The sequence below is a fragment of the Onychostoma macrolepis genome, chromosome 02 (genome assembly GCF_012432095.1).
Source record: "Onychostoma macrolepis isolate SWU-2019 chromosome 02, ASM1243209v1, whole genome shotgun sequence".
Classification (NCBI taxonomy): Eukaryota; Metazoa; Chordata; class Actinopteri; order Cypriniformes; family Cyprinidae; genus Onychostoma; species Onychostoma macrolepis.
Window position 1 is genome coordinate 4,776,912 of NC_081156.1, and position 118,988 is coordinate 4,895,899.

The window sequence follows — 118,988 nt, forward strand, 5'->3', positions numbered from 1 at the left end:
AGGAGACTCCATGCAGAGGACACTGCTGTCAGAGATGGCCATAAAGTGAGTCCCTGATTATTAATGATTCCATCCACATTCGTATTTTTTTAAATGATATTAACAAATAAATATGCTTGAATTTACTGGTCACGAGGAATTTCAGATTCAAAGGATTTTTTAATTAGGATATTATTGGCAGATTGCAATTGGACTGACATGCTAGGATCCTGTAATCAATATATTTGAAATCTGAATCACAATCAGCTTCACCAGTGAAGGATCTCCATGTAATTTTCAAGGGAAGATTTTGTTGCTTTTCTCAGGAACCCGTTGATGATGTGGACTGTTGGGGCGAGTCCATCGAGAAGCTTCTGTCCTGTAAAAGTAAGAAAATTCAGTTCTAAATATTCTCTGATAATACTGGATAGAATATTGTGCACCATCCATCTAAGAACAAATCTTAAATATTGCATCTAACGAATCGGACTAATTAATAATGAAAAAAACATGTTTTTAATTAGCAAAAAAAAAAAAAAAAAAGTATGATATTTTATATATATATTTCCATATATTAATATATATATTTCATAAATATTTATTGATTTGTTAGATATATTTATTTAGAAAAATATTCAATAAAATATATTTATATTACAGTTTGCTTATCATCTATTTATACTTATGAATTTGTTGGGTGTTTGGAGTTAACGCAAATAAATAAAGAGTTACTCTGTCATTTTTAAACACTAGTCAAATTAGTTTGAATAAAGTCAATGGTTCATGTTGAAGTGATGCATCTCCATCTCATTGCTGTATAAATATGTATCAACTGTTGTATGAATCTTATATGAGGTGTAGCTGTTTAAATTATGTTCAAATATTAATTTCCAAATTTCAGTTTCAACATCTAAATTGGAGAAGTAACACTTAACTATTTGTGGTAATTAACTCTCATGATGGTGTCATGCTGCAGCGGGACAGATGGCTTTCCAGGACTTCCTAAAGTCGGAATACAGTGAGGAAAATATTCTGTTCTGGCTGGCATGTGAGGAATACAAAAAGATCACGAGCGCACCAGAGATGATCAGCAGGGCAAACCAAATCTACACTGAGTTTGTGCAAACGGAAGCACCCAGACAGGTGAATGACTGAACTGTGCTGAACTCCTGTAATGTCCTACTGAGGGAATCAATTATTCGGACCTGCTGCTCTAAAGTTCATCAGAGAGTCCTTCATGAGAGTTTCACTTTCATCCTTGGGGGGGTGCAAGCATTCTGCATTTTAAGACAGAAATTGGATATCAAGGCCCATTATAGCCACAACAACAACAAATAAAACTAATTAAATCATGGATTTTTTTTTTTTTTTTTTTTGGTCTATTCATATTTTGAAATAAAAAAGATTTTGCCCCTCTTGACACCCCCAAACAAAATATTTATTTAAAAAACATGTTATATACAAATATTTATTAAAAAAATATTATTTGTTTAAAAATTATTTATTACATTTTATATAAATATAATTTCCATCTATCTATCTGTTTATTTATTTATTTATTTATTTATTTATTTATTTATTTATTTTATTTATTTATTTATTTATTTATTTATTTTATTTATTTATTTATTTATTTATTTATTTATTTATTTATTTATTTATTTATTTATTTATTTATTATTATTATATAAAATTATATATATATATTTGAAAGACAAAAATTTTATAATTTTTGAAAGACAAAAGAAATGTAATAAATTTTAAATGTGTTGCCGTTATTTTCAGGTCAACATCGACTCTGGGACTCGCACAAATATTACAAATAACATCTCGGAGCCAACCCTGAACTCGTTTGATACGGCGCAGAAGATGATCTTCAGTCTAATGGCGAGAGACTGCTATCCCAGGTTCCTGAAGTCTGACATCTACCAGTCCATTCTGCAAAATCATGGAAAGAGATGACTTCATAATGACTAATGATTAATGTACATCAAGTTTAACTATTGCCAGTAAGTTTTTTTTTTTTTTTTAGTTTTGGACTGAAATAGCTCATCATTTTTCATCATTATGTTGGCATATAACGTTTTTTCAAGGAAAAACCTGTTTACAGTGTCACATTAGGATCATCTATTCTGATTTGATATTTCATGCATGCAAATTCATGCATCAAAAAATCATTCCATGTGGGATTAAAAGGATCTGTTATGTGCCTGAACGAATTCAGCAATTTCCTGGTTATCAGCATACTGTTGAGAATTCAAGAATAATACGAAAATGAGAATTTGAATACTGCCTTTTAAACACAACTTGTACAGCCAATTCCACTACAGTTCATTTCTATAATAGTGCAACCTATCGGTCAGACATTTTTTTAGTTCAAGTTACTATAATGATGATGATGTAAAATTTTTTTATTCAAAACATTATTGCTTAGGTTTTCTTATGATTGATGTTATGATCGTCAGGAGGAAATTTGTAAAATGATTTTAAAGGACCATTTAAATATGACCACTTTTATGCAGCAACATCCTGGATTGCTCATATAAAAGATGAAAAATATATATATAATATAAATAAATGAACATAAAACATCAAAAATTGTGTGAGCACTTTATAAAAAGTTAAATATATATATATATATATATATATATATATATATATATATATATATATACAGGTCTTTTTTTTTTCTTCTTCTTTTTTTTTTTTTTTTGCAGTTTGTGGACCATGAGTGAATGGCATATTTAAATTGACACAAATGAAAACAATAGATAGTAAGGAACAGATCAATAGTCTGTATAATGGGTTGTTAAACTAGATATGACAATATATAGCCTATACATTGTTTACACATTTTTGATAATTTCACAGATGTAACTCAGAAAACAGTGTGGACATTTTTGAGGTCCTGTATATCTACTAATTACCTCAAATAAAACTCAGAACCTGGACCAGTCTTCCAGAAGTGTCATATCAACCAGCAAATGTGTAAAGTTCTTTTCTTTTAATGAGTAACATGCATCAGACTCATGTGTCCAGAACAGTTCACATATTCTGTACTCCCTATGTTATACTACATACTGTAGTGCACAAATATAGGCCTATATATATATTAGGGATGCACGATATTATCGGACTAATATCGGAATCGGCCGATAAAGGCTTTAAATTTGGGCCAATGGCAAGACATATCGGCATAATTTTTCATAGCAGGCCGCCCAATATGAAAACATATGTCGATATGTCTTGCCGATAAGAGGAATACATTAACTCGCATGTGCTCAGGGTGTGCTAGTGATTAGGTCACGTCAACAGTGTGGCTCATTCTTGAAGCAAAGTTTTGTCTGAACTGTTTTGGATCGCTGCATTTAAAATGAGAATGCACGTACAGAATGATGCGTTCAGTGTGTGATAGACTAGAGCAGGGATCCTCAAATCTGGCCCACAGGACCAACTTTCCTGCAGAGTTTAGCTCTAACCCTAATCAAGCACACCTATGAGTATGCTAATCAGCGTCTTCAAGATCATTAGAAAATCACAGGTAGGTGAGTTTGATCAGGGATGGAGCTAAACTCTGCAGCAGACTGGCCCTCCAGGGAAAGATCTGAGGAACCCTGGACTAGAGCAGTGGTTCTCAAACCTCTCCATGAAGTACCCCCAGCACTGCACATTTTGTATGTCTCCCTATATCTGACACACCCACCCACTTCAGGTCTTGCCGTCTCCACTAATGAGCTGATGAGTTGAATCAGGTGTGATAGATAGATGAGGGAGACATACAAAATGCGCAGGGCTGAGGATACTTCAGGACAGGTTTGAGAACCACTGGAGTAAAGTAAGCTGTAACAGTGACAGCAGTGGCAGCCTCCCCCGGGTCCTAATGCCCCTTCGGTAAAGAGTTTTAATCTGTAGGGGGCGCTGTTGGCCTAGTTCTAATTAAATTAAAAGTAAAATAGCCTACACAAATAACATTTAGACTGTGTTTCTGATTAAATAAAGCAGTAATTGATGCCATAAAATAATGAGTATGTTTTGATTCAAAGGTCAGAAGCTATAGCTTACATGAAACAAAAATCACAAACATGACACTTGTAAATTAAATAATTTTATATATACTGATTTATTCATTAATGTGTAATATGTTTTATTACAAATCATAAGCTCAAAAGATTTTCAGAATTTTTACAACTCTTTAGACCATCTACAAATGTTAAATCTTAAAACAAAATGTTAGGGTTAATACAGCATCCTTCTGGGGAAAAAATGCAGCGATTGATATATAGTTTGTTTATATTTATTTTCAAAGCTTCAGTGTACTTTCAAAAAACTTAATTATTGTTTATTTAATTCTAACAAATATGTTCTTGTTAAAAATTAACCAAAATTAAATATATGTTGCTTATAATTTCTGCACAGGAGAGACTTGTTGTTGTTTCCAAACAAAAGGAAATATATCGGTATCGGTATCAGCATTGGCCAAAATCAGTTGAAAAATATCGGCATATTGGATATCGGCAAAAATCCGATATCGTGCATCCCGAATATATATATATATATATATAGTGTGTTTGTGTGTTTATGCTACATTGTAGGGACCAAATGTCCCCACAAGGATAGTAAAACCTGAAATTTTTGACATTGTGGGGACCATCCTAGGGTTAGGTTTGGGTTAGGGGATAGAAAATAATGTTTTGTCAGTATAAAAGTAATAGAAGTCTGTGGAAAGTCCCCACAATTCACAGAAACATACGAGTGTGTGTGTGTGTGTGTGTGTGTGTGTGTACCTGTTTTTCTATTCAGGTGGGAACTTAAACCTGAATACACACAGATTCGTTGGGGCTCGTGTCATGGTGGGCAGCTAAATTGAGGTCCCCACGGGTAAACAAGCTAATAAATCACACAGAATGAAATTTATTGAAAATCTAAAAATGCAGAAAGTTTCCTGTAAGGGGTAGGTTTAGGTGTAGTGTTGGTGTAGGGCAATAGAATATATGGTCTGTACAATAGAAAAAGCATTACACCTATGGAGAGTCCCCATAAGAATAGCAAACCAGACATGTGTATGTGTGTGTACCTGTTTTTCTATTCAGGTGGGGACTTAAACCTGAGTACACAGACTCATGGGGACTCGTGTCACGGTGGGGACCTAAATTGAGGTCCCCACGGGTAAACAAGATAATAAATCACACAGAATGAAGTTTTTTGAAAATCTAAAAATGCAGAAAGTTTCCTGTAAGGGGTAGGTTTAGGTGTAGGGCGATAGAATATACGGTCTGTACAATAGAAAAAGCATTACACCTATGGAGAGTCCCCACAAGGATAGCAAACCAGAGGTGTGTGTGTGTGAGACCAGTCATAAAACCAGTCATAAGGGTCAATTTTTAAAAACTGAGATTTATGCATCATCTGAAAGCTGAATAAATAAGCTTTCCATTATGGTTTGTTAGGATAGGAAAATAATTGGCCGAGATACAACTATTTGAAAATCTGGAATCTGAGGGTGCAAAAAAATCTAAATATTGAGAAAATTGCCTTTAAAGTTGTCCAAATGAAGTTCTTAGCAATGCTTATTACTAATCAAAAAATACATTTTGATATATTTACGGTAGGAATTTTTCTAAATAAGTTGTGTTATTAAATCCACAAGGAGGTCTATATTACCAGGAAAAGCTATCCAGGAGTAACTTTGAACACAGCTAAGGTCAATGACTGAGACTGAGGTTAGAGCAGCGATTCTTTTTAGTTTTTTTTGCAAAATGGATAAGTACCTATACTTGATCACTAGGTGGCGAAGGAGCACCACAATGATTCATTCTTTGTAGTGCAGCAACACCAAGCTAAACTGAATCACAAAAGCTCAAGAGTTTTGGATTTGACCCTTTAATTGACCCCACATTGTGTAAAATATCAATCTTTCTTTGTCCTCAGACTTTTTAAATTCTAGCACAATCATTCAAATATTAATGAGGAAAATGGCCTGTTGGAATGTAAGGCCTGCTGTTATTTTTAGCCCCTGCATAATTTTTATTTACCCGTTTACAAAAGACAAGAATACATAAAAGGCACGGAGAGAATTCTAACCCTAACCCTAACTCAAGAACAATACACCGTTATCAAACTTCCCTATTCAGACGCATTTAATGAGAAAACGTGCCTGTTTATGTGTAAATTATATTTTTAAAAAAATTTGCATGGGTTACAATATAGACATTGGCTTGCAAAATATGTGGCTGCTTTTACATCAGTACACCTAGAGACTGCAGAACAGTCGCATATGAAACCAGTAACAACGTCATGTGCTCTTGACCTAAAAAGAGAACACAATACCATCAACGTACCTAAATTAGCTGCTTCAATAGCAACTGAGGTTTGAAGATAAAGAGGTAGCAGAAATATCAAAAACAATACTTGCCTAGCAACGGTATATAGTATATAGTTTAAGTCAGTATTATGATGCTTTAGGTGGCTAATTTTTGGGTTGTTATACAGTCAACTTGCTTTTAAGGTTCAAGTCTGAGGCAACTTAGGGCTTACTCAAGAGAGACAGTTGAGGGTTTGCACATTGCTAAAAGTTGGTTTTGGTTTTTTGCCTTAGTGGTTGGCATCAACAGACAGACATTGCGTCTATGTCTGTCTGTCTGTCTGTCTGTCTGTCTGTGTCTCTCTCTGTGTGTGTGTGTGTGTGTGTGTGTGTGTGTGTGCACGTGCTTGTACCCTCTTGTACACCACATAGACTTCCTTATCTTTTTTTTTTTTTTAGTGTACATTCATACCCAAAGGGGAAACGTTAGAACATGATGTTTCAGTAGACATTATGTCATACATGCTTTTTCCACAAGGGCCACATTTATCAATGTAATATTCATTATAGCATCATCTTACTGGCAGCGTGTTACTGTTAATTTAGATGCTTTTTGTCAATCATAGTTATCCTTTATAATTCACTTTTTTATTTTTATAATTAGCAAATAAACTCATGGGCCACATGAAATCCTCCACAAAACATATTTGAGAACCACTGTCTATCACCAGAGTGATGATGGGAATAACGCTGCCAGAATATAGTGATGTGGAAATAAAACGCAGCTGCAAAATAGCCACATCTGTTGTGCATATAAAGTTTGTAACATGTATTTTTACAAACAAGTGATCATTAAACAGATTATGAATATGAGAGACATGTACGCTAATGCACCGTGCAGCACAATTAGCACTGGATTGCAACTATCACTTTTTAAATTGCCACATTTGTATGACTTTACTGCCGAGGTTGCAGCAAAGAGGTAAACAACCACACTTTTGAGTCTCTCTCATATGTAGCGCTGGTAAATAAGATTCTTTTTTTTTAAATTTTGCTTAAACAGTCCTCCTTCTCTCATATGTACATTTACACTTACATTTAATCATTTAGCAGACGCTTTTATCCAAAGCGACGTACAAATGAGAACAATAGAAGCAGTCAGACCATCGAGAGTGCAGCAGTATACAAGTGCCATGACAAGTCTCAGTTAGTCCAGCACAGTAGACGTAGCAAGTTTTTTTTTTTTTTTTTTTTAATAAATAATAGATAGACATAATAGGTAAGTGTTAGTATTAGTTGGTCAGGTGAAAAAGATGTGTCTTTAGATGATTTTTGAAAATGGCTAAAGACTCAGCTGTTCGAATTGAGATCGGGAGGTCATTCCACCAGATGGGCACAGTCCAGGAAAAGGTCCGTGAGAGAGATTTGGTAGCTCTTTGTGATGGCACCACAAGGCGTCGTTCACTTGCAGAACGCAAGCTTGTGGAGGGTGCATAAGTTTGAACTAGATATATTGGTGCAGCGCTAGTTGTTGTCTTATAGGCAAACATCAGTACTTTTAATTTGATGCGAGCGGCTATTGGTAGCCAGTGCAACCTGATGAAGAGAGGGGTAACGTGAGCTTTCTTCGGTTCATTAAAGACCACTCTGGCTGCTGCATTCTGAATCAGTTGTAGAGGCTTGATAATACTTGCGGGAAGGCCTGCCGAGAGCGCATTACAATAGTCCAGTCTCGAGAGAACAAGAGCTTGGACAAGGAGTTGTGCAGCTTGCTCTGACAGGAAGGGTCTAATCTTCCTAATCATATGTAGGTTTGAAAAGTTTGATTTATTGTAAATCACTTTCTTCTAAACCTCTTTCTCTTTCACATGGCGCCTGTCCTAAATGGTCAGTATTGGGAAGGTTACTTTGTAAATGTAATAGGTTACAGATTACAAATTACCCTATTCAAAATGTGATAAGTAGTGTAACTTGGGGGCAGTCAGGACCTAATGGTTAGAGAGACAGACTCATAACCCCAAAGGTCGCAGGTTCAAGTCTCTGTATCGGGTTTGTTGGTGGGGCGAGTGAATGACTCTCTTCCAACCTCAATACCATGACTGAGGTGAGACCCTTGAGCAAGGCATCGAACCCCCAGCTGGTCCCAGGGTCCTGCAGAAAAAAATGGCTACCCACTGCTTTGTGTGTGTGTGTTAACGGTGTTTGTGTTTGTTCACTACTCACTGCTGTGTGTGTGCACTTGGATGGATTAAATGCAGAGCACAAATTCAGAGTATGGTTACCATACGTATCCACACGTCACATCCTTTCCTTCATTTCCTTAACTTCTTTCATTTCAATTACTTTATTAAAGTAATGTTTTCAACTGTTAATCATTTTCAAGCATGTAAACCAGGCAGCATTAAAGGGGACATCGTTTGCCCATTTTCCACAAGTTGGTATGTTTCTTTAGAGTCTCCGTGAAATGTCTGCAAAATATTTTGGTTAAAATTCCTCAATCGTCGTGTATAACAACACTCTTTAACCTTGTCAAAAACAGCTCTGTTCACAGCGACCCGTTTCGGTGCATGGCTCTATAAATGATAATGAGCTAATCGTCACCCCACCCCTCTCTTTTTCTTTTTTTGTGTATTTGGTGGCGCATTACCATTACATTTACATTACATTTAGTCATTTAGCAGAGGCTTTTATCCAAAGCGACTTACAAATGAGGACATTAGAAACAATCAAAACCAACAAAAAAGTAACAACATGAAAGTACTATGACAAGTCTTGGTTAGCCTAACGCAGTACACATAGAAAGTTTTTTTTTTTTTTTTAATTACCATAAAAAACAAAACTAATCCACTGCATCCTCAGTGGCTCTCATGTCAGGAGAAAATGAAGACTCTTATGTTCACGTTTACGTACAACCACAAAACACCTGCATTGCTTACGAGACATCTCCTTGAGCGCAGAGAAAATGGCAGACAGCGCACAACTGGCTGAGGGCGAGAATATGCCAATACAGGACAGTCCATCAGCGGCCGTGGGCAGGGCCTGAGAAGTATGATTTCATACTGCTCAGAATATCAAAAAGGCTTGATAAGCGAGGCTGTTTAGGTTTTCGAGGGACTAAAACAAAGATTGAATGGATTTTTAGCATTGTAGGGTGGTTGCGTCCACACACTGCAAAGACCATGCAAAAGTGAATTTTGCATCCAATGTCTAATTACTAATTACTGTCAGACTTTCAAAATCAACATCACTTGAATTAAGATTATAATAATTTGATTTTAAAGCACAGCCACCACAAAATCAGACTTTAGCACCTCTTTTCACTTTTGAGCTTGTTGTGATTTTTTTTATTTGATGTTATGCTCTGGGCAACATTTGCTGGGAAATCTTGGGTCCTGGAATTCATGTGGACATTACTTTACATTGACACGTGCCACCTACCTAAGGATTGTTGCAGAGCACGTACACCCCTTCATGGCAATGGTGTTTCCAGATCAGCAGGATAATGCACCCGCCACACTGCAAAAACTTGATCAGGAATGGTTTGAGGAGCATGTCAAGTGTTGAAGGTGTTGCCTAGGCCTCCAAATACCCAGATCTCATTCAAATTGATCATCTGTGGGATGTGCTGGACAAACAAATGCAATCCATGGAGGTCCCACTTTACAACTTTCATGAACTAAAGGATCAGCTGCTAATATCTTGGTGGCAGAAATCAAAGGACCAATACCTAAAAAGGTCACTTTGCTGAAACACTTAATGCTGGCCAGAATAGAAAGATGTCGAAAGACCCTGGACCGACAAATCCCAGATCCGTGGAGGACCCACCTTGCAATTTACAGGACTTAAAGGATCTGTTGCTAATGCCTTGTTGCCAGAAATCACAGGACACATTCAGATGTGGCTGATCGGTATACGGCCTCACACTAGTCTATCGGATTTTCTTTCAATTAGTTATTTTTTTGCTTGTTTTATTGTCTGCCAGGCAAAACCATTAGTCTATTTTTGTGGGTTACGGGCTGAAATTTTGCACTTTTTTTTATTTTGACAAACCTCTAAACACTGAACAATAGTAATAGTGATACCTGCCTTAGTAAACACAAGCACATCAGTATGTAATGTTTTATATATTTTCTCACCGCACGTGTACAGAGAGTGCTGCTTTGCATCAAGTACAGAGAACATTTCCATGCTTACGCCTTAGGCAAGAACATTGTCATCTCCTGTGGTGTTTTTGACTGTCGTGAAACTGTCTGATACCGTGTAATGGACGAATCAATGCAAATCCCAGCTGATACCAGAAATGTGACTCTGTCCACTCATATAGTTTGTTGTAACTGATACAATTACTGAAGTTCTGAGAAGACGCTGGATTTTGTGAGAAATAACAACCAATAAATGATATTGCAGAGGGCAAGGACAAGTCACAGTGGTAACGCTAACCTAAATTCAAGGCAAATGGAGTTGCAGTTGCAGTTTCCTGTCTGACACTTTCATTTTCAGTCATTCTTTTCTCAGCTCTCATTCTTGATTAACTAGTGGTACATGAGAGGAAATGACTGTGCATACATTAGGATGTAAATTGTGAGATGTATGAAAGTTAAAGCATCTGAAAAATTTTCAAAATTTCCCAAACGATGATGCTTGCTTATTATATTATGCATGTAGGTTTACGAGAATACCTTGTGCTGTAATTTTAAAACAACAAAGTGATGAGGACTGACTGTGTGATGTGTAGTTTTGTCTCATGTTAAGGACATCTTGGTGTCCTTAAAATAAAAATCATGTACTGTTATTCAAGATGCATGTCAGTTTCCATGTGCAAGGTCACACCAAATGCTTTGTTCCTTTCCACACTGGAAACATCAGTACCACATATAGCATGCACAAAGGTATGCGTGTGCTGCAAGGTCTTAAACCCACACACTACCGACCTGGTGACTCTTCAGTAGAACACAAACAAAGATTTTTAACTCAAACCGTTGCAGTCTGTCAGTCATATAATGGCAGTCAATGGGCTCCACGGCTTTGAGAGTCAAAAAAACATACACAGACAAAACCAAATTAAACCCTGCGGCTCATGACGATACATTGAGGTCTAAAGACACAAAACAATCGATCTGTGCAAGAAACTGAACAGTATTTATATTGTTTTTTACCTCTGATACACCACAATGTCTAACTGTCCTGAGCGCGTTCACTGCTGCCAGCGTGTGACGCGTCTTCTTCTTCTTCTTGCTTATAGTCTGGATCGCAGACTTATAAGTGCATTACCGCCACTGAAGTGCACAACGCGCTCAGGACAGTTGGACATTGCGGTGTATCAGAGGTAAAAAAACGATATAAATACTGTTCAGTTTCTTGCACAGATTTAAAGGGATTTATCTTAAAGGGATTTATCTATCCCTTTAAGATAAATGTTCCACATGAAATCATAAAGTCAACAAAATATCAAAATTTTGTTTCATAATACATATTTTTGGTCTTGTTGTGTACAATCTATCATTACATGTTTGTCATTTTTAATTTTTAGCGGAATTTACCTAAATCGCACAGGCAGGAAAAAATGATATTAATTAACAGACAAATAGATGTTTGACATTGTAGCTACTGTTCTGCTGGTCAAAAACATTCTCTACATTTTCTTTTTATTAACCTTTGTGTGTCATTTTTGTCTTTTTCATTTTTGTTTTTCTGATCATTTTGGCTGACACTGCACAAAGTTAATGTTGTTTCTAATCATTGACTTATCCAAGACTATAATATTGCCCCAAAAATCTGCTTAGCGTTTAGTTTATGGAGAATAATTAATTAATTAATTTCGCCCCAAAAGTGTGGAATTATTCAACTGTGGAATTTAAAGGGGTTAAAACCTTAAAATTAAAGAATTGCGATCAGGACTGATGTTGGAACAAAATCTATGTCAGTGAAAGCGTGTCCTCTATAAGGGCCTCTGTGTAACTTGACGCACAGGGATTAAATATCCTGACGTACAAGGGTTAAATATCCTGTTTCACTCTGTAATGCATTGTATTATAGAGATAAAAAGTGTATCAGATGCTGTTTCGTGTCAACTTTAAGTAGTGATCTGCTGTAAAATGAAAGCTCTGGTGTCATTTCAGTTCTTTTTCAGACATGACTGCAGCTGCTGGCCTTCCCTGTCACTCAGTGTGAATGAATGTCAACACACTGAAGCATTGATTTCAATAAAGCCTTAATCATCACGCTCTCCACACATCTTAATTCACATCATATTTTTGTATTTTTATACTTGCATAGTTTAAGGATGCAAACATGAGCACAAATGTGATGCAAACACAGTTCTTGCTCCAATAATCTCTATAATCATAGCCTGTTACATGTAAAACATGCAGTGAAGCAAGCAAATATTAACTGCTTGAGAGAGATTTGAATGTGATATACATGAAGAAGCTGCAGTGTGCCTGTTGTTCATGATATACAAACCTCTTGAAGGGACGCAGGGATGCTGAAGCCTATGCACAGCCTGAGTGTATTTTATGACTGTAAATGCATTCTGTTGTCCCTTCAGTTACAATTTGCAATATGTTTTGATATTGTTCCATACCAAAAATAATAACATAAAACGTGGTGCTTACAGCATATATTTAGTATATATTTGAAATATATTTTGCCTATATATACATACAGATTTGTCATAACAAGTTAAGTCTCAGGAAACAAAAAGAGAAGTGATACCGTTGACTTGAATGGGGCTTTCTGTTGTGTTAAAGTGACATGTCTCAGTAGACAATACATTGTTTTCCTCGGCAAAAATCCCTAAGCCCTGGGACCGTTTATTTTACAATTTTACTTGGATTTCTGCAAAATCAGATTTCTTATGAACCACAAGCAAATGTCCCTGCAACTCCAGGGATTAGCTAATTATCTGTTTTTGTTGTTACCTGTGCTAACCATGTCTCTGGCAGTGTTTGTGGGCAGTGGATTCGCTAGGGAGCCCCTCGAAATCACTTTCAGTGGTGGGTGGCCCTCAGTTCCCCTCTCAGTCTCTATACCCTTTTCTGCCTAGCTGCTATGCCCCTGGTTGGGGGGGACGCATTACAAGTAACACAAGTTACGTAATCAGATTACTTTTTCAAGTAACTAGTAAAGTAAAAAATTATTATTTTTTTTTTTTATTTACAAGAAAATATCTGAGCTACTTTTCCAAAGTATAATTCTTTTATACCTTTCATTGACTGACAGCTCTCCTGTGCCCATGTTGAGAGGAATCAGCAGAGGCATTGTGTGCACTGTGTAAACATGATGGATAATGTCGTTCTAGACTAAATGTGAACATGCATTTACTCATTTTACTGGCACAAAAACAGATTCAGTATTCCTCAAAATTAATTAAAATAGTGACATGCAAACTGACACAAACTCGTAACGTTAACACACACAAAAAAAAATACATTAATCCCATTTTATTTATTATTATTAAAGTGTCTTTGCTGCTGACCTTCAATGAACCAATTCAACCATACTAATAAGCTACGTTTTTTTTGTGATTGTTGGCTTTCTTCTCTTTTGTCCTATTCTTCATGCAATCCAGAATGGCAGCACAGCTGAAAGGTTTGTTTGAGCTTTTTGAATTTACATTTCCTTCAGCCTGAAGCTTATTCATTTCACTTTTGGTGTGAAAGGGCTTTTACTTCTGCCATAAATAGAACATTTTTCTATTAAAATTAAACAAACAAGCCCAGGTCAGATGAGAAAGAGTAATAAAAAAGTAACTAACGCAATATTGGTTTCTGATATCAGTAGTGAATAAGTATCTTGAGCTACCTTGAGATAACAAAACAGAGATGGCGAACTGAGATTTTGCCCTGTCTGAAAGCTGCATTTGGAAAAAGCTTCCCTAACTCTTGTATAATGTACTGTATGAATGTAGGGAAGATTTTGGGACAGCAATGGTATCATTCATGCTTGTAACCAAACTTTTTCTTTCTTTATGTGTTTGCAACTCCTTCACTTATCCTCTATCTTAGCATGAGGTTGCTAAATGGTTATTAAAAGTTATTTTGACTGGCTACAGCAACTATTACAAAGACACTATTAACACTTGCAAGGTTTTCTAAAACTATATTGTGGTAAAAAGTGTCTTCTGGTTACTTTCAGATGCCTGTTGAACATTAAATACATTTTTACTTTGTTAAGGATCGAAAATATGATACAAAAAAAATATCTTGGCACTATTTAAATAGTTTTTTCAACATGTTGCCTGCGTGATACAGTTGGCTATTGTAGCCATCAGTTCAGATGGCCAATTTCCTAAAATACACCAAAGTATATTAAAGATGGAAAAAGCAATAACACTTGCAAACAAGACGTGCATATCAAAAAAGCACAGCCATTGTTTGTTGGCTAAACACAAACACAGAGCTTGTATACAAAAGATCTGATGCAAAAGTCAGCATTTGCTTATCTGCCCGTGAACTTTCCAGTCTGATTTGCATCTTTGCATCTACACAGCCGTGCTGTAGCTGCTTTCATAGATAGAAACACTATTGCGCCTGTCTAAGCTAGTTAGCGTCACCCCAAAAACTTCCTCTTTCATTGTGGTTAAGTGATAAGCCTACTACATGCATGACGCCAAGACAAGACGGTATAAAAACAGTTGTGAGAACAAGCCCGCTCTTATTAACTGAAATAACCGAAGCACAACAGCACGCCAACACATATCAGCACCAGAAAAGTTTTTAAGATGCCAACCATATTATCATCTTCAACTGAAATAAAGAACATGAATAAGGAGGATAAACCAGTCAGTCCCAGGTAAGTGTTGTTTATTGTTGCAGTTACTTTTGAAATGTGAGTTAAAAACAGTATGTATATCATGGAACTGGTGCTTTTGTCATACATATTTAACTGAAAAAAATCTCCCTCCTCAGGAGACTAGACAAGTGGCGGTTTCGTTGCCTGTTGACAGACAAGTAAGCTACTTTCATTTTAGTTTTTCTCTTATAATCACTATTGTGTTAGGATTGCATTTGAACATCCACTCATTATGCTTTATTCAAACAGACTGAGCCCTAGTGAGACTCTGCTGTGGTCCCAGTCATTGGAAAACCTTCTTAGATCCAAATGTAAGTGGCATACACATAATTAACTATTGAATCTAATACGCTTGACATTATGCACACATACTTGTATGAATTTTGGATTCATAATACATGTTATCACAGCATTCACGAACACTTCTTTTCCATTGTGGTTTTAATTGATGTTATGTAGGTCAGGGCAAAAACGTACAAACAAAGCTTACACTGTTTACTAGATGGTCAGATAGTTGGATCAAGCAGCTGACCTGAACTAGTGGTATATGTATGCAAAAGAGTAGAGAAAAGCAGCTTCGGTTTTATTAAAGCTGTTTGGACACATAAACCACACATAAGAATGTAAATAATAATGATAATTCAAAAATATACTTTTATTTAGTGTGCAATGAATTGATCAAAAGTGACAGTCAAGATATTTGTTATAACAGATATTGAAATAAATGCTGTTTTTTTTTGTTCATCAAAGAATGCTTTAAAATTAAGTATTTCACAAAACTATCAATCAGCACAACTGTTTTCAACAATGATAATAATAAGAAGAAGCAAATCAGCATATTAGAATGTTTTCTGAAGGATCATGTGACACTGAAGACTGGAGTAATGATGCTGAAAATTCAGCTTTGCATCATAAGAATAAATTATATTTTAAAATATACTCAAATAGAAAACAGTTATTTTAAATTGTAATAATATTTCACAATTATTACTTTTACTGTATTTTTTTATCAAATATATGCAGCCTTTAAAAAAAAAATTTTTTTTTTAATCGATGGACCACAACATTTTTAATGGTCTATTTTAATGGGGGTTTTTTTGTTTGTTTTTTTCTGTCCAGTAGTTGTTGTAAAACCGAAGCTGCTTTTGGCTTTCAGTTTGTTTTTTAGAGATCATGTTTGCATACATACATTTCTTGGTTTGGATTTTTTTTCTTCTGTATATATATATATATATAGTGATAGAGAGCAAAAATATCTCAAAGCTTGGAATAAATCAAGCAAAGATGTTTATTTATTATAAAGATCAAGCACCTTGACACCAAGTGGTTAAAATTCATTTTAAAAATGGTTCTGTTCTGAGAAAAGCACTTTTTTTTTGTAGCTGCCACTTGATATTTTTTATACTCATTTTGTATCCACTGTGATTAAATTCAGTTTTCAGAGTGATTTATGTGTCTAAACACTTACTGAGGCCCAGTGGCTGCTGCATTGATGTAAAATGGATGCATTTACATTGAGCAACAGACTAACCCTGCGGTTTGTTCTTATAGATGGCATGGCAACATTCCACACCTTCCTCAAATCTGAGTTCAGCGATGAGAACATTGAATTTTGGCTGGTATGCGAAGACTTCAAAAAAATCAGGAGTTCCTCCAGACTATCCTCAAGGGCCAAGAAGATATTCGAGCATTACATCAAGGCAGAAGCTCCCAAAGAGGTAAGAACAGTGTGAACTGAAGAAGATCTCCGTGTGGTTTTATTAATCGATAGAGTAATCGATCAACGTCAATATGATTCTCCGTCAATCTCTCCTCAGATAAACATCGACCACGTTACGAGAGAGCTTATCAAGCAGAGCGTCCAAGCTCCTACCAGAGTGTGTTTTGATGAAGCTCAGAGGATTGTCTATGGTCTTATGGAGAGGGATTCTTATCCCAGGTTTCTTCGCTCGGACATGTACAGATCACTTCTGGAATCAGTCTCACAACGGATTAAGGTCTGAGAACATCTTGAATGAGGGACTTTAGGACTCCAAATACATCTGTGGGACTGTTGGAGCAATGGACAAGATGGCCGTGGAGTAATCAGGCTTTGTGGAGATTCAGGCCTGGACTTGGGTTGCACTGGACATTGTGATCCGCAAAAAAGCTTGAATAAGCTATTGTTTATATGTACTGTATTACACTGCTCTATTGTTCTGTGTGGCTGTGAGATATACAAAGACAAATGAGCTTTCTGTACAGCTCACCTGTGATGAACTACAGGAGATCTGAAACATGCTGCAACCACAGGAACACCATATGGACCTTATTTAACTTTATTACTTTGATGAGTGTCAAATCTGGTTAGCATGAAATGCCTTGGGAATAATACTAATGACATTTTCTTTAATATTAACTCATTACGCAATAGGCAAAAACTAATTGTTGGACATGAAATGATCTGTAAACATACAATGTACAGAGCACATGTAAATCCCACCGTTTTTGTGTCCAGTGGGGAACTTATGGGAATAATATGTTATAACATATATAATATGTATAACACACCTAGCCATTTCAATTTTTCTACGATTTCTCAGTTGGATATTATTTCAGGAGGTCAACAAGTAATATAAAAAGTTTGGCTTGTGTTTCCTGGATGCATCAACTCCTGATTTCTGAATGGCAAATTAATGAGATAGACATGTTTTTAAAAAAAACATGTGAGATCCAGATTGTCTGGATGTTCATTTTTAAGAGCCGTTTAATAACTTAATAAACACAACCGTAAACAGAAAGTCATTCGTTGTTGTTGTTTTGTTTGTTTGTTGTTTTTTGTTTTTTTAATTTGGTGAGGCCTAAAAGATTCATTTGAAAGTCAAAACTTAAAGGTATAAATATCTCTCCATCAGATAAAGATAATACTAAACCAAGTGACATTTACTTAAAAGGAAGTTACACTTCTGCAGCAAAACTATTGGTAACACTTTATTTTAAGGTCTCTTAACTAGTTGCTAATCAGCATGCATATTAATAGAATAATAGCCATTTATTAGTAGTAATTAAGCACATATTAAGTTTTAAATGTTAATATGGCCGCACTTTAGTTTGGGGACAAATTTACACAATTAAATATCTATTAACTATGACATTTGCCTCAATAAACTCCTAGTTTGCTGCTTATTAATAGTTAGTAAGGTAGTTTAGTTATACACTCTCAGAAATAAAGGTACAAATTATTTGAACCTAATAGATATAAAACTGTACCTTATGAAAAGGTACTGCCCCAGTGACAGCTTTTGTAGCTTAATTTCTGAGAGTGTGGGGTAGGATTAAGAGATCTAATATATGCTTTTTAAGTACTAATAAACAGTCAATATGCTAGTAATATGTATGATAACTAGTTAATAGTTAGAAAATGGTTCCTAAACTAAAGTGCACCTTTAAAACAACTGATAATCTGTTCACTGAAAAACAAAATAGTTCAAAAGTTCTGATAAATGATGCCATAGCATCATGTGTGTGTGTGTGTGTGTGTGTGTGTGTGTGTGTGTGTCCATATATATATATATATATATATATATATATACTGTATATATATACTGTATATATATACTGTATATGTATGTATGTGTGTATGTATATATGTATGTATATGTGTATATATATACATGTACATATGTATGTATGTGTATATATATATATATATTACTGTGATGATTACAGATGCTCAAATATTTTTTGGGCCACAGCCAGCACATCAGACATTCAATGCAAAATTTTAGGGACTTTTCTTTAAAATGAAAAATATATATATATTTTGCCATATGTAATCTGAAGTGTAATAAACAGATGTAGTTATAAGAAATTTATATTGGACATCCCCTTCAGCATGCTGCTTTCTGTTTCATGACCGAAAGTTTGTGGGGGGAGGGGATGGGGTAACATCACATGATGACGCCTGACTTTCTGTCACCACTTCCCTATTTACACAAATAGTGTGATAGTCACTGTACTCTTTTCAAATATCACAGACAAACAGGAAGTTGACAAATCCACTCAGTACCCCTCAGCTGGAACAAAAAATAATCACATCACACACGTACTGTCTGGTTTATTTTTTCCTATAATGCTCATTTGGAAAAATTTTCATTTCCTCTGTGAGAATATTGCAGGTTTTATGGCTGGTCAGGTGCTCTTTAAAAATTCTGGGTAATTTACTTACCATTGTCTTTTACTGTTTAGCACAATAAGCAGCATATTGTAAATTACTTTATGGTGTGTGATTCTTTAGAAAGGGATGCATAAAATATGTCAATGTCATGTGGTTTGGAAAAAAAAAAACTTTTATTAAATATCACCTTGATAGTGAAAAATCTGATAAAAATATGTAAGGAATCTGTGACAAGAGCATATAAAGACAGCACCATTAGGCAGCATCTATTGACTCATAACTGGTTAACTGTAAGTTACCTTACCATACAGTCATAGCCAAAAATATCGGCACCCTTGGTAAATATGATCAAAAAAGGCCGTGAAAATTAATCTGCATTGTTAATCCTTTTGATCTTTTATTTTAAAAATTCACAAAAATCTAACCTTTCATTGGATAATAAGAATTTAAAATGGGGGGAAATATCATTATGAAATAAATATTTTTCTCTAATATACACTGGCCACAATTAACGGCATCCTTTTATTCAATACTTTTTGAAACCTCCATTTGCCAGTTTAACAGCTCTGGATTTTGTCCTATAATGCCTGATGAGGTTAGAGAACACCTGACAAGAGATCAGAGACCATTCCTTCATCCAGAATCACTCCAGACCCTTTAGATTCACAGCTCCATGTTGGTGCTTCTTCTCTTCAGTTCACCCACTCATTTTCTACAGGGTTCAGGTCAGAGGACTGGAATGGCCAGCAGAAGCTTGGTTTTGTGTTCAGTGACACAGTACTCAGTGACCATTTTTGTGATATTTTTGAGGTTTGTGTTTGGATTATTGTACGGTTGGAAGATCCATTATAAGATTTCTAACAGAGTCAGTCACTTACTGATTTTTTATCTGTTGGTATTTGATAGAATCCATGTGTCTAAAAAAAGATGTCCAGGACCTCCAGCAGAAATATAGGCCCACAACAAAAAATACAGCAGTATATTTCATTGTACACATGGGGTACTTTTTATCCCTGTGTTCAAACCCATCTTGAGTGTTTGCTGCTAAAAAGCTCATTTTTTAGTTTCATCTGACCATAGAAGCCAGTGCCATTTGAAGTTCCAGTCGTGTCTGATAACTGAATATGTTTGTTTTTGGATGAGCGAGGAGAATTTTTCTGGAAACCCTCCCAAACAACATGTGGTGATGTAGGTGCTGTTTGACAATATTTTTTTAAGGTTTTCTGACCCCGAGACTCAACTATTTTCTGCAGTTCTCCAGCTGTGGTCCTTGGAGAGTCTTTAGCCACTCAAACTCTCCTTCTCACCATGCATTAGGATGATATAGACACACGTCCTCTTCCAGGCAGTTTCGTAATATTTTATGTTGATTGGAAATTCTTAATTATTGCCCTGATGGTGGAGATGGGAATTTTCACTGCTCTAGCTCTTTTCTTAAAGCCACTTCACTAATTTGTGAAGCTCCCCAGATAGCAACATAGTTTTGGCCCAGATTCGGCCCACATCTGGCCCGTGTGAAATCCATGCGGGCCAGATGTGGACCGGATCTGGGCCGACACTGCTTGCTGTCTGGGCAGTTATCTTTTGCTGCACATCATAAATATATTCTTTGGTTTTTCTCATTGTGATGGATGATTAAGGGAATTTGGGCTTTGTTTTCCCTCCTATTTATATTTCTGTGAAACAGGAAGCCATGGCTGGATAATTTCATGTTCATAATCACCCTGGAGTGCTCAAAATCGTGAATATGAATGGGAATATACTTCAGATATTTTACTCATAAGAATTTCTAGGGGTGCCAGTAATTGTGTCCAATGTGTATTTGAGAAAAACATTTAACATTAACGTTTAGGGAATGAATACATTATGACACATTTAACTAACAACAATTTATTGATTACTTAATCTATGAATCATATATAATGTCCATTAGTTGCTGACGCAGTAATCATTAATAAATTGTTTAGTTCTTCATGAGTTATACATTAACTCATGATTATCTATGCATTAGTTAAGCATTATTTAATGCATATTTGTGCACCCGTATTGTAAAGTTTTACCGAACATACATTCATAAAGTAAAGATAATTATTAGATTATCAAATAATCACCACCAAACTGCAAAATTAATTGTTTCCAAACAGGTTTCCAAGACACTCCCCCTTCTGCTACTAACAGTTAGCCCGCCCAAGACTCACACCATTGGCTGAGAGAAGCCAATAAGTTTTCTGATTAGTCAGCAATTACTTTCTGCATGTGTATGTGTGTGTGTGTTAAAGGATTAAAGGATTTTTAGGCTGCATTAATTAGGTCATCCGGAACTGGAAAAACTTCCCGTAATGCCCAATGTACTTGTTACATTGTAAGAAGAATGGCATCTACGCTAATATTAGTCTGTTTCTTTCTTATTCCGAGGTCACCGTAGCCACCCGATCCAGTCTGTATCCAGATCAGATGGTCACTGCAGTCACCCGGATCCAGTCCGTATCCAGATCAAATGGTGGATCAGCACCTAGAGATGACCTCTACAGCCCTGAACGTCAGCATAGATCAGGACACCTAGATGAACCCCAGAGACAGATCCCCAGTGAAGACCTTGTCACCTAGACAGCCATCGGAACAAGACCACGGGGACCAGATGACTCCTCTGCACAATCTGACTTTGCTGCAGCATGGAACAAACTGCTGGTTTGTCTGGCCAGAGGAGAACTGGGCCCCCGATTGAGCCTGGTTTCAATGTTTTGGTTCCTTGCCGCTGTCACCTCTGGCTTGCTTAGTTGGGGATACTTAATTTCCAGCGATATTGTCGACTTGATTGCACAGACACTATTTAAACTGAACTGAGCTGGACGATGACTCACTGAACCACTGAATTCAATGATGAACTACATGTATGAATTTGTACAATTGCATAATGGTCCACCCCAGCTTCACATTTGGGTTACAATCCTAATCCACATTTGGGCATATGCAGATTGTATAAAAATTCATATGAATTCACCACCAATTCACCAAAACATAAAATAATTACAAATTGCCATGAGAGCGTGTTGTTAAAAATGCTTATAATAGCCATAAATCTGGCACTACTCCAGGATTCGTAAAGTTACATTTTACTGGTGATGTGCGTGTACTAATGCGTCATCATAATACATGCTCACACTGACACGCTTTGTGTGTTTGAGACGTCAAAGCAGAGGTTAAGTGTTCAAGCGCACACGCAAGCCACATCCTTTCATGATTTCATTCTGTTTGATCTACTGATATCAAAACAGCAAATGGAGGTCGCACGATTTGGAAAGGACAGCACATTTAAACATTTTCGGACCTGACAAAGCACGTAAGCAAAACACTTGTGCACCACAAACACAATCTTTTCAGGCATCTAATACACAGTTGCAAATCTTGGACATAGAGATTCATAACAAGTTTCTGGGAAAACCCAAAAAATCTTGAGAGGAAATCTACACTTATTGATTGGCATCAGTTATAAAAGATAAAGGTTGTAAACTAAAGGATCTTGAGCCTCTTGTTTGTTTTCTTTCAGACTGTTTCAGACATGCCAAGGTGGATCAGTGGGTTCAGTCTCTTGAGAAGCTTTTTTTTTTTTTTTTTTTGCTTAAGTTTTCTTAATGAATCTAAGCATGATAATAACACATGGCTCCTTAAAGAGGCATTCATTAGTGTCTCAATGCTTTTAGACACAACACTGCCATCTACAGAAATAGTTATGAATAAGCATCTATGGATTTTATGTAAACTACTGATGCTAGTGAGTTTTTGAGTTTTTGAGAGCGATATTAATACCCGTGCCTGTCCATCAATAACTCTTTCCACCTTGCTTTTCTTTTGTTGTTTTTTGTTTTTTGGTCTTTGTCTTTGTCAGCCTTTCTCTCTTCTGGCTTCAGACTTTCTCTGCTTCTTTGGCCTTGGTTCTGATTCTCCCATTGACTTTACTGGTAAAGCATGATAAGTCAGTTTCATTATCTAAGTTTCATGCTTTGCATCACTACTAGCACATCTTAGACCTTGACTTTAATGCAGATGAAAACCAGACTTTGAAGAATAAACTTAGTCTTTACAATGGCACACACTGTATATAGGCCTAGATCACAGACTTTTCATCAACTCGCAACTTTCAAAACTGTTTTATAGAATTTTTGGTCTCCTAAAAGTCTTTCTCTCTGTCTGTCTGTCTGTCTGTCTGTCTCTCTCACTTTCTTTATAAAGATAGCCTAAGTTTTTATTCCTGTCAGAAATTAAATATGATGCTACCCTGGTCTATAAGTTTAAGTATTATTTTCGAAGTTTAATAAAACAACAATGTTCATTATTTTGGTGTACATTCACACACACACAAAAATAAAAAATAAATATATATATATATATATATATATATAAACATTAAGTTTGCTTCATCCATTGCTAATGTTTACTTTATAGTTTAATTGCCCCATTAAAATAGCCTACATTTAATATATTAAGTAATTAAAATGTAGGCTAATATGCACATGTCTGTCTATTAATACAGGTGATAATGAACTACAGACAATAGTGATTATTTTTGTGGCTTTGCAAAGAATCATAACAAAGTATGTCAAATGAATATGGTAGCTATAGACATTTTATGACAGACCAGTCTTAAAATGCAACAATGTGTAACAATAACAGTATTATATCATAAGTAACAAGGAGTCTATGCTCCATCTCTATATACACTAGGGGGTCCTTGGCTTGTACAAGGTTGAAAGCACAACAGAGAATCTACAGCCTGATGGAGATGAATGCCTGTCCGTGATTCTTTCATTCATTTATGCAGGAGTCTGTGCATCCTGGAGGATGAGTGGTGACTGACAAATTTTGTGTTGAGCCTGGAAACTGCAAATGAAATTCTGACACCGAGGCACTAACTGGCCCTGGGTCAGCGAGACACTGCAGTAACTCTAAAGTATCTAAGATGTCCATTAGACTTGACCAGAGGAGGTCTGACGGTACTGCAGCCCCAACATTGTGATCTTTGGTCAGTAAGTTTATTCCTCTTTCAGTAAAGTGACATTCTGTGCAAAGCAGAGCGTTTTGAGAAGTCATGCTGACAGTTTGCTAAGAAACTGACTGGCTGTGTTTTTAATCTGCAGCAGAATTATAATAAAATTATAATAAAATCTGAATTATACAAAATTATTTTTCATGAAATATATGTATTCAGTTATTTCATTAATATATTCACAGTTTTAAAGTCGGCTAAGGCTTCTTTTCCAGTTGTTAATGCATTTACCCAAGATGGGTAAAAGATACTGTACCAATCTTTGTCCAGAGCCCAGAGTGGTGCTTGGTATCAAGTCAGAATTAATGCTTGTCAAATCAGTATCTGTAGACTGCACGTTAAAAGAGCTCATGCCTTCAAAGCATTGGTTTAAAATAAAAATGTGGTCAATAGCGTCATCTAGTGGAGAGTAGCTTACATTTTTTTTTATTTGACAGGCACTTTATTGAAAAGCTACTGACATTCAATGTATAGGCTACATATATTTTATCAGCTCATTTTTACCAGTTTATATTGTGTTGTATTAGATTAGATTAGTTTTAAATTTATGGAGTCACCTGACCAAACGTGTTGCAAATAGGCAAGCGCATTGTTTTAATGTTTTGGTCATTTAATCATCAAATGCTAGAATGCTAAATGCTTATCTGCTTTTTTTTTTTTTTAACCGAGTCTTTTGAAAAGGAGTTGCTATGTTATGGCAACTCCAGATGGCAAACAAACCTTACAAAAATACTGCACAAAACTGCTAAATGCATTAGAAACTGTCAAATGTTATTTATAAGTAAAAAGTTAAAGTTATTATTGAGCACTTTGGGTGGTTATTTGAGTATTTTAAGAACTCATAAAAAATATTTCACACTATATTTAAATCAGTATTTTGAGTATTATATATATATATATATATATATATATATATATATATATATATATGGGTTTGGTGGATTATTTCAATATGCAACTGAATAAAAAAAAATAGCCTAAATAAATCCCTATCTCGTACACATTATGGTTTAAAACAAAGTTGTGAAAAGTAGACATAATCTTTTTATTAAATATACTTTTTTTTAAGAGAAACACAGATCTATAATAGAGAATATTTACAGATATGTGATTAGAAAGGATATTTTTGTATTCTTCCTTCGCTGAATTGAAAAATTTGTTTATTCGTATGTTTCACACACTTTTTTTGAATTTCCTTCTTTATGACACTCGTTTGTGATTTAATTACTGGATCAGGATGTTTTTGAAAATACATTCATTTTTCACCACTCACCTTCCTACCTCTTGGCTGTGAGTTATCTGATTGGTGGAGACAAGCCGGAAGTGCCCTGACGCCATCGCGCTCTGACTGAGCAGTCAAAGCGCGCGAGGAGCAGGAGGGTTTACTGGTATGTTGCGTCTGTTTCACACACTTGACTTTTGACATAAAACTTGACAAAAACACCATACTCTCTAATATATATCTTCCGCTTTTCTGTTCTACGTGTCCGCAGTCGTTTTTAGGAACTAAGTTAATGGTATCAGCTTTTAAAGTCTGTCGCCTGTCCGTCAACATTTTAGCAGAAAGCGAATTTCAACGTGACATTAGTGTTTATAAAACATAAGTAATGTTGCACCTGCCCAGTATCTCACAGTAAATTTGCTGTATTAAAGTTTCCGAAGTCGCCTCTATCGATGTCTCAAGTGGTTTCGTTTTCATGTTTTGATTTAATTTAACGTTACGTTTTCGTTTTGCGCTCAAATTGTCTGTCAGTAGCCTATGATAAACTAACTATTTATGTTGAATTGTGTTACTGAATATCTGCTCTTTCGTTATGCAACATGCATGGCACGACCTACGAAAGAGCAAAATGATTTTCTGTGGAAACACCCGCGATGGCATCAGTTGTCACTTTTCCTTTAGTGGCTTTGTCTTGGTTTGTGTGATCGTGATCAGTGTTGTCAGATATGTGTGACAAGGCCAGCTCAATGTCAGATAAAAATCAGAACAATACCAAAACATGTTAGTCATTTTCAGATTTCTTTTTGTAGGCTTACTGTAACGTTACAATGCTAGTAACTGTAATAAACATATGATGTTTCTGCTTATACTATTTTATATGTAAATTTACCATGTTATAATCAGAACCACTGTTGATTTGTCTGTTTTCTTAAAAGACATATCCAGCCTACACTTGGCTATTTGTCAAACATTCTTATAATAATAGTAATTTCTGTGATTATCAAACCCTCAAATCACAAGACAACCTAAATGCGGTCCACCTTTGCTTTAACAAATGCAAATTTTGTAATCTTGATTGTGACAACTAAAAGGAAATTACAACTTTTTATCTCACAATTCATATTTTTGTTTCTTGCGATTCAACTTTTTTTTACATGTGGCTGAAACAGCAAGTATGAGATATACATTTGGAATTGCAAGTAAAAAAAAAAGAAGTCAGAATTATGAGTTTATACCTCACAATTCTCTTTTTTTCCCCTCAGAATAGCAAGAAACAACATCTGAATCGTGAGATAAGAAGTTACAGTTACCTTATTTAAAAAATGTTCTTGAAGGAACATTCCTTGTTTATTTATTTATTATACATCTTACTGTGAACAGTTTGTCTGTGCATCTGTTTAATTTTTAAATGTATTTATTTTTAATCAAAATGTCATAACTGGATCTTTCTCTGGTGACACATGCAGGATTTCTCCAGTCATTAATGCCTGGCTCACACTACAGGATTTTTTGCCCGATTTAGCCCCGATTTCCCCCTCCCGAGAGTCGGAGGGAAAATCTTGTCGAGCACCTCAATCGGTCCCGATGTTCGGCGCGGGTTATCTGGTAATGTGAGGCGTTCACCAATAGAACTTTGCACCTCCCGATCCTCTAGCACACAAATCGGGGCCGCCCCGATCATATCAAACATGTTTGATATTTAGGATTTAAATCGGGGTGATGACAGCTATATGATTACGTCAGCACTTATAACAGCCAATGCGCGACCGCAAAACAGCTGCTGTACGGCTCCGTTGAATAGTGGAGACGGAGGAAACTGCTTCTTGAAGTTTTGTAGTAACACGATTGTCTGTATAATATGTCGAACACGTATCACAACCGACGATAAGGAGAAAGAGAAGCGCAGTTTTGAATTTGAAATTCGTGGCGCATCACACACTACAAGATATTATTAAGATTATCATGCCAGAGGGAGCGCCTCACGTGATCTCACGCAGCAGCTCGTCAGCAATGTTTACATAATAGCTAGCATTATCACCGGGTGAGTGAAAGCTGCTAGTATGCTAGCTATTATGTAAACATTGCTGACGAGCTGCTGCGTGAGATCACGTGAGGCACTCCCTCTGGCATGATAATCTTAATAATATCTTGTAGTGTGTGATGCGCCACAAATTTCAAATTTTGTAGTGTGTGCATGTTTAAGATTTAAGGGAAGATAATCTGCAAAGATTCTCCTTATGTGTGTGCTGCAACCAGATTTCATAATCGGTTAGGATTTTAAAAATCCTGTAGTGTGAGCCAGGCATTAGTCTGCTTAAACCAGTGCAGTGCAGTTCCCACATTTCAAAATCCAATCAACAGCCGATGCATCAAGCTTAGTCTCTGCCCTGCATTTGTACTTTTGTGACTTTAAGTGGTTACATTCATCTAATAAGATTTGGTGTTAATCGTTTTTAAGCTAAAACTACAGACTTTATTTGCAAATGTACAAATTCCCACTTGTGGTTTGACCTCTGATTAAGTGACGTGGCAGTGTGATGACAATCAGGGATATAAATGACTGTGTGTTTATTGTGAGTGATAAATGTTTGATGTTTATAGGAGATGTCGAAGAGGAAGAGCAGTAATTCAGGGCAGACGCCTGATAAGAGAACCCGTTTGTCTCAACCCGAGCCCACTGAAGAGGATGAAAAGGGCTACTTCAGTTCAGGAGATGGCTTGAGCACATCACAGAGTGTAAGGCTTATCCAGCACAGTACAACTGTCTCGACTGCTCATTTTTACTATAAAATACCTAATGTGTAATACCTTATACACATTCTGCATAGACTTTTGCTTGTGATGTCCTCATACACATGTCTGTATGTGTGTTTTCAGGTCACAGGTGAAGTGGGCATCATAGAGAGTATCTCTCTAAGGAACTTCATGTGTCACTCGATGCTTGGTCCCTTTGCGTTTGGTCCAAACGTTAACTTTGTCGTAGGAAACAATGGAAGTAAGTGCTTCTTCATATTTAATTTTTAGTTGCATGAAAATAGATTTTTCTGTATGGTGTCAATTTTAAAAACCTGAGTCATGGCAATGTTTTTAGTAACTATTTTAGATTCAAGATCCAGACTACTTGTTTGTCAGTCTGATGATTCCTCCATTGAATGAACTCATTGAACCCATTTGATGTTGAAAATAAAGTATCATACATGTTATTCACTCTTTTTTTAGCCTTGATGTTTTCCTCACCAGTTATTGTTTTTTTGAGAGTGAAACAGAATATGTCACTTGACTTGTCCAGTTGAACTTTCAAACATTCAGCCTTGTCCGTATTTGCAGTTCTTTTTCAAATGACATTGTAGTATTTTAAAATATTGTAATACATAGTGCTAACATAAATATGTGCCATAATGTAAAAATCAAGAATTAAAGCATTATCCAAAGACTTAAGGGTTAGTTCACCCAAAAATGAAAATTCTGTCATCCTCACCCTCATGACATTCCAAACCCGTAAATTCTGACCTTCGTTCATCTTCAGTACACAAATTAAGATATTTTTGATGAAATCCGAGAGATTCCTGACCCTGTGTATATATAGCAATGCAGCTGAAATGTTCCCAGACCCCGAAACGTATTAAGGACATCAGTAAAACAGTCCTTGTGACATCAGTGGTTCAACCCCAATTTTATGAAGCTAAAAGAATACTTTTTGTGCGCAAAGAAAACAAAAATAACAACTTTATTCAACATGAGCGTGAATAATTAAAGGGGTCATATGATGCGATTTCAAGTTTTCCTTTCTCTTTGGAGTGTTACAAGCTGTTTGTGCATACATAAGATCCCTGAAGTTGCAAAGACTAAAGTCTCAAACCCAAAGAGATATTCTTTATCAAAGTTAAGACTCTGCCACGCCCTCCTAAAACGGCTCATTCAGACACGCCCCCACGTCTACATCACTGTGTGGGAGATTTGCAAAATACCGCCCAAACGTATATGCAGTGAAAGAGGGCGGGACTTTTATTCTTGCTGTAGTATTGTTGCTGCCGCCGGCGTCATGTCGTGGAGACGCTGTGTTTCTTTGTGAAAGCAAAACTACTTTGTTTGGGCTTTCAAAAGAGGACACAATTAGAAATCAGTGGTTAAGTTGTATTTACAACACTGTTCCAGAACAGTTCAACCCAAGTATTAGAGTGTGTGCAGCACATTTTACGGAGGACTATTTCCTGAACCTGTGAGAGTAGCCTGCCAGGACAGTCTGGTGCTTCTGACTAACAGCCTGTAAGTATGTTTTCATATTTAAAGAATTTGCCACTGACTATTCAAACGCGAGTTTTGAGCAGTGTAGAGTAGTGCTTGTTGTTTATTGTTTCTCCGATCACAAATGCAGACATGGTAATGTTTACGAGGCACGATGCAACGTGACGCGTAAAAAGACAGTATAAGTCATTATAATCAGTAATTATGTCCCCACTGGATACAACAAATGCCTCGTTTGTAATGGGTTTTATTGTTTTTGTGTCGTCACGCCAGGTCAGGGCATCACAAAATGGTTAGGGGCGTAACATTTCCGTCTCACGCTTGAGGTATTCAGCCAATCACAACGCACTGGATAGCTGGCCAATCAGAGCACGCCTCGCTTCTCAGAACGATGAGCTTTGTAAAAATCGGCACGTTTCAGAAAGGCAGGGCATAGAGGAGCGACATTAATGTACAGTATGTGGAAAATAATGTTTTTTTTTTAAACCTTAATCTGCATAAACACATTGCATTACACCAAATACACAAAATAATGTTCTTTTTAGCAACGTCATATGACCCCTTTAATTTTGTGTCCTAAAACCCGTCGGTCATTGGGCTAGTTTGTTTGATGTGTTCCACTCACCGGGCTCACGTAGGCGGTAGTTTGCCTGATTCAACATGTTGAATTGGCATCAGCCGTCGCGGACCGTCGATGAGAGAGAGAACTCTGATTGGATGTTCAGTTTAACGAACGAGTCCCTGCAGGAGAATTAAAGCAAAAGTGATTAAAAAGCGGGCAGGTGAATGAAGGCTGCACAGACAAAAAGCTGTTTTTTTGATGTGACATGATCTTGCCCAAGCATCCCAATATGCAAATGTTTTCATAACAACGAGCTGCTTAAAATAATGAAAGTTATCAACGTTACTGATATTCAAAATGGTAAGCAAGCGCTGCTTTGTTTACGTTTCATATATCTGCGTTTATATAATGGTTTCTCCATTTGAATAACGAATATTTACTATTGATAGCTGCTGATATAGACAGCTAACTCCTCTCACGCAGGCACAGAACGCACGTGTTCAGTTTGCAGTCGGCTGTAGTCTGTGTGCAGTACCGCAGCTCCCTATACGCAGAGTACGCAGTTTGCGTAGGGTACCATCTCCCAAGGGGGCACCATGCCAGTTGCTCAAAAAAAAAAAAAATCTTACATATACATAAATAAAAATATAAACATGAACACATATATCATTATTAAAAAAAGCATTTTACGGTGAACACAGTAGGCAGCAGGCTAAGCACACGTGACGTGCCATTCCCGCATCCACTCGCACCTCATGTTTGCGGCAGAATGCAAATGATCATAATTTATGGACAACTATACCCGTGAAAAGACATCAGCAATCCGGCGCCGAGAAAATAAAAATAAAAAAATGAAGCCCGTGCATCACTTTCAGGTAGGCTACATTCATAATCCTGTGAAACTTTTTTGGCTGACGTTAATAACGCGTTTTAATGTCGGTAATAATTTAACCACCAACAACGCATCTAATATTTTCCCTTACGAAACTTAGCCATGGTTTTACTACAAATAAAACCAAAAATCATTGTTCTTGTAACCATGGTAACCACAAATTAACCATGGTTTTGTTACTTCAAATAATAGTTTACAAAGAAGTACTAGGATAATATTTTTTTGTGGTTATAAAAACAGACCTAAGCCAACATCAGCCGTGAAATTACTTAAAATGCATTATATAAAAACAATGAGGCAATAATGATTGGTTAATTAATAATTATATGGTTTCATTGAATAACAATGTTAAAATACATAATGTAATACAAAATAAACATGTACATTACATGTTATTACCTGTAAAGGGCACCAAAGGCCTGGTAATTGCTGCTGTTACACTTACAGGACGATCAAGTCCTTGTTTAATACAGACCAAACAGCTAATTCAAATATCCACTTAATATTTAATTTTTGGCCACCTTTTTGCGATAGAAATGCTACAGCCTCTATAATTTAACAAATAACAAAAACATGTGGACATCACAACCCTTTAAACAATTTACTATGGTTTTATCGTAGTAAAACTGCTTAATTTTCTTTTGCGTGATTTCTGAATGCTTGAGACTACAAAAATCAATCGGACTACTGTAAATTGTAGCTGTAGGTAACTGTCTAGAGCTACAACTGTAATTTGTAAATAATGTAATTTAATTACAATTTATTTACTTTTATATTTTATTAAAGTTCTATATTGATCCCTATTTTTTTTTTACTTCCATAATATTTGACAGAGGGGGCACAACAATACAATTCTGCTTAGGGTACCCGTTTGGCCAGCAGCAGCCCTGTCTGTGTGGTGTGTTCACATGCAGCTTTTTTGTCCGACGCGAGGCGACAACACCATCGGCTTGCGTCGCCGCTAGTTCTTTGAGGTTGGCTTGGCTTAATTAGTTAGAGTCTGACTTGTAACCCGAAGGTTGCGGGTTCGAGTCTCAGGTCCGGCAGGAATTGTCAGTGGGGGGAGTGAATAACCAGCGCTCTCTCCACCTTCAATACCACGACTGAGGTGAGACCCTTGAGCAAGGCACCAAACCCCCAACTGCTCCCCAGGCGCCGCAGCATTGGCTGCCCACTGCTCCGAGTGTGTGTGTGTGTGTGTGTGTGTGTGTGTTCACCATACTTGGCCACACATCACTTCACTTTTCACTTTAAGCAGTAAAATAGGTACACCACAGTCTGGACCACTAGGGGGCCACAGAGCCCTGATTGGGGAACATTGCAGCCATAAAAGTGTGCACTGTGCCTCACAGAATTATTTCTTGCATCAAATTATAAGAGGTCACTAAGTTTGAACCTTGATCAACTGACAGCTGTTTGAAATAAACTAATTAAAGGAACAGTTCACCCAAAAATTTGTTTTATAAGATCCCAATAAAATATTTTTATCACAAGTACAAGAATCTTTTGTATGTACAAAAATATTGTCCTTTTTTATTTTGAAAGTAAAATTTTATGAAATATGTGTACATATGTTTTATTTATTATATTATATTGTTGATGTATAATTTGTATCTACCATGTAATAGCCAGTGAAGTTTCAATGTCAATATATTTAAATACAACAACCAACTAACCACCCAAAAATGAATATTTGCTGAAAATGTACTCACCCTCAAGAAGTTTTTTCCTCATTGGAACAGATTTGGAGAAATGTAGCATTACATCACTTGCTTACCAATGGATCCTCTGCAGTGAATGGGTGCCGTCAGAATGAGAGTCCAAACAGCTGACATCACAATAATCCGCAAAACAGCTAAAGACTTTCAATTAATGTTTTTTTTGTTTTGTTTTTTGCATATTTGTAAAGAAATCCATTGTTAAGGATTCACTGCAGTGGATTCATTGGTCAGCAAAATATGTAATGCTAAATTAATGGGTGGGGGGGGGGGGTGAAGTACTGTAGTTATCTGTAATTTGGATGATAGATTACATAATCATGTATTTTTAAATAGGCATATAATTACCTACAATAAGAAGAAAACATATCAAGGGACACAGTTTTGTGACAGTGGTTATTGCTTGTTATCAACGTTGGCAAAGTTTTTATGGCTTTTATTTATCGTTGTTTCATTTGTTTTTGTGTGTTAGGTGGAAAAAGTGCCGTGCTGACAGCTCTGATTGTAGCCCTGGGCGGTAAAGCTCACACCACGAACAGAGGCTCCTCACTCAAAGGATTTGTGAAGGAAGGAGAGAGGTACGACACACCTATCCGGATTTCTCTGCATGTAGTCACAGTCTATTTATGGTCTCTCACACTGTTTTTGTTTCTGGAATGTATAGTTCTGCAGATGTGTCCATCACTCTGAGGAACAGGGGTCGTGATGCGTATAAGCCAGAAGTGTTTGGCCAGTCCATCATCGTAGATCTTCGTATCTCCAGCGAGGGAATGCGGACATATAAACTAAGAAATAAAACAGGTATACTTACAAATACAGAACCATTTCACCTTTGGGTACTCACTTAATTTGGGTAGTTTCAATTAAGACTGTGAGTTAAAGACAAAGTTTATCCAAAAAAAATTGTCATCATTTAATCACCCTCGTGATGCTCCAAACCCATAAGGTCCTTGTTCATGTGCAAAACATAAATAAGGATATATTTAATGAAACCTGAGAGATTTCTGTCGTTCCATTGAAAGTGCATTCGCCCAAAACCTTTGACACTTCAAAGAGTTCACAAAGATATTGTAAAAATAATCCAATCAACTTGTTTAAAGGGATAGTTAACCCAAAAATGAAAATTACCCCATGATTTACTCACCCTCAAGACATCCTAGATGTATATAACTAGGGCTGGGTATTGAAAACTGGTTCCATTTTAGAACCGGTTCCAAATTTCCAAGAACCGATAAGACGCGTGCATTTCGATTCTACTTAACAATTCCTGTGTTCGTATTTTAATGTAATTCAAAACGATTTAAGTGCATGGAAAGAACTTGCGCGCTGTTTGCGTGCAGCGCACAAGCCTGAAGCGTGAGCACAGAGAACAGCGGTCTCGGTGCAGGTTCCCGGTTTGCATCCTTTCTCGAGCCGTTCCTTGCATTTCACTGCAGAAAAGGTTGTTCCGAACCGGAACTGACTTCTTTCATATTTATCGACCAGTATGCAGAAAACTACATCAGTATATCATCATAAACGTAAACATGAACATGAACAGATGAGAAAGAAAATGCACGTGTACAATATTTTTAGATCTGTGTGCGTTCAGTGTTAAAGAGACAGCAGCCTAATAAACGCACTGCCTGTCATTAATGTTAATCAAAGAACAAAAGAAAGTCATTCACTGATCTTGACTGAATATCTTTAATTAATCTATATTTTATTCATGAAAAGAAAATTATGCAGTATTTTTAAACTTTTAATTACAGTTTCTGTACCTGAAATTTGGTTCAGTTGTATTTATTTATGCTTTTGCAAATTGATTAGTTTGTTCCTATTTTATCACTGTTTACTTGTCTTTAACACTAACATTTTATATAAGTCTACTTGTTTTTGCTGTGGTATTTTTGTTAAAAGCATAGGCAAAACTTCCTCTTGTAAGTGTTCTGTAGGCTGCTGATGTTATTCAGACTTTGACTTCTAAATGTTTGACTTCATTTTTTTTTTTTATATTGGATTTTTTATCTAATTGGAATCAAAACTAGGAATCGATAAGAATCGAAATCGATAAAATTCAAACGATACCCAACCCTTTATATGACTTTCTTTTTTCAGACAAATACAGTCAGAGGTATATAAAAAATTGTCCTGGCTCTCCCACAGTTTATAATGGCAGTGATTGGGGGTCGAAATTTTGAAGCCCAAAAAATACATCCATCCATCATAAAAAGATGGCTCCAGGGAGTTAATAAAGGCCTCCTGAAGCGAACCGATGGGTTTGTGTAAGAGAAATATACATATGTAAAACTTTATGAACCGTAATATCTGGCTTCCGCTAACTGGTGTGCGCGCATTCACGAGAGAGTGGCGTTCCAGCGGATGATGTAGGCGTAACGTTTAACTCCGGTGAGAAGTGACAAATGCAGAAGCACAGAGGAGAGAGCAAAACAAAACACTGGTCATGAATTAGAAGTACAAAATGAGGATTTGGTAAGAAAAATGTTGGAGGATTTCGATATAAGCCCAGAAGAAACTGGTTTTCCTTTGTTGTAAACAAACAGTACTTGGTTCTCGCGAAACTACCCTTTTTTTTTTTGCTAATTTTGTAACAATTTTAGAGCAATTCAATCTTGACAAGGCAGTTTATATTTACATTTAATAGAGATACATATAACAATTTCAGTTGAATTTGTTGCATGTTGAAATGTTGCTTTAACGCTTTCCAAAATAACGTTCGTGTCTGTGCTCTCGTGACAGTAGGCAAGTGAAGATTTGCTGAAGCGCTTGTAATTAAAGCCAGCATCTAATTCTTTCCTGATGTGTAATCGACAGCCAGTTGAGTCAGATATGCTCATGTGCACAACATATGTGGCATCTGTGGTGCTCCGCCGCTTTTGCTTTAGATTGGATATCAAGTACCAAAGTTGTCAGTCATACCAAATTCGATGGTTTCATGCCCAGTATTTTACTGCAGAAAACACACTGTGGTTGGTACGAACCATGTTTATACTCTTTAGTGAACCTGTATTTGTTGTAGTCTGGGTTATATTTATTTTACCTTGCATAGTTTTGTTCATGGGGTTTGAGGATGAGGGCAAGTCACGCAACCTGTCCATGGTGACATCTGCCTAATTTGATTGGTTTCTACCACATGACAGATGAGTTGGCACATAAATCTGACAAATTGATTTGTCTCCCAGGTCACTTAGTGTCATCAAAAAAGGAGGAACTGATCTCCATTTTGGATCACTTTAACATCCAGGTAAGGCTAAAGATCCTCTCAATTCTCTAAATGTTTGCTAACAAAACTATTTAAATGATCTGTTTTGATTTATCTGATTGTTTTTTCATACTCAGGTGGACAATCCAGTCTCTATCCTAACTCAGGAAATGAGTAAACACTTCCTCCACTCCAAAGGAGAGGGCGACAAATATAAAGTGAGACTTTGTGTGTGTTTGTGCATTTGTTCCTCTCATAACAAATACAAACTTGAAATTTGCTTTGCTCTTTTTCTTTAGTTTTTCATGAAGGCCACTCAGCTTGATCAGATGAAAGAAGATTACACCTATATCATGAAGACCAAGACCATGACCCAGAATACAGTGGAGAAGCACAGGGAGGTGAGTGCTGAAATAATCACATTTACATAGTGGTTTATGTAACTGAACTGAAGTTATGTATTGGATGGAGCAGCTTTGGAAACCGTATCTGATTTGATTGCTAAACTAGATGCTCTTTATGATTTTCTTTCACTCTCTGACTTCTGGCACACCATTTCTTCTCACACAGACTCTACAAGAGCTGAAGAGAAAGTACCGTGAAAAAGAAGAGCGCTATAAAAGTCTGGCTTCACTTGATGAAATGCAGCAGAAGTTGGATGAGCTGAAGAATCAGATGGCCTGGGCTCTGGTTAGGAATCACTGCCAGCATAACATGAGCTGTGACTGCGTGGCTCAAATAAAAATGAACACAACAATAATATCATTTCCTAATCAGATTTTATCACTTTCATATTATAATCATATAATCTTTGTAAAGGTATTCTGTGGTTTTTATACTTTTAAGGGCACATTTCTGTTGAGTTGCATGTAATGTACAGCCTGACCAGTCTGATTGACAAACGAATGGATTTTTTAATTATTCAGTCAGAATGACTCAGAATTCATCTGTTTTAACCATTGTAAACAACTCATTCACTGATTGAACCTGAATCATGAATTATTTATGGTTCCCATCTCTAGAAGATCACATGCTTCAAATATCTCATAACCGAAGATTGTGGCCTAATACTGAAATGTATGTCCATGTACATCAGGTGGCAGAGGTGGAGCAGGAGATGAAGCCAATGACAGAACGAATCACAGCTGAAGAGAAGGCCACTGTCAAATTTGACCAGAAGGTGGAAGAGTGGGAGGTGACTGAATATTTTCTGAAGTTTCTGTGGTCCAGTTTCCTCTAGTATTCATGAAGCCACATATTTGACTACAAGATAGTTTGGGCCAGATTTCAGCTTTTCCTGCCTAAGTAGGTGTTTTTGGCTAGAATGAGACTGATGTTTAAATTGTAAGTCGCTTTGGATAAAAGCGTCTGCAAAATGACTAAATCTAAATCAGTCAAAATAAAAACATTTAACACTTTAGGGGCAGGTTTAGCAGAAAACATTATTCCACAGTATAGATTCAGGTAGCGTCATTGGCATGGGAAAAAAAACCTTTACATTTCCAGAGCACTGGTTACATAAAATTACAGATACTTTTACACACACAAAAAGTTATATAAAGTGAGAAAGGACAGGCAAAAAAAAAAAGTATGAAATGAGTGTTGATGTTATTGTGCATTTGGTGGTCCTGTTGCACAACACCTGGCAGCTATGTTTGCGCTTGCTGAGGTTTCTCCTCCTAGCAGATGTGGGAGTTTATACTTGATATAGACTGACATGAAAAAAATTCAAGTAATGGCACAACAGTCAAACTCTTGTATTGAAAACACCTAAAACATTTGTAAAAATGATTTTCAAATAACCTACTACAAAGTGCTTAAAACAAAAGTTGAATAATGTTCAAAGATTTGATGCTGCTAACCAATCAATTTCTTTATCAGACATGCTCAAGAGTTACTTAAAAACAGCCAATTGGATTGAAACGGCCAATTTTGCCTTGTTTTCATCTCATTTTTACAATAAGATTATTTCTCAACACATGACCAATTTATAAGTGCAATGGCACTATTTTGGGTTGTCAGCTTTTTTATTGCATATTAACACTAGATGCACAATCAGGTTTGGCACACCAGGATTTCCTGCTATTGTAATTCTTACTGTGTTTTGATGATAATGAGAAATACTCAGAAATCCAAAGAAGAACAGCTACAGTTATGCAGCTTACGGACATTAATGGGCTCATGGAAAGTGTGAATAATATTAGGATTTATTCATTTTTTTCCATAATGGCATAGCTTAGTCCATTTGCAAAAGTAGGTCATTTGCTAGGACAATGCAAACAAAAATTTGCTCTTGGCCACAGTAGAATCATGACTTTAACGGCATTGATATTCTAGCTTCCATACTGCCATCTTTCAGCAACCCTCAAAGCTTTTTGCTGGAATTACAGAGCTCTGTTGGGATGTGCACAGCCAGCAGCCCTAGTTATTTTATTGAAGAAATACTTAGTGAAAATCTAATTTTGTTTGATTCACGGTAATGTGCAGTGTGTCTATTTTGGGTTTTGCTTGTTTGTAGGGGAAAGTTCAGGAGGCCAACGGGATATTGGGACAGTTGCAGGATCAGCTGGAGGGTGTGACGCAGCGGATGCAGCAGCTGCAGCCACAGTGCGTTGAACTGAAGAGCCGAGCACAGGCGCGCAACCGAGATCTCAAAGCCGCTGAGGTGCACAATCACAACACCATAAGAAGGGAAATAGGAAACTTTATGTGCTCAATTCTCAGTGCTTTTTGTTTTTCATTTTTCTTGGTTTAGGCTGGTCTTCATCGTAAAAAGACTAACTTGAGAGACCTTGAAAAGGATAAAGATCAGCTTAACAAGCGGATCCGAGAACTCAAACACAGGTACTTCAAAAGTGTACCAAAAGGAAACAACGTTACATAACATTATCCTTGTACCATTTCCAGCTGTTTCATTATGACCCAACCCCTCCTCTCTGTCCAGCATAAGTCAGACGAACTCAGCTGACACTCATGCTCGTGTGGAGAAGATGAATCACATTCAGGCTGAGCTGGAACAACTACATTTCCAGGACTCCACACTGGCTCAGCAGATCGATCAGTTTCAACAGGCCGGCGCCGCAGCTAAAGACAGACTGGGTAAAATGAGGTTAGTGCAGTTGTTGGTAAAAGTCTTTTCTATACACAGGGATCCCACTATGATGTTTAGAAATATCTGGGAATTTTACAATGTTCAGGCCTGGAAAAGTCGAAAATTATTGGCCAAAAATCTCATTTTCGATTTTTGGCCGAAAGAGAAAAACGGCCTAAATAATGAGCAGAAAAAATATATATATAGGCTAATATATACAGTCATGGCCAAAAATATCGGCACCCTTGGTAAATATGATCAAAGGCGGCCGTGAAAATTAATCATTATAAGATTTCTAACAGAGTCAGTCACTTATTGATTTTTTATCTGTTGGTTTTAAAAAGAATCCATGTGTCTAAAAAAAGATGTCCAGGACCTCCAGCAGAAATATAGGCCAGACTGTGTACATAATGGCTTTAATGAAAGAACTACCCACGAAGCATTGTGAATGCTGTAATTGAATAAAAAATTTAAAGATGTTGATTATACATATAGAAACAGATTTCTCTGCAGAATCATGGGTAGATATTCACCAGGAATTCTGCTTTTGACCACAATTATTTAAGAAAGAAGTTGAAATAATGCTGCTTCAACAGAAGTGTGTGCCATCAATTAACCACCTCTGAGCTCACAGTTTGTCTTAAAAATTCTTAAAGTTATCATTCAAAATCAGTTTTTCTGTGGAGAAAATGAATATGATTTTTTTTTTAGTTCTGAAACCCAACTGTTCCACTCTATTACTGACACTGATCATGGGAAGTCCCAGCAGATTTTCTTGCTTTCATTGAAAATTTGATCACATAAAAAATGTTAACTAATTCAAATAGGAAAAAGGTGGGGGGGGGGGGGGGAAGCATTTCTACTACCTCTAGTGGTCCCAAACTTTTGGGTTCACTGGATCTTAAATATACAACAAAAATGTCCTTGTTTCTAATTCTTATTTTATCTGTTGACCGGTCTCACTTTGTCTATCTTGCAATCTTCCTTTTCTCTTCATTTCGTAGCCGTGAAAAGCAGGACCTGCTGCGAGCGATGGAATCTAAGCAACGTGACCTGGCTGCAATGGAAAGCAGTCGAGATAACCAACTTTGTCGTTTTGGACAGCATATGCCAGCACTGCTAAAGGCTATAGATGAGGCTCACCGGCGGGGTCAGTTCAGGAAGAAACCTGTTGGACCGCTCGGTAAGTATCTGAACCAATCAGGGGGTTACTTTTAAAATAAATTTGATTAGTCATCACTTCTGGAGAAAAATAGGGCAGTCAATGGGCAGGGATGAAACATTCTGGTGCCCATGTGTTCATGTACACAATGAAATGCTATGTGTTTCGTCACAATTGAAGTAAACTTTGGGCTTTAGGAGAAACAGTGTCATATGTTGTATTTTGTTTCTAGGATTCTGTATCCGACTGCGGGATCCGGAGCTGGGTCTTGCAGTGGAGTGTTGTCTGAAGGCTCTGATGTCAGCTTTCTGTTGCGATAACCACGCTGATGAGAGAGAGTTACAGAGAATTATGAGTCGCCACTTCCAGCAGGGCAGACGACCTCTCATCATCGTCAGCACATTTATCAACACGGTCTATGACGTCAGGGGCAGGTAGCTACAGATCACCTTAACTGATCTGTTATCTCATTTAGGAATGATTACCACTGTTTTCTGCCTTATTTTAATTCTCTGCCAATTTGGTGTCATTGTATTAAAAGCTATTAATATAACAGTAAATCCACATTTACCAGTTGATCTAAAGTTATTGTGTAAAAAGTCAGGAAAAACCAGAGCTGATGACCCACTTGACTGTTTTTCCTTACTAATGTCATTTAGAAAGTTTCAGCTTGTCGGTTTCTAGCCAGAACTTCACGTCTTTGGTTTGTAGCCAATAGTTTGTAGTTTATCTGTCAAATCACAAAAGAAAACGTGTATGATTAAAAAGATGAATTAAATATTTTTCTTTTTTTCTTGGTTTTCAGGGCTGTCAATCACCAAGAATATCCAACTGTGCTCCAGGCACTTGAGATTGAGAATCCAGTTGTGGCCAACTGCTTGATCGACATGAGGGGAATTGAAACCATTCTGCTCATCAAGGTAAGACCATGAGGAGGCAGATGAGCATGTCCCTGTTTGATCATGGTGTGTTTCCACATCCTGTGAAGTGAAGAGCTCTGTTTTGATTTTCCCACAGAACGCTAAAGATGCAAGAAGGGTCATGCAGGGTGTAGAACGACCATATAACTGCAGGGAGGCCTTCACGCGTGAGGGGGACCAGGTCTTCTCTAACCGTTACTACTCCTCCGAACAGAGCAGAGCACAATACCTCAGCAGAGATGTCGAAGAGGATATCAGGTTTGAAAATATGAAAAGCAGATGTCTGGATTCTTTTCAAAAAGAAATTCAATTAGTTACCACAATTTAGGTCTTTAGTTTTTTTCTAAATCCTTAACTTGAGACCGAAATTTGTACATGCAACGTATTTTGACTAGTGCTGTCAAAATTAGCGCGTTAGCAAAGGCGATTCATTTTTTCAGTTTAACGTGTTAAAATTATTTAACACCGTTAATGCAGGGGCGGGGCCTTTTATGATTAATTTCAGAAAAATGTGTGATTTTAGTGGGGTTTTTTTGTTTTTTATTGATTGACAGCACTAATTTTGACCTGAAGCATGAGGCCTAATGGCAACACTGCCTTGATTTACAGTCATGAATAAACAGATGAGATGGAAAAACAACAGACCACTTGAGATGACAGAAGAATCATATAATTGGAATCACTTTCAGAATGATTATTTCCAGCTGATGAATGATAAAAACATTTTCATAAAAATCTAGCTGACTTTAAAAAATTCAGGCATTTAAAGCGGCATACAACAGAACTACAAGGGCGCACAATTATAAACAGATGGTCTGATGGTATGTCTGGGTGTGATACATCTTACCAGTAACATTAGTATCTGTTTAACTAGTTAACTTGTATCAACCACCCAGATCAACCTAGCACAGGGTGGCCGCGGGTCCTTAAAAAGTCTTAAAATGTATTAAATAAATTTTTGCTTAAAAAAGGCCTTAAAAAGTCTTAAAATGTCTTAAATTCAGATTCAGTGGGTCTCATTACCGCAAAAGTTTCACCAGTCTGATGGACCCAGTGACTGTTTACAATCATTGGACAGACGGAAGATCCCCCCAGCGCGCGCTGTAGTTACTGAGAGAGTTGTGGTAGCAGAATGCAGGTCGAATACCACCAGCTCGCTGACAAGCCTCCTAGCTGCTTTAAATGGGTTAATGCAAGTTTACTGCAAAATTGCTGGAGGATTTTACTTTCCCGACGGAATAGCCTGATTAAAACTTAAGTGACATTTTATTACATTCAGCGTAAAAAGCGATCGATAATGGATAGTGTATTTCTGGTATCAATGTTGCGCTGTTGAGGCTCATGCTGCCTGTCTCTGTGAGAGACTTATATGGAGAAATCAAATCAAATGAGCATAACGGCAAACATAAAGAAACTCACAGAACGAAAATAGCTCCAAACAAAGATCAGAAGTATTGCACATTCTCCAAGCAGCACTCGCATTTTTGTTCCTGAATGATTCAGTGTTTTGAATGATTCGGTTGAATGAATAAGTGACTTACCGCCACCTACTGGTGGTTTAGTTAGTTTAAAAGTATGCATTTTTCCACCATAATTTCTTATTTGTATATTCAAAAATTTTTATTTAAAACATTAATCTCATAACATTATTGCAGTTGTAAATTTGTAGTGCAAATTATTTAATTTGATTGCTAACAGCCCTGTTGTGTATATTAAATTTCTTCATCAGTTGTAAGAATTTGACATGAAAGATGATGCATACATTTAGTAAGGTTAAAAAATATTGGACTTTATGGAGGTAAATAACAACCTGGGGTAAATATTAAAAACATGCAGATTTAAATATGTAAAAGCTGAATAGAAAACTGATGAAAATATTGCTTCATTTACACCACCAAAAATATTGCTGATGCGGAGCTTTTGAGGGGATATTTTGTATGGGATATTGTCTGCAGATAGTTCTCTATATATCGTAATAATAAATAGCATTTTTGACAACGATGATATTTTGTTTTCTTTTTAAATTTAAAAACACATTAAATATTACATTTGCATATGTAATATAATGTGTATTTCCTTCACAGGTTTGGTCTTAAATTTTACATGAGGTGGTATTAAAAAGGTCTTAAATCTTAAATTTAACTTTTTCATATCTGTAGACACCCTGTAGCAGCCATCTAGCAACAATTTGGAACACCTTAGCAATACCTTTTTTTTCCTAAAGAAATTAGTATTTTTATTCAGCAAGGGCAAATTACATTGCTCAAAAAGTGATAAAGTCATTTATAATGTTATAATATTGCAGTTTCAAATAAATTTTGTTCTTTCGAACTTTGTATTCATCAAAGTACCTGGGGGAAAAAATGAATCATTACAATGTGAAGCATTACAACTGTATTCAATTTTAATAATAATAATAAATGTTTCTTGTGCATCAGCATATTAGAATGATTTCTGAAAGATCTGAAGATTCAGTAATGATGCTGAAAATTCTGTTTTACCATCACAGGAATAAATTGCATTTTAAAATTTATTAAAAGAGAAAACATTTATTTAAAAAAAAAATTTAATCAAATTGCAGTCTTGGTAAGCATAGAAGACTCTTTATTTAAGGGGTGGTTGATTTGTGATTTTCACTTTTTTAACGTTAGATAGCGTGTAATGTTGCTGTTTGAGCATAAACAATATCTGCAAAGTTACGACGCTGAAAGTTCAATGCAAACGGAGATATTGTCTTTTAAAATTATGCCAGTTTAAGACCTACAGTTACGGCTGATAGGGACTACGACGAGCTTCTTCCCGGGTTGGTGACATCACAAACCCTGAAATTTGCATAAACCCCATCCCCGAGAACATGCAACAAAGGGGGCGAGGCCATGTTGCGCTGCTTTAGAGAAGAGGAAGAGTAGTTGCCATGCCGTCAAACTAGGGGTGCACGAAAAAATCTATTCATACATGAATCGTGATTCTATCTTCTAACGATTCTATTGGATTCACAAGTATTTTTCACATAGCTACGAGAAGTGTTAAACATGGACATGCACGCGATAGTATTGATAGCGAGCAATACTTGCTGTCAAACTCTTATTACTGTTACAAAATAAACAATTTACAAAAATGCTACAATGCAATCATGTATTCTGCTGAATTAAAGCTTTAATCAGGATAAAACCGTGTATTAAAAGCTAACATAAGAAGTAGCTTTTACAAATAACAGCGTATCTAAAAGTATGAGACAACAACAAACAAACATACCATTAAGAGCCGTGCTTGCACAGGTTCTGCGGAATCCTCTTCACTAATATTCTCTGGGTCTCAATCGGGCTCAAATTGATAAGCAATATAGACAACGCCATCGGAGCACATACCACTTGAGGTGAGGGGCGGGACGTTTAGATGTGCACTAGAGGTGGTTTAGCCAATCACAACACACTGGACCAGCTAACCAATCTGAGCCCATCGCGTATTTCTGAGGAAAGGGCTTTATATAACCAGGAAATCATCAGAGCGTTCATAGAAGGTACAAAGTGGTGTAGAATAAAGGTAAATTATGTGAAAATGCATTTTTTTTTTTTTTTAAACGAAGCATTAACTCATGTTAGACTGCACCCCATAAACACAATCAACCCTAGAAAAAAAGCAGTCAACCACCCCTTTAACTTTTGAATGGTAACAGTTTAAAATTCAAAATCTATCTTCTTTGTCAAGCCTCCCGTCTGCACTGAGACCTTGTCATTACCTTTTTTTTTTACCCCCATATTTTTGTTCATTTATTTGGATGCTTTTCATTAATTTTGTTGTTGACTTGGATTTAGTATTCCTATTCATGTGGACAGTTTTCTATTAATCTGATCAACAACCAAGAAAGATCAAAACCTTTTTTTTCTTTGTTCTGCAGACATTTGCAGTCTGCTTTACATGCTCAGAGAACACATTTGGATCGCTTTCAGCAGGACATGCAGCAGGTCACTGACAACGAGAGGCAGAACCAGACTCTTCTTCGCAGAGCCTATGAAGACAGCAAGAAAGCCCAGGTCATTAAATACCTACCGTGCATTGACCACATCATAGCATTTTAACCAAATATGTTCTAATATGTATTTTTTGTTTATTTTGACTAACAGGAATGTTGTCGGAAGCTTCAAGCAGAGCTGACAGAATTGCAAAATGTTGAGGAACCTCAGTCAGAAGACTTGAAACCTTTGGTAACAAACAGACTCATTATAAAGATAAATGTTTCTGTGGGTTTCTGTGTCTAATTATGGCTCTGTGTTCAGGAAGAGGAACTGGAGGAGCTCAGCAGCCGAATAAGTGTTTGTCGAGAGGAATTTGAAGCTGCACGGAATCAGGTGCTGACACACAAGAGGGAATATGAGGAGGCTGAGCAGCTCTCCCAGCAGCAGAGGGAAGCTTTTAACAGCATCGCAGAGGAAGCTGAGCCCATTAAGGTTAGAGAAGAAGGCAAGAGTGTGTGTAACATCATCAGTGGACAGCTTTTAACCACCAGAGTCCTAATTCCTCTTAGCTAAAGTTTAAAAATGGAAGGCTGTCAAGCTTTAAAATAAGGATCTTCAAGTTCACTACTGAACAGTCCACATCAGCACACATTCTTAATTATCAATGTGTCCAATCTAGTAAACAGATTTGTTTTTATGTGATTGCTTGTAGGAGCAATTGAGCAACAGTGATCAGGAGTTGGCGAGGAGTCACAAAAAACACTATGAAGAGAAGCGGAAAGCCCATGTGGTCATGATTGAGGCACTAAAGAAGACCTTGAATGAGAAGGACCAGGTGTTACAGGTGACCAAACCCTGACATCTTACACTGATCCATTAGATATGAAGAGATTGCCGTTTGTTTGACTGAATCTATTTTTGACAGGCTTCCATAGCGAAAGCCTCAGAAATTTGCCCCGAGCGCTTGGATGTGAGGAGAACAGCGAAGAGTTTGGACAGCGAGATCAGCCGCCTCAAACACAAGATCAACACACAGCAGGACCAACAAGGACACAGAGACACAATCGTCAGGTACATAGACACAGTCTCCAGCTGTCAAACAAATGTGACTAGGGCTGCAACAAACGATTATTTTGATAATCGATTAATCTAACTATTATTAGGCCGACTAATCGTCGATTATTTCACTGATTAATCAGTACACTTTGATTGATTATTCAGCTTTTGCAATTAGTTAAAATATTAAGTTATACATATTCTAACATAAAGGTCAATTCAGCTTTAGAAAAGCATATTATGTAATTACAATTATTATACAATTAATTGGTAACACTTTACAATAAGGTTCATTGGTTAACATTAGTTAACATGAACTAAGAATGAACAATACTTCTACAGCATTTATTAATATTGGTTAATGTTAATTTCAGCATTTACTAAACTAATGCATTAATAAAAATCACAAGTTGTGTTTTTTAACATTGGTAAATGCACTGTGAACTAACATGAACAAACAATGAATAACTGTATTTTTATTAACCAACATTAGCAAAGATTAATACATGAATTTAATAAATGTATTGTTCATTTATGTTACTTAATACATTACAATAAGGTATCATTTGTTAACATTAGTTAAAGTGTTACCAATTCATTATACAAATAGATGTATTTATCACACAAAATGAGATGACAGACAGAGACACTCTCTCACCATTTAGCTACATGGAAAAGTAACATCATTCTGCCTAACATCTCCTTTTGTAAGTGATAGGAATCAAAATAAAGGTAAGTGATGATGCTTTGGATAAACTATTTTATTCAAAACATAATGTCTTAAAATAGCCTACCGTATAGGGTTATGATAATGATTTCTGTAAGACAAACTATCACTTTAATTAAATATTTTTCCCCCACTAATAAAAACATTTTATCATTAGCTAGCTCCACACTGGAGAGCTGCTTTATTTCAGAAAATCAAGTTGTAATTCTAACTGGGTTTTCATGTTTAATACCGTAAATCTGCCGTTGAGAAACAGAGTTGCGACAACGGAAGTTCAAAACGCTCGATCGTCACGTGATTCAAGTAGACCTCAATAGTTCCAGGAAGTTTATAGCGGGCAATTGGAATACATTGAGTTAGAGAGACAGAACTGCGATTTTTGGTAATTAGTAGACAATAAAATAAGTTATTTACATTATTTATAAAATAATGTATACGTAGCATATGTAGCTGTATCAGTGTTGTTTTTAAAAGATCAAATCCGCTAATATTTGAGGATTAATTTGGTCAGCTATCCTTACCTGCCTTGTTAACATATTTTAGGCTTAAGTTACCATTGTAAAAGTCCATGTTATATAAACGACATCGTGGTCTTTTACCAAGGTAACTTCAGACTCTGAAAATATATATATATATATATATATATATATATATATATATGTATGTATGTATGAGTATGAGTGTGTGTTCTTACAACTTGTAGGTTCATTGTCGTATTACTAATCTCATGGTAAATATTAAGTTTGTTCTTAGAAAATGCATTCCAAATAAGTGAAGATATTTTAAGATTAAGTGAATCTTGAATGAATCTTGTTTAATGTTTTTGATTCTTGTGCACCCCTTATTAATATATAAAAATATATTGGTAGTATATTCAAATTTAAAACAACTCAAAACATTTTTACACATTTAATCGTATATTTTATGTATGTTGACTTTTGTTATGCCCTTATTTACAGCAATCTATTTATACATTTATAATAAACTATATACATAATTAAATAAATAATTCACATTTATTTGTATAGCACTTTTTATTATACACATAGTTTCAAAGCAGCTTTACAGAAAATGAATGTTTCTACATTACAAATAAGAGTTCTGTTAACAGGTGTAACTGTGTCAAAGTGATGTTCATATGGCAGAAATGTTCTAAAATTAGGCTATACAAATCATGCAGTTAAGTAATGTCATGTAGGCTATTCAGAAACAATGAAACATGTATACAGAAACAATGAACAAATTAAAGCAATGGTAACATGATGTGATCATTACAATGCGAGGAAAATGTAGCAGTTTTGTATGTTTATTCAGAGTCAGCTTCATCTGAAGTCCGCTCAAGGGCTGGCGTCATCTCTTCACAGGTGCTGGTCATCTGAAGTCTTCTTAAGAGGCTGAATATAGTCAGCAGGAGCAATCTATAGATTACACCAACAAAATGTGATGTAATCATACTTGGGAACTGGGACTTTTTCACAAAGAACAGGGAAAGATTTGCCAAACCCAGTGAAGAGACTCATTGTGAGGGTGATGTGTCATTACAGGGAGTCTTCAGGTGGTTCTTGTTCTGAAAGCAAGATAGAGAAGGAGAAAAACACAGGAGAAATGGTTAAGTGATGCTCCATCACATTTCAGTTCTGCATCTGCTCCTTCAACACAGTACTTATATAGTTGCTAAGACGTTTAAGTATAAAATACAGTAATAATGTACAGGTTTACTGTGATTACTTCTATAAAATAGTAGTGGTATATAATACATTTTTGGAAATTTAGTCTAGCATAATTCTGAAATGAAAACTGCTCACCTATTTTAAACATTTCATTCTCACTTAGGTCCATCGGCATCATTTGCAATAAATCTAAATCTATTAAATAACTTCCCAGCAGCAGAAATCACGTTTAAAAGCCTTAATTACACAACGATGTATGAAACTGCATGTAGAGAATGAATAAACATCCCGTAAATCTACTAATTAAGTGAGGAATGAACTAATAATGATCCGTTTGAATGCACAAGGCAATTTGATTAGCTGTGCTGATAATATGCAATTTTGTTCTATAAATGTCTTGCCTTTTAAAAGTTCATCACAGCGGTCTCTTCTGCTGCATCTCTATGGCGCTGATAGTATGAGCGCTAACTTCCGGGAACTACTGAGCGGCTCCATGATCCGCCATTGCTGTAAAAAAACGGTCCATTGGAGTCAACGGAGTTGTCGCAACTCTCTCTCTCTATGGCTCTGGGTCATGCGAGATCAAACGATTACTCGACAACAAAAATATTTGTCGACAATTTTTTATTGTCGACGTTGTCGATAATGTGGACTAATCGTTTCAGCCCTAAATGTGACCAGGTGGTATTTCACCCCAAAATCAAAAGAAAGAAACAAGAAATTATATTTAATGTGAAGAAAAAAGAAGCCTATTTTTAGGACCATTAAAGGGGTGGTTGATTGCTATTTCACTTTTTTAACGTTAGATAATGTTGATGTTTGAACATAAACAATATCTGCAAAGTTGCGATGAAGATATCGTCTTTTAAAATTCTGCCAGTTTAATGCCTACAAAAACGGCTCGTAGGGACTACAACGAGCTACTTCCCGGGTCCGTTACGTCATAAACCCCGCCCTCGGGAACATGCAACAAAGGGGGGTGAGGCCATGTTGTGCTGCTTTAGAGAAGAGGAAGAGAAAACTAGGGGTGCACGTAAAAATCTATTCATATATGAATCGCAATTCTGTCTTTGTGACAAAGGCAACATAATTGTAACCGCTGGGGAAACGGCACTGGCACACACACACGCATATACACACACACATACCTCATTCAGAGAAGCGGTTGCACACGTGATCAGATGGCACATGGACATGTTGAACATTTTTCCACAATGATGGGGCATAATTATGGAAAGTATATGAAGTACTTGAGTTTTAACCCATGATATTTACCTGTCAATGGAATGGTCCTTAAAGGGGGAATAACACAGTTTCACCCAATCTCATGTTAATCTTGAGTACCTATAGAGTAGTACTGCATCCTTCATATCTCCAAAAAGTCTTTAGTTTTATCACATTTATAAAAGAAAGATACAGCTTTACGATTCTCTCCGAAAAAAAACAAGCTCCTGGAAGCGTGCCGTGGGCGGAGCTAAAGAGTGACGAGCACTTGCACCGATCGCCAACAAAACAGAGACATTTGATGACGTTTCACTTACCATCTGCAGTTCTGAATCATGACCAGGATCTTTTATAGCTGGGACTGCTCCATCTTTCAGTATTAAACTATGTGTAAATGCAGCATCGAACTGGGCCTTGTTTATAAAACGTTCGTCAACAAACACACTTGAGAAACTCCATTGCTGCCCCGGAAAAACAAACTGCATCCACTGTTTACGTAACGCTGGGTTCTTCATTAAGCTGAACAAGGTTATCTTTCCCTCACAACCAAAAACACACTTCTTTAGAGACATACTTCCCGAGCGAGTCCCGTGCAGTGCGAGTTAGGTATAAACGGAGGTCGGAGCCAGCTCCAAATGGGCGTGTCAGCTGCAAATGGGTGCAAATGGGATTTGTTAATATCGTCTACACCAAACCAAACCAAACCAAACCCTAAACTTACCCTCTCCCAACCTACTTGCGGCATAAGTCCCTCCCACTTGGAGGTCTCTAGGCTGCAGCCCCTCCCACTTACAGGTCTCTGGGCTGCAGGATACATACTTGTGCATTGCAGCCGAATGAAGCGCTTTGATGGGCGCACTCTCGCTCTGGTCGATGCGTGCACGGGCACGTTCTTCCAGGACAAATGCCCATATAAGGAGTTCCACCGTTTACGTCAGCAAGACCCACGATTGAAAATAACTCTCCGAAAGTTGGACGAACCCGGAAATTAGATTTTTGGCACAGAAATACTCTGTTATACGTCCAAATAGTTTTTTGAAACTTTGTCCATGCTTAGCATGAGAATCCAACTCTTTAACAGTGTAAACAACTCTTAATGCATGAAACAGCATTGTTACCCCCCCCCCCTTTAAATGGGGAGGAGCCTGTCTTATAAAAGGGGGGACCGGACTTAAACACATTGCTTGTTTTAAGTCATAGCGAGAGTGCAACAGCGGTGTCTCAAGCGAACCCCTCAACCTTGTATATTGTGGATACGTGCTAACTGTGTATATATATTAGGGGTGCTCAGATCAGGATTTTCTGATCACTGATACCGATCTTTTTAAAGTCTTCTGTTTATCATGTAGAATTATTTATAGTGATGATCCAATCAAGGTTTTTTGACATTTATTCAGGGCCTGAATTTCATTTTTAAAAAAGGATTCCCCTCTTAGGTAACTCTTGTGAGAGGGTATTTTTTTAATTTGAGGGGTGGAGGAGGGCATTTTTTAGACATTTTTCAAAAATATATATCTCACCTAAACGTTTGATCATACACTGCGTTTTTGTTTTGACAATCATGCAATTGTTGCACAATAGCTTACACATAGCACAAGCCTGATTTCATGAGCTGTAAGATGGGCCTTTTACACCTGGTTCACACATACTCCGTTTGCAGTGCATATACAGTCCATGTGCGTTACAGAAGCAGAAGCAGAACTGACTGTGCTTTCACACAGGAGTCCACTACTGATCTGTGGCTGTTTACTACAAACACATTTATCCATTATTTTGATTTCAAATCCAAACATTGTTACTTAAAATGCTTTTTGATTGTGATCAAAGTAATCACAGCATTGTGATTCTTTTTTTTACACAGTACAGTAATACAATCTTTCATAGACGTGTTAAAATACAATAAATATAAGAAACACATTATTCAATACTTTTTACTTTTGCATTTACTTCTAGATTTATATATTAAGTTGCTCAGGCAAGTGACAGAACTTTTAAACTACTTTTCTTACATCACAAACATTCTAAATGAAAACTTACCATTGACAGAAACAGTCAGCTCAATTAAATCTCATTTAAATTTTTTACAAGCAATCCTGAGGTTCATAAAGAACTTGGTTTTCCTATACCTCCACGAGTGCCATCTATTATTGCCTTGTTTATCTAAAAGTGCTCTTTTCCTTTAAACCTATAGCCAAAAAGCCATAGCCTTTGTGTTGACTGTGAAACACAGTAGACTTTAATTATATCCATTTATGGTGTAATTACTACATTTTCGTGTCAATCCATGTTCATATTTACTGCAAACAATGTGCTGTCACTTTAATTCAGCGCGTGCAGCGGAAACGATCTCTGCACTGCTGCAGACGCACCACTCCTGGAACGCACTGCCGGACCGCAACCTTGTGCAGTGTGAACGCTTTAAACCGTTAACATGAGCACGGAAAAAATACACACAGCATAAGCAATGCAAACGGTGTGTGTGTGTGTGTGTGTGTGTATGTGTGTGTGTGTGTGTGTATGTGTATGTGTATGTGTGTGTGTGTGTGTGTGTGTGTGTGTGTGTGTGTGTGTGTGTGTGTGTGTGTGTGTGTAAGGAGGAGTGTGTCCAGGAAAGTGCGCGAGCGCTGAATGGTTTAAACACTGGCAAGAATTAAAAAAAAAACTTTAAGTTAATAAAATAAACTTCAGTGACGGTGCGACACTGCCTCTATTGTGCAAGTGACAATTCCTGTCAACTATGCAGCGTATACAGCTCGCTTATAGTGCAGACGTGATATGATTTGAAGCCATTTGCGCATTTTGAGAGAGAGAGTGCGCACGGTGATTCTCTCACGCTGTTTGTGAAATTATGTCTGAAGTCTACTTTATTTATAAAGCCCTTTCCACTACAAAGTAGACCAAAGGACTGTACAGCAACACAACAAAACTACAATAGTTTTAAAAAAAAAAACTGAGGGTGCAGATCTGATGTCAGGTGGAAGAGTATTCCATAGCCAGCAACTGAAAATGCACGATCCCCTTTAGTTTTCAGACGAGTTTTCGGAATTGAGAGCAGTAAGCAATTGAATGATCTTTGAGGTCTACAAGAGTTCATATGAATCAGGTCCTTAATATATTCTGGGGCCATATCATGGACAGCTTTAAAAACATACAGCAACACCTTATACTGAATCCGATATTTAACCAGAAGCCAATACAACTTTTCCAAAACTGGAGTAATATGCTCCCTTTTCTTTGTGCTAGTAAGGAGCCTCGCAGCTGCGTTCTGGACCAACTGCAATTTTGAAATAAGAGATTGGCTTACTCCCAAATAAAGAGCATTACAGTAATCCAAACGGGAGGAGATGAATGCATGAATTACTATCTCAAGGTCAAGAACAGACAAAAAGGACTGCATTTTTGCAATAGTCCTCAACTGAAAAAAAACAACTTTTCACCACACATTTAATTTGGTGATCAAACGTTAGAGCCGAGTCAAAAATTACACCCAGATTTCTTATTTGGGACTGCACATTTGCTGTCCATGTACCCAATATGTCGTTTATGTCACTGTCAACCTTATTTGGGCCAAACGTGATTACTTCAGATTTACTCGCATTTAACTGTAGGCAATTTTGCTCTAACCAGCACTTCACTTCCTCAAGACACAATAACAAAGATGAATGAGAACTTGATCCTCCAGATCTAATAGGCAAGTAAATCTGAATATCATCAGCATAAAGATAAGACATACTGTGTTTTTTAAAAATAAGGCCTAAAGGCAACAAAAAAAGTGAAAACAGAATAGACCCCAAAATGGAGCCCTGAGGTACTCCACACTCAAGAGAAACTGAAGAGGATGAAAATTCCCCAACCCTCACTGAAAAAGATCGTCCCTTCAAATAAGAAGAAAACCATTTTAAAACAGTCCCTCTCAGCCCCACTACATGTTCTAAACGATTAATAAGAATTATGTGATCTATTAGATCAAAAGCTGCACTAAGGTCGAGCATAATTAAAGCTCCTCGACTACCCAAGTCTGCAATGAGTAACAAATCATTGGACACTCGCAATAAAGCTGATTCAGTGCTGTGTCCTGCCCTAAAACCAGACTGAAAAGCATCTAGCACATCATTATTAGCCAGCTGAGAGCTCAGCTGAGATAAAACCACTTTCTCCAGTATTTTAGAAATGCAAGGCAGCTTTGAAATTGGCCGGTAATTCATGAATTCCAAAGCGTCCAAAGCAGACTTCTTAAGAAGGGGCTGAATGACTGCTTGCTTAAGATATGATGGGAAAATACGGGTAGAGAGACTACAGTTCACAATAGATGTAATACTTGGTCCAATAAAATCAGCTGTCGCACCAAGCAAACCTAAAGGCAAAACATCCCAACTAGAAGCTGGGTGTTTCAATTGAGCAATGATATAACTAATATCGGTAGATGAAACCAGATTAAATTCATCAAAGATGTTAACATTAATAGAGTTATCTACTACCTTTCCATCCAAACCATGAAACCTGGACCTAATATTTTTGTTTTTTCCAGAGAAAACACTTAACTTCTCACAACACTCTACAGATGGAGATATTGTGACAGGATTTTGGATTAAAAAACCTATTAATAGATTGAAACAAAATTTTTGACGAGTTTAAGTGTTGTGATTATAATATTTGAAAAATAGGCTGCTTTAGCTTCCTTTACAGCTTTCTGGTACCCAAAAAGTGAATCTCATAAAATCTGGTGAGAGACCAGAAGTTTATTTTTCTTCCAAGCCCGTTCTGCCTTCCTACACTGCTGTCTGAGAACACGAGTATGTTCATTTAACCAAGGCTGATGATTTACCTTACAATGCTTAATCTTGTAAGGAGCAACAGAGTCCAAGACTTCAGAACATACAGAATTAAAAGCAGTAAGCAATTCATCTGGATTAGCCGTAAGAGGCGCAGACTCCAGCCAGGATACATCAGAAAAGGTACTGAAAATCTCACCAAAAGCCTGTGGTGTTAATGGAGTAATTGTACGGGAAAAAACATAAGAGGGATGACCCGCCCTCATTTCATTTAGCACATTTACACTGAAAGTAACAGGCATATGATCCGAAATGCAAACATCAAGTCCAAAGTATGTTCTTTCTCATGCGTAGGGCCTGAGATATGTTGAGTAAAATTAAATGAATCCATCAGATCTGAAAACTCCTTAACCAAAGGCTTACCAGGACAACAAATATGAATGTTAAAATCCCCAACAATTAAGATATAATCAGACAATAATAAAATAGAAGATAAAAAATCTGAAAGTTCCTGGATAAAAGCCTGGCTATACTTTGGAGGTCAATAAATAACCACACCTAAAACAGGCTTAAAAAGCTCTAGTTTTAATAACTGAATTTCAAAGCTTGAATAGTTCAAAGTCGATAAACGGTGACATTTAAACTGCTGTTTTCACACTGTAGCTAGACCCCCACCACGACCCACTGATCTTGGAGTATTAATTAAATTATAGTCAGTTGGACAAATTTCATCACATGGACTCCACTCATCTACATTTACCCAAGTCTCTGTGATAGATAAAAAGTCCAAGACATTGTGTGAAATGAAATCATTTCAAATGAACGTCATGTTTGTAATCGAGCGTGCATTAACCAGCGACATCTTTAAAGTCTGAGACCGTAGAAACGACAACTGTGGCTTGGCCAGACTTTACCATCTTAGGGTAGAGTAAGTTACTCAATTCAACACGACGAAGACTTTGCATCCAGGTAAAAGGGCAAAGCCGACGAACATTCATCCGGGTAAACTGGCAGCAAACATGAGTGGCGCCAACCCCAAAACTCCACAGCAAAATACGCATTGCCGTCTTCTCTTACAAGCTGCACCACATCAGGATATCTCCGCAAAAATGTCCGCTTCACGTGAGCACCTGCACGCCTCCCCTGTCTTTGTCGGCGTCTTTGCTTACAGCAGACACATCCAGCCGGAGAACACTATATACGCGGAGGCAGCGCAGAATGAGTAAAGAAACACTTATTTCCACTACTAATCGACAAGTCCATAACAAACGAACAAATCGGAAGCAGGGTACTGTGATCATAAACCCACAGCGACTGACAAGGACAAAACAAAAAATATGAAAGAACAAAAAGAAGAAACAAACTAGTAAACAAAGAGGAGCGACGGCAAGCCACTACACTGGTTGGCGTCATCTTGAATATAATGTCTTCTGCTTATAATGCTTGAACTTTATAAGCAGTTATAAAGCTCACTTTCTGTGAGACTTTCTATGTCTCACAGAAAGTTTAAAATTACTTTATAAGTTATTTAATGAAGAAATATTAATTGTACAGCATTATAGCCTAATTATTATAGAGCCCTCTACAAGTGAATGTAGCAGTCCCTTGGTCATCGTCCCAAAGAAGGATGGGACAATTCATGTCTGCATCGACTTCCGTAAGCTGAATGCACAATCAAGGTTTGATGCTTACCCGATGCTGCGGGTGGATGACTTGTTGGTGAAGATTGGACAAGCCAAATTTATCACCACCATGGACCTGTGTAAAGGTTATTGGCAGGTGCCCCTCGGTCCATCCTCCAGACCATACACAGCGTTCCGAACTCCGCTGGGCCTATACCAATTTACGGTCCTTCCTTTTGGCCTGCATGGGGCACCTGCCACCTTCCAAAGATTGATGGATCAAGTCCTCCAGAGTTGTGAGGAATGGTCTGCCGCCTACCTTGGCGTTGTAATCCACAGCTTATATATATCTTGGATTTTCCCTGTTTTATTTTCCTCTTTTGTTGTTTCTTTGTTACTTTTGGGTTTTGTTTTATTGTGCATCTGTAAATACTTCACTGTGGACTATAGATTTTTGGCACTGTAAATAAATTACACCGTGCACAAAAGTGCTGTTGTGGGTGAGCCATAATTTTTTAACATCTTTACGGACATTTGTTACATTCCCCAAGTGAGCTGGTGGTGCTCGCTTTCCATTCTAATGGATTCACAAGTTTCAAAATCAATGTTGTAAAGCAACAGTTCTCAATCCTGTTCCTCGCGTCGCCCTGCTCTACACACGCTGACTTTGTGTATAGATAGACAAATATTTTTCACATAGCTATGAGAAGCGTTATACATGGGTGCGCACGCGGTTGCCGTACTGTATTAAAGCTTTAATCAGGATAAAACCGTATATTAAAAGCTAACAGAAGCAGTACCATTTACCAATAACAATGTATCTAAAAGTATGAGACAAGAACAAACAAAAAACGTACCATTAAGAGCCATGCTTGCACAGCTTCTGCGTGATCCTCTTCACTAATATCCTCTGGGTCTCAATCTGGCTCAAATTGTTAAGTAATATAGACGACACCATTGTTTACTGCACTGGAGGCAGTTTAGCCAATCACAACACACTAGACTAGCTAAGCAATCAGAGTCCATCACATATTTCTGAGGGAGGGGCTTCATAAAAGCAGGAAATGGTCAGTGCGTTCATAAGAGAAGGGAAAGAGAAGAATAGAGTCAAAGGTTAAGAATAAAGGTAAATTATGTGAAAAATAATGTTTTTTTTTTTAAAAATGAAGCATTAACGCGTTAGACTGCACCCCATAAACACAATCAAACCTAGAAAGAAAAAAAAAAAAGTCAACCACCCCTTTAAAGGAATGGTTCACCCCAAAATTTATATTTGCTGAAAGTTGCTCACCATCAGGACATCTAAGATGTAGACGAGTTTGTTCATTGGAAAATATTTGGAGAAATTTAGCATTACATCACTTGTTCACCAATGGATCTTCTGCAGTGAATGGGTGCTGTCAGAATGAGAGTCCAAACAAATAAAAACATCATCGTAATCCACACCACTCCAGTCCATCAATTAATGTCTTATGAAGTGAAAAGCTGTGTTTTTAATAATGAAAAAAAACTAGTTTTTTTGGAGTTTTTTTATTTTATTTGTTTTTACATCAAACGAGTGCTCTACCATAATACTGCTTTCTCAAGAGAAAAAGTCATTTACAAGCAAAAAACAGCCCAAAGCAATTCTAAACAAATATTTTCATATGAGATTCCAAAAGGAGATGGATTTTATTCCACTTGAGGAAGCCTTATTATGGATTATGGACTCTTATTTTAGCCGAAAGCAATGGTATGAAGTTAAAACACTAATGATGAATTAATTTCTTACAAACATGCAGCTTTTTGCTTCACAAGACGTTAATTGATGGACTGGAATGGTGTGGATTATTAAGATTTTTTTACCAGCCGACTCTCATTCTGACGGCACCCATTCACAGCAGAGGATCCATTGGTGAGCAAGTGATGCAATGCTAAATTCTACAACTCTGTTCTGATGAAGAAACAAACTCATCTACATCTTGCATGTCTTACAATTTTGCAGGATATTTAAACATATTTCCTCTCCGATTCTCCCCTCAATTCTTAAAATAAACTGTTTGTCATATTATAATTTATACTGAATTATACCATGGTATTAACATATGAATATGTTAATCAGAGTAGTTCACCTGATAATGTACTGCCACAGTACCACGCAGTTATTTTCCCCTTGCATCTATGAAGCACATCTACATTGTTTATCATGCAGGTGAGATACATATAAATGTTATGATGTTGTAATGGTGAAGTTGTTGGTCATTGAATCTTCTAGGCAGTTCCATGAGGCGAAGGAAAACTTCAATAACATAGCCCGACAGGTCAAGGGTCTGGAGGCTTTCATCTGCCAGTTAACTGAGATTATGAACACCAGACACGACATATATGCTGAACTGAGAATGTAAGTTTCATTAGAGGCTCTCGTCTGATTCTCGCTGACTGATTTGAAATGTTTTCTAATAGATTGTTTTAATGTGTCTGAACTTCAGACCACCAACTCAATGGTCACAAATGATACAACCTTTGTATCATGTGTCTCCTTTTGATATTTTAATGTCTTACTGAATTATTTTTCTGTTGAAAAATTTCCTGTTAAGTACAACGCAGGTGAATACGGTAAAAAAAAAAAAAAGTCTACATACCCCAGTTGATTGATTATATTAAGAAATTGCTTTTTTATATTACAAGTTTTTTGAAATGGTATGTTTAAAAATGCTAATAAGCCGTTATTTAATTAAATAAGCAAGAATTTGCATACATTTCCAAAACAGGAATCTGAACATTGTATAAAGCCAGGTTCAAAATTTAATTTTGTTGACAGAGTTAAAGATTTTTAAATCAGGGATTTTGGCTATCATTTTATCACTCCATAAATCAGACAATACTGTACTTTACATCAGCCAGAAAAAAAAAAAATCATATGCACGTAGATAAAGTGCAATAAAATAAGTTTTCTTTCCACTGGTCTAACATGTTACAAAAAGCCTAAAATCTCAAAATTGACCAGTGCATTAAAAAACAGTGGTTTTGCCTGTAATGTCATGTCTTAAAACAGCAAGTTACAGTGGGACATATCAAAGGGCTTTTGTCCATTTTAGGGTACTGATGATGATGATGTAGGCTGTGTTTCTATGTGTTTCCAGGTATCTTTCTGTACGCTGTAAGATCTACTTTAACTCTATGCTGTCTCAGAGAGGATACATGGGGAAGATGACCTTTGACCATAAGAATGAGACTCTCTCCATATCAGTAAGACTTTGCATGATGATAATATTATTGATGTATTTGTTTTCTTGATGAACAAACACCGGATGTATGCAGTCTTGTATAATTCAATTTTGTTGAATAGCCTATGCTCTCAAAAAACCTCCTTGGGGTGAGGATTTTACTCTACATGTAGTAACCGTGACCTTTTAAGAGTACAGTAGTTTCTCATGATGATGGTCATCTGTCTCTTCCTCAGGTTCAGCCAGGAGAGGGTGGTAAGGCCGCTGTGAGTGACATGCGTTCACTGTCTGGAGGAGAGCGTTCGTTTTCTACCGTGTGCTTCGTCCTGTCACTGTGGGCCATAACTGATGCTCCGTTCCGTGCGTTAGATGAGTTCGATGTGTATATGGTAAGGAGTATATTCAAAGAATCCTGTAAAAAAATAAAATAAAATGCATCACGGTTTTCACAAAAATATTAGACAGCACAACTGTTTTCATCTTTGATAATAATAATAAATGTTTCTTGAGCAGTAAATCAGCATATCAGAATAATTTCTGAAGGATCATGTGACACTGAAGACTGGAGTAATGATGTTGAATATTCATCTTTGAATCACAGAAATAAATGAAATGAAATGAATTGAAATATTCAAATAAAATACATTTACTGTAAATTGTAATAATATTTTACAATATTGCTGTTTTACTGTATTTATGATCAAATTAATTCAGCCTTGGTGAGAATAAGAGACTTGTTGAATTTTTTTTTTTTTAATCTTACCAATCCCATTCTTTTTGCTAAAAATCTCTCAGGGATTTTATTAATATTTACTAATTAAATTTAATCAGGATTTTGTCTTTAGTGTATTTTGGATGCTGTAACTAGTAACCATTTTTTCCACAGTTTAGCTTTTTGTAGTTCATTTAAACAGTCAAACAATGTTGACAAATGAATTTTTACAAATACAAAAATGTAATTTCATCTCTCTGTTTGATATGTGGCCATAAAGTATGCATACATAAGTCCTGGAGAAGAGCATGCAGTCAAGGTTTTGTGTGTTTGCTCTCTCAGGACATGGTGAACCGGAGGATCTCCATGGACATGATGTTGAAGATCGCTGCAAGTCAGCGCTTCAGACAGTTTGTTTTCCTCACACCACAAAGTATGAGGTAAAGAGCTTCTCTAGTGTTCATGCAGAAATGTGTAGATGTAGATAGATTAGAAGACATGATTGTCTTATTTTGTATCATTTAGTGCTGTTTTAAATTGATAGTCCTAGTAAAAATATAATGTTCTGTTATTTCTGTATCCCAGTTCTCTGCCAGTCAATAGCCTGATCCGCATCCTCCGTCTGAATGACCCCGACCGCAGCCAGTCTGCTCTTCCCTTTGGTCAGAGGAACCCAGAATGATCCATCCACTGAATGTCATCTTATGTGTATCAGGCAAAGTACTTACAGCTGGCAGCTGCACTTTACAGTTCTGTTGCGCACAAGTTTACAGGCTTTTTTTCTCTGAGATCATTTAAATGTACATTTATAACTAATTTTGTTATTTAAAACTAAAATTTGCAGGTTCTGTTTTGTGGTGCACTTTAAATTTTTCTAAAATAATAGTTTTTTAGGTTTTATAAAAATGTTTATGATTGCAATGTTATTTGCATTTGTACCTGTTGAATAAGTCATATAAAGACCAATTATAGCTTGTTGCTGTTATTTGTTTTTATTTAATTTCCAGTCTTCCGTTGTTTTATTTTTATCACTGAACTAATTAAGAAATTAAAATGTTTCTAGTATGACAAGAAATAATCTGTCACTGTTTTGTTTGATCATTCATCAAAAATGTTTGGATTTGTATTAATGGTGTAACAATATGGAAAAATGAAAAGTTTCAGTTGAAGGAAATCACATGAGAGTTATGAGCGAGAACCATATTACCTGTTTTCCATTTCCTTTTTTTGTATTTACAGCAAGTTATGAATCTTCAAACATTGACATTGAATTCATCCAGCTTCTGAATGGGCAGAATGCAAATAATGCTGTAAATTGTGGTTTCCCAGTAAAGTTCATGACAAACAGTCACAATGGCACTGTTTCTGTTCTGTGATAATCTTTAAACCTGTACTTCAGTAGCGACTACATGATGGCATCCATTTGTCTCTGAGTCTCTTACTTGACTCATAGTTCCTCTTTGCCGAGTCAACTTGTCATTGCTATTTACATCCTGTTATTTTTTGAGGCAGTTCACCTTCACATACATTTGTGGTTTTTATGATTGATTGTGTGCAAACTGGGGACTGAACATTATGTTGCCTGTTCATTGCTCATTTATTGTTCACTGTGACCTGAAAAACTATTCCAGTGTGTTAAAAATGTTAAAAAAGGTATAATTTATAATTAACAAAACTAAGTCTTGCATTTATATAAATGAAATTAATATTGCATAATAATTTTAAAAAATCACAGCATGGTTAAGAAAGCAAGACAGAATTAAAGCATTTTATTGCATAAGCTGTTAACTATATAACTATTTTGTATAAATATATAAAGAGCTACAAAATAGCTGCCACAAAGTATCAGCTGATACATTTATTTTATTTTTTTTAAATACAGCACAATCCAGCATTGATAGTCCTGGCCATGAAACAGGTAGCGTTAATAATTAGTGGCTGTACAGTTACTGTTAGTAGATGGTTCTAATTTCAGGTCTCAAGTACTTTAGGTAATATAGGTGGCTTTTGTTTCACCCCTACAAAATGAAGTACTGGTCTAAAATGGTTCATCCAGAAGTCAGTGTGATTCCTGGCTGTCAGTCCATAGTGGCATCAGCATAGAGCAGGAATCCAGAGAACGTGCTGTCGTCCTCGCTGCTGGAATAAACACCGTTCCAGTCCCGCAGAGTCTCCAGCCAGACCTGGTCTCCAGATGATAGACGCAACACTGCCATGTTGGAGGCCTGAACAATGTCCTGGCCGTAAAGGGAGTCGCGAGTTCGCAGTTTCCGAATGCCGTTCTGATATGTAGTAGGAAAAGACGTAAACTCCACCATGAGTGCAGTTGAACTTACTGGCGTGCGGGTCCCAGTGACCCTCCTCGTTGTAAATGACTTTGTCAAACTTGATCGGCAGGCCAGGTGGCAGGAAAGATCGGCTGGGAAAGAGACCAACACTGAAGGCTGAGCGCTTCTGAACAGCAGGTTCACCCTTAAGGCCCTTGAATCCCCTAACACCTCGTGCTCCCTTCAGGCCTCGTGTGCCTTTCATCCCTGTCATCCCCCTCTGCCCTGGTGGTCCATTGGGTCCTGGAGGACCAGGCTCTCCCTGCTTGCCTGGGGGTCCTGGGTCTCCCTTCGGACCCTTAGCCCATCACAGAGAGACTTTAATTCATATATTTAGATTAAAGTAAATTACATTTACATTTAGTCATTTAGCAGACGCTTTTATCCAAAGCGACTTACAAATGAGGACAATGGAAGCAATCAAAATCAACAAAAGAGCAATGATACGCAAGTCTCAGTTAGCCTAACGTAGTACACGTAGCAAGGTTCTTTTTAAATGATCTATCAGATAGAATAGAAAAAAGAACAGAGCAAGCTAGTGTTAGAGCCCTTTTTGCTTTTGTTAATTGTATAAAAAATAAAAATAAAAGGAATAGATAGAAAAAGAATAGAGAAGCTAGTGTTAGTGGGTGCAAGTCTAAAAGGGGCAAGTTTTAAAAATATATATATATAATTAGAATAGAGATTGCTAGAGTTAGAGGGTCAAATAAAGATGGAAGAGATGTGTTTTTAGCTGATTCTTGAAAATGGCTAAGGACTCAGCTGCTCGGATTGAGTTGGGCAGGTCATTCCACCAGGAGGGAACATTTAATGTAAAAGTCCGTGAAAGTGATTTTGTGTCTCTGGGATGGCACAATAAAGCAGCGTTTACTTGCAGAATGCAAACTTCTAGAGGGCACATAAGTCTGAAGTAATGAATTTAGGTAAAGGGGTGCAGCGCCAGAGGTGGTTTTGTAGGCAAACATTTTTTGTAGGCAAATTCTGATAGTATCACTTAGTTTCTGTGTGCTTTGTAAGAAATTGCAAATACTTTAATGTCACTACTTTCAAAAATATCGGGGGGAAATGTTGCATTATAACATGGTTTGTATATATGTATATGTACAACCCGAATTCCGGAAATGTTTGGAATGTTTGTTAAATTTGAATAAAATTAAAACTAAAACACTTTCAAATCACATGAACTAATATTTTATTCACAATAGAACATAAATGTTTAAACAGATTAAATTTACACTTTTATCCACTAAATGAGCTCATTTCAAATTTGTTGCCTGCTACAGGTCTCAAAAAAGTTGGCACGGGGACAACAAAGGGCTGAAAAAGCAAGAAATTCTGAAAAGATTCAGCTGGGAGAACATCTAGCAACTAATTAAGTTAATTGACATCAGGTCCGTAACATGATTAGTGTTGGATTACAAATTTGTAAAATGTTAAATCTAGGTTCCAATGTAATAGTGTACAAACTGAAGAAGTTATATACATTGTATTTAGCATTTATGGTGAAGATGATGACATCAGATGAACGATTCTGTTGAACAAAGTTTGTAGCAAGAGGTTCCTGCCAGTTCCTGTTCTCGTATTGTAAGTCAAATGAGCCAGATGACGGAGACTCTCACCTTTTGTTTGTAATGGCTCTTGGGGCCCCTGCTTCGATCTTTGGGCAGTTATGCTGATTGGATTAGGAGTGGTTAAATGGGGCAGGTTGCTATACCTGAATACTTCATTTGCATGCTTTGTTTAAGGTCGTCACCCGGTCCTTTGTTTCCATTCCTAAGCACTGCCCCCTAAATGTATATAAACTACAATGTATCACTGCTTTAGTTGGACTTGGATGACTACAGCGACGCACAGCGAGTTCTCAATAAAGAGTAACTTCTGTATGAAAGATATCCCAACGTCTCCTGGTCTCTGCTTCGACAAGAGGAATAAAGAGATTTTCGATGACTACAGCTACCAACAGCTTGTGTTCTCAATAAAAGAATCCTGCTGAAGATACAACCCGAAGTCTCCATGGTCTTCACTTCTGAGTTGCCTAAACTTTAGAAGATAAAAGTTTCCAACATTAGCTATAAAAGGGATGTAAAGATGGGCAGAGGCTCTCCAAATCTGTGAAAGAGTGTGTAAAAAGATTGTGGAATACGTTAAAAACAACGTTCCTCAACGTCAAATTGCAAAGGCTTTGCAAATATCATCATCTACAGTGCATAACATGATCAAAAGCTTCAGAGAAACTGGAGAAATCTCTGTGCGTAAGGGACAAGGCCAAAGACCTTTGTTGGATGCCCGTGGTCTTCGGGCCCTCAGACGACACTGCATCACTCATCGGCATGATTCTGTCATTAACATTACTAAATGGGCCCAGGAATACTTCCAGAAACCACTGTCGGTAAACATAATCCGCCATGCCAACTAAAGCTCTATCATGCAAAAAGGAAGCCATATGTGAACATGGTCCAGAAGCTCTGTAGTGTCCTGTGGGCCAAGGCTCATTTATAATGTACTGTTTCAAAGTGGAAAAGTGTTCTATGGTCAGACGAGTCCAAATTTGACATTCTTGTTGGAAATCACAAACGCAGTGTCCTCCAGGATAAAGAGGAGGGAGACCTTCCAGCATATTATCAGTCTTCAGTTCAAAAGTCAGCATCTCTGATGGTATGGGGGTGCATAAGTGCATACAGTATGGGCAGCTTGCATGTTTTGGAAGGCACTGTGAATGCTGAATGGTATATAAAGGTTTTAGAGCAACATATGCTCCCCTCCAGACGATGTCTATTTCAGGGAAGGCCTTGTGTATTTCAGCAGGATAATGCAAAACCACATACTGCAGCTATTACAACAGCATGGCTTCCTAGTATAAGAGTCCAGGTGCTGAATTGGTCTGCCTGCGGTCCGGATCTTTCACCTATAGAGAACACTTGGCGCATCATTAAACGAAAAATACGCCAAAGACAACCACAAACTCTTCAGCAGCTGGAAACCTATATCAGGCAAGAATGGGACCAAATTCCAACACCAAAACTCCAGAAACTCATAACCTCGATGCCCAGACGTCTTCAAACTGTTCTGAAAAGAAGAGGAGATGCTACACCATGGTAAACATGCCCCCGTCCCAACTATTTTGAGACCTGTAGCAGGCATCAAATTTGAAATGAGCTCATTTTGTGCATAAAATTGTAAAATTAAACATTTTTCTCAGTTTAAACATTTGTCTCGTGTGATTTGAAACTCTTTTAGTTTTCATTTTATTCAAATTTAAAAAACGTCCCAACATTTCTGGAATTCGGGTTGTATAGTAAAATTATAATAAAGCTGTAAATACTAAAATATTTTCATTAAATATATGTATTCAGTTATTTCATTAATATATTCAAAGTTTTAAAGTTGGCTAAGGCTTCTTTTCCAGTTGTTAATGCATTTACCCAAGATGGGTAAAAGATACCATACCAATCTTTGTCCAGAGCCCAGAGTGGTGCTTGGTATCAAGTCAGAATTAATGCTTGTCAAATCAGTGTCTGTAGACTGCATGTTAAAAGAGCTCATGCCTTCAAAGGATTGGTTTAAAATAAAAAAATAAAAAATCTATGAAATCTATACACATTTTATCAACTGATTTTTTTTACCAGTTTATATTATATATTATATTGGATTAGATTAGATTAGATTAGTTTTCAATTTATGGAGTCAAACGTGTTGCTAAATGGTCTAGAAACTGTAAAAAGTTATTTAAATGTAAAAAGTTAAAGTTATTATTGAGCACTTTTGGTGGTTATTTTGAGTACTTTAAGAACTCATACAAAATATATTACAAAATGATTTAGAATGTATCCAGACATACTAGGCTATATTTATATACTGTATATCTAAAATTATTTAAAGTTATACTATGGGGCCGTTGAATGCTTGAATCTGATTGGCTGACGAACGTTCTAAGATGTGCAATTATTTTCAGGGAAACGCACGGCGAAGTAGTTCCAGGCAGCTCTTGACTGCATTACATGACCATATCACTTCGCCAAATGATTTCTGTCATTTCAAAGGTCTTACAACAGCAAAATAACCAAGACCACAACGACACTGGCCAAATAAATAAATATAGTAAACAATATGATAAAAACGGCAGATCATGTCCATGTTTTTGCCACAAAATTACGCTTTATTATGTACGGAAAGCACATACTCTATCTCTCCCGCTCTCTCTCCCTCACAGCCGCACACACATAACAGTTACAGTTTGCACTCACACACATCGCGTTAATGTTGTTAGCGCTACTCTGACGATTTTATCAGTAAACAACTTAAAAACTACATGACTTCTCTCAAGCGAGGTAACAACAACGGCGCTGTTCCTGAACAAAAGGAACTAAGTTTCACTATAACTAGAGACATTGCTGCCGAACAATATTGAGAGACGCACAGAGGTAATCTCTCTCTCTCTCTCTCTCTCTCTCTCATAATTTAGAACTGTATCAACTGCATTAATCTGTTATCAACGGCTCAAGCTTCCGTTACTAGGTTTAAAATTATGTTTTGGAATTAGCAACGGAGGCGTTGGATGAGATGCGGAAGAAGTAATCCTACTCACAGTAGCGATTTAAGTAGAAATACCAGACGAATGCCTTGAAATATAACATGTTTTAATTTAATTTAACGTTTCATTTTGCGCTCAAATTGTCTGTCAGTAGCCTATGATAAACTAACTATTTATGTTGAATTGTGTTACTGAATATCTGATCTTTCGTTATGCAACATGCATGGGACGATACGAAAGAGCAAAATGATTTTCTGTGGAAACACCCGCGATGGCATCAGTTGTCACTTTTCCTTTAGTGGCTTTGTCTTGGTGTCTGTGATCGTGATCAGTGTTGTCAGATGTGACAAGGCCAGCTCAATGTCAAATCAAAATCAGAACAATACCAAGACATGCCAGTGCATGTTATGCATTTTCAGATTTCTTTCTTTTTTTTTTGTGGGCTTACCGTATAATGCAAGTAACTGCAAAAAAACAAAACATATAATGTTTCTACTTACACTAATTCATCTGTAAATTTACCATGTTATAATCAGAACCACTGTTGATTTGTTTGTTTTCTTAAAAGATACAGTTGTGCTCATAAGTTTACATACCCCTTGCAGAATGTGCAAAATGGTAATAATTGAAACAAAATATGAGGGATCATGAAAATTGCATGTTATTTTTTTATTTAGTACTAAATAAAGTTTATTTTATACTAAAATTTAGTTTATTTTGAATTTATAAAAATGACCCCATTCAAAAGTTTACATACCCTTGAATCTTAATACTTTGTACCATTTTCTAGATGATCCACGACTGTTTTTATTTTTTGTGATGGTTGTTCATGAGTCCCTTGTTTGTCCTGAGCAGTTCAAATTAAACTTTAAAACTGGAATATAAAACATTTGTGAATAAGTTGTCACTTCCTGCTAAACTGGCACTAAATATCACTAAGAGAAGCCACTGAATATAATACTTTTCATATAAATTACTTGCGCCTCAGAGCGAGCAGACGAAACACAGTAAATGCAGTCATTGACAACAGACTTTGCTCAGGCATTTCAGAATGACCATAACAACATATAGATGCTGTGACTTTCGATGCGCATGGAGGAAGTTATTCGGTAAATGCGTTTCCATCATAGCTTATGCACTTTTTTCTTATCGGATAAAAAGTTTATCCTACTCAAATGTGCGCATGCGTTTTTTATGCGCATTTTTAGAATTCATGCGCATCTTGGTGTTTTCATCCAGCATTTTTTTTTTCATGCGATAGTCCAAAATGTGGATAGAAACAGCTTTTGACTGTATGACTTTGAAATCCATCTTTTAACACTGAGGACAATTGAGGGAGTCATGCATAACTGTTACAAAAGGTGAAAACGTACTGATGCTCAAGAAGGCAATATGGTGCATTAAGAGACTAGGGGTGTACATTTTTTAAATTGGATGATCAGGGTAAATTGTGCTTATTTTGTCTTCTGGGAAGCATGCAAGTATTTATATAGCTTCTGAAGTCCATTACTAAATGACAAAATATGATTGTTAAACAAAATGAGAAGAATTTACACATCATCATTCTGTTCAAAAGTTTACATCCCCTGGCTCTTAATGAATTGTGTTGTCTTCTTGAGCATCAGTAAATGTTTTCACCTTTAATAGTTGTGTATGAGTCCCTCAGTTGTCTTCAGTGTCAAAATATGGATCTCAAAATCATACACACTGTAAATTTCAGGAGTGAGAACCAAATTTAATGCGGGAGTCCAATAAATTATCGTTCCATGTGTGTACAGAACAGCATTCACTCCCGCATTTGTAACTATAGCAACATTTTGCTGTCTTACAGGAGAAGAAATGTGCTAAGGTTAAGATTTCTTTCACTGTTATTTTCTTGCATCTCACATACAGACGAAGACTCATTTCTGATGCATGTTCAAATATGTCATTAACAACTAGTTGTTCAGTTCAGTTCCGTAGACACTACGTAGAATTTCTGTAAGTGCGGTTGACACTACATGTATTTTTTGGGAGTTTATGCGGTTGTCACTCCCGTATTTTAGGGAATTATGTGTGTACAGAACGTGATTAAGGAGTAAAAGGTGAACTAACAAACAAATTTAGCTGCAGTGTGTACGTGGCCACAGTCACTTTTGGAAAGGGTTCACGGGTGGGAACAATGGCGGAGGCTCAGGAGGAGGACGGACAACCGGGAGGGGGCTGGCAGACAGAGACGAGGAAGGCGACGAAGGAGGGAGGAGAAAGGAGGGACCCGGAGTGGGAGGAGCTTGGCAGGACCCAGGCCACAGCCATGATGATGGCCCACGGTGGAGCCGACGGAGGGAGGAGCCATGGAGGAGGGATGGCTGCCAACTCCAGGGGGCCGACCAACGGCGGCGGAGTAGGTGGTGGAGGAGCCCGAGGTGGAGATGGAGAGCCGACGAGCCAGTGGGGATGGCGAGGACCCGGGAGGCCAGGGTGGAGCCGAATGCTCTGGCGACCGAGGTGAAGGCGGAGCTCCGGAGATCCGCGGCGGAGTGACGGTGGGACGGAGCAACGAGGTACAGCCGGAGGAGCGGAGTCCTTAGGCGATGGCGGGGTCGATGCCCGACCAAGGCGGAGCCGGAGGGACGAGGGAGCTGGAGGATCGACGGGTGACGGTGGAGGCGAGAGAGCTAGGAGCCGAGGTGGAGCCGCTGGGTCAACGGGCCGAGGCGGAGTTCAGGCCGAGGAGGCTGGAGGCGGAGGTGAGGGATACTCCAGCCCCGGCAAAGCTGGAGGATGGCAGTCCCGTGGGGCTCGCACCGCATTGATGGTGGGCTGAGGGCGAGCAGAAGGGCTGCCAGACGACAGCAGTGGAGGAGGCAGGAGCGGGTGGGCATTTTCGAGGAGCGGGCACTGGAGGATCTGAAGCCCCCTCAGGGCTGGATGGGACCAGCGGGGACGACGGAGAGAGGAGAGGGGGCAGTTCAAATTCCAGCTCAGTTTCCCAGTCAATTACATCCTCCATGTCCAGCAGTCCCAGATGGATAATCAGCTCACCCTCAGCACTGTCGCCGGCTCTCACACCTGATCTGACGGGTTGGGCTCAACTTCTGGGACGATCTTCCGCTCAGTCGCTCGCTTCGCGCTGGCTCGCAGATCGTGACGGGAAATGGCTCTCCGTCATCGGTGGGCTCGGGCTGATGCTCCGCACCATGGGGAGTTGGTGGGTTGGGCTCTGGGTCTGGAGTGGCTCTGGCGAGATCATCCTCAGGAGAGACGGTGAGGGGCGATCTGTTTCTCGCCAGAGTCCACTCCACAAAGGCAGTGAAATCCACCCGAGGACCATCCTCGGACGACAGCGCTCTGCACACGGTGTTCAAGCTTGCATATAGAATGAGTAGAGCACGTCGTCCGGGTAGCTGGTGGCGTTAGCTAAACACAGGAACAGTCTTATGTGGTCCTCGAGAGATCTGTCCCCCTGCTCCAGCAGGAGGAGGAATTCGGGCTGGACAAGGGTATCCATGGGGCACAACAGAAACAAAAAACACTGGGTAAAACACGGAAACAAAACAGAGGGTACAAACACAGAGGTTACTGTATTCGGTCCGGTGTTCTGTCACAGTTGCTTACGAGAGGAACGAGGAGACGTAGGAATACTTTTGAAATAACAGTCCTTTAATCCAAACAGGGGTATCACAAGGCAGACAGGAACAGAGATGAAGCACACCATAGACGATAGACACCAGACAAACAAACAGGGAACTGAACACTCTATATGTACACAGACAATTAGGGACTAAGACGAGACACACCTGGAATCAAATCAGCAATTAGGGGGCAAAAACACAACAAAACAGTCCAGGGGCGTGACAATTATTGATCTTATTTATTATGGATCTTATAGCCTAGATATTATAGATTTATTATTACATGTATGTGCATATGTTTATTTTTAATTACCGGTAATTAATTTATTTTTTAATTAAAATGTCAAAACTGGATCTTTCTCTGTTGACACATGCAGAATTTCTCCAGGCATTAAACACGTCCACACGAAACTCGCATTCATCTGCTTCCATATTTGGGTGCAGTGCCCACGTTTAAAAATCCAGTCGGCCGATGCATCAAGCTTAGTTTCTGCCTTGCATTTGTTTTTTTTCCGATGATTCGTTACACTCAGATCTAATACAGAAGAAAAGATCTTTTGCGATTTTAAGTGGTTACATTCATCTAATAAGATTTGGTGTTAATCATTTTTAAGCTAAAACTACAGACTTTATTTGCAACAAGACAAGGAAAACACACAAATGTACAAATTCCCACTTGTGGCTTGACCTCTGATTAAGTGACGTGGCAGTGTAATGATGGCAATAAAGAATATGAATGACTGTGTGTTTATTGTGAATGATAAATGTTTGATGTTTGTAGGAGATGTCGAAGAGGAAGAGCAGTAATTCAGGGCAGACGCCTGATAAGAGAAGCCGTTTGTCTCAACCCGAGCCCTCTGAAGAGGATGAAAAGGGCTACTTCAGTTCAGGAGATGGCTTCAGCACATCACAGAGTGTAAGGCTTGTGCAGCACAGTACAACTGTCTCGACTGCTCATTTTTACTATAAAATACCTTATGTGTAATACCTTATACACATTCTGCATAGACTTTTGCTTGTGATGTCCTCATACACATGTCTGTATGTGTGTTTTCAGGTCACAGGTGAAGTGGGCATCATAGAGAGTATCTCTCTAAGGAACTTCATGTGTCACTCAATGCTTGGTCCCTTTGCGTTTGGTCCAAACGTCAACTTTGTCGTAGGAAACAATGGAAGTAAGTCCTTCTCCATGTTTACTTATATTTCATTGCATGAAAATAGATTTTTCTGTGCGATGTAAATTTTAAAAACCTGAGTCATGGCAATGTTTTACCTGAATTGTGAAGTTTTAGTAACTGTTTTTGTTTCGAAATCCAGACTACTTGTTTGAATCAGTCGGATGATTCCTTCAGAACTCATTGAACCCATTTGATGTTGAAAATAAAATATCATACATGTTATTCACTTTTTTTTTAGCCTTTCATTTTGCCTTGACGTTTTCCTCACCTGTGGTTTTATCTGAGAGTGAAACAGAATATGTCACTTGACCTGTCCAATTGAACAGCAAAACATTAAGCCTTGTCCATATTTGTAAATTTTTTTAAAGGATATTGTCATATGTTAAAATGTAGTAATACATAATCCTCATTCAAACTGTCAGCCCAAATCTGATTTTGTACATATCCGGATGGAATCTGATTTGAATAACTGACTGTACACACTGTGTATCGCAATCCGTTTTGTGTGTCCATAAGCGCTCTTTCGTTTTACGGAATGTGCACTGGTTTCTATGGCAATGCTGTTGCATTGTTATGCCAATTTTAGGAAGCTATGAGAATACGTTTTGCACACAAAGAAAACAAAAATGACAGCTTTATTCAACAATGCAAACAAGGACATGAGGGTGAGTAATTAATAACAGAATTTAAATTTTTGGGCGAATTAACCATTTAAGCGGTAAAATAGGTACACCAATAGGTACAAATTGGTCCACTAGGGGCCAAAGAACCCTGGTTGGGGAACATTGCAGCCATAAAAGTGTAAACCTTGCTCACTGTATACGAATTCAACACAAGAAGAAGAAAACGAACATGGAACAATACATTTACTAATCTGTGTTAATGTTATTTAAAGCTGCAGTCCGTAACTTTTTTTGGTTAAAAAAATATACAAAATCAATATTTGAGCAAGTACATAACCAGCCAGTGTTCAAAACTATCACCTTACTTTAGCCCGATTCACAATGGTTATCTTATAATAATGTTTTCTAATTTGAGTGGTACGGGTAGGTTTTCGTGGGAAATTCGAGCATGGCACTGTGTCATTACGTCACGTCTGTAAACATAAAGAAGTTGTCCCGGCTACGAGGCTCTCACATGTGAGGATCCTGAGGGTGGCGGATCATTTATAGTATTTTCTCACAGCAGCTTGAATTATTAAATGTCAAAAAAATCATTTTGATGGCGGATTGTGATCCAGAAAGGATTATGTGTTTATGAAACACATGTGAATGACATTAAATTATATTCCAGTTTTAAAAGTGCTTCTGGTTACAGATAGCCTGGGATTACACAAGATTTGTATTTTAAAGAAAACCAGTTCGAAGGGTGCATAGTTTGCTTTTTGGGTTAAAAGAATTTCTTAATATGAAATTTGAATGGTGTGACAATTAGATATTAGACTGTACAGAAATTGAAATCTACACGCTAATACACACTATACTCGTTGTCACGCAATGCTGATGTTAACATTAACAATTTGAGAATAAAGCATAACAATAATAATAATTTGCACGGTTTGATGTGATATGAGCTAATCAATCGTTAGATTAAATCACCATTGGTAGCGCGATTTTTTAATGCTTTTTTCCTCGGTTGGTCAGAACAAACATGGCAGACTTGTTACTTACTTGTTCAGATGGTAATATACGGTGAAAATTCTTATTTGGGTCATATATTCCAAGACGTAGGCTAGAATCTGTGATTACTAAGTACAGGATTCACACCGCTGCGGTGACTGACAGCCACACATTCACCTCAAAACATTAGATTCATCCGCTCTGGAGCTGTGCCTGAGCACATCCCACGCAAGCGAGATAATTCCGCAAGCAGCTGCAATTCCAGGTTTTCAAACAGAAATGGCGACAAAGAGGCAAAACTTACGGACTGCAGCTTTAATAAAAAGACAATTGTTCAGTGTTTGTTCATGTTGTTGGTGCTGTTACGAGCGTATAGCAGTGTCTGATTAGGGGCGAGACATGGGGTGATGACATCATCGTTTCACAAAATATACGGATTGGCTGTACACACAAAAACGCAAGGCTGTCGTTTTCAGATTTATCCACTCTGGGACCCGATTTCACACTCCCAAAACATTGGATCCGTCTGGACGAAACGCCAATACGATACAACATTTTTAAGTATACAGCTAAACGCGTCTCTGTGTGGATGGGGCCTAAGTTTGAACCTTGATCAACTGACAGCTGTTTGAAATAAACTAATTAAAGGAACAGTTCACCCAAAAATTTGTTTTATAAGTGCCCAATAAAATATTTTTTATCACAAGTACAAGAATCTTTTGTATGTACAAAAATATTGTCTTTTTTTATTTTGAAAGTAAAATTTTATAAAATATTTGTACTTATGTTTAATTTATTATATTATATTGTTGATGTATAATTTGTATCTACCATGTAATAGCCAGTGAAGTTTCAATGTCAATATATTTAAATACAACAACCAACTAACCACCCAAAAATGAAAATTTGCTGAAAGTGTACTCACCCTCAGGCCGCCCAAGAAGTTTTTTCCTCATTGGAACAGATTTAGAGAAATGTAGCATTACATCACTTGCTTACCAATGGATCCTCTGCAGTGAATGGGTGCCGTCAGAATGAGAGTCCAAACAGCTGACATCACAATAATCCGCAAAACAGCTAAAGATGTTTAATTGTTGTTTGTTTGTTTTTTTTGTTTTTTTGCATATTTGTAATGAAATCCATCGTTAAGGATTCACTGCAGTGGATGCATTGGTCAGCAAATGAGGTAATGCTAAATTTTTCCAGATCTGTTGAATATGAAGAGACAAACTCATCTACATCTTAGATGGCAAACTTAGAGTAAATTTTCAGCAAATTTTGTTTATTTATTTATTTATTTTGGTGAACTGTTCCTTGAATATTTTAAATGTCTGGTGAGTGGGGCGGGATTTAATGAAGTACTGTAGTTATCCATAATTTGGAAGTTAGATTACATAATCATGTATTTTTAAATAGGCATATAATTAACTACAATAAGAAGAAAACATATCGTTTTGTGACAGTGGTTATTGCTTGTTATCAACGCTGGCAAAGTTTTTATGGCTTTTATTTATCGTTGTTTCATTTGTTTTTGTGTGTTAGGTGGAAAAAGTGCCGTGCTGACAGCTCTGATTGTAGCCCTGGGCGGTAAAGCTCACACCACGAACAGAGGCTCCTCACTCAAAGGATTTGTGAAGGAAGGAGAGAGGTACGACACACCTATCCGGATTTCTCTGCATGTAGTCACAGTCTATTTATGGTCTCTCACACTGTTTTTGTTTCTGGAATGTATAGTTCTGCAGATGTGTCCATCACTCTGAGGAACAGGGGTCGTGATGTGTATAAGCCAGAAGTGTTTGGCCAGTCCATCATCGTAGATCTTCTGTTTGTTTTTAATATAAAAAGTTTTATTTTAAGCAAATGTAAAAGCCCTTTCACACCAAAAAGCGAAATGAATAAGCCTCAGGCTGAAGGAAAAGTAAATTCACATCTGTACAGCAGAATGCAGGAGAATACACTCTTCAGCAAAAAAAAAAAAAAAAAAAACAATTAAGCACAAATGTTAGTTTATCTGAAGTAACTTTTGCTTATTAGTATGACTGAATTGGATAATCGAGGGTCAGCAGCAAAAACATCGTTAATAAAATGGGATTAAATACATAAAGGATATTTGTGTTATTTAACATTTAATTATTGCAGGTTTGCATCATATTCTGAGTTTGCATTTCACTGTTTTCATTTTGATAAATACTGAATCTTTTTGTGCAAGTGAGATGAATTAATGCATGTTCACATTTAGTCTAGAACTACAGTAACATGTTCCACTCTCAACATGGAAACACCAGAGCTGCCAGTCAATACATGGGAAAACAAAGTAACTGGAGTTACTTATTTGAAAAAGTAACTCAGAGATTTTCTTGTAAATTAAAATGTAATGCGTTACTTTGCTCGTTACTTGAAAAAAGTAATCTGATAACGTAACTTGCGTTACCCCCCAACACTGCTTAAGACACAGAACAGCTTATATTAATTTTGCCAAACAAGAACTTCGTGATGGTAACTTTTTTTTTTTTTTTTTTTTTGTTATTCTGTAATTCAACAGCACTTTGTCAGTTATTTCTTCCATGTATTTGTATTATTATTATCATCATCATTAAAGGGCTATTATAGTCGCTCATTTAAGCCATTAGTAATCGCACATTTATATAATTAATTAAACTATTAAATTAACTTAATCTATACTGTATTAAACCAATGAGCCTTTTATAGCCTAGGCTATAGCCTATAGGCCTACTGCGCTCAAGCGAACGCGTAAAGCTTGCTGGCTAAAGGAATGACAATGAATGTCTAGGGGAATAAAGCTAGAACATATGTGACCCTGGACCACAAAACCAGTCATAAGGGTAAATTTTCCGAAATGGAGATTAATACATCATCTGAAACCTGAATAAATAAGCTTTTCATTGATGTATGGTTTGTTAGGATATGACAATATTTGGCCGAGATACAACTAGCTATTTGAAATTTTTTGTTTTTAATCTGAGGGTGCAAAAAAATCAAAATATTGAGAAAATCGCCTTTAAAGTTGTCCAAATGACATTCTTAGCAATGCATATTACTAATCAAAAATTAAGTTTTGATATATTTACGGTAGGAAATTTACAAAATATCTTCATGGAACATGATCTTTACTTAATGTCCTAATGAATTTTGGCATAAAAGAAAAATCTATCATTTTGACCCATACAATTTGGCTATTGCTACAAAATATAGCCCAGGAACTTAAGACTGGTTTTGTGGTCCAGGGTCACATATTTTATTTACTTATTACTAAACTGTTTTCTGAGTCAGTGTCGGCTGCAAAGATGAAGTTGACGATGCTGATTTGCTATCTCCACAGTATGAGAGAAATGCACCTTTCATTCACTTGATGTCAATGATGTCAATAAATGCACGCGTGGCACCTGATCCACAAATGCACGGATTCCTTTTTGCATGAGCAATTTATGATATATTAATGCAGTTCAGAACATTTTTAGATGCAATCATGTCTGTATTTGTTCAAATCGCTGCACAATCATTTAATCCCGAATTCCACAGACTCAAATTGAATGGCATTTGTTTGTGGTTAGTAAGATAAATGCATAAAATTTATGCAGTACATGGATAATTGTGTGTGCATCTATTAATCATTTTGAGTCTAATATCATCCCATAGGTACAAAGCTTATATGAGAAGTAATTGGTTAGCAGGCAAATGTTAGATCGCGGCCATGTTTTGGATTCATACCGTTCGAGCCCATGCATTTAAATCAAGCCATACGCGGCTTTTTGTTCTGTTTTGGTCACGAATTTCCACAATCTTAATAATATTTATAGTTTCCTTTCCTAAATCCTCACGGTCTCGCCCTCTAATTTCGCAGTTTTATTTTATTATCATTCACTTTTAATCACTGTTTTTGCATCTATTACTGTGATAAACATGCGGGTGGGAAATGAAATATTTTGTGGTCATGAATTAAGAATTCGACTTATTAATTCGTTCCCTCATTTTAGTTAAATCGTGGGTTATCTAGGGAACAAATAAATGAAACATGGACTGTGGCCAAAAATAAATAAGTCGTAGGAACGACTTAACAAGTTGTAGTAATGAATTATCTGTCCTGCTTGTTTCCCGCAGCCCTGTCAAAGCGCAGTGCCCAATATGAAATGATTAGCTGGGGAAATTATAATTAAACATGACTTTGTTACTTAATTTCTATTGCTTTGCATGTTGAATGACTCTATATTTTAAAGTTTGGGTCATATTAAAAGCGTAATATGTACATTAGTAAATTATTTTCTCAAAAGACCAAGCCCCGTCACTCACAGCCGCTTGCACGCGTTTTGTGCATGAGCCGCAATCACCCCAAAATGAAATTGCTTAATCGACCATCGATTGCATCTCTTGTTGATCATCGATTAATCGTTGACATCCTTAGTACAAACCATATTTATACTCTTTAGTGAACCTGTATTTGTTGTAGTCTGGGTTATATTTATTTTACCTTGCATAGTTTTGTTCATGGGGTTTGAGGATGAGGGCAAGTCACGCAACCTGTCCATGGTGACATCTGCCTAATTTGATTGGTTTCTACCACATGACAGATGAGTTAGCACATAAATCTGACAAATTGATTTGCTTGTCTCCCAGGTCACTTAGTGTCACAAAAAAGGAGGAACTGATCTCCATTTTGGATCACTTTAACATCCAGGTAAGGCTAAAGATCCTCTCAATTCTCTAAATGTTTGCTAACAAAACTATTTAAATGATCTGTTTTGATTTATCTGATTGTTTTTTCATACTCAGGTGGACAATCCAGTCTCTATCCTAACTCAGGAAATGAGTAAACACTTCCTCCACTCCAAAGGAGAGGGCGACAAATATAAAGTGAGACTTTGTGTGTGTTTGTGCATTTGTTCCTCTCATAACAAATACAAACTTGAAATTTGCTTTGCTCTTTTTCTTTAGTTTTTCATGAAGGCCACTCAGCTTGATCAGATGAAAGAAGATTACACCTATATCATGAAGACCAAGACCATGACCCAGAATACAGTGGAGAAGCACAGGGAGGTGAGTGCTGAAATAATCACATTTACATAGTGGTTTATGTAACTGAACTGAAGTTATGTATTGGATGGAGCAGCTTTGGAAACAGTATCTGATTTGATTGCTAAACTAGATGCTCTTTATGATTTTCTTTCACTCTCTGACTTCTGGCACACCATTTCTTCTCACACAGACTCTACAAGAGCTGAAGAGAAAGTACCGTGAAAAAGAAGAGCGCTATAAAAGTCTGGCTTCACTTGATGAAATGCAGCAGAAGTTGGATGAGCTGAAGAATCAGATGGCCTGGGCTCTGGTTAGGAATCACTGCCAGCATAACATGAGCTGTGACTGCGTGGCTCAAATAAAATGAACACAACAATAATATCATTTCCTAATCAGATTTTATCACTTTCATATTATAATCATATAATCTTTGTAAAGGTATTCTGTGGTTTTATACTTTTAAGGGCACATTTCTGTTGAGTTGCATGTAATGTACAGCCTGACCAGTCTGATTGACAAACGAATGGATTTTTTAATTATTCAGTCAGAATGACTCAGAATTCATCTGTTTTAACCATTGTAAACAACTCATTCACTGATTGAACCTGAATCATGAATTATTTATGGTTCCCATCTCTAGAAGATCACATGCTTCAAATATCTCATAACCGAAGATTGTGGCCTAATACTGAAATGTATGTCCATGTACATCAGGTGGCAGAGGTGGAGCAGGAGATGAAGCCAATGACAGAACGAATCACAGCTGAAGAGAAGGCCACTGTCAAATATGACCAGAAGGTGGAAGAGTGGGAGGTGACTGAATATTTTCTGAAGTTTCTGTGGTCCAGTTTCCTCTAGTATTCATGAAGCCACATATTTGACTACAAGATAGTTTGGGCCAGATTTCAGCTTTTCCTGCCTAAGTAGGTGTTTTTGGCTAGAATGAGACTTATGTTTAAATCAGTCAAAATCATTTTTTTTCACAGTTTAGGGGCAGGTTTAGCAGAAAAACATTATTGCACAGTAGGGTTGTCAAAAAAAATTTGAATTTTGAATATTCGTCGAATTTAAAATAAAAATCCACATTCGAATGCAAAAAACATTGCGTTTGAATTTTAGGTGTGTCAGGCAGCCTTATCAGTGGTACACGGGATGTGATGACGATGTAAGTGTCGTTGCATTTTAATGTTTTTCACAGCTTATGCAGTTGAACCCACTAGATGCTGCTACGTTGTTCATTCAAAATACTGCGGAAAAAGAGAACATCGATGCGGAGAAGATCTTGTTTACGGCAAAACTGAAACCAAGCCATTCACACAGAATGCATATTTATTGCATTTTCTAGAGGGACATCTATCACCGCTGCACTCGCGCCTCGCACAAGAGAGCCGCATGTTTAGAAAGCCATGCAAAATTAATGTAAGTTCAACTTTTAAGAAACATGTCTCGAGACATATATAATTCGAATATTGATAATATTTAAGTACAAAATTCGAATTTAGTTTTTCAATCATTTTGACAGCCCTATTCCACAGTATAGATTCAGATTCAAGTAGCTTCATTGGCATGAAAAAAAAAAAAAACTTTATATTTCCAAAGCACTGGTAACATAAAATTACAGACACTTTTACACACAGACACACACACACACAAACAGAAAAAGTTAGATAAAGTTACAGTGAGAAAGGAAAGCGAAAAAGTATGCAATGAGTGTTGATGTTATTGTGCATTTGGTGGTCCTGTTGCACAACACCTGGCAGCTATGTTTGCGCTTGCTGAGGTTTCTCCTCCTAGCAGATGTGGGAGTTTATTCTTGATATAGACTGACATGAAAAAAATTCAAGTAATGGCACAACAGTCAAACTCTTGTATTGAAAACACCTAAAACATTTCTAAAAATAATTTTCAAATAACCTACTACAAAGTGCTTAAAACAAAAGTTTAATAACTTTCAAAGATTTGATGCTGCTTACCAATCAATTTCTTTATCAGACATGCTCAAGAGTTACTTAAAAACAGCCAATTGGATTGATTTTTACAATAAGATTATTTGTCAACACTTGACCAATTTGTAATTGCAATGGCATGAATCAGGTTCACAATCAGGTTTGGCACACCAGGATTTCCTGCTATTGTAATTCTTACTGTTTTGATAACAATGAGAAATACTCAGAAATCCAAAGAAGAAAAACAGGTAGAGTTATGCAGCTTTTGGACATTAATGGGCTCACGGAAAGTGTGAAGATTATTAGGAATTTTTTTTTTTCCATAGCACGGTAAAGTTAGTTTTAGGTTTGATATTCGCTGGATATTCGCCTAGGGTGCTTTAGGGATCGTCTACAAATTTACCTCTCAGTCCAATCATTAATACAAATTATGTTTACAAAGCCATAGTAAATGACTTGTGGGCAAACTGACTGAAAATATTTAGCCAGTATGTCGCTTTAGACAATACCTCCCCTAATGTATGTAAAGTACACAAATATTTTTTGAAAAAAAATACAGTAATTCATCAAAATGGGGATTTTCATGTTCCAAAGGTTGTAGTACATTTGTAGTTACAGGACTGACTTACTACAGGTGAAATTTTGCCAATATCTCCCTTACTGTATGTACAGTACACAACTTTTATATTAAAAAAATTACTGTAATTCACCAAAAGGGTTTTTTCATGTTCCAAAGGTTGTAGTGCGTTCCTAGTGGCCAGACTGACTTACTACATGTGAAGGTTTGCCAATATCACCCTTACTGTATGTACAGTACACAAATATTTTTATGAAAAAAATGACTGTAATTCACCAAAAGGGTTTTTTCATGGTCCAAAGGCTGTAGTACATTTGTAGTTACACGACTGACTTACTACAGGTGAAATTGTCAATATCTGTCTTACTGTAAATACATATATAAATACAAATATAATTTGAAGAAAAAAAAATTACTGAAATTCACCACAAGGGTTTTTTTCATGTTCCAAAGGTTGTTGTACGTTCCTAGTGGCCAGACTGACTTACTACAGGTGAAAGTTTGCCAGTATCACCCTTACTGTACACACAGTACATAATTATTCTTAGAAAAATTACTGTAATTCACCAACAGGTGTTTTTTTTTCACGTTTCAAAAGTTGTAGTACGTTTGTAAATACAAAACTGATTTACTACAGGTGACAGTTTGCCAATATCTCCCTTACTGTATGTACAGTACAGAAATATTTTAATTAAAAAATTACTGTATTTCACCAAAAGGGTTTTTTCATATTACAAATGCTGTAGTACATTTGTAGTTACAAGACTGACTAACTACAGGTGAAATTGCCAATATCTGTCTTACTGTATGTACACAGTACGCAATTATTTTTAGAAAATGTTTTCATGTTCCAAAGGTTGTAGTACGTTCCTAATGGCCAGACTGACTTACTACAGGTGAAAATTTGCAAACATCTCTCTTACTGTATGTACAGTACACAACTTTTTTATTTAAAAAAATACTGAAAGTCACCAAAAGGTTTTTTTTTTTTTTTCATTTTCCAAAGGTTGTAATACATTTCTAGTGGCTAGACTGACTTACTACAGGTGAAAGTTTGCCAATATCACCCTTACTGTACATACAGTACATAATTATTCTTAGAAAACAATTACTGAAATTAGGCAAAAGGTTTTTTTTCTTGTTTTCTTATTTTATTTATTTTTATTTTTTCATGTTCTAAAGGTTGTAGTATGCTCCTACTAGCCACTCTACTGAATTATTTTTGGTAAATATATTAGGCACAAGTAGGTATAGAGTGGTGGAACTATGATGTCACTTTGTAGGCAAAAACCCGGAAGCGAGTGCATTTTAGCACTTCCGGTTCCATCGTCTTAGAGTCAATGGGTTTTTTGAATGGGATTTTGGTTAAATCCCTAAAATAAGGTCCATGGTTCACACAGGCTCAAGATACTTTCACGACATAAAACACAAGTTACACTCCACTCGTGATTTTTTTTTAAACTGTTACGTTTCTTAAAAAAAATGGTTGCTAACAAGTTGCTAAATGGGACTACAGGCGCTGTCGGAGACATTCAACGTCATCACGCCGAACAGTTTATCAATTTATAGTATTTTCCAATCGTAGTATAATTTGTAATACAATTAATTGTAGAATAACCAATTAATAGTTTCCCGCATTTTATATTGTTGTTCGACAATGTTTTTTTGCTTTGCCCCGAAATGCAACACAAGTCTTCGGATGGAAGATGCTCGTTTTATCGGTTTCCTACTGATACAGAGACTCTGGGTTCGTACCATAAGGTAAACTCATACGATTATTCCATGTAAACACCACATTTACCGGCTTTATGTGGTTAAAGTGAAATTTAATGATGCATAGTGCTTAAAGCCACGTTCAAATTAAATGTTTACGGCCGCATGAAGCTGTTAGAAAGCATTGAGCAAGGATAAAATAACATTTTGTGTACCCACCCTAACAAAACGAGAGCTGAAATGTGGTACTTTATTCACTAAAATAAGTTTAATCTTACCATATCCAAAAACTCGCTCACTCTGCTGTTATTTAATAGATTAAATGCACTAGAATCTTATTGAATAGCACGTGGAGACACCTTTTTAATTAAAACATTCATATTCAATCAAGGATTTATTGACTTTTAATGCACCTTATTTCGAAATGTACAGAAACATGTGCTTTCATATGTCCTTTAGTTATGATTATTTCATTTATTCACTATACTATTTATTACTAATGTCTCATTTGAATTTTAGTTTGTCTCTAGTTTTGTATTTATTCGAGTTTATATGAAAAGGTTCATGTAGCATGGATTAAAATTCAAATACAGAGTAAATCCTTTTCACTGAACATGTTAAGAATAAGTTTGAAAAAGTTGTCGGAAGTGGTCTGGTGGTGACGCTGAAGGCGAGCGACCGTGGTGCAGTAGTTCGTTTATAGCCTAAGTTTAGCTTTTAAGTTCTGGCGTTTGTATTTATGCTTCAAAATTCATAAAAGTTATACTATTTTGTGAATATTATCTTGATGGACAAAACGAGTAAGTTTCATGAACTATGGTTGAACACAGATCTTATTTTTCGCGATAATCCAAAAACCTATGGAAAAATCCCATTGTCTTTTTGTCAAGGGAACCAGTGCGATGCTAACAGCCAATCCGCCTACAAAGTGACATCATAGTTCCCCCACTCTATAGGAACTGCTGTTGATTCTACAACACATTTCTTTCATTAATTCAGAAACCTTACGCAATTGATGTTTTCTTTTTATTATAAGAACTTAATCACATTCTCGCCGTTATAAATACAACCCTCTACATTGCGAGTAAATCACTTGCATATGCATCTAAATCTTCACTCTGGGCAACTAAATGATGACTAATATTAGCCACTGGCTAATAAATTCTCAGATTTTACTCGTCAGTGTGTGAGTTGGAGGCTAAGTATATAAGTTTAGCACAGATATATTTTAACTCGCCGAACACTATGACTGAGAGCTTCACTCTCTGTCAAGCAATCTGTGCTGTTTTTTTTTCTTCTTCAGTTCATCTGAATGGATGCGCAGCACACCTGTGTTTGACGTACCATAAACTCTAGTGTGAAGGCTCGCCGTCGCACACGCAAAGAAAGAAAGAGCGAGAGAGTCTTGCATATCATGTCAAATTTATTCGGTCACATCAATAAAAGAAAAAATAGTACAGTAAAAAGTACTTGACTACACACTCAGTAAAAGAGGTTAATGATAATAGTACAATTTAAAGCAATTTTCATAAGGTTCCACAAAAAAAGGTGATTAAAATATTACTCTATCCACGAGGAATAATACCAGTAATACAACATTTATGTATAATCCAAATGGTATTCCAAGAACAACTGGACAGATTATAAAACAACAATGTTCAAATCAGCAATTAGTTTATATCTTACGCAGTAACTAACAATAAGGACAATTATTCCGGGTTGTTATATAGGAACAATCACCTTGCAACTGAACATCAGGAACATGAGTAAAAGACCTGGAGTTAATTCTGGAGGGAAGACAAGACCATAAGGGTGACTATCATGTAAGTACAAAGTGTGTAAGTGGAGACTTACTATGCTGCCATGTCAGGTGGGTACATCAGCAGATGAGAAATACAAGATATGAAAATATTGATACATACCGATTACAAGGAGTAGGTGCCAGAAAAGACATCTTACAGGAGCAAAAGGTAACTTACAGCATCCTGTACTTTTTAACACTTTTTAAGACAACCTAAATCTTACCTGTAGTAAATATTGTACAAGGAATGTACTACAACCGTTGGAGCATGAAAAAATCCTTTCGGGGACTTACAGTAATTTTTTCATGAAAATATTTATGTACTGTACATATATAAATGGAGGTATTGGCGAAATTTCACCTGCAGTAAGTCAGTCTTGTAACTATAAATGTACTACAACTTTTGAAACATGGAAAAACCCTTTTGGTCAATTTCAGTAATTTTTTAAAGAAAATAGTTGTGTATTGTACATACAGTAAGGGAGATATTGGCAAACTTTCGCCTGTAGTAAGTCAGTTTGGCCACTAGGAACATACTACAATCTTTGTAACATGAAAAAACCCTTGTGGTGAATTTCAGTAATTTTTTTCTAAGAATAATTGCATACTGTATATACAGTAAAACAGATATTTACATAATTTCACCTGTAGTAAGTCAGTCTTGTAACTACAAATGTGCTACAACATTTGGAACATGAAAAAACCCTTGTGGTGAATTTCAGTAATTTTTTTCTAAGAATAATTGCGTACTGTATATACAGTAAAACGGATATTGACATAATTTCACCTGTAGTAAGTCAGTCTTGTAACTACAAATGTGCTACAACCTTTGGAACATGAAAAAACCCTTTTGGTGAATTACAGTAATTTTTCATAAAACTATTTGTGTACTGTAAGGGAGATATTGGCAAACTTTCACCTGTAGTAAGTCAGTCTGGCCACTAGGAACGTACTACAACCTTTGGAACATGAAAAAAAACCCTTTTCGTGAATTTCAGTAATTTTTTCTAAGAATTATTGTGTACTATATATACAGTAAGACAAATATTGACAGTTTCACCTGTAGTAAGTCAGTGTTGTAACTACAAATGTACTACAGCCTTTGGGACATGAAAAAAAAAAGTTTTGGTGAATTACAGTAATTTTTTCATAAAAATATTTGGGTACTGTACGTACAGTAAGGGAGATATTGGCAAACTTTCACTTGTAGTAAGTCAGTCTGGCCACACTACAACCTTTGGAACATGAAAAAAGTTTTGGTGAATTACAGTAATTTTTTTAATAAACAAGTTGTGTACTGTACATTCAGTAAGGGAGATATTGGCAAACTTTCACCTGTAGTAAGTCAGTCTGGCCACTAGGAATTTACTTCAACCTTTGGAACATGAAAAAAAAAAACTTGGTGAATTTCAGTAATCGTTTTCTAAGAATAATTGTGTACTGTATATACAGTAATTGATATTAACAAAATTTCACCTGTAGTAATGTACTACAACTTTTGAAACATGAAAAAAACTCTTTTGGTGAATTACAGTAACATTTGTTATTGAAAATATTTGTGTATTCTTAAGTACACTAAGAGAGATATTGGCAATATCTCACCTGTAGTAAATCAGTCTTGTATCTAGGAATGCACTACAACCTTAGAATATATTAGAATATTTTTTTAAATAAAATATTTGTGTACTGTACAAACAATAAATGAGGTATTGGCAAAATATCACCTGTGGTAAGTTAGTACTGTAACTCGGAATGTACTACAACCTTTGGAACATTAATTAAAAGACTTCTGATGAATTACAGTATTTTTTCATGAAAATATTTTTGTACTGTACGTACAGTAAGGGAGATATCAGCAAAATTTCCCCTGTAGTAAGTCAGTCTGGACACTTGGAATGTACTACAACCTTTATGAACAGCCGTTTGGGTACTTACAGTAGTTTATGAACATAATTGTGTACTGTGCATATATGAAATAAGGTATTGGTAAAATCTCACCTGTAGTAAATCACTATGAGTAATACAAGCTTTACAGTTTGACAGTGTGTTATTTTATATGGTAAAAGTCACTTTAATTAAAATACATTGGACCTTTTAAACCCAGTCAGTGGAATTGTCAGACGGTCCCTTATGTATCAAGCGCTGCGATAGTACGTCAAATCTTTCTCCGGTTTAAATTTGCTGCTACAATACACTTGGGCAGTTTTTAAGTAATATTTTCATGTCGTTATAAAGTTGTTGCATATTGTTAAAACTGATCATGGTAGAGTTATCTTTGTAACACTGTCGACTCTATAGAACAGTGGTAAGTGAAAGCGAATGTCCGGCGAATATCGAACCTAAAACTAACTTTACCGAGCTTTTTTCCATAGACCATTTGCAACAGTATGCTATTTGCTAGGACATTGCAAACAAAAATTTGCTCTTGGTCACAATAGATCACGACTTTAACGGCATTGATGTTCTAGCTTTCATACTGCCATCTTTCAGCAACCCTCAAAGCTTTCTGTTGGGTTGTGCACAGCCAGCAACCCCAGTTATTTTACTGAAGAAAATACTTGATGAAAATCTAATTATGTTTGATTCACAGTAATGTGCAGTGTTTCTATTTTGGGTTTTGCTTGTTCGTAGGGGAAAGTTCAGGAGGCCAACAGGATATTGGGACAGTTGCAGGATCAGCTAGAGGGTGTGGCGCAGCGGATGCAGCAGCTGCAGCCACAGTGCGATGAACTGAAGAGCCAAGCACAGGCGCGCAACCGAGATCTCAAATCCACTGAGGTGCACAATCACAACACCATGAAGGCCGTTTTACACTGAGCGTGATGTGAAAAAGTGAGGTGAATCACTGCCGAATGGTGCTTTCACACCGTGCGCAAAACGATTGATCGCCTTCTGCTAATTCATGCCTGCGTGCTAGGGGGCGCCGACCAACAATGCATTTTTCCTCAGATTTGTATCTCATATATGGATTTAACATCGTCCACTGCTCAATATACAGCATTAAATTAATATAGCTAAATAAAGTCTGATTTTACACCAGAAACACAAACTATCTATAATACTTACAAGACAGGGTTCCCGCGGGTCCTTAAAAAGTCTTAAATTGTACAAGAAAGTCTTAATTATGATTTCAAGAGGTCTTAAATTTGGGTACAGACCAGAATTGCAATACAGCTTAATGTGACGATTAAACTTCAAAAAGCTATGATTTTATTAAACAAACACGAGCGCTGCATGTTTCAGAGTCCAGTGCTGTGCTGCTTTGTGTTCTGCTGTTACCGGGGAAACAGTTCCGGAAGCACCTCCTGCTGGCAGAGAATAAATGTGCATGTTCAATAAGGCTGTTGTTGTGAGTTAGGTATTTCTACAATACTGGAGGCTGCAGTTTCAGGACACTGTCACCGTCACTACCCACTCCTTCCCAGAGATCCAGCACCATGCAAGTAGCCTCCACACTCATTGAAAGTCCCGAGCCTCAGGAAGAAGTCACAGTCCCATCTGATTACGTGGCGTTCCAGGATGTCTTTAGTAAGCAGGCAGCCACCAAACTACCACCACACCGGCCATGGGACTGCGCTATCGATTTGCTGCCTGGAGCTAAACTCCCCAAGGGTAGAGTTTACCCCTTGTCCATCCCGGAGCGCAAGGCTATGGAGGAATACATCAAGGAGGCTCTCAACCAGGGATTCATCTGACCTTCCACCTCACCGGCGGCGTCGAGTTTCTTCTTCGTGGGTAAGAAGGACGGGGGCTTGTGGCCCTACATAGATTACCGAGCTCTAAATTCCCAAACGGTGAAACTACCATATCCTCTTCCCCTGGTCCCGGCCCCCCTTGAGGAACTCCGTGGGACCCGCATATTCTCCAAGCTGGACCTGCGAAGCGCTTATAACCTCGTTCGCATCCGGAAGGACGACGAATGGAAGACGGCATTCATCACTCCATCAGGGCATTATGAATATCTCGTCATGCCGTATGGGCTCGCCAACACCCCGTCGGCCTTCCAAGGGTTTATGAACGAGGTGTTCCAGGAGTTCCTCCACCGCTTTGTGATTGTGTACATTGACGACATATTGATCTACTCCCGGAACCAGGCCGAACATCGCCAACATGTTAAGCAGGTCCTACAGAAGCTCCGCGAATACCATCTCTTCCTGAAGCTGGAGAAATGCGAGTTCCATCGCCCCATGGTGCAGTTCCTAGGCTATCTCGTAGGTCAAGAAGTGATTCAAATGGACCAGGGGAAGGTAGATGCAGTCAGGAAGTGGCCTCGTCCCCAGACCATTAAAGAGCTCCAACAGTTCCTAGGATTTGTAAACTTTTACCGCCGGTTCATCAAGAATTTCAGTCTCCACACAGCACCCTTGACTTCTCTACTCCGAGGAAAGCCCAAGTCCCTGTCCTGGAACTCCAACGCCCACGAAACTTCAGACAGCCTTCAGCACGGCCCCCATCTTACACCATCCTGACCCAGACGCTCCCTTTGTTGTGGAAGTGGACGCCTCCACCACCGGCGTCGGGGCCGTGCTGTCCCAATACCACGGTGAGCCTCCTAGCCTCCATCCTTGCGCATACTACTCCAAGAAACTGACCTCAGTGGAGCAGAATTATGACGTCGGAAACCGGGAGTTACTGGCCATCAAACTTGCCCTGGAAGAGTGGCAGCACTGGCTGGAGGGAGCCACTCATCCATTTACAGTCATAACTGACCATAAAAACCTCCAATATCTTCGAGACGCCAAAAGACTCAACCCACGTCAAGCCCGCTGGGCATTATTCTTCACAAGATTCTAATTCTCCATAACTTACCGCCCCGGAAGTCGCAATAACAAAGCCGATGCCCTCTCCCGAATGCACTCTCCAGACTCACCCTCCGATCCTGAACCAATCCTCCCTCCAGCCATGATAGTGAGTCCCATTCAGTGAAATCTTGATGAGGAGATTCGAGCTGCCACTCTCACAGAACCTGCTCCGCTGGGAGGCCCAGAAGGGAAGACGTATGTACCCACCTCCCAACAACAATCTGGGCTCAGTTCACAATGTACCGGATATCTGGACATCCAGGCAGCCAAAGAACCCTCTCGCTTCTTCAAGCTCGGTACTGGTGGCGTAGTATGACCCGGGACGTCATCAGGTACATCTGCAGTTGCTCAGTCTGTGCCATGTCTAAGACCCCTCGTCATCTTCCCGTAGGCAAGCTTGTGCCCCTGCCAATCCCTCGTCGACCCTGGTCCCACTTGGGAATAGACTTCGTAACGGACTTACCCAACTCCAAGGGCAACACCTGTGTACTGGTAGCAGTCGATCGCTTCTCTAAAGCATGCAAGTTCATACCCCTCAAAGGACTTCCCACTGCCCTGGAGATGGCAGAGTCTATTTAATCACGTTTTCCGAAATTTTGGAATTCCTGAAGAGTTAGTCTCACACAGAGGTCCACAGTTCATTTCCCACGTGTGGAGAGCATTCTTCCAGTTACTGGGAGTCACTGTAAGCTTGTCCTCAGGCTACCACCCCCAGACAAACGGCCAGACTGAGCGTAAGATCCAAGAACTCGGACGGTACCTCCGGGCATACTGTCACGACGATCAACACAGCTGGAGCCGTTTCCTCCCCTGGGCCGAGTATGCACAGAACTCCCTGCAACAAAACACCACCGGCCTCACGCCATTTCAGTGCATACTCGGGTACCAGCCACCGCTCTTCCTGTGGACAGGAGAGCCGTCGGAGCTTCCAGCTGTAGACCACTGGTTCTTAGCGAGCGAGAGAGTGTGGGACTCAGCTCACGTTCACCTCCAACGTGCAGTGCGGAGGCACAAGACCTTCGCAGATGCTCGGCGAACCACGACTCCCATCTACCACCCCGGAGACACGGTCTGGCTGTCCACCTGAGATCTGCGCCTCCTCCTGCCATGCAAGAAGCTGAGTCCCCGATACATTGGTCCCTTCCCGATACAAAGGCAGATCAACGAGGTCACCTACGACCTGCAACTCCCACCCAGGTACAGAATTCATCCCTCCTTTCACGTGTCACTCCTTAAACCCTGTTCTCCCTCTGCACCAGGACCCACCAAAGTAGACAAGCTTCCTCCCCCATAAACCTTCGAGCAACCCTCCGTCTACCTAGTCAGAGAAATCCTAGACTCACAGCGACAGGGCGGCAGGCTGGAATATCTAGTTGACTGGGAAGGCTAAGGACCAGAAGAATGTTCCTGGGTGGCCAGGGACAACATCCTAGACCTGTTACTACTCGAAAACTTCCATCGTACCCATCCCGATCGTCCCGCACCCAGAGCCTGTGGCCGCCCCCGCCGCCGCTCGAGGGCGTCAGGAGCCGCCCCTGGGGGAGGGGGTAATGTCAGGGATCTGTCACAAGCCTCACAGTCACCACCCAGCACAATCACCCGCTCACAGTCACCTGACTATTAATCACATGCACCTGCTGCCACTAATCAGCATCAGCATATATACACACACATCACTACCTCTCATTGTCCGGTCTACCGTTCACCTTCACGGACTGCTCTGGACTCCCTCTATCATATGACTTACCTGCGATACTTACCCCTTGGACTCTCCACCGATCCTCCATCGAATGCTGAGAAACCCGATCCAAGATTATCCTCACATCTGCAAAAGAAAAACACTGCATCAAGGTTAAAGCTAAGCACTCTGAAACCCATAACATCTTGCTCAATCACCTGCCTTTTGCCTCTCGTTCCTGTTCCCCAAGTTCCCTTCAATAAACTATCTTGTTTGTCACTTACCTGTTGTGTTAGACCTTGCTTTGTGACACCCTTTATGTGCTCAATTCTCAGTGCTTTTTGTTTTTCATTTTTTCTTGGTTTAGGCTGGTCTTCATCGTAAAAAGGCTAACTTGAGAGACCTTGAAAGGGATAAAGATCAGCTTAACAAGCAGATCCGAGAACTCGAACACAGGTACTTCAAAAGTGTACAGAAAGGAGACAACATTACGTAACATTATCCAGCTGTTTCATTATGACCCAACCCCTCCTCTCTGTCCAGCATAAGTCAGACTAACTCAGCTGACACTCATGCTCGTGTGGAGAAGTTGAATCACATTCAGGCTGAGCTGGAACAACTACTAGCTAAAGACAGACTGGGTAAAATGAGGTTAGTGCAGTTGTAGGTAAAAATCTTTTCTATACACAGGGATCCCACTATGATTAGGGCTGTCGCGATTCGTCGATTCTATTTGAGTATTTGATTTTTAAAAATCCTCAATTTCATTTTGCCCGTGTCGACTAACCGGCAGTATACTGGAAGTGGCACATTCCACGGACGAAAATCTATGAAACTCATTATTAGACTGTTTTCCAAGGCTGCATGATATATTAACCCATTTAAAAATTCATTATTTACATGCGTGTAGGTTACATGCGTGCTTGTCAGAGTGGTTCCGTTCACAGATAATGCTGCTCCACACAAACTGTTTATTTACATGCACCATCATGCATGTCAACCTGTTGTAGGGGACTCCAAAAACCAAAATATGAACCTTTCATAACCCATAATAGGGGCACTTTAAACAAATTCTCAAAGTCTCTTGTATCTCCCAGTATGTTTTTTGAAAGAATATTGGTTATTGTTTTAAACATACAGAGATTCAAAAATGTTAAGCATGCATTTCTTTTCTTTGGGCTTTTTCAGGTAAATTGGGACACTGTGTCTGGTAAAGTGAGATACACATTTTTATCTAGTCTCTGCTTACAAAATACTATTTCCTACAGCAGGACATTGTGCAAATCATCTTTTGCAATAGAAAATCTTCAGAATTTAAAAGAATAACTTCATAAAAATATTTATATTAGTGGATTGCGCTATTGGCTGTAAACTCATAACCACCTAACGCTTATTTAATTTAAACACTTCTACAGAAGCATAAATTTAAAGAATTATTAAACCACTCCAGCAGAAGTACAGATGTAAGCATTTAAAACACTCCAACAGAAGGACAAAAACAAAGAATTGAATAACTTAAACAGAAATAGAGTGTAGTGTAAAAATGTTGCGATTTCATCTATGATGTGCCTGCTCCTGTGTGTACTGTAAGTGTTTGTATCCAACTGTGTGCTTAAAGTGTTACTCCACCCCAAAATGAAAATTTTATCATTAATCACTTACCCCCAGTGTTGGGTAGGTTACTCAAAAAAAGTAATCCACTACAAATTACTAATTACTTCTTCAAAGTGAATGGTGCCTGTGTTTCTAAATCCGTAAACTACTCCACACGGCTCTGGGGTGTTAATAAAGGCCTTCTGAAGCTAAACAATGCGTTAGTTTAAGAAAAATGTCGATTCTTAAAACTTTATAAACTGTTATGTGCAGCTTCGGGTCGCTCAAGCAGGCGCGTTCACAAAAAGGCGATCGAGTGTATGATGTATGACATGTTTAAGTTGTTTTACATTTACATTTTTTTAATCAAATAAATGCAGTCTTGGTAAACATAAGAGATTCTTTATTATAAGGGGTGGTTGATTGTGATTTCACTTTTTTAATTTTAGATAGTCTGTAATGTTGCTGTTTAAGCATAAACAATATCTGCAAAGTTACAACGCTGAAAGTTCAATGCAATCTGAGATGCCGTCTTTTAAAATACAGTTAAGGCTGATAGGGTTAGGGTTAGGGTTACCCTAACAACCATAGATATGTATAGGTCGATTCTCTATTATTTAGATGGCAGGCGTGCGGTTGCGGTTGCCTTGGTATCGAGCAATACTTGCTGTCAAACACTTCTTACTCTTACAAAATAAACAATTGCAAAAAATGCTACAACGCAATCAACAGAGTATCTAAAAGTATGAGACAATAACAAACAAACAAACATACCATTCTGAAAGGTCCTGTAAGAGCTATGCTTGCACAGGTTCTGCGCAATCTTCTTCACTAATATCTTCTGTGTCTCATTCGGGCTCAAATTGATAAGCAATATTGCCGACGCCATTGTTTAGTTGACGTTTAGATGTGCACTAGAGGCAGTTTTGCCAATCACAACACACTGGGCCAGCTAACCAATCTGAGTCCATCGCATATTTCTGAGGGATGGGCTTCATAAAACCGGGAAATCATCAGAGCGTTCATAGAAGAAGGCACAGAGTGGTGTAGAATAAAGGTAAATTATGTGAAACATAATGCGTTTTTTTTTTAAACGAAACATTAACTCATGTTGGACTGCACCCCATAAACACAATCAACCCTAGAAAAAAAGCAGTCAACCACCCCTTTAACTTTGAATGGTGACAGTTTAAAATTCAAAATGTATCTTCTTTGTCAAGCTAACACTAATTCGACATGTCAAACCAACATTCAACATGATCATTTAATTGTGCATTGTCCAGCCTCCCATCTGAACTGAGACCTTGTCATTACCTTTTTTGTATATTTTTGTTGTTATTTTATTTGGATGTTTTTCATTAATTTTGATGTTGGCTTGGATATAGAATTCATATTCATGTGAACAATTTTCTATTAATCTGATCAACAACCAAGAAAGATCAAAACCTTTTTTTTCTTTTTTTCTTCGCAGAGCCTATGAAGACCGCAAGAAAGCCCAGGTCATTAAATACCTGCCATGCACAGACCACATCATAGAATTTTAACCAAATATGTTCTAATATGTATTTTTTGTTTATTTTGACTAACAGGAATGTTGTCGGAAGCTTCAAGCAGAGCTGACAGAATTGCAAAATGTTGAGGAACCTCAGTCAGAAGACTTGAAACCTTTGGAAACAAACAGATTCACTCATTATAAAGATAAATGTTTCAGTGGCTTTCTGTGTCTCATTATGTCTCTGTGTTCAGGAAGAGGAACTGGAGGAGCTCAGCAGCCGTATAATTGTTTGTCGAGAGGAATTTGAAGCTGCGCGGAATCAGGTGCTGACACACAAGAGGGAATATGAGGAGGCTGAGCAGCTCTCCCAGCAGCAGAGGGAAGCTTTTAACAGCATCGCAGAGGAAGCTGAGCCCATTAAGGTTAGAGTAAGTCAAGAGTGTGTGTAACTAGAGCTGGGCAGTATATCGAGTTTGTATGATATATCGATATATATATTTTTTTTATAAGCGATACCATTAAAGGTGCCATAGACTGCATTGATACAATATTTTTAATTGTTCTCTGATATCTACATAGAAGGTATGTGGCTTAGGTAAGGGCAAAAAGTCTCCTGAAACGGTTTTACATGTGCACTTACAACCCTAGGATTTCTCCCTAGAATTAAATGGTCTGTTATTGGCTTATTTGGAAGGGTCATGAATAATAATGTTGAGCTCTGCTCTGATTGGCTGTTTCACAGTGCGGCTCATTTCAGTAGCTCACACAGCAGGAACGAAACACAGGGAAAATATATATTTCAATACTTTCTCTCAGTTACATCATCGGGTAATTATACTGTATATAAAATGCGGGCATCAGGGAGCCACTATTAATATGCGGGGCACTGAAACTGCTTTCAAATGCACGATCGCTTTTTACTTTCACTTTTGCTTTCAAGATTCGCGATCGCACGTACTCTGTTTATACTATGGAGCGGCAGTACTTACCACACATTTTACAAGATCAGATGCTTGTCAGTGGTGCTCAGGATCTGTAAATCATTCGCCATCATCCTCAGTCATCTCTCCTTACTCTGTTTATGTGGTAAGTGAAATCTTATGTACTGCAATGTAACAGGCTACCACTAGCAAGGAGCTAACCATGTCCCTTTAGTGGCTCACATTATTTTATTAGAACGCTTTATTTGCTTTCCGTGCCTTTCTGAATACAGACACCAACCCATCCCTGCACTTCACATCCCCTGCACAGCCTGGAACATTTATTTCCATGATCTGCCATTTTCGCTATTATCCTCACTTGTTTCTTCATATACCTGCAGAGCTTCTGATGGTTCGGCTGGCCTCTGGCCTAGGACATGGGCGGGTACATGCAAATGTTGGGGGTGTAACTATTAGTGATCCCAACTGTTACGTCACAGTCGGTGTTATGTTCTGATTTGCCTATTTTTCAGTGCTCTTTTTATTCACGAGATTTACAAAAGGAGAAGTAAACAATGGTATTTGAGGCTCACGGTATGTCATTTCCATGTACAGAACTCTTATTATTCAACTATGCCAAGGTAAATACAGTTTTCCATTCTATGGCACCTTTAATATCGATATACAGTAGTTTGTTACGAGCGCATTTGAAAAAATATAGAGGAGGACACAGACTGAACTGCTGCAGAAAAAGTGCGTAATACAATTTGTTCTAAACATGTGACAAGCTTTATATAAAGGACTTTAAAAAAAACTCGTAAGATATAGTAGCCTATAGTTTATAGTTTCAGTTTCAGTTTTCAGGCTCTGACAGAAAGGCTGTGTGTGCCGCTGACAGAGACGCGCTGTTTAATGAGTTTGAGATGTGCTGTTTTCCTAAATACATAACTTACATTTCACAGGTATATTCTCCATCTGTAAATGTTAGAAAGCCATGGAAATATTTCCATTTTGCTGTGAGAAGTGCATGAGCCTTATACTTTGTGATTCTCCGCTAAACTTCACAGACTTAATTTACCCCTTGTTTACACTGCACAAGTCTGCGGCGTGTTACGGCTCCGTCCAAGGTTTTGTTCCGTCCTCCATGCAGTGCCAATTAGAGGGTGACACGGGACTGGATTTTCAAACCTCTCCTGTCCCACTCCCACAAAAAAAAATCTCGTCCCGTCCCAATCCCACGAAAAAACTGGGGGAAAATCCCGTCTCGTTCCAGTCCCGGAAGAATGACTCCCATTCCCTCCCACTCCCGTGTTTTTTTTTTTGTTATTATATTGAACAAAGTCAGCTTATACAATGCACAGTGTGGATTGCACACACATTAAATTTCATGTAAATCATCCATGCTAACACACACGTTTTCTATTTGAATTTTTTTTTTACTATTTGTAAGTAGACATTTCACTCTCTATAGATATATTTTTACGGAGTTTCGAAGTTTGTCGCTCAAGTTCACAGAGACCTAGACGGCAGAAAGCGCAACCTGTTTGCTTTAATTACTTTACAGAAAAGTTTGTTATACTGAGTGCACACAAATAAACGTAGAGTCTTTACAGATTCAAAAGATGTATTAGGCTACTTTTATCTGTATGACCAAAAATTACTGAGATTTTAAGAGCAAGTGAACGCACCGGCGCCTGTCCTGCAGCGAGCGCGCTATTCAGCTTCCACTCTCCACACAAACACTTCAATAGCGCACATTTCTCTAGGTTAACATCATATTGAGTGGCCATGTAAAGTTGCTACTACATACATCTTTCAGATGAAAAGCCATATTTGAGGTCGATGAATGATAGGTGAAGGTTTGGATGTCCTGCCCGAGTGTATTACCACATTACCGTTAACAATCTGTCCGTCACGGACTGCGTCATTCACTTAACCAGCCACACCACAGCAAACAGGAGGAGAGCATAAAGAGACAGGGCAACTAGAATTGAGTTCAGAATTAAAAATATACAGTTTATAGTTTATTTATATAAAAGGTATATTTGTGTATTAAGTTGGGTATCATTTCTATTCCCGGTCCCGCCCACTCCTGTTGACATTTTTTCCTGTCCCATCCCAATCACGTGATTCGTAGCGATTTTGTTTCCTATCCCGGGGGATTCCCATGACCCGTGGGATTCCCGAAAAAATGTCAGCCTCTAGTGCCAATTCACAAGTTGCCCCGCCCAAATGACGGCCCTGATTAGCAACTTTACATAGCTACTCAATCTAATGTTAACCTAGAGAAATGTGTGCTCTCTGTGTGGAGAGTACAGTAGTGCACTCACTGCAGGACAGATTCCTGTCACTCGCTCACTTACTCCTAAAATAGCCTACTCCCGCATTTTTGCTCATACAGATAAGAGTAATCCATCTTTCAAGTCTGTAAAGACTACATTTATTTGTGTGCACTCACAATACCGCACCTTTTGAAAAATAATGAATGAATGAATGAGGCATTTATATAGTGCTTGAAAGCATATGAAAGCAAACAGGATGCGCTTTCTGCCGTCTCGGTCTCTGTGAACTTCAGCGCGAAACTCCATGTATATCTTTGCTTTACAGACATTAAAAATATATCTGTAGCGAGTGAAATGTCTACTTTCAAATGAACCAATTCAAATGGAAAACAAATTCTCAGATTATGTAATCCGTATGAAACATGCATACAGGTGCATCACTACTGCGGAGATGACGAGTCAGTGTCGCCGACTTCATTTCTTAAACCGAAAACAAAGAAAGCACTAGTTTATCAAATTATTAAAATGTTAATGCAGTCTCCTTACTGTTTTTCCCTGACATTTATAATCATTACTTCTGCCGGTGTGCTGTGGAAAGCTTTATGCGTGTGCTTGAGCGCTTATTAGGTTATCTAGGCAATTAAAGGCTCATTATATGATTTAAATGGTTTATTAATAAACGTGCGATTAGTCGACTAATGGTTCAAATGAACAACTACTAGTTGACCAGAAAAATCCTTAGTTGAGGGCAGCCCTACTGTAAAGTGACTATAATGGGGTAATCAAAATAGCCTTTTTACTCAATTAGTCTGTGCTTTTTTTATTATTTTCGTTTTTTTAGTTAAAATTTTACTTCTGTTTTAAAAGCATTATTTTTGTTTTTAGACTGCAGTGTTACAATGTTAGAATGTAATGTGATTTTAACTCCTTTTGCACATAATATATGCCTACATTGTAACATTTACTTTATTTGTTTATTTGTTTAATCCAAATACAAAAGTGTAGAAAATACGGAGATACATACCGTATACTGCAAATCAGCCAAAAAAGACAGAGATATGAATTTTTGCTCATATCGCTCAGCCCTATGTGTAACATCATCAGCTTTTGACCGCCAGAGTCCTAATTCCTTTTAGCTAATGTTTAAAAATGGCAAGCTGTCAAGCTTTAAATAAGGATCATGAGCTTCAGGTTCACTACTGAACAGTCCACAACAGCACACATTCTTAATTATCAATGTGTCCAATCTAGTAAACAGTTTTGTTTTTATGTGATTGCTTGTAGAAGCAATTGAGCAACAGTGATCAGGAGTTGGCGAAGAGTAAACATTACAAAAAACACTATGAAGAGAAGCGGAAAGCCCATGTGGACATGATTAAGACACTAAAGAAGAATTTGAATGAGAAGGACCAGGTGTTACAGGTGACCAAACACTGACATCTTACACTGATCCATTAGCTATGAAGAGATTTCCGTTTGTTTGGCTGAATCTATTTTTGACAGGCTTCCATAGCGAAAGCCTCAGAAATTTGCCCCGAGCGTTTGGATGTGAGGAAAACAGCGAAGAGTTTGGACAGCGAGATCAGCTGCCTCAGACACAAGATCAACACACAGCAGGACCAACAAGGACACAGAGACACAATCGTCAGGTACATAGACACAGTCTCCAGCTGTCAAACAAATGTGACCGGGTGGTATTTCACCCCAAAATCAAAAGAAAAAATAAATAAATTAGATTTAAAGTGAAGAAAAAATAAACTTATTTTTAAGACCATACACAGGATTAGTTCACCCAAACATGAAAATTTGCTGAAATTTACTCACCTTCCAGACATCCAAGATGTGGATGAGTTTGTTTCTTCACAGTAACAGATTTAGAGAAATGTAACATTATTTCACCAATGGATCCTCTGCAGTGAATGGGTGCCATCAGAATGAGAGTTCAAACAGCTGATAAAAACATCACCATAATTAATCCACACCACTTCAGTCTATCAATTAATGTCTTGTGAAGTGAAAAGCTGTTAATTTAAAATTAAATTAAAATTTTTAAAAATCTGTAATTCGGCGCCGATAGCCTCATGGGCAGCGCGTCGACATGTAGTGCCATTGCGCTTCGGGCGTCTCGTGTTCGAGTCCCGGCTCGCAGACCATTCTCGATCCTGTCCCCCCTCTCTCTTTCTCTCTCTCCAACTTCGCTTCCTGTCTAACTACTGTCCTATCAAATAAAAGGCAAAAAACGCCAAAAACAAATCTTAAAAAAAAATGTTAAAAAATCTATAATTAAGATGTTTTTTTTAACATCAACGAGTGCTCTACCATAATACTACTTTCTCAAGAGAAAGTCACCTCGTCTGACTCGAGAGAAATACGCATTTACAAGCTAAAACATCCTAAAGCAATTCTAAACAAATATGTGGGTTTAGAATTGGGGGCGCTGCTCGTGTGTTTGTTGTACAAAATTGGTTGTCTCCCTTTTTTCTTTTTTTTTTTCTTTTTGTCTCGTTTACGTATTTTTGTTACCCGGAGCATAGTTTTTCCTTAATTTCCTTCATTGGACGGAATGGATTGGTTCTGGTTTTTGACGTTTTTTAAATTTTGTACATTTTTCTGGGTTGTTTGGAGTGCTCAGGAATCTCCATGCTATCCTACGCTACAATACAGCTGGGAATTGTTGCTCCAATTGCGTGGAAATTATCCAAGGATTGTGGCGAATTGGAGTACGGACTTGCAAGGAAATACAAGGTATGAAAATTTGGATTTTAATATCAAGGCAAGGAAGAGGGGGAAGCGCGGCGGAATTCGACTGAAGTTAAAAAAGTTGGGGTTTAAGTGCATCCCACTGCCCAGTATAATCCTCGCGAATGTGCAATCCTTACGAAGAAAAACAAATGAACTGCAAGCAAATGTGCGCTGTTTACGGGAGTACAGAGACGATTGTATGATTGCACTGACAGAGACCTGGTTAAACGGGAAGGATTGTGATATTGAACTGTCTTTGGATGGATTTGGGGCACCTCTACGGCTGGACCGTGACCCCTCAGTCACAGGGAAGTCTCAAGGAGGAGGTGTCTGTTTGTACGTGAACAATCGATGGGCAAAGACAGTGATTGTACGTGAGGAAACGTGTACCGCTGATATACAGTCAGGTCCATAAATATTGGGACATCGACACAATTCTAACATTTTTGGCTCTATACACCACCACAATAAACCAAGATGTGCTTTAACTGCAGACTGTCAGCTTTAATTTGAGGGTATTTACATCCAAATCAGGTGAACGGTGTAGGAATTACAACAGTTTGCATATGTGCCTCCCACTTGTTAAGGGACCAAAAGTAATGGGACAATTGGCTTCTCAGCTGTTCCTTGGCCAGGTGTGTGTTATTCCCTCATTATCCCAATTACAATGAGCAGATAAAAGGTCCAGAGTTCATTTCAAGTGTGCTATTTGTATTTGGAATCTGTTGCTGTCAACTGTCAAGATGAGATCCAAAGAGCTGTCACTATCAGTGAAGCAAGCCATCATTAGGCTGAAAAAACAAAACAAACCCATCAGAGAGATAGCAAAAACATTAGGCGTTAGGACATTAGGACAAAACAACTGTTTGGAACATTCTTAAAAAGAAGGAACGCACCGGTGAGCTCAGCAACACCAAAAGACCCGGAAGACCACGGAAAACAACTGTGGTGGATGACCGAAGAATTCTTTCCCTGGTGAAGAAAACACCCTTCACAACAGTTGGCCAGATCAAGAACACTCTCCAGGAGGTAGGTGTATGTGTGTCAAAGTCAACAATCAAGAGAAGACTTCACCAGAGTGAATACAGTGGGTTCACCACAAGATGTAAACCATTGGTGAGCCTCAAAAACAGGAAGGCCAGATTAGAGTTTGCCAAACGACATCTAAAAAAGCCTTCACAGTTCTGGAACAACATCCTATGGACAGATGAGACCAAGATCAACTTGTACCAGAGTGATGGGAAGAGAAGAGTATGGAGAAGGAAAGGAACTGCTCATGATCCTAAGCATACCACCTCATCAGTGAAGATGGTGGTGGTAGTGTCATGGCGTGGGCATGTATGGCTGCCAGTGGAACTGGTTCTCTTGTATTTATTGATGATGTGACTGCTGACAAAAGCAGCAGGATGAATTCTGAAGTGTTTCGGGCAATATTATCTGCTCATATTCAGCCAAATGCTTCAGAACTCATTGGACGGTGCTTCACAGTGCAGATGGACAATGACCCAAAGCATACTGCAAAAGCAACCAAAGAGTTTTTGAATGGAAAGAAGTGGACTGTTATGCAATGGCCAAGTCAATCACCTGACCTGAATCCGATTGAGCATGCATTTCACTTGCTGAAGACAAAACTGAAGGGAAAATGCCCCAAGACGGTTGCAGTAGAGGCCTGGCAGAGCATCACCAGGGATGAAACCCAGCATCTGGTGATGTCTATGTGTTCCAGACTTCAGGCTGTAATTGACTGCAAAGGATTTGCAACCAAGTATTAAAAAGTGAAAGTTTGATTTATGATTATTATTCTGTCCCATTACTTTTGGTCCCTTAACAAGTGGGAGGCACATATGCAAACTGTTGTAATTCCTACAGTCTGCAGTTAAAGCACATCTTGTTCGTTTCATTTGAAATCCATTGTGGTGGTGTATAGAGCCAAAAATTTTAGAATTGTGTCGATGTCCCAATATTTATGGACTTGACTATAGAACTATTGACTGTATCTATCCGGCCTTTTTATTTGCCAAGAGAATTTCAGCAACTTTTTATTTCAGTGGTGTATATTCACCCGAAGTCGGATGTTCAGAAGGCTACGGATATCATCAGTCGGGTGGTGCAGCGGTATCGGTTGCGTTCACCGGATGCTCCCCATTTTATCATGGGTGATTTTAACAAATGTTCTTTGGAGGGAGTTTTAAATTTCCAGCAATATATTGACTGTCCTACACGTCATCAAAAAATACTTGATTTATGTAATGGGTCAATTACCGGATGAATATAGATCCTTTCCCAGACCCCCAATTGGTTGTGCAGACCATAATGTAGTCTCTTTGCAACCATGTTATAAACCAGTGTTGCAGAGAGAAAGGCCAGTCATTAGGTCATTTCAAAGGTGGACTGATCTTACATCTTACAGTTACAAGACTGTTTTGATCGTACCGAATGGGATATTTTTTTAAACTTCTTGTGTAGACAATGATGAGCTGGCTGATGTTGTGAGTTCTTATATTCATTTTTGTGAACAGTCGGTGATACCTAGGAAAAATGTAAGAATTTATTTAAATAATAAGCCCTGGGTGACAAAATCATTGAAACATGTTTTAAATGAGAAGAAACGGTTTTTTTTATCAAGGTACAGATTTGGAAAAGAGGCAGGTTAATAAGGAAGTAAAACGAGAAATTAGGAGGGCAAAGATGAAATATAAGGCATCGGTGGAGGAGAAGTTTATTAAGGGAAATATTCAGTCAGCATGGAAAGGAATAAAAGCAATGGCTGGTGCAAAAAAGAAAGAATCAATTGGAATAACTTTGACTGAGTCTGGGATAGAAAAGGGAGAGATAGCTAATGAATTTAATGATTTTTTTAGGCTATTTGATTCACACGATTTTAATGAAATGAGTAGGGTTTTTTGTTCTAGTTTGAAATCAGAGGAATATCTGCAAATTGATAAAGCCTCTGTTTTGAAGGTTTTGCAAACTACCCAACAAAATAAAAGCCCTGGGCCAGATAAAGTGAGTGGGAGAGTTTTGAGGAGTTGTGCTTATCAGCTCTGCGATATCACTCATCTCATTTTTCAGACCTCATTGAAATTACAGAGAGTACCCTCAGTGTGGAAAAAATCCATTATCGTACCGATTCCTAAAAAGACCAATGCTAGACAAATGAACGATTTTAGACCAATTTCTTTAACATCATTATTAATGAAGTGTTTTGAGAGAATTATTAACACTTGGCTTGTAGAGCATACTAGTCAGTTGATTGATCCGCTACAGTTTGCTTATAGGAGAAATAGGAGTGTGAAGGATGCCACCCTGACACTCTTAAATTTTATATATAAACATGTGGATACCAGTAAGAGTCATGCTCGTTTATTATTAATAGATTTTTCATCAGCGTTCAACACTATTCAACCAATTCTTTTAGCTGAACGTTTGCTCTTCGAATTTGATGTTCCTAAAGGTTTGGTGGCCTGGATTTTAGATTTTCTGACCAGAACATCTCAAATAGTACGGGTAAATGGAGAACATTCCCGGGAACTTTATTCTTCAGCGGGCTGTCCCCAAGGCTGTATTCTTTCACCTTTATTATTTATTTTATATACAGATAGGTGTAGAAGTCAATATCCAGACAGACATATTATTAAATATGCCGATGATACAGTGGTGCTAAGTCTGTTAAAGCAAGGTGACACAGAGCATGGGCCCATTTTGAATTATTTTTTGGATTGGTGTGAGAGTTCTCATTTATAAATTAATGTCTCCAAAACAAAAGATATGACGATAGAATTTTATAATTCTGTTGAAATTCCATCTAAAGTAGTCATTGCAGGTAAAGAAGTTGAGAAGGTCAGTTCATACAAGTATTTGGGTACATTAATCGATGATAAGCTTAGTTGGGTGGAAAACACAAATTTGATTATATCGAAAGCACAAAAACGGTTATATTTATTGAGGAAACTTAAGTCCTTTGATGTGGATAAATCCATATTGATAATGTTTCATAGATCTTTTATTGAAACTGTATTGACCTTTGCTATGATTTGTTGGTTTTATGGATTAAATGTTAAAAGTAGATCCCTGGGTTTGTCTGCTTTGTGTGAGAGGAATGTTCTTAGGAAGTCTTTGACTATCTTGGATGATACATCTCACATTTTGTATTTAGAATTTGAACTGCTTCCCTCAGGCAGGCGATATAGAGTGCCTAAGTGGAGGACTGTTAAAGCTTCTAGGTCTTTTGTTTCAAATGCAGTTATGAGTGTAAATGCTTATTTGAAACAGAGGATAAAGGTGTAACGTGAATTTTAGTAGCACATGAGGAATTATTGTAGATGCCCAGGGTTTGTGATGTTTTTGTTTTTATAATGTTGTATGTTTTTTGTGAGGTTTTGAAGCTGCTTAAATTGCCCTGTAAAGGGATAAATAAAGATATTACTACTACTACTGGGTAGATTTTCATGTGAGATTCCAAAAGGAGATGGACTTCATTCCACTGGAGGAAGCATTATTATGGATTATTAGCCGGAGGCAATGGTATAAAGTTAAAACACTGTAATGATGGATTTATTTCTTACAAACATGCAGCTTTTTGCTCCACAAGATGTTAATTGATGGACTGAAGTGGTGTGGATTACTTGTAGATTATTGTGATGTTTTTATCAGCTGTTTGGACTCTCACGGCACCCATTCACTGCAGAGGATCCAAGTGATGTAATGCTAAATTCTCCAACTCTGATGAAGAAACAAACTCATCTACATTTTGCATGTCTTGAGGGTGAATACTTTTTCAACACATTTTTACAATTTTGGTGGACATTTAAACGTAAAAATATTTCCTCTCTGATTCTCCCCTCAATTCTTAAATGAAACTGTTTGTCGTGAAATTATTTACTTATTAAATTATACCATGGTATTAACATATGAATATGATAATCAGAGTAGTTCACCTGATAATGTACTGCCACAGTACCATGCAGTTATTTTCCCCTTGCATCTATGAAGCACATCTACATTGTTTATCATGCAGGTGAGATACATATAAATGTTATGATGTTGTAATGGTGAAGTTGTTGGTCATTGAATCTTCTAGGCAGTTCCATGAGGCGAAGGAAAACTTCAGTAACATAGCCCGACAGGTCAAGGGTCTGGAGGCTATCATCCGCCAGTTAACTGAGATCATAAACACCAGACACGATGATTACGCTGAAGTGAGAATGTAAGTTTCATTAGAGGCTCTCGTCTGATTCTCGCTGACTGATTTGAAATGTTTTCTAATAGATTGTTTTAATGTGTCTGAACTTCAGACCACCAACTCAATGGTCACAAATGAAACAGCCTTTGTTTGTCTGTCTATGTTTGTCTATTTTAATGTCTCTCAGAGGTAAATCACTGTATGAGTTTTACTGAATTATTTTTCTGTTGAAAAATTACCTATTAAGGACAACGCAGGTGAATAGGGTAAAAAAATAAATAAATAAAAACTAATAAATGTCACCATACTTCCCCAGTTGATTTATTATATTAAGAATTGTGTCTTATATTACAAGTTTTTTGAAATTGTATGTTTAAAAATGCAAATAATCCATTATTTAATTAAATAAGCAAGAATTTGCATACATTTCCATAACAGGAATATGAACATTATATAAAGCCAGGTTCAAAATTCTTGTTTCATTTTGTTGAAAAAGTTAAGGATTTTTACATCAGGGATTTTAGATATCATTTTATCACTCCATAAATCAGAAAATACTGTACTTTACATCAGCCAAATCAAATGCACGTAGATAAAGTGCAATAAAATAAGTTTTCTTTCCACTAGTCTGAAACAACATGTCTTAAAAGAGCAAGTTACAGTGGGACATATCAAAGGGCTTTTGTCCATTTTAGTGCAGATTTTAGGGTACTGATGATGATGATGTAGGCTGTGTTTCTATGTGTTTCCAGGTATCTTTCTGTACGCTGTAAGATCTACTTTAACTCTATGCTGTCTCAGAGAGGATACATGGGGAAGATGACCTTTGACCATAAGAATGAGACTCTCTCCATATCAGTAAGACTTTGAAAGATGATTATATATCATTGATGTATTTGTTTTCTTAATAAGTAAACACTGGATGCAGGCATAGAGGCATGCAGTCTTCTATAATTCAATTTTGTTGAATAGCCTATGCTCTCAAAAAAACCTCCTTGGGGTGAGGATTTTACTCTACATGTAGTAACCGTGACCTTTTAAGAGTACAGTAGTTTCTCATGATGATGGTCATCTGTCTCTTCCTCAGGTTCAGCCAGGAGAGGGTGGTGTGAGTGACATGCGTTCTCTGTCTGGAGGAGAGCGTTCGTTTTCTACCGTGTGCTTCGTCCTGTCACTGTGGGCCATAACTGATGCTCCGTTCCGTGCTTTAGATGCATTTGATGTACCTATGGTAAGGAGTGTGTGTATATACAGTCATGGCCAAAAATATTGGCACCCTTGCAATTTTGTCAGAAAATGCACCCCTTCTCTCAGAAAAAAGGTTGCAGTTGCAAATGTTTTGGTACTCGCATGTTTATTTTTTTGTTTGCATTGGAACAACAAAAAAACAGAGAAGAAAAGTCAAATCTGATACAGTTCCACACAGAACCCAAAAAATTCACTGGACAAAGTTATTGGCACCCTTAACTTAATATTTGGTTGCACCCCCTTTGGAAAAAATAACTGAAATCAATCGCTTCCTGTATCCATGAATGAGTTTCTTACAACTCTCTACTGGAATTTTGGACCACTCTTCTTTTGCAAACTGATCCAGATCATTCAGATTTGAAGGATGCCTTCTCCCAGCTGCTGTTTTGAGATCTCTCCACAGGTGTTCTATGGGACTCAGATCTGGACTCATTGCTGGCCATTTCAGAACTCTCAAGCGCTTTGTTTGTAACCATTTCTGAGTGCTTTCTGAAGACCCATGACCTCTGGTGGAGATGCAGCTTTCTGACACTGGCCACTATGTTGCGGCCCAAATTTCTTTGGTAATCATCAGATTTCATGATACCGTTCACACAGTTAAGGAATCCAGTGCTAGAAGCAGCAAAGCAACCCCAAAACATCTTTGAACCTCAACCATGTTTGTCTGTAGGGACTGTGTTCTTTTCTTTGAAGGCCTCATTTATTTTTCTGTAAACAGTGCCATGATGTCCTTTACCAAAAAGCTCTACTTTTGTCTCATCTGTCCACAGTACGTTCTCCCAGAAGGACTGTGGTTTTGTCACATAAGTTTTGGCAAACTCCAGTCTTGCTTTTTTATGCCTTTGTGTCAGCAGTGGTGTCCTCCTGGGTCTCCTACCATAACCCTTTTCATTCAGATGGCGACGGATAGTGCGAGCTGACACTGTTGTACCCTGTGTCTGCAGATCAGCTTGAATTTGTTTGGAAGTTAATCGGGGTTCTTTATCCACCATTCGAACAATCCTTCGTTGTAATTTTTCATTAATTTTGCTCCTCCGTCCATGTCCAGGGAGGTTAGCTACAGTGCCATGGGCTGTAAACCTCTTGATGATATTGCGCACAGTGGACACAGGAACATTAAGATCTCTGGAGATGGACTTGTAGCCTTGAGATTGTCCATGTTTTTCCACAATTTGTTCTCTCAAATCCACATACAACTCTTTACACTTCTTTCTTTTCTCCATGCTCAGTGTGACACACAACACAAAGGTTGTCAACTTTTCTCCATTTTAACTGGTTGCAAGTGTGAATACTATATTGCCCACACCTGTTACTTGCCACAGGTGTGTCTAAATACAAATTAAAGGAGCATCACATGCTTGAAAAGCAATTATTTCTTACAATTTTGAATTTTTTTTTTTTTTTTTTACATTACAACCATTTTTATACACAGTCCCCCCATTTTCAGGGGCTCAAATGTAATTGGACAAATAAATATAATCATAAATAAAATGTTCATTTTTAATATTTTGTTGAGAATACTTTGTAGGCAATGACTGCCTTAAGTCTGGAACTCATGGACATCACCAGAGACTGGGTTTCCTGCTTTGTGATGCTTTGCCAGGCCTTTACTGCAGCTGACTTCAGTTGTTGTTTGTTTGTGGGTCTTTTCCCTTCACTTTTTTTCCTTCAAAAACTCCTTGGTTGCTTTTGCTGTATGTTTTGGGTTATTGTCCATTTGTACTATGAAGCGCCGCCCAATCAACTTTGCTGCATTTGTCTGAATCTGGGCAGAGAGTAGGCTATATCCCTTCACTTCATACACTTCAGAATTCATCCGGCTGATTCTTTCTTCTGTCACGTCATTAGCAAACACCAGTAACCCAGTGCCACTGGACGCTCATGCCATCACACTGCTCCACCATGTCTCACAGATGATGTTGTATGCTTTGGGTCATGAGTTGTTCCAAGCCTTCCCCATACTTTTTTTTCCCTGTCATTCTGGTGCAGGATGATCTTAATTTCAGCCATCCAAAGAATGTTTTTCCAGAAGTGGTCTGGCTTGTTTAGATGTTTTTTGGCAAAGTCTAATCAGACCTTGTTTGCACCTTGTGGTGAACCCTCTGTATTTGCTCTCGTGAAGTCTTCTCATGATTGTAGACTTTGACAGTGACACGCCTGCCTCCTGGAGAGTGTTCTCCTCTTGGCTGGATGTTGTGAAAGGGTTTTTCTTTACCATGGAGAGGATCCTCCGATCATCCACCACTGTTATCCTCTGTGGATGTCCAGGCCCTTTTATGTTGCTGAGCTCACTAGTGCTTTCTTTTTTTCTCAGAATGTACCAAACTGTTGATTTGGCCACTCCTAATGTTCCTGCTATCTCTCTGATAGATTTGTTTTGTTGTTGAAGCCTAATAATTGTCTGTTTCACTTGTATAAGAGATCCTTTGACCGCATGATGTGGGTTCATTAAAGCTCAGAGTGTGCACTTTAAGCCCACATTCATTATATAAATGTAACTTGAATATGTTTTGGTCAGCAGCTAAAATAATAAAAATTGTGCCTGTGTCCAAATATATATGGACCTAATTGAGTATACAGTATATATATATATATATGTATGTATACACACACATACAGGTGCATCTCAAAAAACTAGAAAAAAATTGTTTTTTTTGTAACTTATTTCAAAAAGTGAAATATATTCTAGATTCATTAAATGTGAAGCATTTCAAAAGTTTTTTTGTTTTCATTTTGATGATTAGAGCTTACAGCTCATGAAAGTCAAAAATCCAGTATCTCAAAGCATTAGAATATTTCCTAAGATCAATCAAAAAAAGGATTTGCCAAACCGAAAAGCTCAAGTTCTTTAAAGTACAGGTGCATCTCAATAAATTAGAATGTCGTGAAAAAGTTCATTTTTTCTTGTAACTTATTTCAAAAAGTGAAACTTTCATATATTTTAGATTCATTACATGTTGTCAGTCCTGTCTTCCTGTGTCTTGTGTTTCCCCTCCTCTCGTGCCCATATTTGGTTTGTTCCTGTTCCTGTCCTCGTTTAGGTTATTAGTTAATTTGCTCCAGGTGTGTCTTGTTTTCTCCCGATTTCCTTGTCTTTAAAAGCCCCAGTCCTTTCAGTTTGTGTTTGTTGGGTCTACTTGTTGGATGTTGTGTGTTTCCCGTGTTTTTGTGATTCCTGTAAATAAAGTCTGTTCTACGTTCCTCCATGTCTCGCTCTTGTTCCTCCCAGCGGATCCTGACACATGTAAAGTAAAACATTTCAAAAGTTTTTTTTGTTTTAATTTTGATGATTAGAGCTTACAGCTTATGAAATTCAAAAATCAGTATCTCAAAATTTTAGAATATTTACATTTGAGTTTCAATAAATGACCATCCATACAGTATAAATTCTGGGTATCTCTTGTTCTTTGAAACCACAATAATGGGGAAGACTTGGCAATGATCCAGAAGACAACCATTGATACCCTCTAATTTGTTGAGATAGTGAATTGGTGGGTTTTTGTTAAATGTGAGCCTAAATCATCACAATTAAAAGAGCCAAAGACTTAAACTACTTCAGTCTGTGTGCATTGAATTTATTTAATACACGAGTTTCACAGTTTGAGTTGAATTACTGAAATAAATGAACTTTTCCACGACATTCTAATTTATTGAGATGCACCTGTATGTTAATTTATGCACTCAATACTTGGTCGGGGCTCCTTTAGCACGAACTCCAGCGTCAGTGAGGTGTGGCATGGAAGCAATCAGCCTGTGTCACTGCTGAGGCACTATTGAGCCTTCAGATCGTCTGGATTGTTGGATTAACTGTTTCTCATCTTTCTCTTGAAAATATCCCATAGATGCCATACGGGGTTCAGGTCAGGCATGTTGGCTGACCAATCAAGCACAGTAATATCATGGTCAGCAAACCACTTGGAAGTGGTTTTGGCCCTGTGGACAGGTGCTAAAGTCTTGCTGGAAAAGAAAATCAGCATCTCCATAAAGCTTGTCAGCAGATGAAAGAATAAAGTGCTCCAAAATCTCCTGGTAGAAGGCTGCATTGACTTTGGACTTGATAAAACACAATGGACCAACACCAGCAGATGTCATGGCACCCCAAATCATCACTGACTTGATGAAATTCTTAGAAATGTGGGTGTTTCCCCTTAAAATTAAAGAAAAGGTCCTAGTAAAGAAAAAAGTAATTCAGAAAGTATCTTAACCCTTAAAAGAGGTCTTAAGGTCCAAAATTGTTAGGAGTACGGACGAGGACTTCTAAGAGGCTTAAGAGTTTCTTTAGCAGTGGAGAAAATGGACGAAACATGAAAAGGGAGAAGGGATGTGTTGCACACAATGCATGACAGTGAGTTAATAAGACGCTACATATTAGATCGTTCAGGGATCATTTTTGTGACTGATCTTATTAGAGACATGCTAACATCCCTGAGAAATGGACGTAATCACTACATTAACTACATTAACATATTTGGCAACTGGAAAAATGCAACTATGCAGCAGCAATGACTGGGTCTGTACCTGACAGCACTTTCAGAACCTCATTGTGTCGCTGTTCATTTCCTATAAAATACATTAAGTATGACAGCATGGTAAATAAAAAATAAAGAATATATATACATATATAATGTGTGTGTGTGTGTGTGTGTGTGTGTGTGAGAGAGAGAGAGCACGGTAAAGCAGGAAAAATTATGCCTGTAATTTCAAAGTGAAGGCTTATAATAAACCCTACTCTTAAAAGCGCTCTTTTATTTTCTTCTTGGACAACCAACCAATCACAGTCTTCAAAAGACTGTCATAGCTAGCAACGGGGTCAGCCCTGCCTCCTCACTAAGATAAAAGTTTTTGTCTTTTCCTTGCTCAGAGTTGCTCTCAGATTAGTCCTGAATCACTTTTAAGCTAAGACTCCTTGTTCTAAATTTTTAAGCTAAATTAGGAGCTCTCTGAGAGGATTCTTAGAATCTTTAGGAATACGGGCCCTGACCTTGATTTCCAAATGAAATGCAAAATTTACTTTTATCTGAAAAGAGGACTTTGGACCACTGAGCAACAGTCCAGTTCCTTTTCTCCACAGCCCAGTTAAGATGCTTCTGACGTTGTCTCTGTTTCAGAAGTGGCTTGGTAGCCCTTTTCCTGAAGACGTCTGAGCGTGGTGACTCTTGATGCACTGACTCCAGCTTCAGTTCTCTCCTTGTGAAGCTCTCCCAAGTGTTTGAATCAGCTTTGCTTGACAGTATTCTCAAGCTTGCGGACATCCCTGTTGCTTGTACAGCTTTTCCTACCCAAATTCTTCCTTCCAGTCAACTTTGTATTTAATATGCTTTGATACAGCACTCTGGGAACAGCCACCAGGGTTGCTGCAGGATTTTTAAGCTCAAATTTAAGACTTTTTAAGACCTTTTTTAAGACCTACACAAATAAAATTAATACCATATGAGCAGGGTAGGGCAATGTCTATGGTAAACTGTAAAATGAATGTAAAAAGCATGATTTACAGTTCAGATAGAAGTTTTCACGAAACAAAAAGTTTTATAAAATTATACACTTCACATTTCAGCCTTTAAACCATTTTTTAAGAAAAAGTAATATATTATATTAATTTAAACAATTATCAATAAGTTATAACATGTGACCCTAGACCACAAAACCAGTCTTAAGTCGATGGGGTATATTTGTAGCAATAGCCAACAATACATTGTATGGGTCAAAATTATTGATTTTTCTTTTATGCCAAAAATCATTAGGACATTAAGTAAAGATCATGTTCCATGAAGATATTTTGTAAATTTCCTACTGTAAATATATCAAAAGTAATTTTTGATTAGTAATATGCATTGCTAAGAACTTCATTTGGACAACTTTAAAGGCGATTTTCTCAATATTTAGATTTTTTTGCATCAATGGAAAACTAATTTATTCAGCTTTCAGATGATGTATAAATCTCAATTTTGAAATTGACACTTAACGCCGGTTTCACACTGCACGCGTAAGCAGGGTGTATGCAGCTCGTATTTTTTTCTGGCGTCCATGTTAACAGATTAGAGCATTCACACCGCACGCAGAGGCGGCGTGGCAGCGCGTGGCAGCGCGTAGCAGGAGCAGAGCAGAAGCAGCAGTGCCGCGATAGTTTCGGCGCCGAGTCTATTTTTGCTGCGCCGCGTACACTGAATTAAAGTCACAGTGCATTGTTCTTGATCAAAATTGACCCGATTAACATTAAAAATAACAAATTTCACCATAAAATCATGTAAGTGATGTGTTTCGTGTTTCACAATCACCATATGAAAAAATAAAATGCACGAAAACACATCACTTCCACGAGTTTTTGCCCAAACTTCAAAGGTCTGTTAAATGAATAAAACTAGAGTCGTTTGTTAGCTTTAATATTTTCAATTCAATTATTCAATCCAATTACACTTTATTGTTGGAATTCATTCCAAAATTTGTCTTGGATCTCACAGCTTGTCTCACATCAATTCACATTGATAAAAAAACAATACAATAGAAGCACCTTAATACAAACACATGGCTACAGTGCATTAGAATAGTGAGTCCTTTCTATTTTCCAGAGCCCAGAGAGGCCTGTTTGAAGCCCCAATTTTGATTTATTAATTTTACAGACTGATACACAAAAGATTTATGTAACACAGCCAATTCAATCTAGCATATGCTGTTAGATGGCAAAAATGAATATTCCTCATACAAAATGTGAGAAGGGTCAGACATAGGCTAATTTTTCCTGACAGGGTCAGCAATTATTTCATATATACATCTTGATAACTTGTTTATCATGTAAACTACATAATATTATTTATGTGTGGGACAGAGGGGAAGGGTCGCATCACAGTATACTGGCCATATCATACATCAAAGCACATGGCACAGTGTTCGGAGGAAAACCTGGGGAAATATCATATGACAGAAATGATGCTCGTCTGTATTGCAGTACAAGCCGCTGTTCAGCGTGACAAACGCTGCCAGTGTGAAAGCACAATGGGCGCGCGCTGCTCACGCTATGCATAAGCGCCGCTTCTGCGCTGCCTACGCTCTGCTTACGCGTGCAGTGTGAAACCGGCGTAAGACTGGTTTTGTGGTCCAGGGTCACATATTAATTAAATAACATACAAACACATTTTAGTGTTTAGATTTTTATAATGAATTATCTCCTTATCGATCCACCAGTTCACATTTACAGCTCTGCGTGTTTGCAGGGTAAAAACATGGGTCGATTTTTGCATTGGTCTGAACAAAAACAACCCAATGTTCCTGCAATACTGGAGGCTGCAGTTCTAGGACTGCATAGGACCCTATTTTTTGGGACAGCACCATCTATTCCAACAGAGGAGACCTGATTCAAACATTAAACAAGCAGCACATCAGACGTGAAGCGCTGCAGCTAATTAACTGAAGTCTCACACAGACACAAGTCTTCTTTCCAAGAAAACTTTATTTTAAACCAGAATATATTGAATATTGAAATAAATTAGGTTAAATATTTCAAGAGGGTTACCAACGGGTATGTTTAGAGTTAGGAGTTGGTTAGGACAATAATTAAGTGTAGACAATTAAATAACTACATAATTCCTTAAAAATAATAATATACAGAATTGAATACCAAGTGCTATAAAATAGTATGAGCCACTAATATTCAGTCATTTAGCAGATGCTTTTATCCAAAGCGACTTATAAATGAGGACAATGGAAGCAATCAAAATCAACAAAAGAGCAATGATATGCAAGTGCTATAACAAGTCTCATTTATCCTAACGCATTACATGTAGCAAGAGATTTTTTTTAATTATATAATAAACAAAAAGAAAGCAGAACAGAAAAGGTATAGAGCAAGCTAGTGTTAGAGGCCTTTTTTGCTTTTGTTAATTGTATAATAAATAAAAAGAAAACAGAATACAAAAAGATTAGAAAAGCTAGTGTTAGTTTTTTTTTTTAAAGAATAGAATTAGAATAGAGAGAGGTGTGACGTTCTTCATTCTCTCTTACATTCTTTTTGGCTCATTAAAAATTAATCTTGCTGCCATGTTCTGGATTAATTGTAAAGGTTTGATAGAACTGGCTGGAAGACCTGACACAATACATACATGCTAAAAATAAATAAATAAAATAAAATAATTAAAAAACAAACAAACAAACAAAAAAACTATAGGGTCCTAGAAATCCAGTTCTGAAACTACAGCCTCCGGCTACTCACAACAACAGCCTTATTGAACATGCAGATTCATTCTCTGCCAGCAGGAGGCGCTTTCGAACAGTTTCCCCGGTAATGGCAGAACACAAAGCAGCGCATCACCGGTGTTGTGCCCATTTTCGACTGCCAAATTATTGCCCCCCTCATTGAAATCGCTACCTGATTGCCTAATCCTAAACCCACCCCTAATCCTAACCCCTCCCCCACACCTAACCCTAAACCTACCAATATTAGGGGGGTAATAATCTGGCGGGGGTCAGAATTCTGCACAGCACCGGACTTTGAAACGTGCAGTGCTCATATTTTATTTATAGCCTTTTGAAGTTTAATGGTCACATTAAGCTGTATCACGATTCTGGTCTGTTAATATTTACTAATTAAATTTAATCAGGATTTTGTCTTTAGTGTATATTTTGGGTGCTGCAACTGGTAACCATTTTTTCACAGTTTAGCTTTTTGTAGTTATGTTGACAATGTTGACAAATTAATTTGTACAAATACAAAAATGTAATGTTGTCTCTCTGATTAATATGTGGCCATAAAGTATGCAAATACAAAAAAAAGTTTGTAGTGGTTTTGGACATTGCTGTCACTGCTTGATGTATCATGTCAAGGAGCCAATAACATGTTTTGCGAATACAAGATATTTGTCATGGCTACTAAGGAGAATCAGGTGAGTGGAGTCCTGGAGAAGAGCATGCAGTCACTGTATTGTGTGTTTGCTCTCTCAGGACATGGTGAACCGGAGGAATATTGAATGCTGAATATTGCTGCCAGTCAGCGCTTCAGACAGTTTATTTTCCTCACACCACAGATCATGAGGTAAAGAGCTTCTCTAGTGTTCATGAAGAAATATGTAGATGTACAGTGCCCTCCATAAGTATTGGGACAGTAAAGACAAAATTGCTCTGTTTGCTGTGTAGTCAAGATATCTGTAAATAGGATTAAAAGATGAATATGAGACAAAACTACAGAATGTCACATTTTATCATTGTGTGATTCAACAAATATGTGTTTTACCAGCTAAGAAGTTCAGCACTTTTAGAGTTTCATCCCCCTACCTGATGTGAGCATATAAGTATTGGAACAGTTGCCTCACAGGTCTTTCTAAGTGATCAGCTGTGTCCTGTTGCATCAATTCTTCAGATATTAAAAGCATATATCCATTGCTTCTGCATTCTGAGTCTTGCATTTGACGACGACACACACAAACCAGGATGAAGATGAGGGAGCTGACTTTGAGGGAAAAGCAAGCAATTTGGATGCTAAAAGAAAAGAGGAAGTCAATTAGACCTCTAGCAAAAACAAAGCGCATGGATAAATCAAGAGTTTGGAAACCACCGACAACATCAGCAACCAACAAGGACCTGATCGGCTGAGATAAACAACAGTAGTTGATGGCAGACAAATCATAAAGGCTGTGAAAATGAACCGTAAAAGACGTGTCTGTAAAATCACCAACAACTTCCAGAAAGCTGGGGTGATGCTCTGACAATCTACTGTCCTCATGAGACTTTGACACAGAATTACAGATGCTACACAGCAAGATGCAAACCTCTGACCAGCTCCAAAAATAGAAAGGCAAGATTAGAGTTTGCAAAAAAGCACAAAGGTGAGCCAGAAGAGTTTTGGAACTGTGTTTATGGACCGATGAGACAAAGATTAACCTTATCTAAGTGATGAGAAAGCAAAAGTGTGGAGAGAAAAAAGGGAACTGCAAATAATCCTAAGAATACAGCCTCATCTGTAAAGCATGGTGGAGGTGTTGTCATGGCATGGGCATGCATGGCTGCCTCTGGGACAGGCCCTCTCAATTTTATTGATTACTTTGTGTGATTGCAGTAGCAGAATGAATTTGGAAGAGTACATAACCATCTTGGCTACCAGTATTTAAGAAAATGTCACCAGACTCATCAGAAAGCGCTTCATATTACATCAGGACAATGACCCAAAACACCCAGCCAGTTCAGTCAAGGAGTTTATCAGGGGGGAAAAAATGGAAAGTCTTAGATTGCCCAAATAAATCTCCAGATTTAAATCTGATTGAACATGAATTTCTGAAGGCAGAAACTCCCCAAAACAAGCAACAGTTGGAATTGGCTGCATTAAAGGCTGGGAAAAGTATTTCAAAGGATAAGGCCAAGAGTCTGGTGATGTCTATGGGTCACAGCCTCACTGCTGTGATTGTACGCTAGGGATCTGCAACTAAATAAAAGCTTTTAATCTTTTACATCTGCCTTAAGTTCAACTATCCCAATACTTATGCTCACATCAGATAGTGGGATGAACTCTAAAAGTGCTGTCCTTTTTATTTGGTAAAACATGTATGTGTTGAAACAGCTAATAATAAAATGTGACATTCTGTAGTTTTGTCTCATATTCATCTTTTCATCATATTTGTACATATCTTGACTACACAGCAAACAAAGCAATTTTGTCATTACTGTCCCAATACTTGTAGAGGGCACTGTAGTTAGATTAGAAGTCATGATTGTCTTATTTTGTGTCATTTATAATGGTGTTTTTAAATTGATAGTCCTAGTAAAAATATAATGTTCTGTTATTTCTGTATCCCAGTTCTCTGCCAGTCAATAGCCTGATCCGCATCCTCCGTCTGAATGACCCCGACCGCAGCCAGTCTGCTCTTCCCTTTGGTCAGAGGAATCCAGAATAATGCTGTTATCCACTGAACGTCATCTTATGTGTATCAGGCAAATCAAGTCAAATCAGGCAAAGTACTTACAGCTGGCAGCTGCACTTTACAGTTCTATTGCGCACAAGTTTACAGGCTTTTTTTTCTGAGATCACTTAAATGTACATTTATAACTAATTTTGTTATATAAAACAAACCAAATTTTGCAGGTTCTGTTTTGTTCTGTAGCAAAGGAACAAATGTAATATCCACACACTGAATTAACTGCTCCATAAAAAATATATTTTATTGCAACGTTTCGTTAACGCAACCTTTGCTATAGTTTGATTTTTTTGTCCTGCACCTGAGCCCTATTTGGGTTTGTGGGATGTGCGCAACTTTCTTATACTTTGGCTTTTCTGTTTTGTTCTGCGCTTAAATTTTTAAAATAATAGTTTTTAGGTTTTATAAAAATGTTTGTGATTGCAATGTTATTTGCATTTGTACCTGTTGAATAAGGCATATAAAGACCAATTATAGCTTGTTGCTGTTATTTGTTATTTAATTTCCAGTCTTGCATCGTTTTATTTTTGTCACTGAACTAATTAAGAAATTAAAATGTTTCTAGTATGACAAGAAATAATCTGTCACTAGTATTTTGTTTGATCATTCATCAAAAATGTGTGGTTTCCCAGTAAAGCTCATGACAAACAGTCACAATGGCATTGATTCAGTTCTATGATAATCTTTAAACCGGTACTTCAGTAGCGACTACATGATAGCATCCATTTGTCTCTGAGTCTCTTACTTGACTCACAGTTCCTCTTTGCTGACTCAACTTGTCATTGCTATTTACATCCTGTCATTTTTTTGAGGCAGTTCACCTTGACGTACATTTGTGTTTTTTTATGATTGATTGTGTGCAAACTGGGGACTGAACATTATGTTGCCTGTTCATTGCTCATTCATTGTTTTGATTTTATTCAGAATATATTCAAACATATAGACTGAACCATTATTTACAGAATATTAAAATTGACCTTTGTGAGTTAACTTAAGTCAGTATATCTTAAGTCAGAAATACTGTACATTTTAAATATATTTTTCTGCTTAAAGATAGCTCTGGCAACTTATAGCAGAAACATGCATTTAAAATGTATAGTATTTCTTTGTTGTCCAATCAAATTCTCTGTATAATGAGAATGTCCCTCCCCCAATGCCATCTGAATTATAAATATGTAAATATGATTAAATTGTATATGTAACAGCTGTAATTTCTCAGATTGAGTATATTTTTAAGGATATACATGGATGTTTATTCATGTGGAAAACAAAAACCTGAAAAACAATTCCAGGAGTTAAATGTTAAAAAAGGTATCATTTATAATTAACAAAACTAAGTCTTGCATTTATATAAATGAAATTAATATTACACAAAATGTTTTTATGACAGCATGGTTAAGAAAGTATGACGGCGTTTTAGTGCCACGTTAAAAAAAAAATCTAAGATTACTAGATTAAAGTCGTAATATTTCGAGAATAAAGTAGAAATTACGATAATAAAGTCGAAATATTACGAGAATAAAGTCGAAATACTACGAGAATAAAGTTGAAATGTTTCGAGAATAAAGTCGAAATATTACGA

At 37.6% G+C, this 118,988-nt stretch overlaps 3 protein-coding genes and 2 pseudogenes across 3 annotated transcripts in view; 4 read left to right on the forward strand and 1 right to left on the reverse strand.

The window, feature by feature from the left end:
• rgs1 (regulator of G protein signaling 1) overlaps positions 1-2,502 on the forward strand; it is a 3,863-nt gene extending 1,361 nt beyond the window's left edge. The window contains exons 2-5 of the mRNA XM_058755524.1: positions 1-45; positions 287-366; positions 956-1,122; positions 1,765-2,502. The exon at positions 1-45 is cut by the window's left edge and continues 32 nt beyond it. Coding sequence (XP_058611507.1) covers positions 1-45; positions 287-366; positions 956-1,122; positions 1,765-1,941 — 469 coding nt within the window. The 3' untranslated portion in view covers positions 1,942-2,502. The remainder of the gene's footprint in view (positions 46-286; positions 367-955; positions 1,123-1,764) is intronic.
• A 12,415-nt stretch (positions 2,503-14,917) lies between these two features.
• On the forward strand, positions 14,918-17,853 carry rgs13 (regulator of G protein signaling 13). The gene is made up of 5 exons (XM_058750936.1): positions 14,918-15,073; positions 15,190-15,231; positions 15,323-15,384; positions 16,625-16,791; positions 16,891-17,853. Exons 1-5 carry the CDS (start codon positions 15,003-15,005, stop codon positions 17,074-17,076), a joined length of 528 nt encoding a protein of 175 aa, XP_058606919.1. The 5' UTR covers positions 14,918-15,002; the 3' UTR covers positions 17,077-17,853.
• A 7,689-nt stretch (positions 17,854-25,542) lies between these two features.
• Positions 25,543-61,545, forward strand: si:dkey-119f1.1 (Structural maintenance of chromosomes protein 6-like). Its single transcript, XM_058747876.1, has 27 exons — positions 25,543-25,661; positions 28,097-28,231; positions 28,373-28,490; positions 33,385-33,490; positions 33,577-33,713; positions 36,095-36,156; positions 36,252-36,332; positions 36,414-36,515; positions 36,685-36,804; positions 37,211-37,309; positions 38,633-38,779; positions 38,870-38,958; positions 39,059-39,223; positions 40,210-40,388; positions 40,600-40,801; positions 41,173-41,287; positions 41,385-41,545; positions 45,186-45,321; positions 45,412-45,492; positions 45,565-45,735; positions 45,956-46,087; positions 46,169-46,314; positions 58,569-58,694; positions 59,437-59,542; positions 59,757-59,909; positions 60,575-60,672; positions 60,818-61,545. Exons 2-27 carry the CDS (start codon positions 28,100-28,102, stop codon positions 60,912-60,914), a joined length of 3,261 nt encoding a protein of 1,086 aa, XP_058603859.1. The 5' UTR covers positions 25,543-25,661; positions 28,097-28,099; the 3' UTR covers positions 60,915-61,545.
• Positions 61,546-61,739: 194 nt separating this feature from the next.
• Positions 61,740-63,696, reverse strand: LOC131522405 (otolin-1-A-like; annotated as a pseudogene).
• A 4,389-nt stretch (positions 63,697-68,085) lies between these two features.
• LOC131521761 (structural maintenance of chromosomes protein 6-like) lies at positions 68,086-117,385 on the forward strand (annotated as a pseudogene).
• Positions 117,386-118,988: the final 1,603 nt, after the last annotated feature.

Coding starts and splice junctions, on each gene's coding strand:
- rgs13 (XM_058750936.1), top strand. CDS start 15,003: ATGCCAACCATATTATCATCTTCAACTGAAATAAAGAACATGAATAAG. Junction 15,074..15,189: donor GATAAACCAGTCAGTCCCAG/GTAAGTGTTGTT, acceptor CTCCCTCCTCAG/GAGACTAGACAAGTGGCGGT. Junction 15,232..15,322: donor CGTTGCCTGTTGACAGACAA/GTAAGCTACTTT, acceptor TTATTCAAACAG/ACTGAGCCCTAGTGAGACTC.
- si:dkey-119f1.1 (XM_058747876.1), top strand. CDS start 28,100: ATGTCGAAGAGGAAGAGCAGTAATTCAGGGCAGACGCCTGATAAGAGA. Junction 41,546..45,185: donor GATGTCGAAGAGGATATCAG/GTTTGAAAATAT, acceptor TTTGTTCTGCAG/ACATTTGCAGTCTGCTTTAC. Junction 46,088..46,168: donor AGAAGGACCAGGTGTTACAG/GTGACCAAACCC, acceptor TATTTTTGACAG/GCTTCCATAGCGAAAGCCTC.